The sequence below is a fragment of the Lacerta agilis genome, chromosome 15 (genome assembly GCF_009819535.1).
Source record: "Lacerta agilis isolate rLacAgi1 chromosome 15, rLacAgi1.pri, whole genome shotgun sequence".
NCBI lineage: Eukaryota > Metazoa > Chordata > Lepidosauria > Squamata > Lacertidae > Lacerta > Lacerta agilis.
Window position 1 is genome coordinate 12,033,736 of NC_046326.1, and position 144,179 is coordinate 12,177,914.

The 144,179-nt window shown below is 42.3% G+C and overlaps 2 protein-coding genes across 4 annotated transcripts; one reads left to right on the plus strand and one right to left on the minus strand.

Moving 5' to 3' along the window:
* Positions 1 to 16,785: 16,785 nt before the first annotated feature.
* Positions 16,786 to 49,816, plus strand: VSIG10L2 (V-set and immunoglobulin domain containing 10 like 2). Its single transcript, XM_033172479.1, has 12 exons — positions 16,786 to 17,251; positions 20,135 to 20,482; positions 23,409 to 23,684; positions 26,088 to 26,363; positions 29,749 to 30,009; positions 31,765 to 32,025; positions 35,474 to 35,764; positions 37,660 to 37,965; positions 42,407 to 42,529; positions 43,710 to 43,734; positions 46,394 to 46,518; positions 49,428 to 49,816. Exons 1-12 carry the CDS (start codon positions 17,173 to 17,175, stop codon positions 49,568 to 49,570), a joined length of 2,514 nt encoding a protein of 837 aa, XP_033028370.1. The 5' UTR covers positions 16,786 to 17,172; the 3' UTR covers positions 49,571 to 49,816.
* Positions 49,817 to 60,649: 10,833 nt separating this feature from the next.
* CDON (cell adhesion associated, oncogene regulated) lies at positions 60,650 to 117,684 on the minus strand. 3 transcript variants are annotated; one of them, XM_033171835.1, is made up of 20 exons: positions 117,500 to 117,684; positions 94,405 to 94,541; positions 93,045 to 93,317; positions 90,983 to 91,129; positions 90,576 to 90,719; positions 89,469 to 89,756; positions 89,073 to 89,342; positions 88,044 to 88,400; positions 86,956 to 87,248; positions 85,263 to 85,434; positions 84,337 to 84,468; positions 82,103 to 82,309; positions 81,418 to 81,599; positions 79,560 to 79,665; positions 73,678 to 73,800; positions 72,567 to 72,794; positions 70,349 to 70,635; positions 67,104 to 67,183; positions 61,474 to 61,727; positions 60,650 to 60,955 (listed from the first exon to the last, which is right to left on the minus strand). In XM_033171835.1, the coding sequence occupies exons 2-20, from the start codon at positions 94,478 to 94,480 to the stop codon at positions 60,792 to 60,794; spliced, it is 3,783 nt and encodes a 1,260-aa protein (XP_033027726.1). In that variant the 5' UTR covers positions 94,481 to 94,541; positions 117,500 to 117,684; the 3' UTR covers positions 60,650 to 60,791. The 3 variants fall into 3 exon arrangements, with proteins under 3 accessions (XP_033027726.1, XP_033027727.1, XP_033027728.1); XM_033171836.1 differs by lacking the exon at positions 117,500 to 117,684 and adding an exon at positions 117,228 to 117,334; XM_033171837.1 differs by lacking the exon at positions 72,567 to 72,794.
* Positions 117,685 to 144,179: the final 26,495 nt, after the last annotated feature.

Here is a 144,179-nt window from a genome sequence, read left to right on the forward strand (position 1 = left end):
TGGTCTAAACCACTGAGCCTCTTGGGCTTACTGATCAGAAGGTTGGTGTTTTAAATCCCCATGATGGGGTGAGCTCCCTTTGTTCTGTCCCAGCTTCTGCCAACCTAGCAGTTTGAAAGCACGCCAGTGCAAGTAGAAAAATAGGTACTGCTGTGGCGGGAAGGCAAATGATATTTCCATGCACTCTGGTTTCCGTCACGGTGTTCCGTTGCACCAGAAGTGGTTTAGTCATGCTGGCCACATGACCTGGAAAGCTGTCTGTGGACAAACGCCGGCTCCCTCGGCCTGAAAGCAAGATGAGTGCCACAACCCCATAGTCGCCTTTGACTGGACTTAACCGTCCAGGGGTCCTTTACCTTTTATAGATCTACCACTAATGAACTGTTACTGCATCAGGGTGGAAACAAGAAGAAATACTGACAAAAGAAGATTGGACAGTGAAATTAATGGAATATGCAGAATTGGACAAAATGACGGGAAGAATCCGGGAACAGCGGGACCAGAAATTCATCAAAGACTTTTTAAGTTTACGAACTATTTGACTAACAATTTGCAGTTGAATACGCTAATAGGACTTCAAGAAGCTTTGTAGTTAATATGTAGAAATATTATTGTAATTATGATAGAGTGAGTAAGAGATACATGATAATGTAAGCAATGGTAGATTAAAGAAGTATAACATTAAGATATAAATCTGAATGCCATGTGGAAGGTCTGAGGGAAGTCATGGCTATGATAGCCAAAACTGGAAAATGAATGTGAATGTATATTTTATTTTTTGTAGTAATTTAGCATAAAACAATAAAAAATTATATAGTTTTTTTTTTTTAAAAAAGGACTGTTACTGCATCAGGGTCATGTTGCAGAATACCTCTAGGAAAACACCAGTGTGGAGGGGCGAACAGTGAAACCAACCCCAGCTGCCATTCTGTGGGTTAGTAATTGTGCCTGTGAATGCCCCAGTGCTTGCTGGGATTTCACATCTGCACCCAATGCCATACTCCAAGGGGCAAGACCTGAGGCCTGGGGGGGGGGGGCGCTCCAGGCTTCTCTGGCTGGCCTCAGGACTTTCCCCAGGCCACACCCCATCTCCCCTGGCCACACCCCTCACTAGCCCTGCTTCATAGCCCCTTTGAATTCTTTTGCCTGGCTGGACAGTGTCTTTGAAATCTGACAGTGCCTCTTCCTTGGCTGCATGGAGTGTGTTTAGAAACCAGCCTACTGTACAAGGGTACACATTTCATACCCTGCAACATATCTCCCCTGAAAATAGGGATGAACTATTCAGTAGTAGTAGTAGTAGTAGTAGTAGTAGTAGTAAGAATAAGAATATGAATTGTTTTATTTATACTGTGCCCATCTGACTGGGCTGCCCCAGCCGCTCCGGGCAGCTTCCAACAGATATAAAAACATAATAAAACATTAAGCATTTAAAGATTTCCCTATACAGCGCTGCCTCCAGATGTCTTCTAAAGTTTGTAGAGTTTCATATCTCCTTGGCTCAGGGGTCACATAACTCCATTCACTCCAAAATTTCTTCAATGAAAATAGGGACGTCTTTAGGAAAAGCTGGACGTTCTGGGATCAAATCGGACAACTTCTGCAAACCCGGGACTGTCCTTGGAAAATAGGGGCACTTGGAGGGTCTGACATTTGTGTTTATTAGTCCTCTCATTTTTGCCTCTGGCCCTGCCCGCCTCTGGCCTGTGACCTTGGAAGATTCCCCAGAAGGGAATGTGGTGCTTGGACTGATAAAAAGATTCCCAGCCTCTCCTATGAGCCTTGCAGAAGTCGGCAAAGTCCACGGGGACAATGGTAATAAATTCACCTGTCACCTTCTCTGAAACATTTCAGGTTTGTTGAGATGGCCTTCACCAGATCAGGCATCTAGAGATTAGAGAGAAATTCATTCCGTATGCACTTAAAGGTGAGCCTAACTATTTCACACTTTCTAAAATGGTATGCTAACTTAAATGCAGCCCTCATTCAAAATTTGCACATCTTTGAATTTTGCAAGGCGGTTCGCCTGCCAAATAATGTGTGCAAAATGCATATGCTAAGGTAAGGTGTACATAAAAACATGCACGTTGATGAAAATAGCATACAGAAGTGCATTATGTTAGGGGGAAATTGTATGCAAAAATGTGTATAGAAAAATTTGCATTCAAAATTTTGGACTATTAGGAGAAATTTTCACTCAAATGCTGATTAATTTTCATGAGGGCTTTTTTTTTAAAAAAAAGAAAAGAAAAAAGAAAATGCAAAGTATTGTGGAAATGTGAATTGTTAACAGATTTGCTCATCCCTCCTGCCCTCTTCACCTTCTGAAGGAGGCTTGGCCTGAACCCAAAGGTCATGTACATCACAGTCAATAAGTGGCGATTGGGCTTTGAAAACAATTCAAGTGGGCTGGAGCACATGCACATTTCAGAAGAATCGGATCAAAAAGAGGAAGAGATGGGTTTGCTGCAGGGGAGATGAATACTTGCTTGTCCTCTTACGAAGAAGAAAATCAGACTAGACACGCAGCAGTTGCATACAATTAAACAATGATAGCACACCTCATTTTCTCTGTCAAATATCCATAGGTACTGTTAGCACACTGAGCCTTGGCCCAAGTGTGCAAAGTTGCTTCTCCTGCATGCGATCTGCGGATGCAGCAAGTCTGCCCGTCAATGCAGCACAACTCGTCGTCAGCATGAAATTCACTTAGGAGCAAACTGGAATAGCAGAATCCCCAGCTCCCAGCATGTGCTAAGTCAGCTTCCTGTTGGAAATCAGCTGTTTATAACATCTGCGGCAACACGTGGGATGTTAATGTGGAATAGTCCCCCTCTGTCCATTCGATTGATGAAAAGGCAGCTATTCTGTTGCAGTTTGAAAGCCTCTCGGGGACAGAAAGCCCAGAGAACCCTAAATTATCCCCTAAATCAGCACTTTTCAACTTCTTCAGACCTTTTACCCCGACCTGCAACATGAGACTTGCCTTTATTTATTTCTTCTTCTTCTTAAACCATCCCTCCCCACCATATCTGTTGCTTTCTCCTTTTCCCTTCTGCTAGCAAGAGCCAAAAAGAGCTGGTGATCCTGGTGTGACTCCACCATACGTCTGATGCTCTAAATATGGTCAAACAACCTAGATCTAAGCAAGGAGCAAATATCAGATTTGTTGTGGGTTCTAAGAATACCAGAAGAGCCCTGAAGGTTCAGGCCAAAGGCCCATCTGGGCCAGCACTCTGTTTTCACCAGATACCTCTAGGAAGCCCTTAAGTTGAACTTGAGGCAATAGCACTCTTCCAGTTGGGCTCCCCAGAATCTGGTAGACCCATATGGAACCTTCTTTCTTTCTTTCTTTCTTTCTTTCTTTCTTTCTTTCTTTCTTTCTTTCTTTCTTTCTTTCTTGATTTTTAATTTTATTTTGACAAAGTAATAATCATAAATAAACAAGAATAAAAATGTGCACCCCACCACCGAGACCATTCCATTGTAACTATCCAACCTCCCAAAATTTCAACACCTCCTGCGATGGTTTGACCCCTTTCCATTTTAACAGTATAGATTCTACAAACACCCTCCAAATCTCCTCAAAATCATTTCTCCTACATATTCCCTGTCTTACCTTAATGGCACATGTTAATCTATCATTAATAGCTACATCCCACACCTCGTTATACCATTCTTCCATATTATATTCCGCTTGCCCCTTCTACTTCCTAGCTATAATAATTCTTGCAGCTGTCAATAAATTTGTGAGCAAGTCCTTCATAGCCTGCAAACCTTCCATCCCATTGTAGACTGATGATAATGCTGCCTCTGGACTTTCGGCCAGCTTTAACCCAGTGATTTCTGTTAAACACACTTTGCCCCCAAAATTGTACATATTTACACCCCCACCACATGTGAAGATAATTCCAAGTTTGCTGGCAGAACTGGCTTTCTTGAGAATGTAATGCTGCAGCAGTTGAGAATGTGGAGGGGGGAATCCCATCATTGATTACTCTCATGTTCCCTACATGTAGAAAACTTGCACCTCAGAAAGGCTAGGCTTGAACTCTCATATATTGTTCTTCTGTTGGCACTGAAAAAATAATAGGAGAGGGTTCAGTTTTCCAGTCCTCCATCTTCATTTTCAAGTGGCATAGTCCCAGGAGGGCTGTACTGTTTACTTTCTTCTGATTATCTAAATATGATTATTGGTCCAATTTCATGCTCAGTGCAAGAGAAGAGATAACGTTCTTGTTAACTCACTCATGCACAAAAAAGCATGGAAATTTCCCTTATTGTGGAATCGGAGACTCTCACTACAAAATCAGATTGACTAGGATTGCAATCCTATACACACTTACCTAGGAATTCAAAGGGACTCGCCTTTGAACATGCATGCATAGGATCGCACTGTGGCTACCTAGATTTTTTAAAAAATAATATATACAGTGATCTCCCACAGTCATTGATACCTGGAGGATGCAATGAATGGATGAGCTTGTCATCACCTCTACATTTTCAGCCTTGGCATCTTACAGACAGTGGCACTGCAGTTAAATTACTGGCAGTCATCTATATTGCATAGTCTCAGGCTAGACGGAGACTGAGGGATGAAATATCAAACCCAGCAGAAGTCCAAAGACTACACACAGCAGGCAGCAACACAGAAGGCTTATGTATCTTGAGCTTGTTGCAGCCTTGAGTCTGATTTAAAGAAGGGAAAAGAGAGTTTTTATTACACGGAGACCTATGACCTTCCTGATTCATTTTGGCATAGCTGCTTTTTATTAACGATGGGCCCCTTCAGACCAGTGGTTTCTCTGTCCCTCCAGGTTTATTGTGCAACGTGTCTTTGATAGTGCATCGGTGCTAGATTTATATTGGACCGTCCACACACCATTCTGCTTTATTAGTTGCTTCTGTGATGCTTCTCCTCTTTTAACGCATTGGTATCTGGAAGGGCTCTCTTGTGCCACAGTGCAACAAAAGCAGGGCAAGCAAACAAACCCTGGAACATTTGTGGATCTCAGCAGAAAGTTACAGGATAAGCACTGATTGGAAAGGAAGCTGTGTGACCATCCCAAAACCTTTGCAGATGTAGATGGTATTGAAAAGTGGATTGTGTATGACTGCCCCAATACCGCCATGAACAAAAATAATCATGAATGCACAATAAAAAGGACATTCTGAGAGACCCCATGAAAACTGTGGCCTGCCAAAGATTGCTGTTGTTGTTGTTGCCATCCATCTGCCTTGAGAGACAATGGAGTGTGCCTCTGGGGGTGAAGTCAAAATGCTGCTTTAGCAGCACCGAAGTGATCTCCCCATGGTGCAAGACTGGACTGTATAGAGGGCCTGGGTTGGCCAGACAACAGGACCCTGCCCCTCTTGGCCTCACTGATATGGTCCAAAGGAAAGCAGAGCAATACATTGGGCACCAGCTTCGCTGCAGGAGTTGCCGGTAGGAGGTGTCAGGCTTCGGGGAACCAGCTTCCTCTCCCTGTGGCAGAAGATAAGAAGATCAAATGAAAGGAACTTCTCACCAGATAGAATCTTTAATAATCACAGTGAGAGAACAAAGAACATGTCTCCTTGAAATGACAGTGCTCCCAATCAAAGCTAACACCTCCCGTCCCTATTAATCTACATCACTCCTACGTCTTGTAATCTGAGTTTGTACCCTCTGCACTTTCCGTTCTGAGACTTTCTGAGCTCTTCTCGACCTTGGGGAGAGTGGGGGAATGCTGTCCAACTACTATGAATCTGTTAACTCTCTCTCTCTCTTCCAGTCTTTCTTCTCCTAGCTGTTCCCCATCCAGTATTTCCCAGCTTCTGCCTTCTGAACTATGCCCCTCTGCAAACCACTGTTCCAAATCTATACTGTCCTCCTGCTCCTGGGAAGATTCAGGATCCTGATCAGGAGCGGGGTGGAGTGGGGAGGCTCCCACCATTCCTCCTTAGTGCAGCCCACCTCAGCACGGTCCCTGACAGGAGGCATACAAGGCCTGCGAATGATTGCATTAAGAGTTTCTCTTCAGGCACACCTACTACTTTGGGGATTTGGAATGGCCACATTGATTTTATTATGGGCAATGTTAGAACTCACGTTGTAACAAAAGCAATGATCAAGTTCATTCTGCAGCAAAAGACCCTCCCCCCCAATGGTGGAGAAACACACATATATTACCCTTATAAGCTGATAATCACTAAGACTGCATGTTCCCTATGGAGAAACACCATGAGGCTCGCCTTTCTGTGTGTACCATTATTAAATCCATGTCAGCACGATCCCCACGCCGGCATTCCCATTCCAAGTCGGAGCCTCGGACTCTAAACTAGAGCCACATGTTATTTTCACAAGGCAGCGTCCAGGTCCGTCTTCACACTTTCGCCCAGCTGTCCGAGGGAACCACATCAAAGCAGGCGAAGTGACGTGACGGATACATGACCACCAAGGGCCTCTGAGCCAGCCAAGTCCTGCCCCCCACCCCTAAAATGAGACATCAGCAGGGTTGGATTGCAGCGCTGAAGGCAAGCAGGCAGATGAGTCACAAAAGAGGCGAGTATGGCTGAAATAAGAAAGATTGTTTGCAGCCCCTGAGCAGCGTCACAGTATCAAAAGCAACACGGCACACTTGCAAAAGTGCATGGAAAATAAGGAGATTATCAGCTGAAAGCAGCAGTCTCAAACATAGACACTGGGCAGAAACAAAATTAAACTGGAATTGTGCAGTCTTACAGGACCTGGACATCAATGGTTAACGTATGGACAGCAGAGTAAGCTGGCATGCAGGGCATATGTGTTTCTCATTGTAGTGAGGATGTATTGCATTTCTATTTAAATTATAGCATTAGTTTAGGCAAACTTTTGTTGTTGCTGCTGCTGCTGCTGCTGCTGCATTTTCTCTTCTAAGTGGCCTCCAAGTCATCAGTGGTGCTTCTATAAAGTTCCCAGTTTGGGTGTTATTCTTTAGAGCGAAGGGGTGGGGCAGATGTCAGGCCTGTTGGATCAACTTTCTTTTTACTATAACCCCAAGATCTACCGTACACTTAGAATGAAAGAAAAGGATGCACCTGAGCACATGCAGAGCCTTGGGGTGCCCCCAGTCTGTTGCTATTTTTAGAAGGAATTTGATCACATACCAGCAAACTCAGGACACACAGTTTACAGCAGCGGCGGACTTCAGGCTTTGAAATTTCAGTGGCGCCTCGTGTGATGCCAAAATTTAGTGCCCCCCCACCTCTCGCATTCCATTGTTCAACACCCCCTGCAGTGCCCTCTCTTGGCTTGGCACCTCGTGCAGGCGAACCGGTGGTACTCCCCTAAATCTGCTTCCGTTCGGAGGTCTTGAGCAATAAAACCATTTCCCCCAAAGATCAGATGTTTTGTGAAAAGGGAGTAATCAAAAATTATTGGGAAATGGTTTATAATGAAATGAAAAGAGATGTTTAAGACAACATTTGTTTTTAAAAAACCCAGAAGCTTTCTTGTTAGGTATTATAAGACAAGTCTTGCCAAAAGAGCAGAAGAAACTATTTGTGTACGCCACAACAGCGGCTGCGATTTTGCTAGCCCAAAAATAGAAGGATGACAAGACACCAATGAAAGAAGAATGGCAAGCAAAACTTATGGAATACACTGAAATGGCGAAGCTTACAGGGAAACTTAAGGACAGAGAAAATAGAGAGTTTAAAAAAGACTGGGAACCATTTATGAAGTACCTACAGAAATACTGTAAAGAAGTGGACTCACTAGCAGCGATTGAGTATAGATTCTGTATCTGCCTGTTTTGCTTTTGTGTTTCGGGAACGAAATGTTCATCCCAGGAAGAAAAGAATATATCACTTGAATATTTTTTTTACTCAGGATGACATTTATGCTGAATTTGAAAGCAAACTGGTTTCCACCAAAAATAGCTTCTTTTAAACAAGAAGAAGGGATGCGGGTGGCCTAGGGCTTGCCGATCAGATAGTTGCCAGTTCGAATCCCCGCGATGGGGTGAGTTGCCGTTGCTCGGTCCCTGCCAACCTAGCAGTTTGAAAGCATGTCAAAGTGCAAGTTAGATAAAATAGGTACCACTCCGGTGGGAAGGTAAACAGCATTTCTGTGTGCTGCTCTGGTTTGCCAGAAGCGGCTTAGTCATGCTGGCCACATGACCCAGAAGCTGTATGCCGGCTCCCTCGGCCAGTAAAGCGAGATGAACGCCACAACTGGACCTAATGGTCAGGGATCCCTTTACCTTTACCTAAACAAGAAGAAATAGCTTCGCTGTTTTTCTCCATGCCCATTAATGGAAGGAGGAAGTGAACTGTTTAAGACAACACCCTGATGACAGACTGTGTGATTGAAGGCATTTATTATATTTTTTAAAAGAAATATTGCAACATTCCCTTTGGCAGACAGCCTGCAAACAATTTCCTGCAGAAAAAGGCTGTGTACATGGACCGTTGAGCACTATGACCCAGTGATCATTGTCAGCCGGGAGTGAGAAAGGACCAACAGCCTCAGGGTTTCTCTCTGGAGGGTCAGCAATGTTAAGGCTCCCACTAGCTCTTGTTTTCAAAAATCCCTGCACACTACGATAAGCTTCTTTGAGCATGTGCAAAGTTCCTCTGGGATAATAACTTGCAAAAATGCATCTGGCTCTGTGTGTGTGAATGGAAAAACAAACAAATGGTTCTAAGGCATTAGGACCTAAGAACAGCCTTCCTAGATCAGATATCGAAGCTTTGTCTAGTCCAGTATTCCACTTCCAACAGTGGACCAGCCAAAAACCTCTGGTAAGGCTGCCCTGGAGAGCAGAACTACCATAAGAAAATAGGAAGAGTCCTGCTGGTTCAGTCCAGATCCCCTTCTAATCCAGCATTCTGTTCTTACAGTAGCCTTATCCTCTGCAAATGTGTCTATTCCAAGTTGATGAGATACAATGGGCCGGAGGGTAGGTTTCAGCAGAACGTCAGGAGGAAACGTAGCAGAAGTTTGACACCGGAACCAACCAATCACCCGGGGGCGGGGGGTGGCCTCTCCCTCACAGGGGGTCTTCAGGCAGAGGCTCTAGCTGGGGAGTTACTGCATCAAGCAGGGAGCTGTACTGCCTACAAGACTCCTTCCAGCTCTGTGATTCATGCACAAGACTGGTTCATCTGCCAAACCCCAAATGTTGTATTTATGTTGGTTGACAACCCACCATTTTAACCCAACCAACAATGAGAGGCAAGAGGTTATGTTTTGCACCAGCTGAAGCGTCTAAATCAGGGGTGGGGAAGCTCAGGCCTGGGGGGCTGTGTAAGGCCTCTACAGCTGGCCTCTGGGACTCTCCCCAGGCTAGAAGAACCTCCTGAGACATCTCCCTCACCACCTCTGCTTTGCGCTTTCTTTGAATGCTTTTGCCCACCTGCAATGGGTTCTTGAATTGGAAAGTTATCCAAAAGGGAACGTGGCTCTCAAACTGTAACAGGTTCTCCATCCCTGTTCAAAATAGTCATAACATGCAGCCAGATGGAGAGGAAGGCCTGCATTAGGTTGAAATCTGGTTTGGATGTAACGGTGAGCCAAGGTGGAGGGGAAAACACACCACTAGGAGAAGCTAGTAAATTGAAATTGTTCACCAGCCCCTCACCCTGGTGAAGTGTTAGAGAAAAGAGTATGCTGTTTGCTGATAAAGCAGCTCAATGCATCCTGCATTACTGAAAATCATAGTCATTTCTGGCTTCTTCTACAAAGGAAACCTCACCGGCTGCTTCAGCAGAGCAAACCATCACTCCTATTGTTTACACAAATTTTAAAGTGCACCCAGTAGAAGGAAGTATCTTGGAAAAACCTTTCCCAGTAGTTCTTTTCATCTGCAAAATCCTTCCAACCCTGTACATAGATAAACTTCTCACATGAATAAAGGAGGTCTAGGACAATGAATCCCAAAACTAAGGTATGTACCATTTCAAAAGAATGGCCCAGACTGGCCAGGATAAGGCAATCATCAAGCATGATCAGGTATCTTGACAGACAGGTGACAAGGCACACTCTCAAGTTTCTGTTGTAGACCGCCTCTTTCTGTGACTCTGGTATGGCTTGTAGGTGGTCTTTGGCTAAGGGGTTGGGCAATTTCTTGCCTTTAAAAGTTGTTGCATGCTTTTGTTCTGGGTCATCACCCCCTTGCAAGGTGTGGGCAGGGAGACTCTGTTGCAACAGAAAAAGAAAGATCTGCCTTGCTTCGACTGTTTCTAACCTCCACCTATTCTTCTTTGACCCATCATGGACTTACGGGATATTTGGGGAGTCCCTTGGGGGAGCTGGGCTGTTAAAGTCAACTCCTAATTTTCTCATGGCACTATCTTGAAGCAAATCAAACAGTTGTTCAGTTCTGTATATGCTCTGTGGAGGAAGGCTGAGGGGAAAAAAGGTCATCAATGAGCTGATCAGTTAATGAAATCAAGAATCTCCTGTCTGAACATACGGGAGGCAAGGTCTGTCTCAAACTGCATGTGACCTGGTTGAAGACGCTTGCTACTTGCCTCTGGGCAACATGTTTTGTGCCAAACTATAGTATCGGAGGGGAGACCTAATGAGATTCCTGGCTTTGGCAGGAACAGTGGAGCTAAGAGCCAAGGCAGCTTCAAAAGTGCGCTCTGCGGTTTCTGTCGCTGTCGAGAAAACAAACAACAGCAACGTTCTGTATTAACAACAGCCCCCCCCATCTCCAAGCTGTCCTTTTGTGCCTTTATTTTCATCTTTATTGAGTCAGGAGTCCCTGTTCCCCCCTACCCCAAACTCGGAAAATCCAGACAGGGCACAGCCTCGGCGAAAGAATCAGTCTGGGCTGGGCGAGTAACCCAAGGAAAGCTGATAATTCAACGTGTGTTTTTCTGTACTCGCTGTGTGTGGTCTGTACCATGCTTCGTAATCGTATCTGTCCCTTGGGGAGTGACGTGCCTCCTTGCTGGAAAAAGAGGCCTTGTGGAGACGCTGGCATTTGTTGCCGCTCGTGGTAAATAGTAATGTGCACGTTGCTTAGGGAAGGCACTCCTTTTGGGTTCTCTTTTCTCTCCCCCCCCAACCCCATTTAGAATCTGGGCTGCTTTTTGGAGGGATTCTGTTTTTTGCCAAGTTCTCTGCAGCATCCCACTTTTAAGTGTGTGTGAGGAAAAGAATAAAAAAAAACCCAGCTCTGCAAAGAAATCTATTTTCTGCCCTCAAGAGGAAACAAACCTGAGAAGTAACTCATGTGTGCTTGTGAAGCAGAGTTATAGCCCTTTAGAGGACAAGGGAGGCTTCGGGATAATTCTCAGGGAGCCGGTCTTAGGCCCCATCTGCACCGTACATTTAAAGCCTTTTCATATCACTTTAAATGTCTTCCCACAAAGATTTCTGAGGACTGTAGTTTGTTAAGGGTGCCGAGAGATGTTGTTGTTGTTCAGTCATTCAGTCGTGTCCGACTCTTCGTGACCCCATGGACCAGAGCACGCCAGGCATGCCTATCCTCCACTGCCTCCTGCAGCTTGGCCAAACTCATGTTAGTAGCTTCGAGAACACTGTCCAACCATCTCATCCTCTGTCGTCCCCTTCTCCTTGTGCCCTCCATCTTTCTCAACATCAGGGAGTCTTCTCTTTTCATGAGGTGGCCAAAGTATTGGAGCCTCAACTGCAGGATCTGTCCTTCTAGTGAGCACTCAGGGCTGATTTCTTTAAGAATGGATAGGTTTGATCTTCTTGCAGTCCATGGGACTCTCAAGAGTCTCCTCCAGCACCATAATTCAAAAGCATCAATTCTTCGGCGATCAGCCTTCTTGATGGTCCAGCTCTCACTTCTGTACATTACTACTGGGAAAACCATAGCTTTAACTAGAGATGTTAGGAGACTCCTATTCCCCTAATGGAGCTACAAATTTTAGAGTGGTTTAACAGCAAATTTGTCTTCACAAGGGACTCTGAGGATTGTAGCTGTGTGAGGGGAATAGGGGTCTCCTAACATCTCTCACTACTTTTAACAAGGGGTGAACTGCAGGGGAATGGAAAGAGCGCTGCATGTGGTGAATACGGAGGAACAGAAAATGACGCATTCTTACGTTATGTTTCCTCCCAGGTATCCACAGCAAAAACTTTAGAAAACTTTGACTTGTGCGAAGAGGGGCATCATTTGCTGTTCTGATCCAAACAGCAAATTATCTTGGGACACATCTGTTTACAGTGCTGTGATACCACTTTAAACAGTCATGGCTTCCTGCCTCCAAATTTTAGGAGCTGTGACCTGTTAAGGGTGCCGAGTTCCCTGTGAAGAAGGGTTGACTGTTAAACTACTCTGGCAATTTTAGCTCTGTGAGGGGAACTAATAGGGGTCTTCTAACAATGCTCAGTACCCTTAGCAAACTACAGCTCCCATAATTATTTGAGGGAAGTCATGTCTGTTTAAAGTGGTATCGCAGTGCTTTAAATGTATGGCAATGAATGTGGCCTTGGACCAGCTCCACAAAGTCCACCAGCGCCTGACTTTGATGTATCCAAGAAATCTGTGAGCTGAAAAACGGTATGACGTGTGTGTTTCAATGCAGCTGAAATGACAGGAAATGCCCTATGAGGTAATCTTATGCCATGTACTTGCCACAAGCTAGCTGTCTTTTCATGAGCCATCTGGGGAGGGGAGGAAAGGCCACAAGGTTATTTTGTCTCGTTTTCATCTGAAATGCCCTTCTAGGACCGAACATGTCAATTTTGTTATGGCAGTTGGAACAGATTGTTGGGAAATGTGATGCTTTCTCAAGGGTGTTGGAGATGTTCTCTTCAGTATGACCAAGTCTGTTTTTTTTTGTTTTAAACCATTCCATCATGTCCTCCTGACTGAAATCCCAAGATATATATATATATATATATTTTCCTGGAAAGGTGACAAAACTTCCTGCACGATGCTTAAAAGGGAGGGGGAGCTGTCAGGAGGACTCTGCTTTGGTGTGAAGGGAGGAGAGTGAAAACTCTTTGGAAAGGACATGTGGAAAATATATAGGCATGAAGGAAAGGAGGCAGATAACCGTGGGAGGACAGGCAACTTTATTGAATCCAAACAGGTTAAGTCACCCCAAACTCACAGCCATACAAGTTTAAATTAGGTCTGAGTGACTTGGACTCTTAGCGGTTCTCCAAGATAAATAGTCCTCACCCTCCTGCATCAGAAAGGCAAATACTGGAAATTTCCATCGCAACACTCCTGCCTCTGTCTAGCAGTGCATAGTCCTGTAGTAATTAAGCACACTAAACAGGCTAGGCCTAAAAGTATTGGTCCAGTTCGCATGCAACGTTAAGCCAAGCTGTGGGTGAGCAAGCATTCAATTTTATTTAATGTTTCTGTACGCCTTTCCCCCAACAACCAGATTGAGCTCAAAGCAGCTCACAACAAGAAGAAAACATTAGCAGATAAAAACACCACTTCCTCATACAGAACAAATTATCATGAATACAGCAAATATAAAATGGGAAAATCACAAAACAATCACACTGGAGATATGTTAGGAATACCAGCCAACCATGAAGCAAGAGAGAAGAAAAACCAAACCATCTCTCTCTCTCTCATCCAAGGTGTACATATTCCCTTCCCATCTCTTACCTGAAGATAGGAATGGGGGAGAAAGTCACCACAGTTTAGAATTGAAAGGCGAATCTATCAAATTCGCACTTTCCAAGGCAACATGTGAACCGAAATGCAGCCATCCTCTGAAATTCACACTTATCTGAATTTTGCAGTGCAGTTCACCAAACAAACAATGTTTACGAAAATACATGTATTAGGGAAAGGTGTGCATAAAAATGAATATGTTAATGAACATAACATACAAATTCCCATTATATTAGGAGAAATTGCGTGCATACATATGTAAGTCAAAACTGCATACAAAAACGTGTTTATTAACATAAATCTGGCAATCATGTGGTTGGAATTGTATATGCAAATATCTCTGGACCAGATCCCATGGCCAGAGTGACGTGGGTGCCATCTGCTCCACTGCTCTTTCAACACCCACCTCTACAGGTCTTGGCCTGTTGTCTCCATAAGAAATGGGTAATGTTTCTAATATGTGGTACTAATCTAACACTGGGTCACTTGCGCAACAGCCAATACCTCAAGGAGAATGCTGCTATGTAACCTTCCAGCACCAAGGGTCCAAAGGCTGCTTGCTGCTCTGTTGTGAACAAAGACCTCTGCTGACCTAGATGGTGTTTGTGCTTGACTTATGCTTTGATCTTGAGCTGTGCTCAGTGGGGGAAGTTTGATCTCCCCTCCCCCGCCTTGTAAAAGCCTGGATGAAAATTAAAACCACTGACCATCCCTGAAATGAATAAGTAACGCACTGATACCTAACCTGGCTCCCACATGAGTGAGATGCCTAAGGTGCCTTTCAGCACAGAATCTTATTTCAGTAGCTGAATGGTAATAAATCTCTCCAAGGGACCTCTGCTATTCATAATAAAACAGGAGTGAGAAGTCTTTCTTTTTCACCTGAGGGCCACATTCCTGCATGGGTAACCTTCTGGGGGCCACATGCCAGTGGTGGGCAGGATCTGAGGCAAAAATGAGTGGAGCAACAGATACGACTCTACATTCCAGCCATGGAAAATACATATATTTGCAACATATATTTGTTTAGTCATGCCTGAGTCTTCACGACCCCATGGACCAGAGCATGCCAGGCACTCCTGTCTTCCACTGTCTCCAACAGTTTGGTCAGACTCATGTTGGTAGCTTCGAGAACACTGTCCAACCATCTCTTCCTCTGTCGTCCCCTTCTCCTTGTGCCCTCCATCTTTCCCAACATCAGGGTCTTTTCCAGGGAGCCTTCTCTTTTCATGAGGTGGCCAAGGTATTGGAGCCTCAGCTTCAGGGATCTGTCCTTCCAGTGAGCACTCAGGGCTAATTTCCTTCAGAATGGATAGGTTTGATCTTGCAGTCCACGGGACTCTCAAGAGTCTCCTCCAGCACCATAATTCAAAACCATCAATTCTTTAGCGATCAGCCTTATTAATCCATGAAAGCATGCGCTGTTGCTACAGTTCAGGACACGTTTCAGATCCTGCAAGTGCCCCTATTTTCCAGGGATGTCCCTGATTTAGAGAAGCTTTCCTGGTTTCTGATTTGATCCCAGAATGTTCTGCTTTTCCTTAGGATGTCAGAGAAATGTTGGAGGGTACGGAGTTATCTGACCCCCGAGCTGCCTGAAGGCAATCCTGTATAGGGAAGTTTTTAAACGTTTAATGTTTTATTATGTTTTTGCATATGTTGGAAGCTGCTCATAATGGCTGGAGCAACCCAGTAAGTTGTGTGGGGTATAAATAGTAAAATTATCATTATGGAACGGGACGTCCCTGTTTTCATCAGAGAAATGTTGGAGGGTGTGACATTTCTGCTTGGCAAAAGCACCCAAAGGAAGGAGTGGAGCAAGAGTGATATGAGGCATGACCTAGGGGCATAGCTGTCAACTTTTCCCTTTTCTTGCGAGGAATCCTATTCGGAATAAGGGAATTTCCCTTTTAAAAAGGGAAAAGTTGACAGCTATGCCTAGGGGCAGTTTCCAGAGCTAGATAGAGAGGGCTGTAGACCCACATTAGATCCCTAGGCCTGAGGTTCCCAGATGAACTTATAGCATTCTGACGGCACCCACTGATTCATTATAGAATCACCTTTGTGACAATGACAACGTGAGAATGTCGAAGGATGTGCATTGAGAGGCAGGTGCCATCCAACATCACAGAGGCACAAGGAAGTACATCTTCCTCCTGTGCAACATCCAGAAGTTAGGGTATTTTTATGATGATGGTGTTGATGTGTTCACACAGAGTAGTTGGGTTTGGCTCTGTTCTGAAGGAAGACATTGCATTGCAATTTCCTAGCTCTATTTGTTTCACAGCAAATTTGCTCTTTATCTCCTGAGGGTTTTGTTCTGGATAAAGGTTTCGTTTCTGCTTTATAAGATATAGGGAGAGTTAACAGGGCATTGGCCACCCAGACACAGCTCCAATATCCAGTTTGCATTATACAGGAAGGGCTGCAGCTCAGTGGAAGAGCGTCTTCTTTGCATGCATAAAGTCCCAAGTTCACTCGCTAGTATCAACAGGCAGGGCTGGAAATCTGCCCCTGTCTGAAACCTTAGAGAGACATTGTTGGTTAATATAGACAATACTGAACTGCACAGTCCAACAGACTGACCTTGTCTGTTTTCTTATGGTTGTAAACTTAAGACATAAGCAGGCAAGTGCGAAAAACCTCCAAGCCCTACTGCTTTCAGAAGGCGAGAGAGTCAAGCACACCCTCAGAGCTCCAATTTATGAATGCTTTTGCTGCAGTAAGCCTTACTGAATGCAATATCCTTAGGTGTGACTTCAGGGTTACCTGAGACAAAAAGAGAATTGGTGTGGCATAGCAGTTAAAGCAGAGGTTGGACTTCAGCTCCCATCACCCCCAGCTAGCATGGCCAATAGTCAGGGATGATGGGAGTTTTAGTTCAGCAACATCTGGAGGGCACCAGGTTGACTACTCTTGGGTTAGAGTGTCAGGCTAGGACCTGAAGCTCACTGGGTAATCTTGGGCCAGTTGCTATCTGTCAGCATAGCCTGCCTCACAGAGTTGCTGAGAGGATAAAACTGGGATAAAATAGACTACACTACCTGGAGTGCCTTGGAGAAAAGATATGTATGCATTAAATCAATAAATGAAAGGCCTGCTTTGTCTGCTTTTGGAAAACACGAAATAGATTTGACTCCTGGTTATTGTTTTAGATTTGAAGCTCATGACTTAGATTTTCCTAGGGAGAACCGATTATTCTCAATCTTTATCTTGTGCTAGAGGCCAAGATGCTAAAACCAAAGAAAGCCGACTCATCATATATGAAGAAGCTCCTGCATAATAGATCAAGGAAACGAGATTAAGGAGAAGAAATGAATAATTGAAGATTAATCAGGGGAGATTCGGAGTAACCTGAGACTGATGAGGGCTGCATTTTGATGGGCGAGAGGCTGAAAGAGGACCCAGAGAGGCCGGCTTTCTATGTCACGGAGGTTAACAAGGTCTGTAGAGTAAACAGGAAGTCGAAAAAAATTGGGGACAGAGTGGTGAGCACTTGCTTGAAGGCTAGAGAGATGTGCCGGTTCGGAAGCAGCTAGGAGGGTCTCTGGCTTCTGGTTCCTTCCTCACGCAGTGACATGGAGCAATGGATTATGGATTGACAAGGAACCTACAAATTAGGAGCCTGCTGAAAATAATCTACATCCTCCCAACAGTGGCTTATGGTGAGTAACATCAGTACTTTTTATCTGGATGTACTGAAGAGTACGCAGTACTGCCACCTCCCCACCCCACAAATGTTAAAAGTGTGGGTACTTACTGTAACAACTTCATGGTGAGTACTGGCATCTTTTTTTCTTAAAAAAAGAAGCAGCACTGAGTAACAACTTCTTCTCCTCCTCCTCCTCCTCCTCCTCCTCCTCCTCCTCCTCCTCCTCCTTCTTCTTCTTCTTCTGCCTTTGTCCCAGACTGGGACTCAAGGCAACTTACACAAATTAAAACAAGGATATATATTTTCAAAGTGAAACGTAATGGTTAAAATGTATGTAAGCTCAAATAGAATCAAACCAATATTTAAAAATCAGTGAAAATACAGATAGCAACACAGTGCAGCACTATTAAAAGCCATTTTCTTTAAAAAAAACAACCACAACAAACCAGCTCCCCAAGGCCTCTCAGAATAAAACATTCACCTGCCAGTGGATGGGCAACAAGGAGGGAGCCAGTTCTAGCTTCTCTAGGGAGGGAGTCCCAAGGTCTGGGAGAGCAGCCACTGTGAAGGCCCTCTCCCATGTCCCCATCAAGCATGCCTTGTGGGTGACGGTACCAAGAAAAGGGCCTCCGCCTAAGATGGGTGGGTTCATATTGGAGAATATAGAAGTTTTGCCAGGCCACCTACAGTAGAAAAACCTCTATGTGGCTATACCAGGGTTTCCCAAACTTGAATCTCCTGCTGTTTTTGGACTACAACACCCATCATCCCTAGGTAGCAGGAACAGTGGTCAAGGATTATGGAAATTGTAGTCCAAAAGCAACTGGAGACCAAAGTTTGGGGAACCCTGATCTACATTCTGGATGGGGAGATTGGTGGAGCGGGGGAGAAATTTATTCACTTTATATTTAAAGGTGAGCCTACCTAATTCATACGTTTCGAATCAACATGCAAGCCAAACCTCAGCCATCCTTGGAAATTCACACTTCTCCAAATTATGCCATGCAGTTCTCCAGACAGGTAATGTGTAGAAAAAGCTATAATTAGTGAAAATAGCATACAAAACTACATGAGATTAAGGGAAATTGCTTTGCAAAAAAGGTGTATATTTGTCAAAATTGCCTACAAAAACATGTTTATTAGGAAGAACTCGCACTAAAAGGCTAGCAGATTTTCATGATGATTAAAGAAAAAGAAGAAATGAACCATAAATTGTAGCAGAAATGTGGAGAACTGAATTCAATACAGGAAAATGAGAAACTGAAAGAACCTAAATGACAGATTCGTTCATTCCTAAGCAATAGTTGTCAGTGCTATGGTCCATGGCCAAGTATAGATAGCTATCCAGTTGTATATTATATGCCACCTAGGCTGGACTACTCTAATGTGCTGTGCCTGAGGCTCTCTTTAAATATGATTTGGAGAGTTCAGCTGTTTCTGAATGTGGTCACCTCAGTCCTGACAGGCTACTCATTCAGATCACTTTGACACCATATATTGCTTTTGGACACAGCGGTTCCAGTTATCTGTAAGAACATTATGAGAGATGGACTAAATCCAACCAGCTGGTACTGCTGGGAGTGTCAGGCCATTAAATAAAATTATTAAGAGCTCCTCAAAGCAAACATGCGTGGACCCTGGCAGCTGCCCAAGGATGCCAGGCTCTGATGCCAGCCTTGGCAACAAAACTACCCCTCCTACTTCAAGTTAACAGGGTCCAGTGAAGGTCTTTGCCTGAGATACATGGCTGATGTTCTGGAACATCATAAGAAGCATAGCTTGCTATTATATATGTTATGAGGCTAATTTTGAGCTGGTGACAGCAGATTGTAGAGCAGTTATATATCTATATTGATATCCAATCAATGCAGTGGACTGGGAAATTGCAGAGCAGATGGATGCTCAGGCAACCCAATGTTTAATAGGATGGGGAGTCTTCAGGGAATCATTGTTGGTATGAAAATAGAAGTGTCACTGGCATGTCCCAATTATGAAATATTGCAGGGTGCATTTGTATAAGCTGCCCACAGTTTTTTTGAGAAGGAGCAGGATATAAACTGGGAGCTCAGAGCTTTGTGTGCAGAAGATTGCAGGCCTCATAATCTTCTGTTAAAGGCTAAAGTAACTGGACTTAACAAATCTGTTAATTTCAGTTACTTTCCATTTTTCTTTCAATCTTAAATTCAGTTCTCATTAGCTTTTTAATTCACATTCCTCCTAATATTTACATTTTTGTATATCATTTTTGGGGAAAGCATTACACCCTAATAAAACACACTCTTGTATGTTATCTTCACTAATGTATACATCTTAATGCACACTTTTGCCTAATTTGCACATTTTTGTATGCATTATTTGGCTGCAGAACTGCATTGCAAAATTCAGAAAAGTGCATATTTAAAAAGAGAGGTGATTGTTTTGGGAAGTTTGAATTAGGTATATTCACATTAAGATGTGAACTGAGCTCCTCCTCCCTATTGGGAAAGTCCTCTGGGCTATATGGTTATGTATGGTAAAATAATCCATTGTGGTACAACACAGTTTTCCTAAGATCCTCAACTAAATGAATGAGCAAGAGATAGAAAATATGGTGTTGTCCAATGTAGCACTAAGCAACTCCTTCCACCAGCACAAGGATTTATGCTTAATCAACATAACTTTCCCCACCTTCCCCTCCTGTGTGCCCCTTAAATCTATTATGGAGTTCTCTGAACCTCCCAGGGCAGATTTGGGGAAGGTAGAGAGTTGCAGGAGGGAAAACATTCTATTGCAGTAGCATAAATCCATATGCCAGTGGAATAAGTACTGGCGCCTCTTGAGTTGTGTCCATTGCGAAACCTGCTGATATTAGTTGCAAAGGGATTCCTGGAAAACTTGAGCTGCTTGTTTCCTCTAGGTCAGCTGCTCCCTTTAAAAGAAACCAAGTATGAGGAACATGTGGTCAAAGGGGTGCGCGATCGCTCGGTGCTGCTGCCATGTGGTGATGCCGCTTCGCCCATGGTTGTCTTCTGGAGTTTCACCAAGCTGGGCTCGGACATCCCCAGAGCTGTCGCAATCAGCAATGGCGTAGAGTCCAAAGTGGAGAGGGGCTCTGGTGTTCTGGGGAACGTGACATTGGATAACAGCACCCTGGAGATAGAGAACCTGAAAACGGCAGCGGAAGGGCGCTTCCTGTGCCAGGCAATGTATGGCGAAGAAGACGAGATCAAAGTCGTTTATTTCTATATTGAGCTCATTGTTTTGGGTAAGTATATTTGCGCGCCTGAAATGTGGAAGGATTGTTCCTTGAGAGCCTCTGCGCTTCTCTACAAATGCTGCTAAACTATACAACTCCTTGGCCATTGATCATGTTGGCTGAAGCCTCATTAATGTCATCTCCTCATTTAGGGAAGGCGAGATTTAGAGCAGAGAAGCAGCAGTGGGGAGGGATGTTTTAACTCTTTGTCGACATGTCAATTCTCAACACCAAATTGTGTACCCCCAAAAGCCCCCCTCTCGGGGTTCCACGTGTGTTTATCTTGAAACATGTGTTTGGGAACCTATAAGGGGGAAAGGAGCTGAGGAGAGGAATGTGGAAAACAGGGGGAAGGGAATGGGTTTCAGAAAGGACGACTGGCCCAATCTGTTTTGAATTTATGTCGCTTTTGATTGTGCCCATGTGCATAAGACCTTTCCATCTTGTTTCTATGTTGACTTGCATTTGAAAATCGGCATGGAAATCCAGAATGAATTTGGTCTGCCGCAAAATATTTTGTAGCAGAAGTGAATGCTTCCATGTATGCCTTCATGGAGAACCCAAGGTCAGAGAGACTGCGAGAGAATTTTTTGTTTGGGTCTCCACCTTTTCCAGGTTAAGTGGGCCCCACTGAGGACCTTTGCAAGGGTGCCCCCCCTCCCCATCCTGGAGCCAGGACAGTCTGGCAGAATGCAACAGCTGGACTCAGGTCAATGGGCAAAACTGAAAACAATACACAGATGTGCTTGGGGGTTCCTGCGCAAACAGCAGCCTGGCTCATCTTGATCAGAGCTGTCAAGGATCTTGTCTACTGAAAGCACCTTAGGAATGTCAGCGAGCACACTCTGGCCTCTTGAAATTTGTCCAGAGATAAAAAAACGGTTGCAGCCAAGTAATTGGATATCTGCAAAAAGAGTTAACATTCCTGCCTCGGGTGTGCTGGTCAGAAGACCTTTCTAAGAGGCACATTGGGGGAACGTGTATCCCAGGTTTCATGTGTGACATCCAGACATCCGGCCTTCCTGTGTATGCAGAATGATGCAGCTGGGCTTTCATGGTCCTGTGTTTTGCTGCTGGTGGGGTTGGTTAAACTCAAGTTGTCAAATACTCTTCTTGTTGCTGGGGGATTATCTCTCAGAAGTATGTAGCTGCCATTCATTACCAGCAGTTCAATTGGAGTGGCTTGTGTTTGCTTTCTGACAGGGGACGATTTAATCCTTTTCTCATCTTATGGCAGTCAAGTCTTGTATTTCCCAGCACCAGCTGTAAATTAAAGGGAGGGAAACATACATTGCAATTTTCAGCTAAGAAAACGCATGTGAGGGTGATTGGGATCCCTTCTCTCAGTCTCTCATCCCAGGATAGTCACTATGATGGCTATATCCTCCCTTCAGGACCAAAGGCTAAGTTACAATATTCAAAGCTTTTTAGTTTAGAAAAAAGAGGCGGGCAAGGGAAGAGTCATTGTGCATGACAAAAGTGAGTAGAGAAGTTCCTTCTCCCTTGTAATAGCAGAACCTGGGGCAATCCAGTGAATGAAACTAGGTGAAAGTACTTCACGGGGTATAGTTACTTCCACAAGATGTGGTAACAGCCAAGAATGTAAATAGATTTAAAAGTGGGTGGGAGATCAACTGTTCTTGATGGGGTTACACTTCCTCTGAAGGAGCAGGTTTGTAGCTTGGGGGTCCTCCTTGATCCTTTGCTATCACTCAAGGCCCAGGTGGCCTCAGTGGCCCGGAGTGCCTTCCATCACCTTTGGCTGGTGGCCCAGCTATGCCCTTATCTGGACAGGGATCGCCTAACTACTGTTGTCTATGCTCTGGTAACCTCAAGGTTAGTTTACTGCAATGCGTTATATGTAGGGTATAGGGCGGTGTATAAATTCAATTCATAATAATAATAATAATAATTTAGATCAATTCATGGACGATAAGTTTATCAGTGTCTACTAGCTATGAAGGCTAATGACTCAATCCAAGATCAGAGGGAGCATGCCTTTAAATTACCAGTTGCTGGGAAACAATCATGAGAGGTAACAACAACAACTACTACTACTACTACTACTACTACTATTATTATTATTATTATTATTATTTACTTATCACCGCCCATCTGGCTGGGTTTCCCCAGCCACTCTGGGAGCCTTTCAACAAGAGATTAAAAATACATTAAAACACCAGTCATTAAAAACATCCCTAAACAGGGCTGCCTTCAGATGTCTTCTAAAAGTCAGATAGTTGTTTATTTCCTTGACGTCTGATGGGAGGGCGTTTCACAGGGCGGGTGCCATTACCGAGAAGGCCCTCTGCCTGGTTCCCTGTAACTTCACTTCTCACAGTGAGGGAACCGCCAGAAGGCCCTCAGAGCTGGACCTCAGTGTCCGGACTGAACGATGGGGGTGGAGACGCTCCTTAAAGTATACTGGACTGAGGCCGTTTAGGGCTTTAAAGGTCAGTACCAACACTTTGAATTGTGCTCGGAAACATACTGGGAACCAATGTAGGCCTTTCAAGACCGATGTTATGTGGCTCTTGCCCTTCTTTCTTGATTTTGGCCTTTGCAGAGGCATCTTGCTAGCCATTGTAGGAAAGACAATGTTGGATTAGATAGGCTTTTGGTCCAATCCAGCAAGGCTCTCCTGCTCTTCTTATCCTGAAGTTTGCTCATCCTTGATCTACGTTCTGTTGCTTTCATAAGAACATAAGAAAGGTCTGCTGGATCAGGCCAATGTCCCATCTAACCCAGCTTCCTGGTCTCACAGTGGCCAACCAGGTGCCTATGGGAAGCCGGCAGGCAGGACATGAGTGCAAGAGCAGTCTGCCCACTTGCGATTCCATACAAGTGGCGTTCGGAGGCAGAGTGGAGGTAGAGCATAGTGCCTGGAAAGGGCAAGGGCATAGCTGAACTCAAGTATATGTTTGCTCTATTGCAGTTCCTGTTTCAAAGCCTTTCCTGCAGATGAACAATTCAACGCCCGTGGAAGGCATGCCTGTCGTGATGACATGCTCAGTGAAAGAGGGGACGCCTCCTGTTGCTTATTCATGGCAGCGCTACACTAACCGGGATGGCACAGTATCTGTTGCAGAAACGGTGGAAGGTCTATTGAACCTGACATCCTCTAACCGGACTCAGATGGGCTGGTACACCTGCACCACCCAAAATGAAGTCAATAGCCAAACCAGCGACAGGATGTACCTGGATGTTATCTGTAAGTAATCGGAGAAAGGAGCCAAATGTTCTGGTCTTTCCTCTTCATGTCTTTCCTCAGTGCTGGAAAGGTGCTAAAAAAATAAATAAACTTGCAAATTAAAGACACATTTATTGTGGCATAAGCTTTCAATCACTTCATCGGATGCACGAAAGGCCTTTCCTGACATCCTTTTTATTGTACATTCATAATTATTTGTGCTCCTGATGCTACTGGGATGGTCACACGCTTTCAATACTGTTTGCACATGCAAAAGCTCTGGGGCAGTCACACTGCATCCTTTCCAATCAGTGCACATCCTGTAACGTACTGCTGAAACCCTGTAACTTTTTTTTATAACGCAAAATATCTGGTTTATTTTTGTCCCCCTGGTTTGGTTGCACTGTAGCCCCTCTGAACAGCAATAATGTGGCAGCATCGGGGAAGCATCACAGAACAAACTTAAGCAGAATGAATCCATTGCTAATTCACTATTGTTGTGACATGTTGCAGAATACATGCACAAAAAAACAAAAAACAGCAGCCTGGAGGAGCCTATGGTGTCATCTTGAGTTTCTGGTCTATAGAGAGAGATGGTTGGGGATTGTACACAGTGAGATCAGCGGAAAATGAAATGCAGACAGTGATAATTATGACATAAATGGTGTAACTGATCTCAAAACGGACGGTCTTGAACAAAGGAACTTCAAAGGGAGACTGCAATGCAAAACCGTGCCATTCAAATTCATCAGGAGATTCAGCTATCCCAACAGAATGAGAGTGGTTTAATAACATTTGATACCTTGCAACAACAAGAAAATGAATAGAAATGCTACCTTTTAAAGAAAAGCAAACAAAGAATCGAACAATTAAGTGCATGAAACAAGAGCGTCAGAAATATTTAAAGCATTTCCTCTGCTGTCATATGGGTTGATTCATTAATTAAACTGCAATTATGATGATTCCATTTATACTCATATTGAAGATAATTTTAATGTAGGGTGGTCTAGAACTAAGTTTACAGATGAGTGAAGATTGGATTGTAAACTGTGTTTGTTTGTTTTTCTCTCTCTCATACTCACTATCAAGTTTCAGCTCTATAACCTGTGGATTGAATCAGGGCAAAGGTTGTGTGTGTGTGTGTGTGTGTGTGTTTATCACAATATATCTATGAATTAGCTTACCAATGCCAGGATGTCTGTCTTGCATCTCCAACAACCATTTTGGTAAAAGGTCACTGTGCTTTCTTCATCTCATTTCTCTCTGAGTCAAATCTCTCAGTATTCTAATTTTAACTTAGTAGCAACCTCAGACTCTCAGAATGGGTAGTATTGTGAAACTACTTATTTATTACGTATTGAATTTTATTGTTAGCTGCCTTGGACATTTTTTAGTGGAGATGGAGAGGACCTCTCCAAATCCCTGCTGTTCCTCGATGTAAAAATTGCTGTTTTCCCCATGAAGAAAAAACCTGTGAGGAAAAATGGGGAAATTTTTTTTGGGGGGGGAAATTTGATCAGGGAAAGAGAGAAGGGATACATCTAAATCTCCCAAGACAGGGGTTGCCAACTTGGCAGTGTGAAAGGTCACGTCAAATATACTCTCAAAATATAGACCCTGTAAGAGAAGCTGCTTTTCCTGCTCAGCTTCTGTTTGAACTGGGTGGAAGCCCTGACAATGATACCACCTTAACATTGCTACACTGTAGATCTGCTCTGACTGTCATAAAGGTAAAGGTACCTGTTAGGTCCAGTCGCAGATGACTCTGGGGTTGTGCACTCATCTCGTTCTATAGGCTGAGGGAGCCGGCGTATGTCTGCATACAGCTTCTGGGTCATGTGGCCAGCATGACTAAGCTGCTTCTGGCGAACCAGAGCAGTGCACGGAAACACCGTTTACCTTCTTGCTGGGTGCAGTGGTTAAGAGCGGTAGTCTCGTAATCTGGTGAACCGGGTTTGTGTCTCCGCTCCTCCACATGCAGCTGCTGGGTGACCTTGGGCTAGTCACACTTCTTTGAAGTCTCTCAGCCTCACTCACCTCACAGAGTGTTTGTTGTGGGGGAGGAAGTGAAAGGAGAATCTTAGCCGCTTTGAGACTCCTTTGGGTAGTGATAAAGAGGGATATCAAATCCAAACTACTCCTCCTCCTCCTCCTCTTCTTTTCATCTACTTGCACTTCGTGCTTTCGAACTGCTAGGTGGGCAGGAGCTGGGACCAAACAATGGGAACTCACCCTGTCATGGGGATTCAAACCACTGACCTTCTGATCGGCAAGCCCTAGGCTCTGTGGTTTAGACCACAGCACCACCCACATCCCTATCTGACTGTCATAATGATGGCTAAATATATTGGTTTCTAAAGTTCATCCCGAGCCCTTTCTCTGCAGCAGGTGCACCTCTAACTAACCTCATGGTCTTTTCCATAGATGGGCCTGATGAACCAGTGATCAGCGTGGAGCCGTTTGCTGTAAACCAACATGGCTTCTCAGCCAATGAGCAAGAAGAGGTGATCCTGACATGCCTGGCATCGTCTAATCCACCTAGCCATTATATTTGGTTCTACAATAGCTCCCAAGTCTACTCTGGTCAGAAGTATGTGATCACCAGGATCTCAAGGACCCAAACAGGAATCTATACTTGCCTTGCTCAGAACATGCACCTGAATACACGCACCCAGACCGCCATTATCTTAACAGTCTACTGTAAGTAACCCCTTCCCTTCTTGTTTGGGCATGAGGTTCTGGCATGTGCTGCTGCTCCTTCCTTTCCTCTGTCTTCTGGTTTTTATTTCCTTCTACCTTTCCAAATATTGTCATAGCTAAAGAGGAGATGGGGGAAAATTATTTGGCATGTAGAGCATCAGTAGGAAATGAAGGCCGTGGGTGCCTCTTCTGAAGAACTTTCCATCTTTTGTTGAACCTAAACGATAAAGCAAAGCAGAATATCATCTGTCACAGAACAAAGAATGCTGTCACTCACGACTTACCGGTACTTCCTTTCTTTATTTTTGAAAAACAAAACAATGGACGGCAGAAGGGTGCTGATATCTTACTCTTTAGCTACAGTATCTTAACTGGGTTCTTCTGCATATGAGCCAAGACAAACTTAATTTTGTTCTTTCTGGTCAGACGCTTCTAATTTGGCTTTTTTGTTGTTGTTGTTGCAAAAACGGAATGAAAGAGAGCAAAGATTTATTTACATCTGCATTTATTTTGGAAGGAACTAGTGTGGAGTGAATGGGGTTGACATTTTATTATGACTAAAAAGGGAGGATTGCTTTGTTTGGTGTTTTTGTTATTATCTATGTAGCTAACAGCAGCAGTAAGTAGCCAGTTAGGCTTCTTCAAGTGGGCTGAAATTTGTTCTTCATTGTTGTTTAATGTCTGGTGCAACATTGGAAGAGGTGCTCGTTTACTCTGCAACTCTCACTGCTGGTTTGGGAAGCCGTGTGCGCACAACATTAACCACAATCCATATCAAGCCGGTATCTATCTATCCTGTTGTTGTTTTTTTTAAATGAAACACAGCATTTTGATGCATTTCCCACAAACCAGCTTCAATGCAAAATAAGAAATAGAACAAGACAGCTGTGTTTTAAGCCAGTACAGTCGTACCTTGGAAGTCGAACGCCTTGCGAGTTGAATGTTTTGGCTCCCGAGCTCCGCAAACCCAGAAGTGTTTGTTCTGGTTTGCAAACATTCTTTGGAACCCAAACTGCTGATGTGGCTTCCACGACTTCTGATTGGCTGCAGGAGCTTCCTGCAGCCAATCAGAAGCTGTGCCTTGGTTTCTGAATGTTTTGGAAGTCGAATGGACTTCTGGAACGGATTCCGTTCAACTTCCGAGGTACGACTGTAATTTGGACATGGCCTTAGAATCCACCTAGGAATTCTTAAACCTTGCCCTTAAACCAGAGACCAAACTGCATGATCTTCCATCCCCAGTAAGTTAATGTGGGGCCTCTTTGCATGTGTAGCAGCAGCGTTTTACCAATCATCCTGTACTGTACCACCTAGAACTGTAGGTGGGGGGGGGATTTCTCCCTCTCTCTTTTCACGCAGAGAACAACCCTGTCTGAGTTCATGGCTGGCCTGCAGGCAATATGTTGTTTTCATGTGGGAACCAGACAGGAGATTCCCCACCTGCATCCTCAAATGATGGGCAGTCTATGAAAGATGAGTCATATGCACAGGTGTGTTGGCTTTTAAGGAGTACATTGGCAGCCATCTTGGCATCAGCACTTATTTGCTCTAAGCTTGTGGACATTATTTTTTAAACACTCTCTCTCTCTCTCTCTCTCTCTCTCTCTCTCTCTCTCTCTCTCTCTCTCACACACACACACACACACACACACACAGAGAGAGAGAGAGAGAGAGAGAGAGAGAGAGAAGAGTGATAGAAAAATGAAGCCACAACAAAACATTGCAGCGTAATGTGCTTCTGTTCAATCCGTGCCATCTCCAGGATTCTCTCTCCCACCCTACCCCACTATGGGTTTCCAACCCTATCTTGCCACAGTCAGACGCCATCTGCACAATAATGCATTTAAAGTGGTGTCATACCACTTTTTAATATTAGTTTTTATTTGGTTTTTCCAATTAATGTTTACGTTCAAACTCACATCTAAATCAAAACAAATACAAGGTTCAATCTATTCTATAAACTTCCCTCCACCCTTCCGTGGGTTCCACATTTATCCCTTTCTACTGCATTTTTTAAGTCATCCAGTTGATTAATTATCCATTATGTCCAAAGTCTTTGTTACATTACAAGTGTTATTTGAGTCCTGCTAAAGAGTTCAATTGTTTACAATGTTCTTCCAAGTACAGTGGTGCCCCACTAGACCAGTGTTTTTCAACCTTTTTTGGGCAAAGGCACACTTGTTTCATGAAAAAAATCACGAGGCACACCACCATTAGAAAATGTTAAAAGATGTTAAAAAATTTAACTCTGTGCCTATATTGACTATATATAAAGTAATTTTTCAATTTTTCCCACGGCACACCAGGCAACATCTCGCGGCACACTAGTGTGCCGCGGAACAGTGGTTGAAAAACACTGCACTAGACGAATGCCTCGCTAGTTGAAAAACTTGCTAGACGAAGGCATTCGTCTAGCGGAAGGCTGCCCTGCTAGACGAAAAAGTCTATGGGGCTGCCTCGCAAGATGAAAAATTTTCGTCTTTTTTCCATTTAACGAAAGCGCGGCTGTCATTGCCGCTTCGCTAGACGAAAAACCCGCTAGACGAAAATTTTCGCAGGACGAATTATTTTCGTCTAGCGGGGCACCACTGTACAATATAAATTCCCCCCATTCTTTATTAAAATTTTGCTCTTCCTGATTTCTGATTTTCGCGGTCATTTTTGCCATCTCAGCGTAGTCCATCCATTTAGCCTGCCATTCCTCTCTGATGGGGACCAGAGCATCATATCGCTTTAAACAGCCGTGACTTCCTGCCAAGATTCCTGGGGACTGTGGTTTGTTAAGAGTGCTGAGAGCTGCTAGGAGACCCCTATTCTCCTCACAGAGCTACACTTGTCAGAGTGGTATAACAACCAATCCCTCTTCCCAAGGGGCTCTAGGAACTGTAACGCCACATGTCCAGCCACTGTAAGTGAAGCCTGAGGAGATGTCAAAGGGAATCACCTTCATAGGTGCCTAGAATATGCATTTGACACACTCCAACATTCTGCTGATCCAATTGGGGACGCTTGTTTGCTTTTTGGTCCCAAGCTCTCTGACTTGCACAAGAGTGTGAGACCAGGAAAGAGAGAGCATCTTTTGGTCCCGTGCTCTGGCGTGAACCAGCTGACTTGCGCCAGAGCACCAAACCGAAGAACAGGACATTCCAGCATCCCACCAGAAGCCAGGATGGCGTCTGTAATTCTGGGATGTCCCGCTCATATTGGGATGGTTGAGCAGGATGGCTGTAAGTTGAACGGCTGTGTGTGGCCATGTTGCAAGAGCCGTAGATAGGAATGCCAGTTCTCGCCTCTCGCCACCCATTGGGCCCCAGGCAACAGGGATGTGCTGGGTGCCAGGAACTCCTCGTTGCTGTTGATACCATGTTTGCCCCCCTACGCACAGATCTGCCCAAGGGGAAGCCCAGCTGCACTCCGCTGCCAGCCACCAATTTCCAAGACCTTGCCCTGCGCTGTTCGTGGCAGGGAGGGTTCCCCCCGGTGCGGCTGCGGTGGGTGAAATCCCGGTGGGGAGGAAACAGCACAGCAACCTACTCCAATGCTACCCAAATCCATCACGGCAAAGATGTTCGCAACGGGACCTCCTACACTTGCCTGGCTTCTCACCCGGCGCTCAGAGACGAGACCATCTGCAGAACCACTGTGTGTGAGTAGTGACCCTCCTTCTCCTACCAGCGAAACCTTTGTCCATTATTATTATTATTATTATTATTATTATTATTATTATTATTATTATACGCCGCCCATCTGGCTGGGTTTCCCCAGCCGCTCTGGGCGGCTTACAGCATCTGTAAAAACATAATAAAAACATCAAGCATTAAAAACCTCCTGATACAGGGCTGCCTTCAGATGTCTTCTGAAAGTTCTGTAATCTGGATGTTGAGGCTCATACGCAGCCCCGCCTTGCACTGAAGTGCTGTGATTGGATCATGGGGAGATATCAGTTTGTATAGAGAGCTCTCTACATGCAGCACGATTGGCGTTTAAACTTCCCCATGCCATTTTGGTCTGGGTTAACAGCAAATCACGCTGGACAAAGAGTGACCCCCATCCTAATTTAAGGGCCCTTAGTACTTGAGGCTTTCTGGCTATGGTTTTAGTTCTTAAGTCCCCAGCTGCTGAGCCATTAGGGTGGCAAGTCAGTATATTCTGGCAGTAAGATGGGATGGAGGACCAAATTTTGTTGAACTCTGAATAAAAGAATAAGTTAATATAATTTGGAGTATGCGGGTGTTATGTACTGAGCCGAATCCTAGAACAATAGGATCCAGAATGCAGCAGCCTGATTGGTCCGAGAACAATAGAATCCAGAATGCAGCAGTCTGATTGGTCTGCAGGAGCCACCCAATCCAACTCCAGGTGAAAGTGAATCAGTGACCTGATTGTCCTGCAAGAGCAGCCAATCAGGCTCCTGGAGGAAGTGAATCTGCAACCTGATTAGCCTACAGGAGTAGCCCGGAATTAGCCAATCACATGGGGCCCATTGTGTAAATAATTTATATATAGCAGACGTTTTGGGGAAAGACTCATTCCTTGCTACTATGAGCTGAATAAAGAGCATGAAATTCACACTTGACTCTGAGTATATTTCAGCAGGAAAGGATGAAAATAAATGTAAAGAACCACAAAAAGAGGGGGAAGGGAGTCAAAGTTGGAAATGTTAAAATTGTGGTTGAGTAATTGTTGTAATGTATATAAACAAAAATTATAAATAAAATCATATATATATATATATATATATATATATATATATATATATATATATATATATGCTAGGTTTGACAGCTAGTACATAAAATAGCAACAACCAAATATTAAAAATAAGCATCAAAGTCTTCTATGAAATATTGAAATCAAATAGCATTAGATACTCAGTATTGACAAAACATTTAAAGGCTATCTGGAAGTGTGTGTGTGTGTGTGTGTGTGTGTGTGTGACTGAGTTTAATTATTATAAAAGAATATGCATCAACCAACCTAACAAGTTTGTGGAAAGATGGGTTTTTTTGTAATATTTTAGAATAACAAATTTAATGAGAGTGTCCAAACATATGTTGCTTCCAACTTTTTAAATAAAGCTATTAGTATTCGTATACAGATGTATTTATTTCTTGAATATGATCTGTTAGAATCCCTGATTTTGCTGTTTAAAAGGTTTAATTTCAATAAATATTTTTTTAAAAAAAATACATATTTTTGTACGCATCTCAAGAGCTGTGGAAGTGCATCGTTTGATCATTAACTGTGTTCTGATCTGTGCATTAAGTCTGCATACTGCAACTTAGGTCAGTTTGCCTTGAAACGGGAGGGCTGAATGGAATTCTCCATCCCGAGGGCAGTGAGCCTTGGTGAGTTGTTAAGGCTAGATATGTGCCTCTAAATTGTCCTGTTTGTGCCACAGGGGTCCCTGGTGGGAACCCGGCCTGCAGCGCCGTAGCAACCAAGCAGAACGAATTCCTCATGCTGACCTGCGACTGGGCAGGCGGAGAACCGAGGGTGACTCTGTGGTGGAGAGACTGGAGGGACCACGTGCTCGGAGGACTGAAACAATCCCACAACATCTTCGTCATGAAATCAAACGCCACCCTGGGGGGCAGGGAATTCACCTGCGTGGCAGCCCACCCACTTCTCATAAGAGCTACTGAGTGCCGCATCCGTTTGGGTAAGCTGTTGAGAACAGTACCTTTGGGATGGGGCCAGAGCTCAGGGGCAATAGTACATGCCACACATGCAGTTCAATTTTTGCCATCTCCAGAGGAGGACTGGGAAACCCTCTGGTCTGAAACCCTGGGGAAACTCTGCATCTCAGCGCAGGCCAGGGATGGGGAACCTTTCCCATCCCTAGAGTAATCTTCCAAGGGCAATGTGAGATTGGTGGGTGGGGCCAGAGGCAAAGGTGGATGGAGAAACGCATGCAAATTTAACCATTCTGTGCTATGGCCGATCATGCACCCTGCTCTGTTCTCCATCCAGATGGGCAAGGGACATTAGGACTCATTCCATCCAGGCAATAACACCTGATGTTCAAAGCAGGTCCAGTGAGGGGTGTGGACTAAGCAGAACTCCAAGGGCCACATAGAGAGGGTTGGAGGGCCGCCCCCAGCCCCCAGCTCTGAGGATCTCTATCCCTGGCATAGACTTTTCCTGTGAGCTCAAGGGGGGGGCAGCCTATATGCCTTTGGCCAGGCTGTCCCATGGCAGACATGCCATCAACCTGCAGACCTGCAACCAGCCAAACAAAAAATAGAAAAATAGAAAGGGAAACAGAACCTGTGCAGAAGGGAAAACAAAGGAGGGGGGAGGGAACCCGAAACTGTATATTTTTCAAGGTTGTTATTGTACTTCACCAGATCTTAACCTATTACAGTATTTGTAAGAATTGATTCCAAATATCATTGAATGTGTCCATGTCAAGTCTGCAAGTTGTTCATGTGTTGCAAGTTTATATGTCTTCAATCCAATCGTAGAAGGGAGCCACATTTTTATTTTTCCAATTCATCAGTATCAGCCTTTTGCTGTGGTAAGGGCACGGAGAGTCCACTCGTATTGTCCTTTTGTAAGGTTCCATGTGCTGGGTATATAATTCAAGAGGATATTTTGCTCTGTGAATGTAAGGTTGTTCCGTACAGTTCTGTTGATGCTTTTAGTTTTGTTGTTGTTCAGTCGTTCAGTCGTGTCCGATTCTTCGTGACCCCATGGACCAGAGCACGCCAGGCACGCCTATCCTTCACTGCCTCCCGCAGTTTGGCCAAACTCATGTTAGTAGCTTCGAGAACACTGTCCAACCATCTCATCCTCTGTCGTCCCCTTCTCCTTGTGCCCTCCATCTTTCCCAACATCAGGGTCTTTTCTAGGGAGTCTTCTCTTCTCATGAGGTGGCCAAAGTACTGGAGCCTCAACTGCAGGATCTGTCCTTCTAGTGAGCACTCAGGGCTGATTTCTTTGAGAATGGATAGGTTTGATCTTCTTGCAGTCCATGGGACTCTCAAGAGTCTCCTCCAGCACCATAATTCAAATTTTAGTTACCTTTTAGTTACCTTCTGCCAAAAATCTTTCAATATAGGACAGTGAAAGAAAATATGTTTTAGAGAAGTGTTATCCCTATTGCATCTCCCACAAATAAGTTTGGGGCACCTTAGATAGCCCTTTTTAAAATATGTTTGGGGCACATATAGTTATGTACTTTTTGAACTTTCAATAAAGATATTACAAAAAAAAATTTTTAACCCGCAGAGAACTTTTGAAAGGGGATGGTGTGGGGTGTAATGGAGAGGGACGGGGCATTTGCCTCCAATGCTGCCCATTTATCACTGGGCATGTGAAAAGGCTAAGTCATTACTAAGCACCTTGAATCCATGGCTATAAAGGGGATGACAGAGGACGAGGTGGTTGGACAGTGTTCTCGAAGTTCCCAACATGAGTCTGACCAAACTGCGGGAGGCAGTGGAAGACGGGAGTGCCTGGCGTGCTCTGGTCCATGGGGTCACGAAGAGTCGGACATGACTAAACAACTAAACAACAAACAACAATGCAGTGATTCTCAGCACGCGCGCGCACACACACACACACAGCACTTACGAAGGATCTTGTGGTAGGACCACTTAATGATTTTCTGCCTGCTGGAGTAATTGTCCTGTGCTAGATGTATGCTCTTTTTATTGCATTTTTTTACTTCTTTTATTACATACTGCATCCTCTTGCGTTGCAATGCAAATTCCAAAAATAATTCAAATAGTAAGTGTTCTTCACAGACCTGCCGCAAACAACCTAAATGAAGTTCTGTGGTCTGCAGACCAAAGTTTGGGAACGATGGCGATATGCACAAATCACATTCTGAATTCTTGCCATCTCATGCATAGGATCTCCCATACCTACCTACCGGCACATCCTGGTTGCCTTATAGCATATGCCTCAAATCCGGCTTTTTAGAAGAGCATTTAGCCCATTTGTGGCGTGATAGTGGGCTGGGGTTGCAATTGAGTCATTTTGTTGTTATTCAGTCGTTCAGTCATGTCCGACTCTTCGTGACCCCATGGACCAGAGCACGCCAGGCACGCCTATCCTTCACTGCCTCTTGCAGTTTGGCCAAACTCATGTTAGTAGCTTCGAGAACACTGTCCAACCATCTCATCCTCTGTCGTCCCCTTCTCCTTGTGCCCTCCATCTTTCAAAACATCAGGGTCTTTTCTAGGGAGTCTTCTCTTCTCATGAGGTGGCCAAAGTACTGGAGCCTCAACTTCAGGATCTGTCCTTCTAGTGAGCACTCAGGGCTGATTTCTTTAAGAATGGATAGGTTTGATCTTCTTGCAGTCCATGGGACTCAAGAGTCTTCTCCAGCACCATAATTCAAAAGCATCAATTCTTCGGTGATCAGCCTTCTTTATGGTCCAGCTCTCACTTCCGTACATTACTACTGGGAAAACCATAGCTTTAACTATTACCCGTAGCATTTATTTCTGCTGCAGAAATTCAAAGAAGTTGTTATTGTTATTTAGCCTCCCTTCACCCTAAGGTCCCAGAGCAGATAACTAGAATTACAATTTAAAGTTAACAACAGTTTCAGACAACTTGCAAACACAGAAAGAAGGTGTGTTCTAAAATATGCATCTCAGGTGTCAAAATCCAGGGCGGAAAGATGTATTTAAACTTGTATGCTGATTGACTACCAGAACGGATAGGAAGGCAGGAGAGAAATTATGCTCACCAGTGTGACTGTGAATAAGCGGTGACAGTGCTTGGGGACTGCCTCAGGTATACTGCCTGGTGTGACTGCACCTGCTAGAATGGGCACTTGTTTTTGGACTCACTTCCACTGAGCAAATCCATAACAGGCAGAAAATCAACAAATGCAGCTCATTTTGCTGCAGCATTGGTAAAAATGCCATGGCCCTCCAGATGTTTGTAGACTACAGCTCCAATCATCCCTGACAACTGGTCAACAGATGGAAAGCCACCGGTTTCCCCAGCACCTTCAGGATGGGAAAAGCTTTACCTATCAAATTTCTGCCTGGCACACAGTTGTTAAAAGAGGGCAAAGGGGGGCACCTTTGTTTCCATACTTTTCTCAGGCTCTTTCTTTCTTCTCTTCTTCTTCTTCTTCTTCTTCATAGAACCTCCTAAGCTTGTGGTAGATAGATCCAAAGTGTCACTGTTTGAAGGCAATGAGGTCGAACTGGCCTGTTTGCTCGAAGGCGCCTACCTGGGATCGGAAGTCTTTTGGTACAACAACAAGAATCAGGTCATCAGAACAGATGCTAGGAAATACCGGCTGCAGCAGGAGAACGCCTGGCTTAACTTGACCCTCCGGGACACAGAGTGGATGAAAGACAGCGGTACCTATCGCTGTGCTGCCATGAACGCTGTGGGCAACACCTCTGCCAGCATCAACCTGCTGGTTAAAAGTAAGCAGATGCGTGATGGTAAAGTGAAAATGCTAAGGTTGCATTTAGGCTGCAATCCAAACCCAAGATCCGCTGGGGTGTGTGGAGTTTGGAATGCGTTGATCTGCGTCTGAGCCAGTTGAGCGTGGACTCAGCCAGGGGTACACCAGTCGAAGTCCCTCATCCCAGCTCAGATGTGTTGACGTAAGTCATCCATCCTGGCTCAACCAGGGCTCAGCTGGGGTAAGTTCTGAAAAAGGGGTGTTCCAGGGGAGCGTCAGGGGTAGGGTGGGACTGGGGGAGACTTGCCCCTATTCCGAACTCAATTCACATGTCACATGACTGAGCAACCCAGCGGAATTGATGCTGGGGGAAAGTGTGTTGTAAGTCTAACTCTGTTTTAAAAGCTTGGTTCCCTCTGCCAGGCTTAAGCTAGCTCTAAATAGGGGTAAATTTCAGGGCCATAATTTCTCCCACTATAAATTATACTGTCTTCCCATAGTTTGAATTGCTCTGCTTGATTGTGTTGATGCAACAGCACAGGGAATAATTCATTTGTAGACAAAGTGTCTATCCATGGCTATATGCAATCTCCGGATCCAGGGGACAGCATCGTGTCTCTGAGTGATAGTTTCTGTAGAGCAACAGCAGGAGCTGTGGTGGTGGGGCTATTGATATAGTGTCCTGTTTGTAAACTTCCCAAGAGGATTCTTATGCATGCTATCATAAACTCCTTGGAAAAAAGGAAGGATGTATCTGCTGTGCATTTTGGAAAGATATGTACCTGTTGGGACATGGGTGGCGCTGTGGTCTAAACCACTGAGCCTTGGGCTTTCCAATTGAAAGGTCAGTGGTTTGAATCCCCGCGACAGGGTGAGCTCCTGTTGCTTGGTCCCAGCTCCTGCCAACCTAGCAGTTCCAAAGCACATCAAAGTGCAAGTAGATAAATAGGTGCCGCTCCGGCGGGAAGGTAAACGTTTCCATGCGCGTCTCTAGTTTCACCAGAAGTGGCTTAGTCATGCTGGCCACATGACCTGGAAACACTGCCTGCAGACAAACGTTGGCTCCCTCAGCCAGTAAAGCAAGATGAGCCCCGCAACCCCAGAGTCGTTTGCGACTGGACTTAACTGTCAGGGGTCCTTTACCTTTACCTTTTATGTACCTGGTAAGCAAATTTTGCATTATAGTTTTTGAGATCAAGGAGCAGGTTTTTGTCTCTGTTTGGATACAACTGGACACCATTTTGAATCAAGATGGCGGACTGAAATGTTCCAAACTGCATACATTTGGACACCACTTAAGATATAGTAACCAAATTTTCAATGATGGTCCCTGAGATCAAGGAGCAAGTTTTCTTTCTTTTTAAAAATAATTTTAAATTAGTTTTTAATTACAAGAATCCAAAATAAGCCTCATTATATCCATTTCAAATCACAATACCAAATCAAATATCAATTAATCAACTTTCCAATTGTATAATTTTGGTGGTTCCCCCCGTGCTAGAATTATAGATTTGATCATTTCTTTTAATTCTGCTTCCAAAGTCTAATTAATCCAGTTACATTCCAATCAAAATAATAATCCATATTCAGCAACTACAATATTTTGAACTTCTATTCATGTTAACACATTCAATAATTTATTAATCTACAAGTGAATATCTGTATCCTTTTTACTGAGTGTAGTAATTATTTGTCCATATTATTTCTTTTTATCTTTGCCAAATGTTGTGCTCTCAAGGAGCAGGTTTTCATCTGTGTTGGGGGTACAGTTAAATACCATTTTGAATCAATATGGTGAACTGAACCTTTCCAAACTGCACTGAATTTTTGATTTCTTGGAATTCCCAAGCAATGGCAGGTATGAGGTTTGCTAAAACTGACTGATTGACTGAATACCCCTTTCCTCCTTTGCAGAGTACCCCTCCCCACCCAATGTGACAATCAGCAAGCTGATGTACACTCGCCACCGTACAGAGGTGGAACTGGAGTGGCAGACCCAGGGCTCGGGGAACTTGACCAGCTTTGTGGTCCAGATGAGGGAAGCAAAGAAGGCTCCCAAAAACCAGCTGGGCAGCAGCTGGGAAACAGTGATCAGTGATATTGACCCCGACACCCGTGACCAGAAGCTAGGCGGGCTGGATCCTGCAATTGTGTATGCCTTCCGCATCTTGGCTGTCAACCACCGAACGACTGGGCACCCCTCTGAAGTAAAAACACCAGGTGACGTGGGTAGCTAGGGTGACGGCATTCCTCCGTAGGCTGTGACAGAAGTCAACTTGGGAGCTGTGATGACCTCCCTCCTTGAGCTGGGGGAAGAGCTGGGCATCTGCATGGGGGGGGGGGCAAGCTTAGCCCTTTCTCCCAAGAAGCAATCAATCCTTTTCGGATATGTAAGAAATAATATGATTGGTTGGTGGTTTGTTTGTTTTAATGGGACTGATGCAATAAATAAATACATCTGTTTATTTGATTAGATGGCTGTTGGGGTTCAGCTCTTGCCTGGGAAGACCCAGATGCTATACTTGCTAGGGATATATTCAGACTTTGATTTGCACAGTCTGCTATATCCATATAGTCTTCTGAGTGATTCAAAATTTAGTTTAACATTTTGTATTGACAATTTGTAGACTGCTCAGTCACCATTGATCTCCAAGTGATGTAGTTGCGATTAATTCTCACACTGATATGAACAGATTAGGCAGAAGGAAGAAACTTTCCATCCTTGCCTTTAAAAACCCAAATGCCATTCCATTTGGTGCAAAGTTCTAAAAATTGGTTAAAGGGACTCTGCAGGAAATATATCCTTCTCTAGACCAGTGGTGGGGAAATGGAGACCCTCCAGAGGTTGTTGGAGCAGCATGGACAATGGTCAGACATTATAAGAACATGAGAAGATCCTGCTGAATGAAGCCAATGGCCCATCTAGTGCAGCATTCTGGTCTCTTAGTAGCACAGATGCTCGCGGAAAACCTGCAAGTAGGATTTAAGCACAAGAGCACTCTCCCTTTCTGTGGTCTTCAGCAACTGGTTTTCAGAAGCATTATTGCCTTCAACCATGGAGCCAGAGTACAGTCATTGTGGCTAGTAGCCTTTGATAGCTCTCTCCTCCATGAATTTTTCCTCCATCCTCTTTTAGAGTCAGACAAAATCTGGAAAGCCGCAGCTTCCCCACCCCTGCTCTAGACTGAAGGAACTTCCCTCCTTCTTTTCAGGGCTTGGCTGTGCAACAGGGTGAACTGGCTGGTCCTTGTGTCAGTCGTGAGCCATTTCCTCATCCCTAACAGAGCAGATTTCAAGATGTAAATAGGGAGTGTGTGTTGGGAGAGAGCATAAAAAACCCTGAACAAACATTAAAAGTGGATAATTTTATTCGAGGGTTTGGGGGGGGGGAAGCAAATGCCCCCTTCTCAAACTGTGGGGAGCATTTCAAAGTTGGAGGTGGTATGTGTGCCAGCTGTGGGTTGCAAAATCTGAATCCACTTCGCTTGGAAGATAAGTGCGTATGCAGTTTACACGAAACCCTGTGGCAGTTTATCTAATAATTCATTCACTGCATCTGTCTGGTGGAGGCGGTGGGTTAAATCACAAATGCAACATGATGGAGCAAAACAGCCACAGGGGGAGGATGGCAATGGGGAAATCTCATTGTGGGGAAAGTAGATGTGTTACGTAGGCTGCCCTGTGAGTTGAAACCCCATAGCTCAGAGGCAGAGCAGGTTCTTTGCGTGCAGAATGTCCCAGGTGGTAGGATCAGGTAGTAGCAGATGATAAGGAAGACCTACCTGAGGCACCCTGAAGAGTTGTTGCCAGACACAGTCCTAGGTTAGCTGGGAGCCAAAGCCAGGTTGGATGAGAAACAGGTTAGAGTGGGAAGTGCTTCTTGCGTCTGGAATGTGATTGCAGTGACCAGAAAGAACCTGCTTCTTGCCATTGCTTCTCCCAGTGCCTTTGCTTTTGCTCCTTCTCTCTGTGTGTGTTCAATTGTGCTGCTGTTGCTGATCTTCTTTTGCATCGGGGAGTGGCTCAGCTTCCTCTGCTTTTCCTGTCTTGCTGCACTGCATGAGGCTGGATTTAGATTTGCAAAACCAAGCAGTGCAGGCTGCTGCATGCCATAAGGATCAGGCAGGGCAAATTATATCTGATGGGTGAGTTGGTTTTTTTTTTTTTTGGTGGTTTTCTTTTTCTTTTTTGGATGGAGTTGTCATTCCTGTGCCCCATCATCTCTTCTTAATTGCATGGTTTGGTTAATCCTTCCTGCCATGGATTATTTTCCTTCGTCTTCTTCTTCTTCTTCTGGGAAGTGTTCTCCGCCCTCCTATCTAAGACATGCCCACCAGGCTCATTGGAAAGGAATCGCTCTGCTTGCTAGCTTGGGGTTCCTCCGATATAAACCCCTGTCTGACGTTTGAGTTGGTTTGACAGAGCTGGGCTTTCGCTGCAAGATCTCCCAAACATATGAAGCAATGGGATCTCTTGACACAGGAGGAAAGGACCAGGTCATTTGATCAGAGATGGAAGATCAAGATTACATCCAGTGGATCAGCCCTCAGCCTCTCTGAATTCAGCCAAAATTTCTGGATCAACAGTCTCTATAATGTCCATAACATATAACAGTGAGAGCACATTTAAAGCACATTACTTCCTTTGAAGAATCATGGGGAATGTAGTATACCCCTCACAGAGCTACACTGCCCAGCACCCATAACAAATTGCAGTTCCCAGGATTCTTTGGGAGAGTTCACATGCTTTAAATGCATGGGTCACTGGGAACCTTTCACAGAATTCTCCGTTGCACAGAGAGATTGTGTGTCGCTCTTCTCCAACACTTGTTGCCCTCCAAGTGTTGGGACTCCCGACAGTCCAAACCACTATGGCCAATGGCCAGGAACGATCAGGACTGTAGTCAAATAACATCTGATAGGCACCAGGTTGGGAAAGGCTGATCTGAGCACTTAAAGCTCAGGTGTAGGTGCAAAGGCATCATTTTAGATGTTCAGCTGATCAAACAGAGGCTGGCCGCAGAGCCCGTTTCCCCCACCCATTATATGTATTCCCTGTACGTCCCATATTGCATAATAGGGCTTTTGATTGTGTGATGCCATAGAGGGAAGATACAGTTTGCTGTACCATATGGCAGACACACACACTGCAGAATTATGTTGGTCTCACACCAGTTTGTTAACTGCCAGTGGCTTCTCAGCGTTCTCATGGGGTGCTGTAGTTCGATCAGGTGCTCTGAGTTTCTTAGCTAGAAGCCTTTGGATCTCCCTTACAGAACAACAGTTTATAGGATTCCCTGTTCCCTTTGTGGGGGAGGATCCTTGTGTCCAACCATTTCCAGGTCCTAAGGGTACAACTAGAGAACAGCTTCTCATGGTCCCATTGCAGATTTTGACATGACCAGCCGTTTATTGTAAAATCACCTTAGCTCATTTGCTCACGTTTATTATGGCAGGTGGGGGGGGGGGGACACTTGGAGGGTCTGTACTGGAGACAGTATACAGCCGGCCATCATAACTCCTAGAGAATTGAAGAAACAGCACTAATCTCTAGGGTTGTGGTGCCCCAGAAGCTATTTGTGGAATTTATATAGTTTATGATGCACACAGCAATGTTTACAGGGCCTTTAAAAGGGCTTCGCTTCTGGGTTCCTTGTTGACCAGGGAGCCAAGTTCCACCTGCAGCCCAGTTGTTCTGCTTTCTGCCCAATATTCTCTGCACATCTTGGCTTAACTCTGCTGGTGCCAGGCAAAACCGGCTGCCTCTCCCCTCCATATGGGCAGCAGCTGTTGCAACAAATCTGGGTGCAGGTCAGGGACGGCTTTAAGGAAGGTGCAAAACCAAAACGAAACACTCAAGAAAAACAAGCAAACTATTTTCTTGGGAAAATGGAGGAGATTGGAAACAGATGCGGCAGCCTGAAATGAGCAGGCTCCCTGAGAGGAGCATGAGGAGAGTTTGTGTAAAGCCTCACTGAGGGCTTCCTTTAGCAGAGAAAGAATTCTCCAACAGTGCAGTACTGCCAAGGACCAACTGGCATGTTAATGTGGGCAATCTTTGATTGGGTTTTATGATTCCCCCACCCCCCAAAAAAGCTTAAAATCAGCTTCAGGAGAGTAAAGGGTGAATTGGATTGATGGTATCAGGGTGGTTGTCAGTCACCCAGCTTTTGATACTGTTTGTACCTGCAAAATTTCAGGGTAGACAATACTGCTTCATTTCCAGCCCACACAGTTCCCGGGACTTCTGCTGAAATCTCGTAACTGTTCATACAACAAATGCTCCATTCTGCCCCATCCCAACCCCTGCTTTTGCTGTGCTATAGCGCAAGAGTGCCTCCCCAGACAGCAACAACACGGTAATATATGGGAAACATAATCAATCGGCCAATGAAATGGAATGATGAGTGGATGCTCCTGTATGAGTCCACCAGCACTGCATTAGTCACATATTTAGCATGAGGGGCCTCATGTGAAAGCGCAATTCGAAAGATGCTCAGCAGAGGCAATATTTAGAACCTCATTTCCACAGACTTTTAATCCCGGAAGCCCCTGCGATGTATGATGCTGAGATCCATTTGCTATAGCATGTTCTGGGGTCCTGGTGACCCAGTCGTGGTATGACTCTGTGGCCTTCAACAGCAGCTTCTTCTCTCTTGCAGCCGACCCTCCTTTTAACGCTTACCCTGCAGTGATTGGTGCCGCAGTGGCAGGAATGATAGTGGCAACAGTTACATCCCTCCTGGTGTTCCAGTACATCATTCGGAACCGGGAGAACAATCCAAGTGAGTGTCTGACTGCCGGGCGATGGCCCTCCCTGCTGCTGCTGCTAGCTCAAAGGGTTCCACAAAGACCTTCCAAGATTGGGGTGTTATTCAAGGCTTCTCTTCAAGGGCAAAGAATAAAGGGCCTTGAGTCATGGGAAGGGGGGGGGGACTGCAGGCCCTGTGGCTGAATGTGGCACTGAGGCATCTCTATTTCACCCTTGGGATTCTCACTAGACTTCCCTCTCTTCTCCAGGATACACCTCTTGGTGTAGGGATTGGTACAGATTAGAATCATAGAGTTGGAAGGAACCCAAACCTCTGCAATGCACGGTACCCCATCCAATCTGAAACCATGCCGGACCCTGCTTAGCTTTGCAAATGTGCTCGCAGTTTTATTCCTGCACCACTATGAGGGCATATGCTCAGTCTCTCCACCCCCCCCCCCCCAATTTGTTTATGATGCACTTACATTTTACCTGCTTTGTGCCACAATTGTGTTTCGATTCTGTAAGCTGCACTGAAATTGTTGGAAGCTGCTGCTGGTCATTGTTGACAAGACAAGAGATAGATGGTCTGACTCGGCACAAGGCAGTTTCCTAAGTTCCTCCTCTTGCTCAGCAAGTGCAGCTGAAGTCTGATGTAGAGTGGAGCCCAACTCACATCAGCCTCTACTAGCGTAGCCAATAGTCCAGGATTAGTGCTCAGGCTTGTGCCCCAGGGAGGGCACTTCACAGCTGCTATAGCACCCCCAGGGCACACTTCACTGGCTCTCAAGACTGATGCCAGCAAATGGCACTGTAGCCAGTGCTTTTTTCCTGGGGGGACGCATGGGGACACATATCCCTAAACATTTTGCGAATCTTTGTAGTTTTGTCCATTTTCTGTATTTATTTTTCCCGATTTGAACTATAAAATTGTGATTTTCTTGAGTCTTTTTTTTAAAAGAAAAAAAGCACTGACTGTAACCCAGTGACACCTGTTCTCCAACAGGTTCTCCATGCATGCTACAAACATGTGTTGCAAAGGAGAGCCCATTACTAATTTTGTGTACAAGACAATAGGCATCATATTGCTTTTGTGGGATGAGCCCCACCTCTGAAGCTCCCTTTCACTGGGTTTTGAGGATGGGGTTTAATTTTGCCACTGTTCCTGCAACATAGTTCTAAAGATGTGGTCTCTTTGCTTTATTATGTCACAGGGTTACACGACCTGCTCTTCAGAATGTAAGTGGCATCCAAAGACTCTCTTCTTTGCCTCTTATGTCCTCTGTTTACCCATTGATTCCTGCTCTCATTTGCTCTTGTTGACTTATGTTAGGAATAGTCAATATGGTCCAGCTTTACAGATACAGGTGGGTAGCCATGTTGGTCTGCCATAGTCAAAACAAAATAAAAATTTCTTTCCAGTAGCACCTTAGAGACCAACTAAGTTTGTTCTTGGTATGAGCTTTCGTGGTGTCTGAAGAAGTGTGCATGCACACGGAAGCTCATACCAAGAACAAACTTAGTTGGTCTCTAAGGTGCTACTGGAAAGAAATTTTTATTTTGTTTCAGCTTTACAGATATTAGACTACAACTCCCATCATTCTTAATCATTGCATATGCTGGCTGGGGTTGATGGGTGTGGAGTACAAACATGTGGAGAGCAACACGTTGACTGCAAGGGGTCTGCATTCACAACTCAAACAGCTAGTCCCCATGGAACACTTTATGCCAAAATAAATGTGCTTCCCAGAATTTTCCTTTGCTAATTTTGATGTCAGAGCTCGCCAGAGCTGGGCTGTAGGCAGCTGTTGAGCAAGAATTGCAAGCCACGAATCATAAACCATGAATCACAAGACAGGAATCAGAGACAGTGAAGTCCGTTGTGGCCCCAGTCAATGTTCCCGTCTCAACAAGAAGTCATAGAATTGTAGAGCTGGAAGGGACTGTGAGGGTCTTCGCATCTCTTCCTGCAGCAAGCAAATGGCAAGCTAGGTGCTTCAGGAGCCCTTGCTGGAGGTATGGGGACCCTGAGGTTCTCCAGATGTTGTTGGATTCCAACACTCATCAGCTCCATGCAGCATAGCCAATGGTCAAGGCTGATGGGAATCAGAGTTCAACAAAATTTGGAGGACCTCTGGTCCTCCATCCCATCTTACTGCCAGAATATACTGACTTGCCAACCTGATGGCTCAGCAGATGGGAGGAAACATGAATTTCATGGCTTGCAGTGTGTGTATATATCAGTGCACGCATGCACACACACACACACACACACACACACACACACACACACACTTCCAGATAGCCTTTAAATATTTTGTCAATACTGAGTATCTAATGCTATTTGATTTCAATATTTCATAGATGACCTTGATGCTTATGCTTATTTTTAATATTTGGTTGTTGCTATTTGTGTACTAGCTGTCAAACTTAGTGTGTGTGTGTGTGTGTGTGTGTGTGTGTATATGAATGATTTTATTTATAATTTTTGTTTATATACATTTATAACAATTACTCAACCATAATTTTAACATTTCCAAATTCGACTCCCTTCCCCCTCTTTTTGTGGTTCTTTACATTTATTTTCATCCTTTCCCGCATACTCCAAATTATCTTAACTTATTCTTTTATTCATCTATTCCTATATATATCTCATATATTTGAAGCTTCGGGTTTTTAGAATAATCCTGCCAATGTCTTGATCTGTTTACAGTTCATTTGTAATAAACCATTTCTATTCCTTTCTAAAAAGTTTGTTATCTTGATTTCTTATTCTTCTGGTAAATTTTGCCCTTTCTGCATTAGTCTATGTAACCATTCTTCTCTCGTTGTGACCTCTTCTTTCTTCCGTTTTTGGGCAAATAACAATTTTGCAGCTATGGTGCCAGGCTTGGCATTTGGCAGAAAATGTCTGTTGACGGAGACCTTACAACAAGAATGTTACTTGCCCCAAAATGGAAAGAAGCAAAAGTCCCAGTGAAAGAAGAATGGATTCAAAAACTTATGGAATATGCAGAAATGGCGAAACTTACCGGATGAATAAGAAATCAAGATAACAAACTTTTTATTATAGAATGGAAATGGTTTATTGAATATTTACAAGAAAATTGTAAACAGATAAAAACATTGGCAAGATTATTGTAACAACCTCCAGTTTCATAAGAATATATATTTAAAGAAGACGAATCAATGAGCAAATTAAGTTAATTTGGATATGCAGAAGATATTAAAAATAAATTTAAGGAACCACAGAAAGAGGGGGAAGGAAGTCAAGTTTTGACATGCCAAAATGATTGCAAAATCAGTGAAATGTATAAATCTGAAAAGGATATATATATATATATATATAGAGAGAGAGAGAGAGAGAGAGAGAGAGAGAGAGAGAGAGAGAGAACGAGAACTTACGAGATTTTATATTGGACACTTGCCAGAGTAAAACACTCAAGAAAATCCCAACCTCCACTGAAATATACTTGGAGTCAAGTGTGAATTTCATGCTCTTTATTCAGCTCATAGTAGTGAGGAATGCAGTTCCCCCAAAACGTTTGCTTTATATACACTATTTACACAATGGGCCCAACGTGATTGGCTAATTCCAGGATACTCCTGTATGCCAATCAGGTTCCAGATTCACTTCCACCTGGAGCTGGATTGGGTGGCTCCTGCGGACCAATCAGACTGCTGCAATCTCAATCCTATTGTTTTAGGACCAATCAGGCTGCTGCATTTTGGATCCTATTCAACTCAGTACATAACATCCACCCAAGCCTAAAGAACCGAAATTGTGAACACATGATCGTAGGAATAGTATGGGTGTAAGAGAGCCAAAAGACTTGAGATGTTTCTAGCTGTGTCTTCATTTTTTCCTTCTATGTCTATTGTGTACACACCCCTTTAGGGCTGGTGGAGAAGCCCGTGAGCACATCAGCACTCCAGAAGATGCTGAGACAGCAGCAGGGATGGAAGGAGGAGCCAGTGAGCAGCTTGGAGAGCCTTCCACAGAAGCCGAGGAAACAGCAGCAGGTAAACTGATGGCAGACCTCCACCATCACTGGGTTAATAATGTTGGCTTGCATCCGAACTAGGCTTCTACTTGTGGAAGCTTCCCCTAAGTGGAGTTCCGCTGCTGTGAAGCTCCCACCAGGGGAAGAACTGGTGTGGTTATCCCTTTTCTCGGAAAACCCATTGTCCTTCTGAAAATCTACTCTGGAGGACTGGCAACCACAGCAGGAACTGGTGACTCACATGTGTGGACAAAGGCACCACAGATCAATGAGTGCAGATTTTACGTGCCCTTTGACATAATGCAGCCAGGGGGCTCAGTTCATCCATTCAGACACTTGGTTTCTCTGGAAAGGAAACGGTTGGGTATTTATAAGAATATAAATGTCACTGCCATTCCCAGTTTTGAAGAGGCAAGCTCCCTTTTAAACTGGACAGCAGCTTGCCTCTTGGGGAGCTGCAGCAGCATACAACTTTCCTAATTAGGCACATGAATCTGTGCTCTCTTTTTGTAATTGAAGCTGGAATTTTGTATGACAAGAGTATTGTATCTGAAGAAGTGTGCATGCACACGAAAGCTCATACCAAGAACAAACTTAGTTGGTCTCTAAGGTGCTACTGGAAGGAATTTTTTTTATTTTTTATTTTGTTTTGAGAGTTTGGTTTTCATTGAAAATATAGGAAGTCTCCTGCCCTGCTTTTGTTCAGTCACATTCCACAATTCTGACCGTTGTGCTGAGTCACTTCATTCCCCAAAGCACACAAAAGAGCACTCTTATACAAAACAAACTTCTTGCACACAACTTGCCATTGTTAGGCATTGTTTCTGTTTGCTTGCAAGCCCAAAACCTACATTTCATTGGGACAAAGTGCCGGACCTAGGAGTTCCTGTTAATTCTAGGGCTGTGTCCACAATCCCTCCCTCGTTTTCCCCAAACACTCTCGCCCTGCAAAAATAGAGGCTGATTCTCTGCCCCCATGTTCTTTTGCAAGGGGGAGGGAAGGGATTTCTCTGAAGTGTTCAGAAGTGGGTGCCACTCACCTGACTGGGTCTTGCTAGGAAGTATGCCCTGTGGGAAGAGTCTCGTGCTGCTTCCCACGAGCTGCACTTCCTGGAATGCCTTGGGTGGGATGCAACACGCAATGATATGGCATTGCTGGTGAGAAATTACAGAGACAGGACAAGAGCCTCACACCACTGCAAATGATGTGGGGCTAAATGGAAAAGCCTTGGCAACCTTGAAAGGTTTAATTGAGGTAAGGGGCAGGCCTCTCTTCAGAAAACCTCTCCCCGGCTTACTTTTTGTAAGTTTTTCCTTTTGCCCCCATCCACCCATCCAATGAATGGTCCAAGGAAGGAAGGAACTTAGCAACAGATTCTAGCAAGAAATTACAGACACCTGTACATGCAAATGTTTGTAGCACCAAAATGTACCTTTTCTCAATTCGGAGTTGTCAACATGCTGCTTTCAATCTAGGTTTATTCTAGATCAGGCACCCCCAAACTCAGCCCTCCAGCTGTTGTTGGACTACAATTCCCATCATCCCTGACCACTGGTCCTGTTAGCTAGGGCTGATGGGAGTTGTAGTCCCAAAACACCTGGAGGGCTGAGTTTGGGGATGCCTGTTCTAGATCTTGCTGTCCACAAGGCTGGGCCTGGCTACTTGATACACATTTGACAACCTCCCTTTGATTAGATTTCCCCTGCCTTTTCCTCACTGAGCACAAGTCAGGTGAATGAAGAAGGGAGTGGTTGCAATCTTGTTATATGCCCACTCACAATGCCATTACGCAGATGTGGATATATCCCCCAGTTGCCGGGACTTCCTCCATTTCTTTCCAAATGGACACATGGCAGGGTGGTACAGAATCAAATAGCAATGAGTTCTTCTCTTCAGAAAGGGACCTGTTTCTCAAGAAGCACTTTTCTGGGCAAAAACAAAACAAAACATGCAATAGGTCTAGATCGTGTGCAGGCCACATTAAACAAAAACAAAAAACAAAAAATCCAAGTATGCAGTTTCCATTGATTCTAGAATAGAACGTCATGTGTACATAGGCAGAAACTATTGACTGCCTTTCATTTTTTTTTTTTTAAATATATTTTATTTTTCAATTTTATAAAACAATATTCTTATACATTTAAGACATTTTCAATTTCTATACATCTGGGACTGCTTAGATCCCCGGACTCCCCCCCCCACCCCTGGTTTCCAATTTTCCTTTTCATTCTATTACATATAATTACACTTATCTAATCCATTTTATCTCCTTTTTTACCTTAAATCATATTACACTGTAAGTGCGATAAGAATCCTGCTAACATTTTTAAGTATCTGCAGTGGTCTTTAAGATATTCTATCATTCTTTCCCCCACTCATGATTTTTTAAAAATCATCTCATTGTCTGATCTTCACGGTCATCTTTGCCATTTCTGCATAATCCATCATCTTGGTTACCCACTCTTCTTTGGTTGGGACTTTCTCTTCTCTTCCTTCCACTTCTGGATGAGCAGCATTCTTGCGGCAGTTGTCACATACATAAATAGTCTTCTTAAGTCTTTTTGCATTTCGTCTCCTGTTGACTGCCTTTCCATCAGCTCGCAAGCAGTGGCGTAGCTAGCTGCTCGGGTGCCCGGGGCAGCACAAATGCCCTAAACCTGGGGGCAGGGCAAGACAGGACAGAGCACGCTGCGCGGAACCTCCACAGAGTCCACAAGCCCCATGTTGCCGTTTTGGGCAGCGCGGAGCCTGCAGGTGCCCGAGCCACCGCATTACTCCCCAGGATGCAGGACGCCGCAGGCCAGGCCCTGTGGTCACCCCCCTCAGTGATGACACATGGGGCAGCCCGCACCCACCACACACCCCTTCCTATGCCACCGCTCACAAGTACCTTATACACTTTGTGCGTGTGTTTCTTCCTTTTCCAGAGGTTAGCCCCGGGGAAGCTACGGAAGCCCCAGAGGATTCGACAGTGGCCCAGGAAGAAGCCCCAGCTCCAGCGCCTGTCCCAGATCCCACCGTTGATGACCCTCCAGTTAATGTGACAATCACAGTGACCGCCACCCCGTGACCACCAGGAAATCTGACTCCCCGGTAGGCAAAATAGCTTGGGGAGAGCTATTCAGGTCAACAAGGGGAGGACAGTGATATGGGGAAGGATTGCAATGTTTGGGAGAAACTGGAGGGAGATATCAGACCGCTCCTTGAATCAGGCAAGTTCTTTCTCATCGCAGACCCAGAAGCTTCTTCCTCTGTGAAGGCAGAAGGCCACATCTAAGCACTAGCCGCACAATCAAAAGGCTCCTTTCAGCGAATAAGGGATAGCCTGTGAAAAATCTGGAGGACGCCTTCTGTAGAGAAAGAGATGTGCTTCTTTCCTTCCTCTTTGTAGAAGCTGGCCGGGCAGTTTCTGGTCTAGGAATGACTACGGGGAAGCCTCAGAGGTGCCACTTTAGTTTGCATGTGGTTACTGAAGATTCAGAGACCACATCTGGGAGACCTGGGACAAAATCCTGTTATCCAACAGATGCTGGTTTCTTTGTACATTAGTGGGCGTGCAGAAAACCATTGCTAATGATTGGTCATTGCTGTTAAACAGTCTCATGCACTGACAGTGTGGAATCTTTTTTTTTCTTAGTGGGAGAAAGAGGAATCTGAAAGTGCCTGGGATATTAAGTAGGTGTGTCGTCCCTGGCCTCCTTTAGAAAATGATAGAGTCCTAACCCCCTCTCTTCCTCTAGCATCTCAGAGGTTACTCACTTAGATGACAGTCTAGTTACTCCAGCTTCACCTTTAAGGCTAAATCTCCCCTAAGATGTACTAGGAGAAGAGCTGCCACCATCTGCTGAGAAGCAGAAGCTCTTGCTATCAGGATCAGTTGCTTTGGATTAACAGAAAGTTGCATTGTACATCAGACAGTTGGTTCATCTAGCTCAATATATTTTCACCAAGGGGCAGAGAGCCTATGCAGTGTCCCCTCGATAACAACGTCCATCACTGTCTGAGGCTGATGGGAGCATGTAGTACATGGCATTTGGAGAGCATCACATTTGCTACCCCTCGGTCTGCACTGACTGGCAGCACCACCTCAGAGTTTCAGGACTGTCCCAATCCCATTTGGAGATGCTGGGGACAGAACCTGGGACCTTCTGTATGTGCTCTGTCACTAAAAACTGGTTTCTCTGACAAAACCCAAAGGTGCAGGTGGCTATTTAACATTACGCAAATTACAACCACAGAAATGGAAAGCAAGACCTTGCTTCTAACTCCATATTTGTCCTAGGTGGTTTTTTTTTTTAGTTTAGTTTAGTTTACTTGGCTGCCAGCCCGCTTTAAACCTCAGACCTATTTCTCTAATTGCTGGCTAGATCGAAACCACCAAGCTGTTTTCTACAGCTTCCATCCAAGTGGAACTTGTTTAAATCCTCAGCTGACATTAAGCAAACACATTGAGTTTGCAAGATATACTCTGTATAGTAGGTTGAAGAAAAGGTCGTTTTTGCATATCTCAAGAAGATGCTTGCCTCTTGGAGACAATGACAATTGTGATGGGATCTGTGAGCCATTGACTGCAAGTTTGGGTTGTTCCGATGAATGGATATCTCCATGAGTGCAAGGGCTCATCCACATTTCTGTTTGCCCCGCCACCACTCCCCCACCCCCACCCCAAAACCCACTGAATGGGAACAAAGGGCAATTGGGTTCCCCCAAAGATTGTCCTTGGTTCCAAATCATCGCTAAAGTGCTGGTTTTCCAAGGGACAGTTGCTGGGCAAAGGCAAAACTGCTCAAAGCCATACTTTCTAGGCACGGGACAAGGCGAAGTGCGAACGAGCCCAAACTAAGCTATCATCCAGATCCTAAACACATTTACTTGGCCAAAACCACACCCATCTGCCTGACGCCAGACACCACAAGATGTGGGGCAAGTAGAAATGTGGCTGCAAATGTACCATCAGAAGCCTTGAAGTGTACTCATGATTTTGTATTGGCAAAGAAGAGCAGCTGATGAGCAGTAGAGCCAAGGCTTCTGGATTAGCCTGCGCAAGGGACCTGCCCATAGGGAACTCCCTTGCGCACCCAATGACTGCAGAAAACAGGCATCAGGTCAAGTGATGCATTTAAATAACGCCATTTAAAGGATATAGAAGCACAGTCCCAGGTCGGATCTTACCATTTTGGTAGAGATAGATGCTATCCTTTCTCCCCAATGGTCATCCTACAGGTTAAATTTACTCTTATGGGTGCCCTTTGGAGATAGTTACAGGTAGGTAGCCGTGTTGGTCTGCCAAAGTCAAAACAAAATTTGAAAATTCCTTCCAGTAGCATCTTAGGTAAAGGTAAAGGGACCCCTGACCATTAGGTCCAGTCGTGTCCGACTCTGGGGTTGTGGCGCTCATCTCGCGTTACTGGCCGAGGGAGCCGGCATACAGCTTCCGGGTCATGTGGGCAGCATGACTAAGCCACTTCTGGCGAAACCAGAGCAGCGCACGGAAACGCCGTTTACTTTCCCACCGGAGTGGTACCTATTTATCTACTTGCACTTTGAGGTGCTTTCAAACTGCTAGGTGGGCAGGAGCTGGGACCAAGCAATGGGAGCTCACTACATCGCAGGGATTCAAACCGCCGACCTTCTGATCAGCAAGCCCTAGGGTCTGTGGTTTAACCCACAGCACCTTTCATGTGCCTGCACACTTCTTCAGATATCTGAAGAAAGCTCATACCAATAACAAACTTAGTTGGTCTCTAAGGTGCTACTGGAATGATTTTTTATTTTATTTTTTTGACTTTGGAGATAGAGCAGCAATAAAAGTCTCGTGCTGGTGGCAGTTTCAGTAGAAGCTGCCCTCACAGCTCTACCCATGTCTGCCCCTTGCGACTAACTGACAAAGTCACCTTTGTGTTTGATCCACAACAACTCAGGGAATATTTCTATGCCTTATCTATACCCTCCCTGCCGCCCCTTCTGTTCAGTCTTGTTTGATGGATATGGTTAGACGAATCTATTGAAATGGGTCTCATGTCTCTGCTCATCCTAGACTCTCAGACCACCTCTTCCTTACTGTCTTTTGAAGGAAGCTGGGTAGTCTATCTGGAGCCCCAGGTCCAAGAAGAAGTGTAGTAACCAATGGACTAATTTCCCAGTTTGGGAACTCCAGTGCGATTGTATCATGCACCTATTTCAGGGCTTTGCAAAAACATTTTGCTCCTTGGGATTGGCTGCGTCCATCTCTTACGCAGATACAAGACAACTTCTAAGTCAATGGCTAGAGGTTAGCTGTTGGAGGTGAAGAAGATTCTTCTTCTTTTTTGGATCTAGTGGGGAACCTGTGACTCTCCAGATGTTTTGGATTCCAACTACCATCATCATTGACCATTTGGCCTGGGGCTGATGGGAGCTGGAGTCCAACCACACCTGAGGGACACTGATTGTCAACCTCTGGTCTAATGTGGTGATAAATGGCCTAAACACCAGGGAACAAAAATGGATGGGCCACTGGAAGAACACTACACTTTAGAGCTTATTCTGTACAATCGGACTGGAGGTGGAGCAGTTGCACGCTGGAATGCTCCTGCACATCAACAGCACCTTGAATGCGGAAAGTGAGAGAATCTCCTACCAAGGTAAGAATTCTTGTCTTTTGCTAGGCTGCATTAGTTTTTCTCCACCCAGAAATTTGTGGGTGGGAGAGTATTCACCTAGGCAGTTCAACCCCACTGCCTGACAAGGTATGGTCCAGGGAGGATAATTTTAAGAGGCTTCTTGAGCATGTGATGTAAATCACCCCAAAATTCATATACCCAAGAACCATGTGCAGAAATCTTCACCCAGTCAGAGCACCACAACTCTTGCCAGTGGCGTCATCAAGACTTTGGAACAGGCATCCAGGGTCCCACTCGGCAACATGAGCAGGCAAGTTGGCACAAACAGAGGACTGGTTTCCCATAGCTTGAAGTGAAGTGAATTATACACATCACTGTCTAAAAACTGTTGTCACTGTAAGGCAATAGTCCAAAATTACTTTACTGCACCATAAGCTATTACTAATGATACCCCACCACTTCCTTTGTCACCCTTGGGCTTTTTCCTTGGGGGATAGAGTTTTCCTGAAAAGACTGGAAAATTGTCTAATCTGGTCTGGAAAAGTGGAGCTAATAATTGCTCTACAGACAAAAGGCTGTAGCCATGGCTCTAGGTTGCTTGCAAGTCCTTCCTGCAATGCCCTTAAATGCTTCCTAGGTAAGTTCTGTGAACACTACGATTCCTGCTTTAACTGGAGATGCCGGGGCTAAACATGTCCATGTCTCATGCTTGCATATGCACACACACACACAGCCACCAAGCTGTGGCTCAACACACTGGCTATTTGTTGCAATGAGTTTCATCAGTCAAACAGCATCACTCCCTTGGCTGATTTCAGCTCACAAACTGGCCACTTTTGCTCTTTCTCGTTCTGTTTCCAACATATTGTGACCTTTGACTCTTCTGTTCAAGATGGAAAGGCAGCTTATACATTCATTTTACTGACATGTACCTGCCCTCCCACTCCCCCCCCTTTTTTTTGCTGAAATCAACACAGCCATTCCTAGGTGATTTATGGTGGTCCAAATCTTAGCAAGTGGAGGAGAAGTTGAGCTGATGATCAGGGACAGAGGAATGGATTGAAGAGCCAGTTGTTTGCTCAGCTCATTGTTCAAATGAATGAGAAAGGGGGTGGTTAGGGGCAACACATGCTAACAGAAGTTCTGACTGCATCAGATTAATCCCTCCTAGTTTTAAATCCACTGCCCCCAAAGAACATAGGATGTCAACAGCTACTTTAACCATAGGAGACATTCCTTTCATTGTCTCCCAAGAGGACAGTCAGAAAAACTGTGGGAACTTCCAGCCCCACAAGCACCCACCCTGTCTCATCTGCCATGGAATCCCTGCATCCTCTCATCTCTCATTAGCGACTTGCCTGGGCCAATAAAACAGCAGTCCTAAGCAACTGGAACAATGAGGCTCTTCAGCAAACAAGACCCAGACACCCCCCCCCACCAGCTTGTCTAAGGGATTGGTGGGAGATGGCATTAACTACCCAAGCAATCTGCCTGCTTGCTATCACATTTCTGTACACAGTGCATTTTGTTGTAGCAACCTCACCACCACAACCACACAGACATTATCTTCTAATATCTACACCAAAGAAAAGCATGTGCCTCGGTCACTGGAAGCCCAATTCCTGTATAACCGGTTTCTCTGCAATTAAAAAGGCAGGCCACCACATTTTGCATTATTTCCGCCTTTCTGTAAGATTCCCTAGTCCAGAAATTGGGAACAGGTGTCCATTCAGTCTTGTCGGATGCTCTGTTCCCATCAACCCCAGCTAGCATGGCCAATGGTCAAGGATGCTGGTGGGTCACAAGTTCCTGACCTCTGCCTGAGTCCAACAGCTCCATATAGCTTGAACCATTGTCGCTGGGCTTCAGGCTTCATGAAGATTCCTTTCCTTTTAAGGGTTGCATTTACACCAGGTACTGCTTTTGCTCATCACTGCCACGCAGCTAGGAAATAATTCACAACTACGTGATTCAAACTACAGGAACACACTCTGAGGATCTGGATCAGGGAACACTTTAAAAGCAGGTTCCTTCAAGGAACCTTGTTTTGGGGTATATGTTGAGGCTGCAACATCCACTGTTTCCGTAGGCCATGATAGAAAGTAGGATTCCATTTCCGACCTTCTTAACAGTGATCATAGGATTTGTGGAACTTATTTAGACAGGCAGAGCAGCAGCTCAAAAAGTTGAAACATGGAGACAGGGGTGTGGCAAAAATCATCCAAAAGTACCAGTGGAATGCATTGATCAATTATATGAGGATAGGTGGACAAAGGAGTGATATAGAAGCTGTAGAGGCGTTGTTGCAGGTCCAGTTTTAAGGCAGTGGCTACTCAAGAGATAGCTGGAGAGGGGTCTTGTAGGGAATTCTGAGTACAGGATTTCTGGTGTAAGATTTTATAGACAAGGCAGTCTGACCACCTGCAGGAAGCAGTCTTGGTGCCGAGCAGTTTCACAGGCTAGTTTGACTACACTACACTTCCCCTTAGACCAGTAAGTGCCTGGGTTGCTATTTTATATGAAACCTCCACAGCAGTTTTAAACACCAATGTGGTGTAGCAACAGCTGGTTATGGGATGGCAGTGGCAAAAACATGGAAGTGTAATCTCAAGCACAGCCTTCCCTCACCTGGTGCTCTCCAGGTGTAAGGACTATAACTCCCATCAGCTCTAGGCAGCACAGCCATAGTTAGGGAATACTGGGGGTTATAATAAGTTCAATACTTCAGAAGAGCACTAGGTCGGAGAAGGCTGGCCTACTGTCACCATTTAAATAAAATGTTTGCCAAATAGTGGATTTGAAATTAGTTATTATTTGTGAGTGCCTATTATTATTATTATTATTATTATTATTATTATTATTATTATTATTCCAAACACATTATCAAACATCAATTTAAACACCATAACACCTTATGTATAAACTAAAAAACATTAAACCTATAAAGGGCTGCATAAAAATAACCCAGGCAGAAGGCCTTCTCGGTAGTGGCACCCTCCCTGTGGAACGCCCTCCCTTCAGATGTCAAGGAAATAAACAATTAGGCAGCCCTGTTTAGGGAAGTTTTTAATGTTTGCTGTTTTACTATGTTCTATATATGCTTTGAGATGCCCAGAGTGGCTGGGTTTACCCAGATGGGCAGGGTATAAATACTAAAATTATTATTCCAAAAGTATTATCAAACACCAATTTAAACACCATAAAATAATGAATGTATAAACTTATGTATAAACTAAAAAACATCAAACCTATAGAGGGCAGCATAAAAATAACCCACTTGATCTATTGGGTTCAGTAAAAAAAAGCTTGGGAAAATTAAAAAGGACTTCACCTGCTTTAGGAAAACTATCAGAGTGGGTGCCAGAGGAACTTTTCTGAGGAGAGCATTCCAAAACCAGGGCACAACTATTGAAAAGGTCCTGAAAATGTCCCTATTTGCCTAGTGTAAACATAGTATACTAACCAATCATTTCATTTTATGACAGGCAGTGTGTGTGTGTGTGTGTGTGTGTGTGTGTGAGAGAGAGAGAGAGAGAGAGGGAGGGAGGGAGGGAGAGATGGTGTGTGTACTACTAATAATACCAAAATAATAACAACAAAGCAGCGTTAAGCAGTTAACTTACTTGGCACAGCACTTGGAAACCATAATTCTGGAGAATTAAGATTTAAATATTGGAGACTGAAACACCAGACAGCAATTGTAACTATTACACCAAAGCAGCAGCATTCTCTTTAATATTAAAAACAAGGAAAATCCTGCCCAAACCTACATCATTTAAACATATGTACAATTTTCTTTTAAAAAAAGAATATTACAACTTTTAAAGGAAAATATAGTGTATTTTTTTCTATATGATACAAAAGACATGCATCTTTAAAATCATTTATTTGCAAAAGAACAAGAATTACAAATATCAGAACGCTTGCTTAGACAGCAATACTTTATTTAACCAAGTTGCTTTTAAAAGATTGGAGGGGGATAAGACCTTTTAAAATTAAGACCAGTATCCCTTAACCTGGTACCCTTCAGAAGTTGTGGGACTCCATCAGCTCTAGCCAGTATGACCAATGTTCCGGGATTATGGAAATTGTAATCCAGCAACATACAGAAGGCACCAGGTTGGGAAATGCTTCAGTTCCATAGGCAGGACATATGCCACCAAGAAAATTGTTTTTTTTAAAAAAACATGTCAAAGCTGAAGTGGTTGCCCAGCACTGGCTCCTTATATTGAAGTAAGGAGGACAGGTTTCAGTGGGACATACTTGCCATTTTTGTGCTTGGATTTACATACCTGCTAATGCCATGCATAACATGGATAGCTGTGGTATAATAATATATCGCTGCATCAGTTCTTGCCATTTTAAAATGGTCAGAAGCCCTTCTAATGAGTCAGAGACCTTAAGGATGAACAAAAGGAGAACATCTAACCTATCGCAAGCCAAAATTGTGCATTTTCTTTCTGCTTTAACATACCGGTAATCTGCATCTTTCCATGAGGACACGTGTCAGATGCCAAACTACTGATGACAGACATGCAGCATTTCGTCTGTGGCAATAATATATTCTGATCATGCATTTTGTATATGAGAAATATTCAGGGAAAATGTGCTAAACACTAAAAGCGTGAGAATGAATGTGGAATTTAGACTTGTACTTGCTTATTTGGTTCCAAAGCTCTGTGAAGACATGAGGACTAGAAACATTGAGAAGCTGGCATTCTAAAGATTTTAAACAAGATGCTATAAATCTCATGAAAGTGCTTTGTGAGCCATTAAAAAGTCCCACAAATTTATTGTGCTTAATGAATTTGAAAAGGCAGTGACAGCTTAAGTGGATACCAAGTAGGAAGGCACATTATTATCCATCACTACATGTAAAAACAATATTTTCTTAGTTTCCTGACCAGAAGTCACTAGTCAGAATCTAATAGTGGGAACTGAATGAGCAGGTCAATCAGAGAAACTTGGCCACTTGTCTATGCTTTGCAAGGTTCATAATTACACACCTATGATTGAGGGAAAACTCACGATCCCCCTAAAATATAAAGGCAATATATAACTTTTATAAATAAAATACAATAACAAGGAAAAACACTTAAAACAGTGTCACACAATATAAATAAAGCAGTCCTTGATGAGATTCTACTACAACAGATTACAAACTCTTTCCCAACTTCCAAGTGTGACTTTCTCAGTTCCACATCGAAAGGCTCATGTTACTTGCCTGGACTCTTTTGAATTGAAGTGGCCTCGTATGACAAAGAAGGTGCCAGAATCCCTTAAATTCCCACATCAAAAGTACTCTGACATTCTTGCTTTTTGAAAAGGCATATATAATAATTGTCTCCAAACCAGCTGGGACTTTGCTTCCACCAGGTCACATTCATTTACTAGTTGTCACTCCCCCACTAAGGCTTTGGAAAGGTAATTTCTCGGAAGTCTTCAGCCATTAGTTTAGTTTGGAGATGAGCAGCAGAGATGTTCTGTAGGCCTAATTATGAATTGAATCAAGTCTTGTTCTAATTTCCTACAAAGAAAGGGGCCCTTGCATAGTAACCCAAATAAGCACTGCAAATTCTCATTAGGGAGCCTTATTTATAAAATTATATAATATACATCATATATTATATAAAATAATCACACACTATATACACACACAGCATTTGACAATTGCTGCAACAGATATAAAAATACAAAGCTTGTTTTTATCACACTCACACAAACACACACACAAAACACACAAATGTTGCTCAGTATGGTACATTGCACCCATGAGCACCTCTGCTCTTCTGTAAGGGGCTTGCAATTACTATTCAGCATATTTGCCCTTTCCTCTATTCCCCACCTCACCCCTTCTTCAAATGGGGTGTTTCTAGTTCCTGGATCTAGCTAGGAAAATGAATTCATATTGCTGCGGGGCAACTGCAAATATAAAGTAACGTGCCTCCAATTCGTGGAGCTGTTTTACAAGTGTAAGTTTGTTTTATTTGTGCTGGTTAAAACTGGAAGAAGGTGGAAATATGCAGCTAGCCTTGTGAAGTACACATTGTGCCCTCAGCTATTTTTGAATCACAGGCACCTTTCTTAAATATATAGGTTTTGTACAACTTGGCTGCAAGTCTGACACAACCATTGAACAGTGTTGGGTGCTGCAGGGCGAAGCAGCTATTTTGTACTCCAAAAGAAGTGAAACAAGGGTGTTAAACATTCTGCATCACCCCCAACCCTGATTGCCCTGCTTTTACACCCATTATCCAAGTTCCATGAAGATACACAGAATAAATTGGCAACCCTGGGAAGGTGTAAGGCAAAGGACTTGAGTCTGAAGCTGGTAACTAAACCAAATGAACAAAATGTTCTAGAGGCCTTACATTCTAAGCTTGATTGTGTGATGCTCCAGTGTATTTATAAAGCAGCCAAATCAGAACCCTTTTCTGACCAACTTCTGGCAAAGGGTGAGTTTGTACGACCTATTTCATAGAATGTGTTGCTAAACTTAACTACCAACAACTAGCACTTTTGTCCACAAACCTCCCTCAATATACTGCTCCATCTTGTGAAAGTGAATAGTTATAAAGGTTCTAACTGCGGATTAACCAGAACAACTATTCTCAACTTCGTCCATTCTGGCCATTTCCCTCCTGGTGTTTCCCTCTCTTAAGCTGTTTTTCTTAATGTGGACTGTGTATGAACTTATTTACCCTTAAAGCAAACCATAGAAACACACACATTTTTTTTGGGGGGGGGGGGGAGTAAGATAGGAGGGAGCCATTTCCAATCCAGAACAATTTTGATTGCTTTCCTAAATCACTGGCATCAAATTCTCCCCTTGCTTTTTTAAACCCAAGCATCCTACAAAGCCTTTCAAAAAAAACCTCACCTAACCCAAGTAGGAAAATGTGTCCTGTACATTCTCCTTGATGCACAGGACATATAACAGGAACGTCAGGAAACAAATCAAAACGCTTCAGAATGGCAACAAGGGGCGCCGGTGCAAAATACCCATGCTCAACTCTTCCACCCAGCAGTAAGGGTTACCTATGTGTCTGCCAACCATTAATTATTGCTCTGGAACAAGTATGGCAAGAACTTCACACCTCAACTACTACAGTCACTTAAATGAGCCTCTCTTCAGTCCTGCCATTTTCCAACAAGTTTTCGCTAGCACTGACTGAGAACCAGACTTCCATTGCAAGTTCCATGTTTTTCCACTTTAGGGTGTTTAGAGTTAGGTGGCAAGAATTCACTAATATGCTGTAACAATTTAAATTTACATAGCCAAAAGTTCATTCTGTTTTCATTTGCACTGAACCATCCTGTGGAGTTATATCACCAAATTGTAAATTATAAACCGAAGATCAACTTGGTACTTCTCCTAAATGTTTGCACTATAATGAAGCTGTATTTTTCCAATGTCCGTGGAAAACATTTTAGTATGTTTCCTGTAATGACAACATACCTTTTCAGGCAGTCACAATGGTGTCGTGCTGGGAGGGATGGGAAGGAATTTCTCAAGACATAAATAAAACGAAAAGGCAAAAGGCTTAAAAAAACCCACATACATTCATAGGACACTACACCAAAAAATAAATAGCATTTTTTATAATTAACATCCTGTTGTAAGTCTCTTTCAGCGATTCTGCTGTGCAGTTACTGGCTTTAAGTGGGAAGGGGAAGGAGGTCAGTTCCTTAAGTCTCTTGTACTTGGAGCTGTCGAAGACTCCCCAAACCGTCCAACGTAACGCCGTTTGAAATCCCTTCTGTCTTTTCATTACAGTCTTTTGAAAGAGACTGGAGAATAAGGGGGCTCCAGCTCAGCATGTGATTTGATGTTTCCAAATGTGCACTGTGATCTGCAAATTAAAAACGCAGCTATTGTCATCTAGTTGTCTATTAGCAACTTCAACAACCATCAAATTATCAAGAGGCTTCATACAAGCTCCAACAGGCTGGGAAACAAGACTACTATTTGATGAATCATCAACATTCCTCCCTCCCCCGCTGTCCTGAAGCTCTTCTATCCTAAGTAGCTAGTTTGATTAATCTTAGTTGCTGAAACACAAGATCACAGCCGAAGGTGGTCTTGGCAGAGATTTAAATAAATTAGCACAGTGTTTAAAACAATTTAGTCACCACAAATAATCCAAGGAGAGTACTGGATGAAATCCATTTTTCAAAAAGAGAAAAAGAAGCCCCCAGTTTAAGCACCACAGCACCAAATTCCATAACATGCACAGGGAACCACAAGAAGCTTAAGTATTTAATCTCAGTCTGAGTTTGGTTTCTGAGCTAAATTGCTCTGATTATAAATAAAAAGCAACTGCCTCGGAGGCAGTTATATATTTCCACAATTTCCAAAATGCTGGCATACCTTCTATACAATCGGTACTGAGTGGATTCACATTTTCTTGGTCACAAGAGTCCCGAGGAGATGGGGGATCCACTTTCTCCTTGCCGTCTTCCTCTGCCTCAACATTGCATCCGGGGGTTGTGGACGCTAAGCACATCGCAACCATCATATGATTCAATGGTTTCATTTCTAAACTGTCCTGCTGATAAGGTGCTACGATGGGCATCACAGCTGCAGGGTTGCTTCCAAAAGTGCCACTGGTTTTAGTGAAGCACCTAGAAAAATTCAAACACATTCATGGAAAACGGCTCACTAGAAAGCATACTGTAAATCACTTTGTGGTGCACATTATAGAAAGTAATTCATAAATGAAATAAACCATGTTTCATTACCCAGTTGAACAAAATAGAGGGTTATTTTTTTATAAAAAAGACAGCTCCCACTAAGTGCTCTCTTACACATTTTTAAATGGGGTATTATTTTTTTAAATATAAGAAAAAGAACTTCAATATCAATTTGCTCTTTCAATTGGTAACTTGGCCTCTGTTAAAGTGCTGCTGATAGAGTGATTACATTCAATATTGGATTCTTCAGCATTGTAAGCTTAGAAAGTGAGTACATGCTTTCTAAGCCTTCCCAGAAAGAAACTTTGATAATTCTCTCTCATTCTGGATTGTGAAAGACTAGTCAAGCAGGGAAGGAAGTCAATTCCTTATAGCGGAATCTACTTAGCCTTTGAACAACAAAAAAGGCATCTTACAGCTAAAATCCTTTGTAGACATGCCCAGAGCTAATCCAAAGTGTTGGGAAACTGCCAGTGCTATAAATGTTTGCAGCTGGAGGACCAGCTTCTAAGGACACTGAGGTGGTTATCAACTCGCTTTTTCAACATTCATGATAAATGCTAACAAGTACTTACTATATTATTTGCAACTAAACAAATGAGAAACCACAGCACACCCATATCTATTTAGGACAGGCATATGAACTGAAAATCTGGGACACTGCACTTCATCCTCTCACATATATACATGTTTACAGTGATTTAAATTAAACCTTTTCTTGTTACAGGGTTTATTATGAGAACTTGAAATAAAACATAGAAAGTATTCTTCCACCAAGCAGAGGAACTACTGGCAAATACATTCTTTGAATTCATTCACTTTTCATTGATTATGGTTTGCTTGCTCTCCATAATTATCTCCTAGGAAGAAGATGATTAACATGAAGCTCTGTCTTAAATTATTCCTTGGCAACCACACCACTTATTCACAATGGCTGTCAAAATACATCCTAAAGCTACATAATATTTAGCTTTACAGACGGAAAGCTTATTATGTGGAACTTTCTTTAGCCACAAAAGCAGAATCATAATTAGAAATGCTTTGTTATTTATACAGTGCCAATGAAGTACTTTGCACTTTACAGAAGCAACCAAAAAGTCCCCCTGCCCCAAGTAGCTCACAATCTAAATTCCGTCATGATGAGAGACAACAGAGCTAGAAGGCTAAGGGGGTTGAATGTGAACAAATGGAAATACACAGAGACTGTGTTTTGGTTTTTGATCAGGATTAAGAAGTTAGGGCACAGGATTCACAGAAGAGGTGGATTCAGAGGAGGAATGTAAATGGAGAGAGATAAGATTCATTTCACAAATGGAACACTCATATGGACAGATACAACACAAGCTGCAAGATTCTTATTTGCAGGATATTTAAAAGGTGTCTCAAGTTAACGAGCCATCCTCTTAATTTTTTAAAAAACTTTCAGGCTCACTTAACCTTGTGCATAGTGGAAGAGTGTCTAGACAATGTAGCACAGTGCAGCACATATATTTCTGTGCCGTGTGAGAACCTATGCACTTGAACAAATGGATATTCAAGACCTTAGCAGGAGTGCTATTGCCCTTTCTCCATATCCATATTTTCTGACAAGACAAGGAACTGAGCTGCTGCTTGCACAAGCTGTCAGCCAGGGTCGGTCTATGTCTTCCAGCACTGCTGGATTATTCCACGAATGAAAGTTCCTGTGGCATAACTTTCCCACAACTATTTCACAATCCCCCAGGAAGGTCGTAGCCCACAACTTGAGACCTTGAGAGTTACCCCAAATATACATTTGCATCTCCTACATTTACCAACTAGAGGATTATTTATTCCATTTTATACGCCATTAGGATGCTTAAGCGCTGTCATTTTCAGCTAAGACACAGCACAACTCTACCAAGTTAAAAAAACCCTGATGCTGCAATTACACAATTTACATACAGAGGTCACTTTATCCCTCTTTACGTCTGAGCTTTAAAAGCCAGCCAGAACAGGGAAGGTTATGTCTGTCGTAGAATGAGGCAGTAAAATGGACTTCATCACATCAGACTACAGGGGGAAAGATGTTTTTGAATGCTCGGCTAAAATCCCTCCTCATTAGCAGCTAAGGGTTCTATTCCTGGCAAGGCTTTAAAACCAATATGGGGATCATATAACAATGATACCTATAGTCTCAAGTCTCTGTGTTCTTCAGAGGCCATGCTCCGCATCTCACTGCCATCATAGGTCCAACAGGATATTGCATACTTGGCTGCAGTGTCTAGACTCTGGAACTTTCTTTGGGAGAGTCAACTGGCCCCTTCTTTAATGCCATTTATGTGAATTGAAAAGACTTTGTTCTGCCACATTTTTAGCTTGACTTGAGTAATTCAAACCTGTTGCTGTATATGTTTAACAGTTCTATTATTGGTAAGTTGTTATGTTTTGATTTACAGTTGTGAGATGCCTTGCGGGTTAGGAGTTTTTATAAATTCTGCCGTATGTGTAAACCTAACCTAAAAATACTTCTGGAAGGTATCCAGGCTGAGACTTCAATGGAAATCTAGAAGGCAGTTCCACATCTGTAAGGCAACAACTAAGAACCTCTGTTTAGGAAGCCTTTGCTCTTGCAATAGTATAGTCAAAGTGCTGGATTCCAAATGTATACTTAAATGCACATATCAAAACAACTTGAGCAATTGGATTCTTCCCATATCCTATTGCAAGAATCACAGAGATTCCCAAAAAGAATCACAAATGCAGACAGCAGAGGCAAATGCTGATGTGCACACTGTGGTCTAACCATAATCGTGAAATTCACTCTCCTTGTGTAAAAATCCGACTTTTGATAGTCAGCATAGATCTACTACTACATTTTTGTCTGATTCTGTTTGAAAAGATAGTACATTTGCTTTAAAATTTGCAGCGCAGAATGGCTTGAATGCTGGGGGCTAACTTTTTCTTTTTTAAAAAACTTATTTGCTTTGTACATCTAAAGTAACCAACAACTAAATATTGACTGACTCAAAACACAGGCAACTATTAAGTAGAGATTGTGCAATCCTGGGATCATAGTTACATCAGTCTTTGATTAGAGAAGACTGGGATGACTGCACCACATTCAATACTAAGAAAAACTGACACCACAGAACTGCTACACAGTTCTACGGTACAATCATCTATTTTAGAAGCTGTGCTTACTTAAGTTGACAGCAAAGGAATTAAGAATGGCTCCTGACTAAGCCATTTAATTTCCGCTTGTTTTACACTGAAGGGCAAGAAACTGGCTATATTCTGGAATGAACAAACTTAAAAATGTTTGCATGAGGGCTTTCCCCTTACTCCACAAGCCACTAAGCTCAAAATATACAGCCGACACAAGGAGTGCTTTTTATCATCTGTAAAAGAGAACTATTACCCCAGGTGTATTTAAAACAGTCTGACCAGGAAAACATTAGCAATGATCCACAAATATTGAGTTTGTTCGATCTAAGGGCCCAGAAGGGTCAGCTGTGTGCAAAGTAAGACCAAATTAACCCTGGTAATCAACCTGGGCATTCCACGTGTCCCCTGCAGACAGACAGTGGTTTCTCGCTGACTACTGTGTGCAATGTTTGCTAACGGAAAGTTGCAAAAACCAAGGGTAAGACTAAAGAGATGTTGACTGAACCTCCCCACACACTGTGACTTATCACTCCTGCCACCATGGACTCCAAAGAGTCACTCTTGAAATATGATAGTCTCACTAGAGCAGCCGCTGGTGCACCTAAGGGAGTTGCAGTTGAAATGGGAAAACCAAAGAATTCAGGTGCATGTGCGGAGATGTTTGGCAGCATACATGGCACTCTGATTCGCCAACTAGTTATTGTTGTGGTCATTTAAGAAACTGGGTGGGGTGGGGTGGCACCTTTTACAAAAGAGTAAAGTGGAAACATCTAACAATGATAATATTATATCCAATATAACCTCTGCTTGGATTATATTTATTACTAGTTCTATCCAATCACCCAGTTTCTCTTGATGTGCACATGCAGTTAGCTTCTTTCAGAATAATGAAATTGTCTGTAGCAGCATGAAACTTTCAGCCTAAAAATGACGAGCTTGTAGCAGCTGTTTTTTTCTGTCATTGTGCTTCCTAAGAGCATTTTTCTGTGTCAATGGATGGCCTTTGTGGCAACTGGATACTATACATGTGAAGATGGAACTGTTTTCAGGACTCCAAAAGCAGCCAAATGTATCCAGTGCTAAGCAGTGAGCCACACCCAACCTTGTGGCTGGTTCTTGGGACAGCTTCTTTCTCCTGTTGACTCTTATAAACGTTATGTGAAATGACATATGTGCATCTGTGGAAAGTGGAGATTCTCTTGCTGGATGCTACATTTTTATGTACTGTGTGTGGTGTTTAGCCTGCCATTGATCTGAAGTCTCAGGAGAAGGGTTCACAGATACCTCACAGCAAGATGCAGATCCTGTATTTGAGATACTCAGCTCATTACCTATCTCCATGCCCCACCCTCACTACAAGGTTAAGAGGTCAGTTAAAACACCTTCCATACTACTAAACTGTCAATCCAGTACTCCCATTTGCAAGTGGAACATACAAATTGAGCAGATAATCCGCTTTCTTGTGTTTGTTCTGTATTGCTGTACAGAGCTTGGGGGCTTTTGGCTTATTTGGGGGCCTCTTCATAGTAATAATTCAATATAAAAGGAAGAAAATAGAGTGCACCTGCTAGTCTATCATATACCAATGCAATATCATAGAGGGAACAAGCTACTCAAAGATTTTCCTGTTGGGGAAAGACTGGAAGGTGCTGGTAGATGGGGAAGATAAAAGAGAATGGATGGCAAAAGAACTATGCCTCTTGGAAGCTTAGCTTACAAACTAAACGACGAGGATCCAGAGAGAAGCTCCTCTGGGTGGTGATATTCATCCCTTGTTTGGGATGTTTGAGACACCCATGTTGAAAGCACAGTGATATAATAACCACAATAAACCTAGAAGATTAGCAAGCTCACTCATTCATTTGCAATGGCAAGGTAACGGAACACAGATTAGATGATTTTTATCCTGAGGCAGCATCACCAGCTGCTATGGTACCTGTTTCTGAAGTCAAAGTGTTCGAGAAATCCCAGGAAGCTGCTGTTAAAGTGCCAACATCTTAGGGCGCACATTTCCATAAAACGTAACAGATATTATAAATAAATCTTGCATAGTCTTTATGTGAAGATCAGGGATAAAAAGCAACCTCCACTTGAAAGCCCCTAAAATACATAGGTGTAGTAAGCAACTGGAGCAGACTCAATCCCGAAGCTCACTTTATTCTCTCTTCCCTGGTTTACTACCTGTTATTGTTCCGACAGTTCCGGCAGTTCGCACACTCTGAAGGGTCTGTTTGAGGCATAGCTGTGTATACACCACCACCCTAGATAAATTGGGGGTTTGGGGTGGGGAGAGAATAACAAATCAGAATAAATTCAAGCCCTTAAGCATGCCATCTGTTACAATTAACAACAACAACAGATTCTATTCTAATTTGTAATGAAGTTTGGCATTCATCAAAAAGACAGGGCACACAGTATTGCAAAATTTGTTTTGCAAAGCCTAAGTTTCAGCATGTGTGCTACAGCAAAAACTAATAGCTGTAGCTTGCCCATATATGTTGTAATTTCCTTGGCTCTATTTTCAGCCTGTAGTGCCCAACTCAAATTTGATAAAACTGAAAATGCTTCAGAGATGAGAAATGAAAGTAATTTCATTTCCACTACAGACTTTTGTCTGCTTGTGGAGACAAGATATACATGTGGCTAGTATGATGAATACATCTGACTGATTTTCTTGGAATTAATCTGATTAGATCAGCTTGCTTCACCAAACTCGGTTTTGAAATGTTCTTCATTTTCACAGATGCAATAATTCACCAGGCAAGAGTGATTTGGGGTTTGGGGGTGAAAGGGATTTTGAATTGTTGGTTTTGGCTGCATAATCCTTTATAAATAAAAATGCTAAGATTAACACATACCTCACTGCTGAATGCAAGGGAGATGCAAGTTTGAGGAATATTTGAAAATGGGGCAGTACAGGTTGCAATTAAAATCTGTATTTAACTACTCAAGTCAAGACTGTGAAAGAAGACCATTTTACATCCAAGACTGAAACTTTACTGAACAAATCTTTCTGTCCAATATTTGACTATGAAGACATCCAAAGCAAAACTGCTCCTATACACTGGTTCTAAGTTGCCACATTTGCTCAACGCAATAAATTTGCTCACCAATAAATCATGGGAACCATAGTTCTGTGTGTGGGTCAGAGGGCTTTAAAAGAATGTACTATATAGCCACACAAAATTCCAATTTCATACTCCAATCTAGCCCTGGTGTGTTGTTTCAAGATGAAGAGGACAAATTAGAATATTATAGGCAGATTCTCACTTTGATATTATGGATGGGGCAAGTACAACAGACACATGGCTCTCATTAAGTTGAAGAGACTCTCTCTCTCTAAATGTCAGTATGCAGCTCTTTGAAATACACAAAACCAGTGAATAAGAAAAGAAAAGGCCTTTGGTTTGGATTATTTTATAGGGATGCATGCTAAACTACAGATTTCATATTTAGTTTAAAAGGTACTATTTTTATTCAGAATGTAAAAGTCAAAGTGAGAATCAGGCCTTAGACAAGCATCTAAAAGAAAACTTGCTAACACCTGTTTTAGGTTTGTGTCCCTGGAATACCCCTATATAGACAATAGACAATTGTTCTGTTTAGGTTCACATAGACTGGGTATATCAATCACTTACAGGATGCTTATAGAATCATGTTTTGATACTTGTAAAAATCAGTGTTTGGGTTGGCTTTTAAAAAGAATGAGAACTTATGAGTTTAAGAGTGCTGCAAAAAGAAATAAGATAAGGCAAGGTTATCTGAAGTGGTAACTCTTGCTTGAGCAGCAATCTGTTTCTCCCTAAAATGAAGCACTTGTGTTCAGTTACCAAAAACAAACACTAGTCCTATATTCCCCACCACCCTTAGCAGTATACTTACTCAAAAAAATTGAACACATTCTTTGTTTCCCCATAAAATATTCAAATAGTTTTGAGCAGGACCAGTGTTAAAAAAGAAATTAGCTATTTAGATAATTCCTTGGGGAAACAAATTAAACAAATGAATATTTTTTTCATAATACAGGGGCCTAATCACAATCATTCTTAATAATATCAACCAAGTCTCAAACATTCAGAATGCAGACAGACTTATGGTGTGTCAGAGCAGGACTAGGAGGAGGTTTTTTTTTATTTATTAACCTGAAGTTTTGGCACACTGTAATGTAATAAAGAGCATTGCTTAAAAGTTAAACCTGAAATGGGGCTATAGTAACAGCCTGGTCATGAAGCTAAAGGTTCTGGCACAATTAATGGAAGAATGTGAGAAGACTCCAATAAGATCACAAAAATCTCAAAGCAATGTAAATGAGTGGAAGGGTATCCAATGTGTAACTGCCATTGTTAATTATGGTGCTGGAGGAGACTCTTGAGAGTCCCGTGGACTGCAAGAAGATCAAACCTATCCATTCTGAAGGAAATCAGCCCTGATGCTGGGAAAGATTGAGGGCACAAGGAGAAGGGGACGACAGAAGACAAGATGGTTGGACGGTGTTCTCGAGGCTACCAACATGAGTCTGACCAAACTGCGGGAGGCAGTGAAAGACAGGCGTGCTCTGGTCCATGGGGTCATGAAGCGTCGGACATGACTGAATGACTGAACAACAACAAGAACTAAACTGAGAATGCCTGAGGAATAATTCCACCCAAGCACCTTTATCAAAGTTAGGCTGACAGCCTTCAAGAACAAAAAAACAACACAAAGCAGAATAGTAAATGGGAAACTACACTTACGCAAGTTACCTCTATCTATCTGTATGCTAGTTCACATATAAAAATTCACCATTGATGACATGCACATATATAATATAAAAATAGATCACTAAGGACACAACCTTCTTCAACCAAGTCAAACACAAAACTTTTCAATGGTGTTTGTTCACCCCATCAGGTTCACACATATATGCATAACCTCTTTATTCTGAAAAACTTGGCAGAGTCACAAGAAACTATGAGAATTGAAAGACAGCATATTTGCTATGCTTGATCTTTTAGCCAACCTTTTCAAGCCTCTCTGTAATCACCAGGTTAGCAAAACATTAATATTGGGTGTTAAAAATGCTGCTTAAAAATGAAGATTCTAATCCCTAACAGTGCAGTAAAAGCTCATGGGTTATGTAAAAAAAGGGATTGGATGGGGATAGTTTACAAACAAATCCATATATTCAGATTCAAAATATAAAATTAACTGAGATGTATGGAGATGTCATATGAAATACATGTGCAGTTCTCTTGTAGGGGTCTGAAATATTTAATTTCAATATAACATACTTCTGTGAGGCAATTCCAGCAAGTTAAGCTTCAAAAAGCATGCCATGTTACGGAATTTTCAACATATTTGTTAGGTGCGGAATGCTTTCCATTTCCTAAGATTTCATTTCGTATTATGTTCAAGCAACAGACCTAAAACATCTAGGGATTACTTACATTTCCGAGGTGGTGGGTATGTTCATATTCCATGTGTGCTCTGGACAGGGAGTTAGTGTGCCTTGGATAAACAACAGTTCCTCCATTTACAGCACCGTTCATGATTCCATTCGTTCCATTAGGAACCTTGTGATGGAGGTGAAGGCAACCATTATTATGGTTTCCATTACTGATAAAGTTTCCATGTATGCTGCCATTGATACGACTTGTGCCTGGTAATGTCGTGTACTCAACCATTTGCCCATTGATATCAGCACGTTGGTAAAGGTAACCAGGAGGGTCATACTCTGCAATAGTGAGGATTGAGAGAAAATGCTTAACACTTCAACTCTTAAACATTTTTTTTCCTGAAAAGGTTAGAGATGAAAACGTTTTATAGCTGGCTGTTCATAGTAGAGTTTACACCCCTAGCACTACAATGCCTTAAGCCCTTTACAAATTATAAAACATGTTACAATCTGATTAACAGAGTTCAGATAGCAGATTACCACCACTGATAATTGGGAAGCGGTTGGTGCTGTGGTCTAAACTACTAAGCCTAGGGCTTGCCAATCAGAAGGTCGCCGATTCGAATCCCTGCAACAGGGTGAACTCCTGTTGCTCGGTCCCTGCTCCTGCCAACCTAGCAGTTCAAAAGCACGTCAAAGTGCAAGTAGAAAAATAGGTACCATTCTGGCGGGAAGGTAAACAGCTTTTCCGTGCCCTGCTCTGGTTAGCCAGAAGCAGCTTAGTCATGCTGGCCACATGACTGTACACCAGCTCCCTTGGCCAGTAAAGCTGTACGCCAGCTCCCTCGGCCAGTAAATTGAGATGAGCGCTGTAGCCCCAGAGTCGTCCGTGACTGGACCTAACAGTCAGGGGTCCCTTTACCTTTACCACTGATCATTATGGGGCTAACACAGATTACATGTTTTGCTTATTTACCACTGTTTGGGGAATCTGACAGCTTTTGTGGCATAAAGACACTTATTTTATTGCAGTAGCACTATTCTTAACAATGCAATATAGATTGGTCTGTCAGATCTAGTTATAAGAGCCAAGTAAAATTGCTATTATTATTATTATTATATTTATTTATATCTCACATTTTCCCCAGACCAAGACACAATTGCTATACCTCATGAACATTTAGAATACAAAAAAATGTAGGAACAGAAAGCATCTCCCTTTCCCAGCAGAAGATTTCAAAGACGACTGTAACTATATATGTTGCCCATTAACTATATCTACCAATATCCTTTGAAAGTGAAAATATAAAGTTCTCCTAGAATACATTTCTATTGCTAATGTGAGAGAACTGCCATCGGGCAGTGGGAGGGGGGCTGAGGCTCTGCCAGAGTACAGAGAGCCCTGACGCCTCCTGGACAGCAATACTTCTTCCAGCAAGGGAAGCAGCAACGCCTCTAGTGGGGAGGAATGGGAAATGGGCAGCCGGGTGGGGCTTGGAGACGCTGTGGAGAGCCCTGGCGCCTCTTCTCGTCTGGCTGACCAGAAGGGAGGTATGCCATTTCCGTCGCCCCACTTGCACAGAGGGGTGAAATGCAAAGAGAGGAGGGGGAGACTCGGGGTTCCGAAATTCTTATGTTGGGGACATAGCCGGAAGGGGCCATTCCCGGATTCTGCGAGTGACTGAGATGGTCATGAACTTGTTTGCTCTGCACTGTAAATAGTTTGCGCAATAAATCTGATAAAAGACATGCCGGAGTTTCTGCCTCGTTACTCGTGAGTAACACAAGGACCTTACAGCTAAGTTGGAGTGGAAAGTGAAGGCACAGAGTTAGGCTTTAATCCAGGGGTCAGCAACCTTTTTCAGCCGTAGGCCGGTCCACCGCCCCTCAAATCACATGGTGGGCCAGACTATATTTTGAAGGGGGGGAAATGAACAAATTCCTATGCCCCACAAATAACCCAGAGATGCATTTTAAATAAAAGCACACATTCTACTCATGTAAAAACACGCTGGTTCCCAGACCGTCCACAGGCCGGATTGAGAAGGCGTTTGGGCTGCATCCGGCCTATGGGCCTTAGGTTGCCTACCCCTGCTCTAATCTCTATGTTTCATAAGAAGAATAAAGCACTTTTTTCAAATTTGTTCCCCTCCGTTATTCAGTGGTGATCATAACAGCAACTGAAATTCACAGTAAATGTTACTTGGCAGCAATATTGTTTCATTAGGTTGGTCCAGCAGAGGACATGAAGAATATTAGAATTAACCTACTCTGCATGGCAATTTGCTGGCGATTCTTCCACAAGCACATAGCAATGAAGGCTATCAGAATAAGCACCATCACTCCAAGGACACAGCCCACAATCAGGTATAACATGTCACTGCTTCGGACGGGACCATTTGGTTGACCAGCATTACTCCCAACTCCACGATCAGGAGAATTTGGTGGGGTGCTAAGGTCCTTCACTGGATATTCTGATGCTCCAGGTGTGCGCTTCACTAATATGGAGGGAGGGGAGTAGAAGATAAAACACACATTTAAAATAGCAAGTCTACAGAAGTGTTATTAATTCTATAAGTCAATCAAGAGCTGCAACTACTGCAATCCAAAATGGCATAAAATATGATGGTGGAACATTTTTGATCATAAGTTACTTGATAATATATATTTGTTTTGGAATTTGTTTACCCTCAAGTCCTCACGTGTCACTGCTTTAGCTTCTTTCATACTTTCACACATAGGAATCATGAAAATTACCAGAATGTAAAGGGCATGTAAAGTAATTGACAAAAAAAAAAAGATAATGGGCCCATTTTTGTTGTCAAATACCAATGCTTATGGATGGCTTGAAATGAACACATACCAATATATATTCGGGGATAGGTGTGTGTAAAATTGATTAAAGATCCTTCTTCTACCCCTACTAGTATATCAAAATTTTATATTTTAAAACTGATCATAGTTTCAAACACAGTTTGCTTTAAAAGAAATAAATTATTTATTGAACAACAGGGTATTGGGTAGCTGATGATAAATCCTACGCGTCTTTCTGAACCCAGAAACTGAAGCCATTGTTTTGTTTACAGCAATAACAAGCAAGAGCATTAGCTTGAGATAAAGTTATGCGCTAGATGAGAAGCTCTCTCAAGCACTGAGGTTTGGTTTTGATGGTAGCATGTGATTTCTAAAAGCCCATATTGGATTATAGTGTGCTGAATGGAATATTTATTTTCATGAAGTCAATAAACTAACTAAAACATCTGAAACATTGTGAAAAACATTTGAAAAGAAATGAATTATTACATAAGTATGAATATTAGGGAACAGCAAATATATGGCTATTAGTTTAGTGACAGAAGAAAAATAACAGCTCCTTCTCACCTTTGGTCTCACAGATCATCACATTGCTGTAGTCACTTTCACCTCCTTCATTGTAGCACTGCATTTTAATATCATAAGATGTTTCAGGTTGCAGGTGACTTATCAAGTGCCACTGCTTTGTGCCTAGAAAGAAAGAAAAACATATAGACAGGTGTTCTCTTTGCTTGACATTAATCATGTAGTATGTTTGTTTCACAATTTGGAAAATATAAACTGAGCTAAAGGGACGCGGGTGGCGCTGTGGGTTAAACCAACGTGCCACTTGGGCTGGCCGATCAAAAGGTCGGCGGTTCAAATCCGCACGACAGGGTGAGCTCCCGTTGTTTGGTCCCAGCTCCTGCCAACCAAGCAGTTCAAAAGCAAGCAGTGCAAGTAGATAAATAGGTACTGCTCCAGTGGGAAGGTAAATGGTGTTTCAGTGAGCTGTTCTGGTTTTGACAGAAGCAGCTTAGTCATGCTGGCCACATGACCAACAAAAACTGTCTGCGGAAGTGAACAAATGCTGGCTCCTTCAGCCTGTGAGATGAGTGCTGCTACCCCAGAGTTGTTCACGACTGGACTTAATTGTCAGCGGTCTCTTTACCTTTAAACTGAGCTAAAAATTGTATTGTCCTTACAATTTGAGGACAACAGGTAAAAAATAAATGGCACATTGCAATCATGAGCTAAGGTAGCAGGCCAAAATCAGTCTTAACATACACAAATAAGCATACAAGAAGAATGTAATTTACTACTAATAAAATGTCTACAACCTTCCTGAACATGTTTGTCTCAAAGATGGAATGTAGCATCTATTTAACATAAATCCCTAAGGGCAAAGTCTGAATCAAACATGTAAATAAAAGCGCAATAAGAAATATCTGGCAGAAAGTGGTTGTTTTAAACTTTGGAATTTGACCAATACATAGCAGTATGCCACTGCCTTTGCATGCACAGCTATGGATCACAACATGCTATGATCATAGAATGTCTTTCTTAAAGAGATTCATCTAAGCCTCATTTTTTATGATCTTCCACCATGCAATTAAGATCTGACTTTTTTTTAAAGCATGCAATAGGAGCCTGGTAGAAAGAGACACTGTACTTTTGACTGTAGGTCTTGCTGTTGATACAACTAATCACAATATGATACAAGGAGTAACATGAACCACCACCTTTGTTATAGCTTAAGCAAGACTAACACCATCTTGTTGCAGGCTGACACCATAATTATGTATTCTCATTGTAATCATGCTGAAATGCAAGCTTAAAAGAGGAACAGAGAAAAAGCAAACCATAAGAGGGTGTGTAAAGGGAAGTTTTAGGAACATGCTAGGCCATGACATTTAAATGGAATAAACAGAAAAAATGCCTAGCTAGCTAAAATGTGGAAGCATCTGTCTATGCAGTTAAGGTGGCACTATCACACACAAGATTGTATTATTGGGTGTCTTGCATGTCTAACCTATATGTATAAAAACTGTATGCAAACAGAGATAAGGGTTCAGCCTCTGATCACTTTTCTGATAGCTTTCTGTTATCTTTCCTGCTCAAGTAAGAAATTAAATTTGCTTTTAGAGAATTATTGGGTGTCACTTGTCATTTTGATAGTGAGTAAAGGACTCAGCTGTGCAACAGATCTTAGGTGGGGTTTTCCCACAACACTTTCCACCATGCTATTAAGAATTCATTTTTAAAAAAATAAAGCATGGGATAGGAGCCCGGTAGAAAGAGAAACTGTACTTTTGTTTGTAGGTCTTCTGTTGATACAACAAATCATATGATAAAAGGAGTAACATTTTGCTAGCCACCTTAGAGTACATGTGTCTTTTTAAAGGCAGAAAAGTGAAGAGATCACAAAAGACTTGAAGCCACTCAATTCTATACTTAAGTCTAAGAACATACTCCAGAGAACCTGAGGAAAGCGTAAGTAGTTTACTAACAGCATGACTAGCACAAGCTGCAGACAATTTTTATGTACTATGAAAATATATGAAGTAAGAAGGCCTTTGATATTCAGCATTGGAAATTCTAATCCAAACAAGTTCATTTAAGAGAATGATTGTACTGTGTCTGGCTGAAAGTCAATTTTTTCATTTAGACACCACCTGGTGTTTTCTGCGTACTCATAAATCACTTTCAGTCTGTATGCTCACCCTTATGACAAGTTTTAATAAAGAGGAACCCAGTATATTATAATTAAGATGGTTTAGATACGTCTAATGCTTCTTAAATGTTGACATCATGGTCTATTTCTGCTGAAACTACTTCCACCTAGAACACAGACAGATCTATAAGCTACAACCCTCACAGGGAAGAATAGTATCAAGATGCTACTGTATTTCAACAGCACCCAAGGAGGGGTGCTATTTACACAATAACCCAATGCTCTTCTTTGCTCCACTTAGAAAGGTGGAAGTAAAGCAGGATCGCTTCAGTTGGTGCTTCCCTTGATCACCACATACAGTCCGACAAAGGTGAGAATGGGGCTTTAAGTGCACAGATGCTTTGGCACCACCTGAAACATTGATCTATCATGGATCTCAACTGCATGGAAGGCTCCAGACATATACATGCGCAGACACCTAATTCTCACCTTTGCTTCAATGCAAAGAGCTTGAGTCAGCCAGTGTAATTCTGCTTCCCCTCAAAATCACACTCCAGGTGTAAATCACATGCATATACAGCTACAGTCCCTACTGAAAGACTGAACCGACAAGAGAACAGCACTGTTGTACAATACAGCCTGCCAATATCTGAAAGTCTGTGTGTTTAACTGCTTTGCTGAAGAGCCTTAGAGGTGGCTGTTTCAAACAAATCTTAGTTCATTTATGTTTGCAGCTTATATCCTCAAAAATGAATGCAGGCTGAAGCAGCAGAATAGCTTTCCCCCAGGAACTCAGTTTTCCAAATCTATCTAAGCTCCATCTTCTCATTATACCTCAAGCATCCTTTTAGTAATTACATCAGGCTTTAGATTTTCCCTTCAAACGTTTACTAGAACTGGAATCAGTACAAATATTTTAACTCTGTTCCCATATATTGAAGCAAGAAAAATGTAAGCAACTGCTATCTGAATGCACTTGAGTTTTTGACACTATCTCCATGAACCAAGTATGGAATGCAAAATTTCAGCATAGGAGACAACAGCAGGTTTGGTGGTGCTTTTGCTGAACAAGCAGAAAGACAGAAAACTACTGACTATGTAATGAATAACCAAATGCAAACATCAGGAACTTTAAAAATAAAATCAAGCTAGCATGTGGCAACATATACAGAAAAGGCATCAAAGTTTTGAGACAATCTCAGAAAGACAAGACTGATCATGAAATGAAACCTTGGGCTACAATGAAGTCACAACCATTGCAAAAGCTTTACTATTGAGTGTTTGGAACTGAAAATCCTGTGTCGAAATTTACTTATGAAAGTTACAAGAAAGAGAAAGAAAAATACAATGCAGCTGCAGTGATCCAAAAGGCATGCACAAGAGATTCCTCTCTCTATATTTTCCCACATAACTGAGGCTAATTTGAATATTTAAATCAGTAAGTAGTTGTGGCTATATAATGTAGTAAAGAACTGGATATGGAACAACTGATTGGTTCAAAATTGGGAAAGGAGTACGACAAGGCTGTATATTGTCTCCCTGCTTATTTAACTTATATGCAGAATACATCATGCGAAAGGCTGGACTGGATGAATCCCCAACCGGAATTAAGATTGCCGGAAAAAATATCAACAACCTCAGATATGCTGATGATACTACCTTGATGGCAGAAAGTGAGGAAGAATTGAAGAACCTTTTAATGAGGGTGAAAGAAGAGAGCGCAAAATATGGTCTGAAGCTCAACATCAAAAAAACTAAGATCATGGCCACTGGTCCCATCACCTCCTGGCAAATAGAAGGGGAAGAAATGGAGGCAGTGAGAGATTTCACTTTCTTGGGTTCCATGATCACTGCAGATGGTGACAGCAGTCACGAAATCAGAAGACGCCTGCTTCTTGGGAGAAAAGCAATGACAAACCTAGACAGCATCTTAAAAAGCAAAGACATCACCTTGCCGACAAAAGTCCGTATAGTTAAAGCTATGGTTTTCCCAGTAGTAATGTACGGAAGTGAGAGCTGGACCATAAAGAAGGCTGATCGCCGTAGAATTGATGCTTTTGAATTATGGTGCTGGAGGAGACTCTTGAGAGTCCCGTGGACTGCAAGAAGATCAAACCTATCCATTCTCAAAGAAATCAGCCCTGAGTACTCACTAGAAGGACAGATCCTGAAGTTGAGGCTCCAGTACTTTGGCCACCTCATGAGAAGAGAAGAATCCCTAGAAAAGACCCTGATGTTGGGAAAGATGGAGGGCACAAGGAGAAGGGGACGACAGAGGGTGAGATGGTTGGACAGTGTTCTTGAAGCTACTAACATGAGTTTGGCCAAACTGCGAGAGGCAGTGAAGGATAGGCGTGCCTGGCGTACTCTGGTCCATGGGGTCACGAAGAGTCGGACACGACTGAACGACTGAACAACAACAACAATGTAGTAAAGAAGAGTTTGATGTATAACATTTCCACCACTGTGCAAATTTCTGTTCAAGCTTTGGCACAGCAGAGCAGCTGCTAGTGGTTTCAGGCTTCCACTAAGATTTCAGAATGCATAAACCTGAAAATCAGGAACAAGCAAATTTCACAGCATAGTGGAGCTCACTTAAACATTTATAAACACAGATTCTGTGTACCAGAAAGGCTACAAGTGAAACACTGAACTTCTTCCAAGGTAATAGCTTAACCTCTCAGTTAACTATACTCATTACACAGGCGTTTAGCAGCCCTGTAGCACTGTAGAGCAATATTAATATAGTAATAGATTCAAGCATGGCAACTTGTGGCAGCCATAGCCATTCTATGCAATTGTGAGAACAGGTTTAATCTTACATAAAATAATTTTTAAGAGCTCATAGATGCACTAACAGGTGTTATCAGAGGAATTCTGTAGTTGTCAGTGCTCAACCAAATGCCTGTTCCTGCGTTAATGAATGTAATTTGGTTTATATACTTTCCCACTGTACAGCTCATAAAATTAAGACCTACAAATGGACCAAAATCCTTCCAATAAAATCAGCTGCTTATATATTAGTGTTATGAAAATAAATCTAAAAAGCCAGTTCTTTTTCCAGCTTCAAGCACATGTTAAGAGATTTAACACTTGAATTGAATAAAGGAACAATTGCAGTATAGAAAATTTTGCAGCTTATCTCAAATTTGTAACCTAAAAGTTAACAACAAGGCATCTTTATTGTAATGGGTCACTGAATTTAAAAAGTGAAGGATCATTCATTCACATGAATAGCTTCCACACAATCCTGTTAGACCAAAAAGAGATTTATAGATCATGTGCGAAATTTATTATGAGAACTAATGCTCCACAAATATAGTCCCTCTGCAATTTCTGTGACAAGGGTTCAAGATCTGGCAGATAGTGACACAGGGAGGAAGAGATGTTTGTTACAAATAACTATTAAACATTACTTTGGTGTGGCTGCAACAGAAGCAAATGCAATTCTGGAGTGTACTAGTGAAAGTTCCTCTAGCAGAGAAGCTACTGACCACCTGGTACAAGACACTGAATGAAAACATGTTTATTCTAGTGCCTCAACTCTAGTTCACAGGAATCAGAAAGGGTTCTCAACCCCACCCCCACCGTTACACTTTGGCTTTCTTAAATATTACAAAGAGCACAGTCCCTTAGTCTATAGTAGAGAGTTGTCTATTTCTGTGATGTCTTTTTTGTGATATCTTTGTTATGTTTGCTTTACATTAGAACAGCATTTGGGTTGATGCTCTGGAGGGGGAATAAGAAGAACTGTAATTGGAGCAATTCCTTGCATAATCAGAGTAATGTATCTTACCTTCCACAACATCCCTCTTGTAATCACTATCATTGTCACTATCTGTTGGCCGGTAATAAATATAAAATCCTTGGATGGGTGTGTTGTTGTTGCTTGAAGTGGTATACTAGAAAAGAAATATTAAAACAACTGAAATTCCAGAACTACAGTAAACAAGGGATATATTTTCCTGGGGCGGAGGCTGAAAGACAATGTTAATGTAATGTGGGAAGAGACAACGGAAATAAAGTGGACTTTAAAACAGTGAGAAGTATTCTAGAATACAGTTCTAGAATTTTAGCTAAAGCTATACTCTCATTATTGTTTAAAGGTTTAAAATCTGGAACCATTCCATTCTGGGTTCAGACCAAATTAGCTTTGGTCACCTTGAGGGATGAACTTTATCAGGAGAAGGGCAAGAGTAATGTGACCCTGTTGCCTTTACACAACCCTTTGATATTTTCAGCTATATGGTATCCGCCTAAATTGACTCCTTGACTTGGGTGTGGGATGCACTGTTCTACCTGTGGAGTCAAATTCAGTGTGTGGCACTGGGTAACTGTTCCTCAGGCCCCTAACAGTTGCATCTGGTATTTAACATCTATGCATGAAGCTGTTGGGAGAGGTCATTAGGCTATTTGGCACACTGCGTCCTCAGTATGCTGATGATACTGTGCTCCATTTCTCTGTAATATCTGAATCAAGTGTAACTGTTTAGGTCCCGGATCAGTGCCTGGATGCAGTAGTGGGCTGGATGAGGATCAATAAACTAAAGCTGAGGCCCTGTGGGTAAGTGGCTCCTGGTTCTGGGAAATAGGAGAGTTGCATGTTTGGGGTGGGGCTGCATTTGTCTGAAGGAATAGGTATCTATTCTGGGGTATACCTGGATCTATCATTGTCACTGGCGACTCAAGTAGGCTCCATGGCTATGAATGCCTTTTTATAGCTCTGGCTGGTATGTCAGCTATGACTGTTCTTAGAAAGACACAGCCTAAGCCAGTGACCCATGCCTTGGAAATTTTGAGATTGCAGTAATATAATGTATTCAATGTGGGGCTGCTCTGATGACTGTTTCGGAAGTTGCAGCTGGTATACAATGTGGTAACTTGGTTGCTCAGTGGAGCACCATACTGTGGGCATGTAACATCCCACTAGAAGAAACTGCACTGGCTTTCAATTTGCTATTAAACAAAGTTTAAGGGTCTACTGCAATTTATAAAACCTTATAACAACTTGGAGCCGGGTTACACAAAGGAATGCTTCTTCCCATATAGACCTGTCCATGCAATGAGATCAGAAGATGAGCTTCCTATGCATCCTTCCAGCCTCCAGACCACTAGGAAAAGGGCTGTTGTGACGGTAGCACCCACTATGTGGAACAGCCTCCCTACAGAGCTACTATCTATATTATGTTTTGATGCAAGTTTTTAAGATTACAGGTAGGTAGCCGTGTTGGTCTGCCACAGTCAAAACAAAATAAAAAATAAAAAAATCCTTCCAGTAGCACCTTAGAGACCAACTAAGTTTGTTCTTGGTATGAGTTTTCGTGTGCATGCACACTTCTTCAGATACTTTTTAAGAGTACCTGTTTTTAAGAGTACATGTTCACCAAGGCATTTTCCTGAGTGCAATACTGGTTGCTAATACTGACTTCACATACTCAGCATTTATACTGTGCATTTCATGTGCTCACTGCTTTTCATATACAACTTTTGGTTCCCAAAAGGTCAGTTTAGTATAATCCACTGATTTGTTCCTGTACAGAACAGACATTTGATCTAACGCAAGATGCAAGCAAAATCATTTTTTTCATGCTGCACATATCTTTCCTGCAACATAAAGCATTCCTCCCAGAGAATGACAATAAACTGATACTTACAGTCCACTTTAACATGATCTGAGTGTCGCTGACCGCCTCAGTGTAAGCAATGTGAGGTCCTGTGACGGGTCGGTTGGAAAACCGATTGGTAAAGCCAGCTACCTGATAAGGCCGAGAGGCAGAACTTCGTGGGCTCTCCCCGTAGTTATTAATAGCAATCACACGAAACTTATATGCAGCTCCTTTCATATGGCAAAAAAGAGAGAACTGAACATTAGATGATAAGATAAAACCCAGCATTCTAGAAACATAGAACAGAAAGATCCAAATGGCCCTTGTTGTAAGGTTATCCTATACTACTTTTCTCACTTATTATGTTGGACATCCCTTTCTGATAGAAAGATCCAATCTAGCCAAATACTGGATGAGATTTTATTTCCCACCAGGAAAGATATGGCAAGATGTGAGCACATGCCTGCTCTCTATACCAAGTTAGGAAAGTAAAAGCTGGTCAGTGACTTATTCTCATGCTTATTATGAAAATGCTGTTCAGATGCTTGACTAAAAAGAAGTTTGTGATAGCTAAGACACAAGGACTGATAATTTCCCTGAATCTTATACAGCATTGGTGGCATTAAAAGCAGCATCTTATAGTTTAACAGGATTTTAACTTGGCTACAGCGCAAATGCAGAAACGCATCATACTGATTGTGATCTCTCTTGAACAAAAAATGCATTTTAATACCTGGATCCAAACTGCCAACTTCCACTGAAAGTTTGGAAGGGGAGATGTTATCAGCTGCAACCAGCCACTCACTGTTCCTGTTCATGCGTTTATATTCTACTTTAAAGGCAGTGATGGGTGATCCACCATTTGCACGTGGGATCCAAGTGACATAAACAGAAGTCTCTGATGCTGTGGAAATAGTAGGTCGATCTGGTGCCTCAGGTACTGAAATAGGAAATTGAGAAGGCTTGATAAAGATTTAGAATAGTTAGAAGCACTTGATTTCTATACCTAGAATTTATTTAATAATGTGTTTCAGTTAAGTGAGAAAGAACATACTCAAATGTGCATTAGTCTTAAGCCCCGTAAAATCCTTTTTTAAATGCAAACATGGAAGATCATTTCAATTTTAAAATATGGAGATAATTAAAGCTTCTTAGGGGGGAAAATAGCTAATTTGGCAATGTAGTCTATTGTATATAGCCTACGTTATGCAAGAACAATGTATTATGTCAGCACACACCAGTCCTGAAGTATTAGCACATCATCAGAAACCAAGAGAATTGCATAGCTTAATTCACAACCACAGAAACAGAAAGGGTGATCTGCTGTGTCACTACTACTTGGTACCAAACTGAAATGAACGTATTGCACAGAAACCTAACCATTTGCAGAACAGAAAGCCTACAATCAAAACTGAAATTCCTAGATACAGTAACTATAAGAATAAAGCTTTCATAAGTATCAATAAGCTTTAAGACCTCTTAAAAACAGGTTAGCCAGCATTCAAAACCATGCAGATTATATTAATACTTACTGAACTCACTTGAAGTTAGACAGCAGTGGGAACAGAAAGAATGGAGAGAGGTGGTGTTAGTAAGTGTGATTATAACCATTCTGGCAGAAATATCCTTCAGTCTTTACTTTATTGGTTCATACACTTAAACTACATAGAGTACAGAATAGAGAAATGGGATATAATTTGGAAGCGGAAGATACATAGTTTAACCAAGAAAAGGTTATGTGGTTAAGGCTATTTTCCAGCTTGTCATCTTCTACCACATAGGACAGACAACACATGCAAGCACCGACACTTGACTGTTGTTTCACATCAATTTAAGTATGAAACGTTAAAATATTCTGTAAAATTTAGCAACTTGACAAAAGTGGTGGAACATACATTGGACTCATGTTTTAGGAAATGAGTAGGACATCTCTCACTAATTATAAATTCCATTATACCATCTCAACATGCAACCCCAAGACCATCACAAATAATACATTTTGATTATACACTGGAATCCTCTTCATTACACAACAAATCATATAGGAAATCAGGAGGGTAAATAAATCATATGAGTGAGTAGTCCTACTTTCTGGAAGGTTTGGATGCACCAGAGAGTTCCCCCTAGGAATCAAGTTCCTGAATCAAGTAGGATTAGGCTCCCCACACCTCAGCTGATGCACAGAGAGTTCATTCTTGGACAAACTCTGATGAATCGGGGGGACCACTGTCAATCGTCTGATGACATAATGTGTATACTCTGTCAAAGTTGGCCCACAAGGTGGGGGTCAACTAATTGGCAGATTAAATATTGCTTTCCAGCTGTAGGATTCAGTCACATCTCTTATCTGCCTGGCACCTCACATCACATATGATGTCAGGTTTGGGGCACATGGATGTGATTTGGCGAAGCTCCACAGACCAGAGGTTCTCTACCCCAATCTAGTCCACTGCAATCTACTCTGACTGGAAGCACTCTCCCAAAAGCAGAGGTCTTACCCAGCACTGCTACCTAAGACCTTTAACTGGTTGTAGAAGCTGGCTTATACCACGTCAGACTATTGCACATCTAGCCCAGTACTGCCCACACTGAGCAGTGACAATTTTCCAGGTTCTCAGTTTTTCATAATGTGCTACCAGATTTTTGTTTTAACTGAAGATGCCAGGGATTGAATTTGGATCCTCTTCATGCAAAGCATGCATTCTGCAATGAGCTATGGGGCCTTCCCAATTCCACAAACAGTTTAGCGCTCAGTCGGTGTTCTTTTAAGTTGCTGTACCGTCATTCAACCAGAAGAGTCACAAATTGAACACTTACACATAAATGACCTGAAAATCAGATGAACAGCCAGAGAACATTCAGGAGGGTTTCTACACACACACACACACACACACACACACACACCAAACCATAATGTATGCTGCAGTATAAAAATGCACAGAGAAAAATCTGACTGGTAACACCTACCTCCACTATGTCGAGATGAATCTGGAAGGACCACTCCAAAATTGTTGGTTGCCCCTTCTTGAATGATCGAGTGCTTAGGAATACCAACTGGTTGAGAGGGAGCCTGTGTGTTTTTTGAGGAGGAGGTTTTTTCTAAAAGAGAGATTATGTGTTCAGTGAGTGGAAGAAACCTTGCTAGTCAGTCAATATCCTCTCCTATGGCATGTTTTGAACCAATTAGTAAAGGTTTATAATCACACATCCTACACAATTTTTATGCCATTTGAGAACAGCTTTCTGCCCATGGAAATAGGCAGCAATACTATTGAACCTAAATGATATTTACACTACAGAAATACCACTAAAACTGAATATACTATGCTACTGATGTTACATCAGTTTAGCCTTTGCTATAGAAGGACAACCCCAATCCGCAAGTCTGTTTCAATGGAACTTTGGGAAGTTCCCAAGGAAAGCGTATTCTCATTGTGAAGAGATCCTAAGTGCGCTTCTATGTATGAAAGAGCACAGCCTCCCAATAATGCAAGAAAGGTGATTTTGCCAATCTGCCTTCATTCCTGTAGCCAGCCAGCCACACAACTTTCAATACTGTTCCCAAGGGACCCCCACTCTACCAGAGTAAATTTTCCTAGGGGCTAAAGAGGAGAGGAGAAATTCGCAAAAATCACATCCCTCCCCTTATATCAGCAAGTGCTGACATTTGTTCTGTGAACGGAAGTTCACTCACAGAATCTTGGGGTTCTACTCAGACTGCAGATCTATGTTCAGTTCCCGAGTCCTGGTTCAGAGCAAGTACTGGACATGGAGCTGCAATGAGACTGTAGCCACTATCTTTGGCTTTTTATGGGTATTATAGGTCTCCACAAATGGGAACTTTAGAGAAAACCCCATCAACTGCAATGTATTTTGAGTACATGCATACTCACCTTTGCTAGTACGGAAAGTAAGCATGGAAGGCTGGCCTTCACCGGCCACATTTCTGGCTACCATCAAGACTTCATAGAGACTGGAAGGTTCCAATTCTGAGAGAGAAAGTTCATTTTCACTTCCAGGGACACGAACTGTATTCCAGTTGGTAACATTGACATTATCATCCAACTGCAAAAAGGAATCACAAAAGGCTAAGAAAAAATAAACCCCTATTTGAATCTGTTGCAGTTAAATACAGGAAAGGCAAGCCTAAATGTAAGCTAATATCTTAGCTCTTTCACTATAAGAAAGTGAAAACAATTAACTGATGTGAAAGAGTTTTCTTAATGACTTTTCCTGCAAAGCTTAGAGCAAGCTTTAGGAGCAGAGACTTATATGCATTGGGACATGGAGTTTCCTAATCTTCCTAGGGTTTCTGGTTTTCTCCCCAAGCTTCTGGGCAGTATTTAAATTGGAAGGTTAAATTGGAAACTCCCAAGGCTCTGTTTCATGTTGCCAGTAGCAAAAGAACCTGAAACTTATTCATTCCTAAATAGCTCCCTACATATCCAGAAGGATGTATCTTCATATCAAGAAGATTTACCTTGGAATAATTTACCACTGTCACCTGTATTCAAAGAAGGTTGAAGGGGAATCTATTAACAAACATTTTTTTAAATGAAATTTTGCATAAAAGAGAAAAGGAGGATTTCATTAAAATGCCAGCTTGTGGTGATCAGTAAAACTTTTAAGAGACTGGCAGAATGAAGATGGGTTACTAGGCCAAGTGGCAAAGGCACCACATGGATGCTGCAACTTACATATATGCACATTTTTAGTCTGATATTTTAAAGTACAGAAAAGCCTCTTATGAAGTCTTTGGTGCCCATCAGAAGCTACAGGAGACTTGATTCCCATCTGGTGAAAGTCTCCTAACTCTCCACAATTTTTTTTTTTTAAATTGTATTATGTTTGTATTAATGTTTTGGAATTATCAGCACTTATACTGAAATATGGCAAGGTTTGTGCAATGCTTCTTGGGAGCAAGTTCCCAATTTTGGAAAAGCAGCTCAGATGCTATGAAAAATCATACCAGTCCAAGTTCTAAGAAATGCACCAGTAAAATGCATTCATAAATCTAATATACTGATAGAAAAGAGTTTTCCAATGTGTAGTGAAGACTCAATGTTTAACTGAATTAAATGTATCTGAAAACAAAAAATATATATAAAAGGACTGTCATGACGGTATTTTTGGTTTTAGCTTAAAATAAAACCAGAATACTAAAAAATGAGCAATTTATCGGAAATGCTTGGCTTAAAATGCAGGCAAGTGCACTGCTGGTTCTAACTTTTGAGTCAAAGTAGTTTTCATATTGCTAGTGACTAGCTACAAAAGCTTTCTTCAAAAATATTTAAAATAAAATGCTTACATTATTCTCACCAGAAAGTTCCACTATTTCAGGTCTTACAAGTATATAGGGAACAAACCCACAGCAATCCCTATTATCACAAATACTCTAACTGCATTGGAGATCTCTCTTTAGCCTAATATTATCATCAAATACCAGAGTTCTGTACCGTGTGTGTGTGTGTGTGTGTGTTTTAACGTAAGCCCTGTGTTACTAAAAATCATGGCAGTCCAACTCATCCAATTTTCAAAAGAGGGAAGTGCAAAGTTTATCAAATATAATGCAATCTGAAGAAGTACCTTGCGATATTTCACAAAATAGGCATTAATTGGCTGACCACCATCTTTTCCAGGGCGCCATACCAGATTGTACTGGTCTGGTTTAAGAGTCTGTGGAGGACTGAGAATGATTGGAGCTTCTGGTGGAGAAATGCCATTAGATGTTTTTTCTGTAGCGACTTCTTCAGTAAGAATCTTTGTTGGAGATGAACTTTGAAGGCCCATATCTGAATCATAATCTCCATCTCCTTCATCACTCTGGGCAATTTCCACAGGAGCAATTTCTTCTGCTTTTGTACTAGCTTCATAAGAATCTACAGAAGGAAGTTGAAGGTTAGAGATATGCAGTGCTAGAAAAAGAGGTGCTGGAACTCTCCATGAACGCTTCCCTTATTCTCTTATAAGGGCAATGGTGTCTACTTGAGAGATGCCGGAACTGAGTTCTGGCAAGTTCTGGCTGAAAAAAAGCCCTGGAGATATGCATGGATTCCAAATGTTATTGGTTTACAACTACCAATGGCTAGGGATGATGGAAGTTGTAATCCAACAGCACCTGAAAGGCATTATTTTGGCTACCCCTGCCCTATTTAACACAAAATATTTCTTTGCTTTTTGATCTTTAATAACAAAAATGAAAGACATGTTCTTGTGGCACAGTGAGCCAGTTTGCACATCACACAAAAGCATAATTAAATAAAAATAAAACAAAAATAAAACTCAGATTTAATGTGAACAAGCACTGTGCACTGGCACACAAGTTAGTCATACCTTACTTTGCTCCTTCCCTGCTCCTGTGTTTTCCATGCCAGGAGGAAACAAACCACAGCCCGGCTTAGCATTATGTGTAAACTAACAGTCATCGTTTATTTCCAACAAACCAACCACAACTGTTAAGTCAAGAACCCTGGTTTCCATTCATGGGTTTGTTTGGCCAGAAACAAAGCATGGTAAGTTGCAGACTATGTATGGGCAGCAACAGGCAGATGCTCCTGACCATCCATTAGATTTATGATTTGTCTAAATCCAATTTTTTAAAAAAAAGTTATCCTGACAGTACTTCAGCCAAAATATTTGCACACAATTGGAGCAGCAACTTGGATGCCACTTACCAACGGTAAGGAAAGCTTCGGAACGAGCAGTCCCATATTCATTGATTGCTTCACAGGTATATTTCCCAGCATGCTCTGATGTAACAGGCTGAACATATAAGGAGCTTGATCCACTGCGAGACATGATGAAGTAGGTTCTGTCTGAAATGGAGTTGCCAGTTCTTGCTTGGGAGGATGACTTCCGTGATTTTGAATAAAGCACCTGTGAAGGATGGCTGGTAATCAGCCCATGACTGTTGTACCAACGGATTACAGGCGGAGGCAAACCGGTGGCATTGCAGGACAGCGTGACTGTGTCACCTTCTGCTACTCTGTTGTCTGCTGGCAGCGAGGTTATAGTTGGCTTGAAGCCTCTGTCTATTAAAAATATAAATTTAAGATACAAACACATATTATAATAAAATACTGTTCTTGCATATCCCGAAGCCTGCACAGTCATAAAGGGGGCCAGGGGGTAATATATGGACATCTATGCACATAAAGGCTAAGTAGACTGCTTTGCTTTGGGCAACAAACACATCAGAACCCACTCATGCAGGTGCTGTGATTGTTAACTACTCTAGTAAAAGAACATTCAATATTTTGCAGAGAAACTGAAAGCTTTCAAATATGCTCCCTAAACTGACACATCAGCAAGAAGTATTATCAGAATTCTATTATTTGAGATTCTGCATATATAAGTTTACATCTGGAATTTAGTTTCAATTGGCATCATCATCAAAACCATTGGCAACACTCTCAACACCATCAAAACTAAGAGGTAAATAAATTTAGTCTGTCACAATTTCATAGCTCACACACTAGGTGGCCTATCAAAGATTGGCTAGTATTTGGTCAGTGGATTACAGCCTACTTTGTAACACAATAAATGAGGTCTACCATTTTAAAGCATAACTTGTTGATCAGAACAATTTAGGAGAATAATCCTAGGAAGCAATGGGCTATTTTCATGTTAGACTGAAAGATGTCAAAAAGAAAAGCAGAAGTTTATAAACAGAAAGGTGTGTGGTGTTGTGTTTTTTTTTTTACCTCCTTGGGAATGAAGTCTCCCAGTAGACTGTACAAATCCAATGCCATTGTTGACTAAACACTGATACAACCCTGAATCTTCTCTGGTGAAACCATTAATTCTTAGCTTGTTTCCTGAAGGTAAGTGCCGTGAAGAAAGATGGACAGGAGCTGCATTATGGTACCAGGTGAGGTTAGGTGTTGGGTTTCCATGTATTTCACAGGAAATATGTATATTTTTACCCAGTGGCACTAACTGATCTTGTAATCCTTTTGAAATTGATGGTGATTCTAGAATAGAAAAGAAAGATACACTGCTTTCATTCTGTTAATTTCACAATAGCATGTCTCATGGACCATAAATTTCTTGCTTCAAAAAAACTCGCCAATCAAGCATTTTGCCACTGCATATCTTACCAAGTACATTTATACTGTAGTTTACATGCTTCACAACTCCGGACTTGTTATCCACCACACAGGAGTAATTTCCAGCATCTGATGTATTAATCGAGTCTATCATAAGATGAGAGTGAAGCATTCTCCACCTGCCTTTAGTGAGTACATCTTGGTCATCCTTATACCAACGGACATAAGAAACAGACAGACCACTAACAACACATTCCAACATCAAAGGATTGTGCTGAGGTACTGCCAAAGTCTGAGAAGTGGCAGGATGAACAATGTGAAAGTCGTCTGAGGAAGAGCCTAGAAATTGAGAGGAAAGGATACATGAGATCTTTTCAATTGGGTATTCAAGACTCTCTGGCTTCCTACACTCTCATCAAGGCATTATGTTTCTATACCATTTTATAAACATGCCAACATAACCACCCACTGTTGACCCTAGGCTGAGTGAAGACATAAAATTTAATTGTAGTTTGTTCCCTTCAGCCTGGTTAAATTTCCAAACATTTGCCATGCATAGCCAAGCTAAACTTTAAGCAGTACACATTAGTAAGATCTGCTTATCTCTTTTACTTTTTGTTCATTTATCTGCTTGCAAACTGCTTTAACCATAAGAATCTACCTTACACAAACCCAGAGCATTGGTTTATCTAGCTCAGTATTATCTAGCTCAGTATCATGCCTGGCAGCAGCTCTCCAGGGGTTTCAAGGTGTGGGCATTTCTTGGTCCCACCTAGAGAGGCCAGATTGAACATGGGAACTTTTTCATGCAAAGCATATGCTCTGCCACTGAGCTGCGGCTCTTTGCAATGGTCTGCTTGATGCAGATGCAACTCTTCAAAATGGTTAATACTAACTACAATTTACAAACACACTCCAAATTGTGGCTTCTAATCCATAATAATAATTTAGGTATTTAGATTCAATGCTTAACCATGGTTAAGGAAAACTGGTTATGAGTTGTGTGTATAGTACCTGATACTTCGACATGGCTTCCTCTAAACTGAACTTTTCAAAATGCATGGAATGAGATTAAGGGAACTTGCAGTGGTAGTCCTTGGTGGCTTATGCCCTATGATTTCATGGAACAATTTTAGTCCTATCACATTCAATACTCACTGCTGATTATGAGCTTATGTCCATTGGGTTCATGTTTAAGATCATCAGTGACTGGGTTATATGCTGCACACTTATAGAATCCTTTGTCATCTGAAGATACATTCAAAATTTGCAGATTTCCAGATGGGAGAATTAGGTAGTTTTCTAGGATAAAATTGGGTTATTATTAATTAAGTTGCTATGGACTGATTTTCTACTCAAGTGTGCAAATTAATCAGTGTTTAGTGAAACAGAAAGATAATGTAATGACCAAAGCTCAAATTACTGTAGTGATTCCTAATGGTCAGGAAACAGACAGAAAGTGAAATTCCTCTATATATATATAGTAAGTTCTATGGAGTTCCATGGGACTTATTCCTTGGTAAGGGTGCACTGGATTGCAGCCATTTATATCTTTTTATTATCACCTGTTGATTGTTCCAGCCATTTCCCTCGTACACGGAAACGAATATGTGCCTCTGGACTACTTTTTGGTGGCTTGCAACTGATTAAAGCCGTATTCCCTTCTTCCGCAACAATTGTGTTCCTCACTGAGGTCTCAAAATCATCAAGATCTAGAAGAAAATGTAGTTTTTTTCTTTAAAGGTTCAGAAAATACAGCAGGATCTACTTCCAAAGTTTTGGGTTTAATAAAAATGGGGTGCTCAAGTCCTGATCAGAGGATATTTCTCAGGAGAGAATGTCAATGCAGTAACAATGAAGAAAAGCCTTAAGTTCATGCATGTCCTTCCCCTCCCACTTTACTAAGCATAGAAATTAAAGTTCCAGCATACAGCCCAGTTTGAAGTTTATTTTCTACAAGCTCTCTGTGTGCGCGGGGATGAATATACCTGTCTGAATCTCCATTGTTACTGTATTTGAAGAGCACCATCTAAAATTTATTCTAACCTTTTCAACCTCAACAATGCTATATGGGCAATCAGAGAATTTCAATTATAAATGAAAGGTAGGAGGAATTCATTCAACCTATCATAAAAAAAACCTTCCAGTTATACTGCAATAAGGCTAAAAGGAAAGGCTAAAATGCAAGGACTAGCTAGTGGGATGCTGTTATAAAATCAGATGCAAGAGAAAGGGCATGTAACAAGAACAGAGTATATTTTGTTCCTGCGATGGAAGATAAATAGAATAGCAGAATAGCAATTTGACAGCACATTAAACCATTGTTAAAACAAATTATGACTGAGTTTGAATGAGCAGAGTAGCTGGTGCATACTGCTGAGAGTACAGATGTATTCTTCCTCCCCTGCTCCTGCTGTACTGTTGGGAAATAAGCCATGATTTGGTATGTCATGCTATCTGAACCCACTCTTGTGGTTTGTTTCTCTCCAAACAAACCTTGCTCCTTTGTAGAAAAAAACTGGGTTTGAACAACATGACATGAAGCGGCAGGGAAGAAGTGAAGTGCCCATGACTTCAGCAGCATGCATGAACATGCTGCTCCACACTGGCTTCTTTTAACTATGGTTTAATGTGATGTGTGAACTGGGCCACTGTTTTGTACAATTCTCAACTTAAGTTACAGATCTGCTAGTTCACTTACTGTAAATGCCAAATCACCTACCAGTAGCTCCACCACTGCCATTTTGACCTACAAGTGGTACAGTACACTTAGATATATTCACAACTTATTGCAACCAGTAGAGTTTGTCAGTGCTAACTGACCTTTATAAGCTATCAAGGGAATCCAGCTACGGGTCAATACTCTACAAAAACACTTACCCGTCTCAATTATGAGAAACTTTTCTCTTATGGGTATTTGAGATATGCACAGCATCTTTATAAAGGAGATTCTTTAACCCAGACTTACAAGACAATTCAAGCATCTTACTTCTGATCCCCAAAAGCCAAATCACCCTCAAGTTGGAAATACTTTTGAAACAAGAGGGGGAAAGGTTTTCAAAAGACAAATGAGCATAGGATAATTTTGTTGAGGCCTTTTAACTTTCATCTAAGATTTTATATGCAAATCTAATTTTTTTTAGTTGATTATGGTTTATAATGTAAACTATGGCAATTCACATGGAATTAACAAGCTGTTGTTCCTCCCCTCATCATTCAATTCAGGTAAAACTGATCAAACTTGCACCATCTACGGTGCCTAAAAACTAAAGGGTGTTTGGGTAGGCTTTCAGATAAAGATTTATTCATTTAGCACAAACTCCCTGTCCAGAACATGTTTATAAATTGCAATATGAGGACTGATTTTTACTGGAAATTATTAATAGTTTCTTTCTATATTATGCAGTTAACTTCAAGAGAAAAACACAAAATAGATAATTTGTTTTACTATGTGCTTCTAACGCAGAGATCATCCCTTTGTCCCAAATAAAGCATGTTTAAAGACACATAAATTCCTCCCAGACGTTAAATTCATGGATGTGGCAAACAAAAAAATGGGGAAAATAAAAGGAAACGTTATAAAAGGGTGATGTGCTCAGTTTTACCATAAATAAAAGTATAACTTACAGGCAATAGATACTGTTGCAGGCCTGCTGATAATTGCACCAATGCTGTTATTGACTATGCATTGGTATACACCAGAATTTGAAGGGCTAAGGGAGAAGATTGTATGGTATCCTGGCTGTGAGTCTACTTGCTCCACTTTCTTGTGTAATTTCTCTCCATTGAATAGCCAAGCTACATGAGCTGTAGAGGGCTCAGCAGTACAATGAAGCTTTACAGTTGCACCAGGTTTCTGGATGGTAGAAAGTGGCTCAGAAACAAAGTGAGGAATCAAGTCTAGAAAAGAAAGATACACACTCAGTGCAACCAATTCCTTTAGCTGTTAGCAGTTTGAGTATGTATGAAAATGTGAACTAAACATTTGGTATGCTGCAAGTTATATACAGTACTGCAGTTTAGCCCAAAGGCCCCCAAAGCAGTGGAAAACATTAATATGAATTGATGCAAAAGAAATATGCAATAAAGGTACAATATAGAAAACACAACAATCAAAAGAATATAAAACAGTGTCAGGATTTTCAATAGGCAACATCATTGTGGGGGGGGGGGGGATCCCATAGATTTTTTTTTAATGTATTGCCTACAAATACAGCCCAGTTTATACCATTTCTAAATTTATATCCAGCCTCAGTATTTGTGCATTCTTTACTCATAAGCACTACAGATTGGAACAGAAAACTATTTTGAAGTTAAACCTTAGCTCAATATGAGCATTTTTACCACTCTCGAAATCAAGTACAGTGCTAGACTGACAATGCAGAAGCCGCTTTCATTACAGTGAAGCCAAACTATTCAATATACAACGACCTCTGATCACCATATGTGGTATCATCAAGTTTAATTCTAAATTCTTAGACTGATTTTTAAAAACTCAGTTTTAAATACAGAAAGTAGTATATTTTAGCTTGATTATCAGATATTAACAGATACTTCAGCTACTTATATCCAGGAAGGTTTTCTGATCCAATTTATCTGTCTGTATCACTGCCACACATGTGGTTCATTTTTCTGCTTCTTGTAAGTATATGTCTCTTTAGAATCCATATTAGTGGGCAGTCTTTGATGGGATATATCCGCCCTATATGAGTACTCCCCTGCCCTTCGATACCCTTCTCTTTCTGGGAATATGCACAGGTATTTCAGTACATGGATTATATTTACAAGTGTACACACGCAAATGCAAGTTGAATTATGCTCCTCTCCCTCCCCACCCAATTGTATAGTCTGGGTGCTGGAAACAAAATGGTTAGGTTGTGCCCAAGTGAGGAGCACATGACATAGCGGCATGGCAATAGAGATCAACCACCAAAATGTCTGGAGGAGAACATTAGGTATATATGACAGTTCAGGAAGGTGAACTTACCTGAAGCTGTAGTTGAGAAGCAAATGGTAACTATAAGAAAAAGTAGTTCTTGTAAAGGTCCAGGATCAGGATGCATAGTGCCAAGTTAGAAAGTGTTGTGGCAAAGAGCTTCAGATTAATGAGAATCACTGAAGAGCCTACAAAAGAATAGGCATGTTGTTATTATTACAATTAATTTATTAACAGCCTTCTAATTAACTGTCTCAATGTGATTTACACATAAGAAAATTAAAAGCTGTTGAAAACAAATACATTTAAAAGAATACTAAAATCCTAATGTGACTACTTGTAGTAAAGACCTATCAGAACCAAAATGTCTTTAATGGTTTCTCGAAAGTACAGATAGTGGACACCTGTCATATCTTAACAGGAATGCTATTTGATAGAGCAGGGGCGGCCACACTATTATTTACTCAATCTGTACACTACATCCATAGATCTTTGGGTGGTTCACAGCATAAAAAACCAAGATTAAATACACAGAATACATTTTAAAAATGAACAAAAATAAAATAAACCAATAACCTCCCTCCCCTCCTACAGATCGTATAAATCTTTCATCTTTTAATATTAACAAGTGTGTAAATATGATAACTGTTTTACAAAAGGAAATTCTCTCAGATGACTTTTGTCTAGTTGGCTTTTGTTAGTTTTTAAAATCTAAAAATAAGGTTGGTTATTTCTTCATTCCATAATTCCTACAGTACCATTTCCACATACTTATATGATCCTACAGACATTAGTGGGTTAATTGAATCCCATCATACAAAATGAGGCTGCACCTATTTAAGCAAATATAACATTTGTATACCAGTAACTTAGCTACCAACGAATTCCTAACAAGGAGGAAGAAGCGGCACATGTTGGAGGATACTATTTAGTTATTTATTTTATTACTATTGCAGGCAGAGTATCATCTGTTTTTCAGGTATGAAACTTTCTTGTTCCATTTCCAGCTCCTCAGCATCTCTCAGTGCTAGGAAAACTCTATCCTGCCCTTCCAATGCATTTGCTGTTGTAAGGACAGTACACAATAGGTAAAAACAGGAAAAATCAAACCTACCACTACCACAAACCAATATAGCAGCAGCAACGTTGTTGTTGTTGTTGTTGTTCCTTAACAGGGACTTAAGACAGCTTTCAGATACAGAACAGCTGAAAAGGCTGACATGGCAAATAAAAGTAATCTAAAACAATGGTTTGCCACATTGAATTCATTAATCAGGTATGTCAAATGCCTGCAGACAGTAAGATGAAGCCAGAAAGATTTCATGAATAAGATGAAGAAGAAGAGGAGGAGGAGTTTGGATTTGATATCCCGCTTTTCACTAGCCAAAGGAGTCTCAAAGTGGCTAAGATTCTCCTTTCCCTTCCTCCCCCACAACAAACACTCTGTGAGGTGAGTGGGGCTGAGAGACTTCAAAGAAGTGTGACTAGCCCAAGGTCACCCAGCAGCTGCAGGTGGAGGAGCGGAGACACGAACCCGATTCCCCAGATTACGAGTCTACCGCTCTTAATCACTACACCACACTTGCTCTCTGGGTTAAATGCATCTCTGTGTTATTTGTGGGACCTGCCTGGTGTTTTTACATGAGTAGAATGTGTGCTTTTATTTAAAATGCATCTCTGGGTTATTTGTGGGGCATAAGAATTCGTTCATATATATTTTTCAAGATATAGTCCGGCCCCACACAAGGTCTGAGGGACAGTGGACAACCAAACAGATGGTGTCATGTGAATGATACACCGAATGTCGTTTGAGGGAAGGCCTACTTCTTTTCTGTCATATGGAAAGGAGTGGGGCAAGGGGAAAACCACTCAGACCCGTGCTTTCTAGGAACAGCACAAGCAGAAGTGTGGATGAGCCCTATGTTGCTTTCCTTGTCAAAGAAGGCCATAAGAGATCTCCAAGTTGCTTAAGGGAATTCAGTTTTTAGGAGTGAAGTCTTTGCATGTGTTCAACACACTGCATTTACATTTTCAGCTCTGTTTTAAACAGATGTTACATACTTTTCACTGTTTCCAACTGCAATGCAATTCTGGTGTACCTGAAAGTCATTTTAGGATGAACAACATGCCTAAAGGGATGTGTGGGTGGGTGTGGGTGTACATGTGTCCTATAGTGTTTTTGCTTACTCTAAGAGGTATTGCTAGCACCAAATCTATTTTCCATGTCTAGTAAGGAAAGGGTTTTTTTAAAATTGCATAAAATGAGGTATATAATTGCTGCATTAGAATGTCCAATGTAGAAGTGAACTATACTCAACCAGCAGGAACTCAACATTTTATATTACCATTTGCTAGGTAATTTTCTTACTGAAAAGAGAAAAACTCACATAAATAATCCAAGGTATTTAGTTCATTTTTATTTGTGATCCTTTAGATTTCAAGCTGTACAGATGGAAATAACTGTATAGAAGAGTGCATTTGTTTATTTTTTTCATTTATTCAGTACTAGAACCACCTGAGCAGCATGTGAGAAGTAAACATTTAGAGAACTTTAAGAGGATGAGAAGCAGTGTTTTCTCTATCTGCCAAATCCTTCTACCATCTATTTATGTAAAGAGTGTAGCTGAAATTACACTCATCATCATCAACTTTACCCAATTATTTCACAGGCTTTGTATATATTTTTTTCAAAAGTCATCCAGTGGACCATATACATATCTATGCTATACATGCCCTTTAGTGTATTGATTTTCTAGGATTGTCTTCATTTTTAAAAATCAGTGTTGTATTAAATGAAACATGGTTTACAAAACATCAGTTGTATTCACACAAGAAACCATCCAATGAAATAAAGAGTCTGAAGTGGACTTTTTGTGTTTTTTTGTTGCTACGTAGTCAGGCTATATGCTCTTAATCCTGCTTCTCAGAAATGGCTACAAAATGACTCATATCGGACAATGCTGCTGGTGGTAAGTAAGCGCTGTGCACAAATGAAAGCAAGCACAGGCCCTACTCTTAGAGACACACATGCAGAAAGGACTAAAAGAAAAAGGTAGAGAAAGAAAAGGGTAGAGGAAAATTAACAGTTTGATACTGCCAGAATTAAGAGGTGAAATTTTAAGACACCTAGGATCACTGGCCTTCCTTTGTGAATATTCTGGCTGGAATAGAACCCGTGAAACTACTCTCAATGGTCCTTAGTGCTCTGGTAAGTGAGGGAAGCCAGTGTCATCTTCTTCATACAACTGCAGTCACAGGTCCTGGTAGTTGGTGCAGAGTTCTTTCCATTAGGGAGGTGGAAAGAAAATATGGCTGATGGCTGGGGCCAGGCTAGTCTTCCCTTTGCCATGGTGCTCTGAGATGGAGGGGGTATAACCTCCCAGTGGTCCTCACTCTTCTGGCTAGTGATAAGAGGGCAAAGCATACTTACACTTGCAATTGAAGTCAATCATGTTGCATTCTCCAATGTTTTTAATTCTAAAAGAGCAAGGTCACACCCACACCATAAAGCATTTAACAGCCATGACTTCCTGCAAAGAATCCTGGGAACTGTAGTTTTAGGGTGTTGACCTCACAGACCTGCAATTCCCAGCACCCTGAACAAACTTCAGTTCCCAGGATTCTCCATTTCCCTTATAACTGTGTAAGAGCTTTAAATGCAGGTTATGGGTGTGACCTAACTTTCTAGCCCATATGTTTTGAAGGTAAGTTTTAATGTGGTGGGCAATGCCTGATAAAAATCCATGATTCCTGAATGCTTGCCATATTAAATTTTCAGTGGTGCATGAATGCTTAATAAAATGTATTATATTAAGAAGTAAAAGAAGCAGATTCATGCAACTTGTACATGTCACAAATTTTACTGTTTGCTATAAAACTGAACTGTTTATTAAAACATTTCTATTCCACTTTTCATTTACAGAAAGAAATACCAAAGCAGTTCACACAATAATAAAATGCAACAAATCCAATAAAAATAATCAGTACAATCATCCCAATGACGAGTATTAGTAATACTAAGGGTCAGGGAAAAGATGAATAGATATGTCTTCAAATCAGTGGCAGAAACAGCCCAAGGTTGGTATTTCCCTGATTTCAGTGGGAAGAGCATTTCACGTGGTAGGTGCCACAAAGGAGAAGGCTCTCCTTGCACAACCAGCAATTGGATCTCTGTGGTTCATGGTAGAATCAGGAAGGTTCTATCTGAGTAACTATACCGCAGTAAGTGCAAGTCTGTACAGGAGAATGGAATCCCTCATATATCATACTGAGAGATGAGCAGATGAATCCTAATAAGTTTAATATTTTGTTTTTTTTTAAAGTCAAAGTAAGTAGAAAGTCTGACCAATCAATATTAATTGCCATTAAGTTCAAAAAACAACAAAGTCTTCACACTGTACTGAAAACACCACAAACTTGACACCACACACACATCCCTGGGAAGAGCTCCCTACCTAGGTTGCCACTACTAAAAAGACACCCTCCCTGGTCACAGGTGCCAACTTGAATAAAATATTGAGGGGGGCCAGATAAGCCCCACCCTGCATAACTGATCACATGACATGGCACATGCACACCATTTGAATGGCAATGCCTATCAATCTAATGATTTCTGCATTGGAATATATTTTAGGCCCTTCTAATGATGTGCTTAAACAAATAAGCAAATTATCCATTTAATGTAGCACCATGTTTTCAAAAAATAAATAAATCAAAAATTAGTAAGATCATTGATTGCATTTCCCAGAAGCCAGACAATATTGCTTTCGTTACCCCAGCTCTAAAATAAGCTTGTGATAAGCGGCTAATTTGCTTTAGATGAATTAAAACAAAGCTTCTTTGCCCTTTAAGAATATTAAATGAATGAATAATAATCAATCTATATGGCACTCAACAGTGTTCAACACACTTCAGGAACATTTTCTTGTCATAATAATTTAAAAATCCATGAATGTATGTCAGTACTATCTACATATTACAGAAGTTATGGGTAAAGAGCTGAGAAAGAGGCAGCAAATGACACCACCAGTGCAAGTGAATGCCTTTGAAAAATGGAGGATTTTAAAATTTAGCACTACAGAGAAATTTCATCTTATGAAAATTGCTTATTTCATTCTGTTGCAATTTCAGAGTTTTGTATGATCTTAATCTGTACATAACATTGTGTGAAGAAACATCGTCGCACTGCCACCCTTGCATCAATGAAAACCCATTTAGATTCTACTACATCTGTCAGGAACAGCACACATTTTTAAAAGTGAAAATGTATCATTAAGTTTCACACTGAGCCACCTTAAAAGCAAAAGTAGAGAAGTCAACATTATTTAAAGAAAGGTATTTCCTTAGTCACTGGCTCCTCTGTGATTCTCAAAGCCTTTGATCACAGTTTTCATGCTGTTTCGTCAGACCTCAGGAATACAAGTGTAACAGCTGGCATATGCAATTCACTAGGCCTTATTTGTTTACAAGGAGTGGTTAAACATCAACTAGTAGCAACTGACTTGCTGCCCATCAATTTTAACTGCTAACCCCAGGGTTCATTTCTTCACTCTTTTGAGAACTGTAGAATCTCTCAATGCACATTCATGTACAATTGACACTAATACATTCTCTCAGACAGGGCTGTGGGTTTGGGATTTTTAAAAAGTTGCTGTGCATTAAACACTGAAAGGGAGACTAGAAAATCAGGGAAATGTAAATTTAAGCAGATTTTAGATGTTTAATAGACACTACCAACTATCAAATTATACCTAGGAAATATAGCACCTTTGGGGTTTGTTACCCTGTGCCCCCACCTTTTCACAGGCTCAATCAAGTCGGCCAAGCATGTAAACTGATCCTGTCGCCAGCAAAAGCATTTCCTTTCACTGTGGTCAGCCAAAAACAGAGAAGAAAATGGAAATGACTTGAAGTTATGGCACCAAAAAGACCAGACAAGCAAGGAAATAATCAACTCCACATGAGCCACTTCTAGCCCATCACAATGAAAAAGGCCTATGACTAACCCCAGGAAAGGTCATTGAGACCGTGGGGGTCACATGAAGAAAAAGGCAATAGTGAGAGGCTGCCAGCTGCAATAAGAATCAGTGTGTTCCTAATTACATTCAGAAAAGAAGGGATTGAGCTCAAATAATGTTTTGATTTAGTCACAACCTAATGTAAAAGGCAGGAACTACAACTTCTATTTTTGTGTATTACTAAATTAAAAGAAGTCAGGCGTCCAACATGCCTGTGTACGAGAAACTTGCAAAAGTGATTTGAAAAGGCAGATCTAGAAGTACTATGGGAAGAGAGAAGTGAGAGTCTGTTGGTTTCCAAGGTTCAGTCCTTCATCTGAATTTGCACTTTCAATATTTGTACTAGCTTTTCACAAATCTATGATACTGAATGGAACAAATAATTTATCATAAGTTTTCCAAACCAAGAATGAAAGCAGGATATGTGTGCACACACCTAAATTTTCTAAATTTAGGACAAAAATACAATGTGTATAACAAGCTAATTTGAATTATACTTTAGAATCATAATATTATTTCAAAAGTTTAACATTTTTAACCATTTCAGGAGAATTTTTTGTTATTCATTATTTTTGACACAGATATGTGTTACAAGCTAGACTTTAATTTATCAGAAATTTGGAGAAGGCATCGTTTATTTATCCCAGAATCCTAGGTGTGTAACCTGGTATCTGAAGCACCTGGGAGGGACTTACGGTATTTAGCCTGCAATCTCCATCTTGTAACTGAGTCTACAAGCTGACTTCTTGGTCTCATCTCTGTGAAAACATCTTATTTGATGCTGAGTTCTGGGGAACTCAAAAGTATGCTACACTTTTGTGACATTTTGGATATTACCAAACTAGTGAAGTTTGTCATATTTTACTTGTGTATCAGCCTGCCTAACTTTGCCTTTTTTCTTATTATTGTATGTCATCTTTAGTAAGCAAATATAATGGCAATTAAGATATTTTAAAATAATTTGTTCTAAAATTGCTAGACCAAACAGAAGACAGTCCTCAAGCCTACTGTCTTTTTCCACAACTGCCATCTTCCACCTATTACTCTTCCCACATCTTCCTTGGGGAAAATTAAGAGCTGTATGGTGCTGTGGGTTAAACCACAAAGCCTAGGGCTTGCCGATCAGAAGGTTGGTGGTTCGAATCCCTACAACGGGGTGAGCTCCCATTGCTCAGTCCCAGCTCCTGCCAACCTAGCAGTTCGAAAGCACCTCAAAGTGCAAGTAGATAAATAGGTACTGCTCCGGCAGGAAGGTAAATGGCATTTCCGTGCGCTGCTCTGGTTTCGCCAGAAGCGGCTTAGTCATGCTGGCCACATGACCCTGAAGCTGTACGCCAGCTCCCTCAGCCAGTAAAGCGAGATGAGCGCCGCAACCCCAGAGTTGTCCGCAACTGGACCTAATGGTCAGGGGTCCCTTTACCTTTATGCCCTGAAGGAAGGCAGAAGTGAAGAAGCTCAAGGTAGGAGGCTCATAATCAGCACTTGAAGGGACCATCACATGGTCTAAGAAGAAAATGTTCTATATTTTGTACCATTTGTTTGTTTTAGTATTTTAAAAATGCAAATAACATTGGAATGCCTTGGAAGAAACCTAGTACTGCGTATCAGTGTAACAGTGTTAGAAACTGATATATGAAAGCTAGGAGCTAAATGGCACCTTAAACCTAGGTTATGGGTGCAACAACGGACTGTCTAGGCACTTTTTTATAACAATAATCTTTCCTCCTACCCACCCTTCTAATGTTCTTAAGAGGGTCTCTTCTCCAGTCTTCAGAGAGTAGCTGGAAGTGGGGAGGCAGAAAAAGGTCCTACTTTTCTTCCACTATGCAGTTTTAATCTGAAATCTTTGGCACAGTACTGTGCCCAGAGCTCAGAAACTGTTCGCGCAAATGAAATTCCGTTGCAAAATGTGCCTAGAACAATGGGAGTTTCGAACACTGCAGTGCAATAAATAAATAAGAATGTATAAAAAGTGGTAGTTTCAATGCAGGCTGCAGTCACAAACTTTTATTACAACATATTTAATTAATAAATTTATTACGTATAGGTATGTTTAGTAACAGCTACGAACAGCCCCTCAGACCTTGTGGGGGGCTGGACTATATTGGGGGGGGGGCTGAACGAATTCCTATGCCCCACATAGGAACGAATTCCTATGCCCCACAAATAACTCAGAGATGCATCTATATATATAAAACCGTAAAAGGTGGGTGTTTGTACTGTACCACCTTTCTCCGCAACTGCTTGACCGATTTACTTCAAATTTGGACACAACGTTCCATGGGCATGTGGAAAGGATCTTACGTAGTTAGATTGCAAAAATAATATACCTAACCCAGGTAAAAATTTGATTTTGTGCCAAAAACCACAGCACCCTCCAGTGGACAGAACACAGCATAACACACTAAAAACATCTCAAACCCCTCCTCCTCCTGTTACTACGTCACTACCTCCAGCCAATAGAGGGGCGCGGTTTGTGCGGTTGGCGGCCATGGCTCCATCAGGTGGGGAGGAAAAGCGAGATAAAACGTTGCTTCCACCATCTGCGGTGTTACCTCGGCCACCTACAGAGCCAGGGCGGGTGGAAACGGCACTCTCAAACCTTTCAAGTTTCCGACACCGCCTCCACTTACAAAACAGCCAGGGCGGGCGGAAACGAAACTTACTGTCATTTGCAGCGGCAGCAGTAGCGGCTGTAGAGCCAGCCGGATAAGAAGCAGTTTCCGACGCCGCCTCCACTAACAAGACAGCCGTAGCACCTGCAGTCGGCTGCAAAAAAAAACTTCAGTCATTTCCGGGACTCCGTCTCCACTGATAGTAGAGTCTGGTCGCCCGGAAATGAAATGACCGCCATTTATGGTGGCGCCCAAAGCATCTGCAGAGCCGGTAAGGAAACCATGCATCCTCAACTTCAACAAGAAAAAGTGTCGGTAAGCATACACTTCCACTTTTGCACTGCACCTCCCTTTCCCAGCCACAGCAACGCATGGCCAGGCCAGCTAGTTTTAAATAAAAGGACACATTCTGCTCATGTAAAAACACGCTGGTTCCCAGGCCATCCTTGGGATGGATTGAGAAGGCAATTGGCCCGCATCCAGCCCCCAGGCCTTAGGTTGCCTATCCCTGATTTAAAAGCTGAAAAAGAAGGTACCTCTACTGGCAGAGTATTCCACCAGACTGGGCCAGTGACACAAAAGGCTTCTTGTTACTATCAAATGAGCCTCGTCAACTTAGGAAACAACTAATGACGCCCCTGCAGATTATCTCAGGGATCAGTCTGGAATGTAAGGGTTCAGGTGGTCCCTACGGTAAATTAATACAAGGACCCAGAACCTGACTTAGTAACAGACTGGCAGCTAGTGCTAATGTTTAAACGATGTTGTCACATGCTGTCAGCCACATCCCCGGCTGGAGCTTCCACACCAGACCCAAGGGCAGCCCCACATAGAGCACATTGTAGTAATCTAGCCTAGAAGTTACAAATGCATGGACTATATTGGTTATGCTATCCTTGTTCAGGAACAAGTATGCCTATTTTCATTTGTTAAACGTGAGCTGTCCAGCAACAATGTTATGCCTTCATTTACGCTCTGGATCAAAGTTAATGAGCAACAAACTCGCTTCCAAGATTATTTCACTGTTCTAAAACAAGGAAGGAATCAAGCAGTCAACACTCCATTTATACACATTACAAATATGACAATTGTCCACCATGCCCCAAATTAGGAATTCACTGTGCATGTGGTAATCATACGTATCAAGGTGTACTGCTCTGATTGTGAGACTCCCAACTCCAAGACACTTGTTTGTCCCACTCTTTATTGGCATTTCAACATCTTGTAAAAAAAATCCTGCTTTTTTCCATGCCTTTGCTATTGTGATTAGCTGTCCCTCCTACTAGTGCTCTGATGGTGACCATATGTTGCTTTAAAGCTTACTTTGTTGCTGTAACTTCATTCCTAACCTTGTTTGATTTTAATAGTATATTAATATTTACCACTTTGAGAACCTTCACAGTTCTCGAAGTGGTAAATATAAATTTAAATTAAAAACAGAGTCAGGCACTAAAGATAAACCAAACTCTAGAGATAAAGGGTGTACCAAGCACTTTTTACAACCTTGAATCACAGATGTGCACTAGTAATTTTTTCCCCTAGATTCTACAAGTCACAACACTTTCCTGGAAAAAGGTTTAATTTAAAGCAACAGGTAAAGTGTTCCACTGATTCACTATGACTAGACTAGGGTGTTTTGTTTTTCGAGTCAAGTTTCAGCATGAGCTAGTAGGAACAAAAATATGCCAACTTGCCACAAAGCACCATTTCATGTTTCATCAAACACCACAACCATTTGAAGGAACTCTTGAACTTTTCCAGGGAGTTTATTTCACAGAAACTTAGAATCATACAACTGTAGAGTTGGAAGGGACCATGTGGGACACCTAGTCCAACCCCCTGCAATGCAGGAATCTTTTACCCAACGTAGGTCTCAAACCCACAATCCTGAGACAAATTCATTACTGTGAAGCAAAATACAATGGTAGCTTATTTCTGCAAGTATTAAATTCACATAAATCCATCTACTACTGAAATTGAAAGCCACTATGAAAATCTTGTGTCTTGCAACATGAACCAGGCTTATTATAGCTCAAGAGTAGAAGACTACACAGTACTGCTACAACACTGAATAAAAAAGGACAGAACCAAATGCAAAAGAGCAGAGAAACAGGGAAGCCTCAAAATAGTACAGGGTAAAGCAGAGAACTCAAGTAAAACAGTAAACTGTCCAATGAATTTCAATATAAACCCTCCTCAGAGGCATTATAATTCACCTTAAACTAAATTTACACCCCCAAAGAACGTTTCAACAAAATAGTAAATTGTCCATTTACTATTTTATTATAGTTCACTACATTTTTCCAGTCCCATTTTGAGACTTTCTTTCTTTATGCCATACAGAATGGTAACAGAAAACTGAAGAGGTTTTTTTTTTGCAACCCTTAAAAAAATATTGATTTAACTTAGAAATTATGACCACTGATCAACGGTCATTGATCACCGACCAATGAATACATATTTTAATGTATTTCCTTGCTCCTGACTTTTCAACATTCCTATTACAGTTTAATTCTTGGAAACTATAAAGGCTAAGAAAAGTTGGGCAACTCATCATTGTAAGACTCCGTGGGTCACATAGCTAAAAAAACTGCACACATTTTGCTGACATGTTGCCAACATGATTACACAGTTGTGTAAGAAATTCTAATTATAGTGTGGTGCCTAGAGAGAAATACTTTTCTCCTCTGAAAAACCAAAAAGCTGTACATGTTTTGAAGCTAGACAGCGGCCACCACCCATTTATCTGAGCCACACTTCAATTGGTAAGCCTTTTACATTTTGCCTTGAGGTCTATAAATTTTCATTCTTGAACTCAACTCATAGGTCAACTAAATTACACATCTGCAAGCTATAGAAGGAATAGGGTAGGGCAGGATTTTCAACTGTTTTAATTATTCAATTGTTATAACGAGACACACAAAAAAGCAGCTTTGTTCTAAAACTTGGCATGCATATGGCCCTGACTATGTAATGCACACTAAACCATGTTGCACACATCTGGTTCTTAGGTATGGCCAATGAAAGTCTAATGGAACTTGCACATGGAATACAGATATGGCCTAGAGATATACCGTAATAGAACCATCTACCCTCTGACCTAGAAGCATGATTCTCTGTACTGTATATTATTCCACATTCCAAAACATTCTGACTAAAGTATGTTACAAGCATGGAGTACAACACACAAGGTATGCCATGCCAGAAGTGGATACACAACCCAGGCAGAGTAACAGTCCACACATCTCAAGAAAGCAAATCAAGCATGGCAGTACAGGTAACTTGCACACCTCCAGCTTTATGTGCTTGGCTAAAAAATAAATGAGTGGATGGAAATGGAGCAGGTGTCTAGGGGAAAAGGCTTTGGCAATCTTACACACCCACTCAACCCAATGTGTTTTGACTATATGCAATTTTTGGCTTTATGCGCTGTCCCTGGAGCGTAACCCCTGCGTAAGTTGAGAGTTGCCTGTACAGAAGAAGAAACCCAAGAAGAATGTTGGTGCATTTTCAGTAAGGAAATCCTTTTAGCTTTACAGTGCCTTACTCCATTCACTAGGGTAAGCAATCAGTAGTTAGATACTTTGCATTCAAAAAGAAAGCAAGACACTAACGTGCACAACAAGAACTAGGATTAAATTAAAATATGATCTCTCAAGTAGTCTCAAATTCAATCGCATGGAAAGAAAAGTAAGATGAGCCAACGTAGAGGCCTGAAGACCTATTAATTTGGTTTGAAAGACTAGAAAAAATGATATTAAGGATCATTCAGATATGATGAAGGAAGGCCTAGAGAACAAGCATAGAGATCTGACATTTCATTCCAGCACTGTTCTTTTGGGAAATTCCATAACTTAAATGACAGGAAGAGACACACACACAAGAATGTAAAAAGAGACTGCTGGATCAGGCCAGTGGCCCATCTACTTCAGCAGCCTGTTCTCACACTGACCAACCAGATGTGTATGGAAAACCCACACACAGGATCTGAGCAAAACATCACTCTCCCCTCCTGTGGTTTCTAACTTTGGAGGCAGAACATATCCATCAAGGTTATTACTATTTATTATTATTGCTTACATTTATATACCACCTTTATCTTCCAAGGATCTCAAGGTGGTGTACATGGTTCCCCCCCCCCCCATGTCATCCTCACAACAATCCTGTGAGGAAGGTTAGGCTAAGAAATGGTGACTGTCCCAAGATCATCCAGTGAGTTTCATGGCTGAGTGGGGATTCAAACCCTGCTCTCCCAGGTCCTGATGCAACACTCTAAGCATTACATCACACTGTTTAGCATCCGCTTTGACTAAAGAATGATTGTGTTCTGCTATTAAGTATCCACCAATCATTAAGTACTTGTGCAAAGGTATCTGAACTCTACTCTAAAAAAACTAATAACTTAATTTTCAACTGTACTTCCACTAACATTGTCAAAAAAACTATGGCAACTCTATAAAATACAGGCCAAAAGCAAGCCAGCTTATCGAGTTTTATTTTCTGTTGCAACTTGTACTATAGATACTATTTGTGATCCATAAAAGGAACATATATCTATTAAATCCACACCTGCAGCTACAATTTATAGCCACCCAGTCATCTACTACTATCTTACATCATAGGTAATTAGAATTCATTGAATTCATGGCCACAGGGAAAATATAAGTCCCATGAATGGGAACACAAAGCAAACATGAGTTCCACAGAATTTCAACCAGCATATGGTAGAGACGAATTAAATCTGACTCAATACGGAGTAAGAAAGGAGCAACTGTTAAGTTTTAACTTCATGTTATTTATTCTATACTTCACTGACATTTCCACCAAACTCAGTCTTGCTTCCATTTTGTTGGCATACATACTAGATTCAAATGAATTGGTGAACCACACTTTTTAACCTCCTGTAATTCTTTCAGGTTTTGGGAAACCAAAACCCAATGCAAATTTCTAGGTAACTCAGAAGAAGATTCCACGAGGAAATCAAGCTTTAATGTTCCAAAATGTATCTCAACAGCTCCATCAAATCACAGAACAGCAGATTTACAACAGTATCATTTCAGTATTCCTTCAACAATTCAACAGTCTTATTAGAAAGATTTCTTGGATTGAAGGCTACAACTATTCTAAAATTTACATGGCATCAACATTATTTGTACAGCCCGATTTATGTGATATAATGCCAAAAATAAATCCACTTAGTGGTAGTAAGGTCTTGCACCAGCCATCAAATGCTTTATAACTTCTGTGATTACTGAAAGGGGATTTGAAGAATTAAATTAAGGATTTGTGATTATTTGCTTTTTAATAATTTCTAATATTGTAGCCTCGGGTATTCAAGCAACAACTTGATTGTTTTATTTAGAACATTTTATTTAGATTGTTTTATTTAGAACATAGTCAAAAAATGAAGACACCTTTAAAATTAATTTATTATGGCACATGCTTTCAAGGACTAAAGTCCACTTTATCAGATGTATGGAATATGATGCTGAGTGAGTAGCTACAATATACTGGTAGTACACATGACTATAGATAAAGAGACAAAAGATTACTGGTAGTTGTCAGATAAGCAGAAAATGAAATGTAAGAAACACAGATGGTGAAACATGTATTAACGCTTAACTGTATGTAAAAGAATTACAATGAGCAACATTGCTTTGTGAACAGTAACATACACATCCTGGCATTGCGAGTTAATCAACACCTCTCTTTGTTCAAGAACGGTCAACTTAAGGTCAGTAACAGAGTATTCTGTGGTGGTGAAATGTTCTCCTTTTTGATGTAATATTTGTGTCTACTCTCTCTTTCTTTGCATAAAGGCTACTGACCCGTTTGCCCTATATAGAATGCAGAAGGCCATTACTGGCAGATGATGCTGTATATCATACTGGAAGATAAGCAGGTGAATAAACCCTTGATATTGTGGCTAACATTATTAGGTCCTTTAATACCTATTTTATTGCATCTGCATCTGGGCTTGTTGCAGTGTCTGATCCTTGCATTTGTGCCTCTGTTATGTGGGCTGTTGGCAATAGCGAGCAGCTGATTCAGGTTAAGGGGACTGACTGAGTCAAGACATGCCTACTGCCAAACTGCAAAATATAGTTGTAATGGATGATGGGTTGGAATAGTTGTAGCTGGGAGCTATAAGGGACAAAAAAGTAGTGTTATGACACCTTCTCCATATCTGTCCAGTACAGGACAGGGTTTCATAAGAATGCTGGAAGAAGTTCCATAGGCAGGAAGAGGCTGCTGACCTCCTCTAACATGCCCTCACTTTCAACCACAGAGAGCACCATCAGGAGGCTGACACTGGATTCCAAGACCTATTCTTTTAATAGTTCAATTTAGGACCCTAGAGGCCTGCACCACATTGGCTGGTACAGAATACACAAATGTGCCCAAGGTTACTAAATAGTAGACTGAGAGAAAATTTCTCTTCACTTTTCCTGATACATGGTCTCCATCATCCATGTTTATCTCCCATATCCATCACCCTCCCTTATTGATATATGTCAGCTGATGGCGTCATGCTTTCTCTTGTGCCAACATCATGCTTCCTGCTTCGTCTTCTTCTTTGGTGATCACTCGTAGCCGAGTAAGACTGTCTTCCATAAACACAGTTTTAACAATGAGTCTGTGAGTGTGGAGGCCAATTCTGGACCCACACGTCCTTCCACAGTGGAGACACTGGTTTCTGGGCGGGAGTTGATCACGGTGTGGATTTGCCAAGCGTGCCTTCCTCTTAGCATGTTTCTCCCTTGCATTCTGAATTCGGGTGTCTTCAAACTCCATGACCCTTCCTGAATCCCAAAATGGTTTTTGGCCTTCTAGGGGGACAGCGGACATGATTTTCACTGCTTGACACGTTCAGGAAAAATGCAGAGAGCAAAACCAACCCCTGTATATGGCGATTATTGACCTGACTAAGGCTTTCAACACTGTAAATCATAATGCCCTGTGGACTGTCCTTCTGAAAATTGGCTGCCCAGATAAATCTGTAAACATCATTTGGCTCCTCTCAAAGTGAACCATTCACAGTGGGATCAGGTATTAAACAGGGTTGTGTTATTGCCCCAACTCTATTCATTATTTTCACTGCCATGATCCTACACTTTGTTGAAGGGAAACTTCCCACTGGGGTAGAAATCATATATCGAACAGATGAAAAGCTCTTCAAACTGAGCAGGCTGAAAGCAAAGAGTAAGGTTACCGTAACTTTCGTCATAGAGCTTCAGTATGCTGATGACAATGTAGTGTGTGCACGCTCAGAGGATGACCACCAAACCATCCTAAATATCTTTGCAGCTTACAAAAAGCTTGGCCTGTCACTCAACATCCAAAAAACCAAAGTAATGCACCAACAAATACAAAATAACCCCTCTGCAGCGCCACAAATCCAACTCAATGGTGTAACATTGGGAAATGTCAATCACTTCTCCTACCTAGGCTTCTTTCCACAAGGGTCAACATTGATGCCGAAATCCAGCATCGCCTGAGCTCTGTGAGTGTGGCTTTCTCCCGATTGAAGTGCAGAGTGTTTGAGGACCGGGACATTCGCAGAGAAACTAAAATGCTTGTTTACAAAGCTATTGTACTACCAACCTTACTGTATGCTTCCTGCATATATGCTGTGAGGGGTGAGGAGAGTATGTTCACTGCCTAGACTGCCAACAAAGGGCTTAGGTAGAAAGACAGGGATGACATTCACCACTTCTCTTCCCCAGGCTTGTTCATTTACACTCAACAAACCTGCAGAATCAGAACCCATAGCCTGCTTGCCTTCTCACTTCTAAGATCACATACATTTCCTGCCTAGTTATGACTGCCTTAGAGATGCCCAGATCTCAATGAACTTGTCATAAAATCACAACCCTCAGTGCACTGTGCATCTCTGCCTCACATGCATCCTCAATGCCCAGCAGATTAGCTAGACCACCCCTGATTTTTCAGCACAGCTGTCTTCCACACACTCTCTGTACAGCTTACTTACACCAATCCCCTGCTTTGTCACTTGCCACCTACCTTTCTATGGATACAAACATACCGGATGAGACCAATGCTCCGTCTAATCCAGCATGCTGTTCTCTCAGTGGCCACTAATTTCTAAAACCTTAATGTCAACCTTTCCCAACCTGCTGCCCACCAGATGTTGTTGGACTTAATTCCCATAAGCCTCAGCCAGCTGGAGTTGTCTAAAACATATGGAGAGCACTAGGTTGGGGAAGACTCATCAAGACAGCTGTAGACAGTAGACTCATGTAAAACCCTACAGGTAGCAAGAAAAACCATTTTCAGTAGAGACAGAGAAAGTTATCTGCTATTTACTGATATGTTTTGCTGAAGTTCTTGAGCATAATGAACTATCAAAACCTGGCATCATAAAGCATATGCTACATCAGTTACCACACACAATATAGATTGGAATACTCACTTATGACACATTTCTAAAGCAGACATCAGTATTACATAAAATGCCCCAGGCTACTTTAAGAAAGTTTACTTTACATTAAAAGAACAGACTTTTAATGTACAGAATGCAGTGCATATATTTTTTGTACTTTGATAACAAATGCATGTGTGTGCAATTCGTGCTTTGGTGAACACATTCCAAAAGAGAAAGCTGAAATCAAGAATCTTGAATTTACATTTTAACAACAGACAGATAGTAGTGCTAGTATGACTCCCAAATTACTGTTTTCTTTGTTTCCCTAAAGTTATAGCTGTTGTACTATGAAACATGAAAAGTGTCTACTACTGTATAAAGTTTCCTGAACAGGTACTCTATTCACAAATAGTGCTGCCTTTGCAGCTGACCAGCAGAGGGAGTACGTCACAGCCAATGTTCTGCATAACTGAACAGAATTTTGTAAACATCACAAACTAGATAATTTTACTAAACAGAAATAGAGAAGATCAATGTTTGCAGAACGTGAGCAGAGAATGCCAACTTCTCAGAATAAAAATTGTGTTGGAAATAAAATCTTACTTTCAAATGTTAGGACTACAGGAGAGATTCTGTTGTAATCCTAAAATATTAGCTCTTGTGTCAATCAATATAATACCATTTTATCATTTTCCCACTGTTTTGTGCTTTTACCAGGCTGACATTTAAGCTATTTATTATACTTGGTAGCCCACATCATACCTAATTGCGCTTAAATAAAACTTACAAACAAATAATATTCCAATCTTACTTTAGAAGTATATTTCATGCAACAGATTGAATTAAATCTAGGGAACTCCTTACATTTTTCTTCCCCCTTCATATGCTCTATTTTAAAATATCCAAATGATAAACTAGAAATGCTAATGGAAATGTTTGTCAGTGCAACTACTAAAATTGGATTCCAAACTCAGACAGTACCAGAGATAATCTTAGCCCATACTGATGTTCAGTGCTTTTTTCTAGGGGGACGCATGCCCCTTAACATTTTGCTAATCTTTGTACTTTTGTCCATTTACTGTATTTATTTTTCCCAATTTGAACTATAAAATGGTGATTTTCTTGAGTCAAAATGAGAGTACCCCTAAACATTTTTTAAGAAAAAAAGCACTGCTGGTGTTGCAAACCAAATCATTACACTTTCCACATTTAATGTACATATACAAATAACAACAGAAAATATAAACCCTGAAATTAGCACACCCTCCCAGAATCATGTTAAAGAATAAGCTTCGCTTCATAAACCTTTTCAATTAAAAAATAATGTTTAAAAATTGGAGCAGGTAGAGGGGAGTACATACTTAGAGAAGGGATTGTCATCCTTAAAAGTAAGCCACATTACACAAGACTACTTGCAGTCTCTGTGATTATGTTCAGGCAAGGTACAGTACCTTAGTTGTTTTAATGGAGTATGTCTAAAAAATAGACAGGAATCCCAAGTACAAATTGTAAATGAAAACAATGGACCACATAAGAAATATACCATTCAACATAGAAATAGGATAATCACCAAATGATCAAAAATGTATAGTGCAATCCATATATATTCTTGCATACAAATCATATACCACTTGCATATGTTATCAAAAATTTAAGATAAAAAGATAATGAACACAAACTTGGAACTATTGAGAAATGCTTCAGGTTACCAGTATTTTTCCTGTGGGGGAAGATGAAAAGTATACAAATAAAAGATTAATTACCAAGAATCTGTTACTTATTCAGACCTTTAAAAAAAATCAGTGTGAGCAAAATAGTGCTCTAGAGGCTTCTCTCAGCAAAAATCTGTGCTTTAAACAGCTAGCTACAGTACCACAAATATGATTAAAAATAATTTAAAAACCAATTAACTGGCAAATAAAAGTACACACCATTGCCTGTTATATTCCATCTTATTAAAAAGACTCACCGACTCCACCAGTCTAAGTGCTTGCACTGATATTGGTTTGCCACTGGTTTGCTTCTTCAGACTGAGAAATAAGTGATGGTTTCAATAATAAGGGTGGCTGAACTAATTTCAGTGCCTTAAGTAAAGTACAGTTCTCTTTAAACATCAGTGTCTGACTATTCGTATTCTTTGGGGTTGGGCTTTTCTCTCACTAGATAAGCTGTTAAGTCATGCCTTGATTTTAGATCTGCCAACATACAGATTCTTCTGGTGTAGCCTCCCCCACTCATCATCAAGAGTGATATACTTCTTGTTCTATTTTCCCCACCCCCACCCGTATTACAAAAAAAAGGCACTGCAGGGCAGAAATTCCTCAGGTGCTTGCTAATGGAATTCCCAGGGTCTATGAGCCGCTTCGGGGATCAAGAGATCTCATAGCCCCTGCTGGGGTAAGAAGCAACGAGTCTGTTCCATTTAATCAAATACAGAATGAATTTTCAGCCCTATTCACTAGGTTGTCTCCAGGGCTCCAAAAAAGCACTAGGGAGCAAGAATCACACTAATGTGGCTCTTTCAGGCAGATATAATTAGTTTGATTTTAAAGAGTCACATTAATATCACCTCAGTACTATTACCCAGATTGTGCATGACAGCGATACTGTACATTGCAAGGCTGAAAAAGGGAACTAAGGAAATATAAAAAGAATCATACAAAATGCTACATATTCTACAAAGGGATGTTTCCTATTATTGCATGCTGCATGGTTTCATTTTAACAGCAAGATAGTCATGCTTAACTCTTTGAGCATGAAAACAAGCTAGCAGTGATTAATTTTTCCTTTAGATTTTTAACCTTAAAAATGAAATCCCTTTGTACATGACACTGATGTTGCTCAATACTATGGGTTTTGAAAATCATGAGGTATAACGAATGCCAAATGGCCCTGGGAGATAACTTTTATGGCTAAAAGTCAAGGGATATTTCACAATTAGATAACATTAACATTTAAAATAATATTGCCCTAAATCCTGTTTAAAATGCACTGCAGACAGACTACAACCATTATTACTTGTGAAAGGAAACTGTCAGATAATAGGTCATAATGAACTAGATTCAACCCCTAGTTTATGTACATGCTATAACTAAAAAACAACAACACCCACACCCGCAAAAAAAATGTAAAAATACATCAAAACAGGTCTGCATTTTTTATCCATCATGGAAAAACATCAGATTATAGGCCTCCTAAATTGAGTTCAGTACCAAGTCCTCTCTCACTTTGACAGTAAAAGCAGTACAACAGTTCTTGCTCTGGTACATAGAAAACTCATTCTGTACTGTTTTGCCTGGCTGTCTAAACAATCAATTTAATTCACTGGAAAGTCAAACCACCTGCAAGACTGGGCAAGGATTATGAAACCTACAAACCAAAGCAACATGATCCAACCCTTTACTGTGTCCTTTTTGAGAAAACTAGATGACACTGTAGAGTTCTTTTTACAGGAAAAATCATTTGAATACAAAGTTTTAAAATCAGCCAAACCTCTGTTAAGAGTGATACAGGGTTAAAATCACAACTGATCTCCTTTTGACACAAACACAAGTGTTTTGACACAGAATCATAAATACTCTGCTTAGAAATCAATAGAGGTAGCCTTCATGAACAGCAGATTGAGGCATCAATCTCCTGCAAGTTTGGTTAATTAAGATGCTGAAAGAACTTAATGCTAAGAATTCTCTTATGTAAACCCACAAGTCACAGTGAATTATGTTCCTGATTAAGTAAGCAAACTGTTCCTCTGAAATTAGGTACAGTACAGAGAAATAAACTTTTCGTATTTTATAATATCTTTCTTCCACTCAACTCATTTGGACACTATGCAATTTTAACATGTGCATAACAGATAGCGGCAATGCAAGCTGCTCCTGGTAAGAATGCTTTCTAGTTGAGCAGCAGTTAACAACAGTTAATTTAAACTTTCCAGACAAAATGTGATGTTTCATCTCAGCCCAAATGAGAAGAACTCCCAACATGTAGCTGCTATAAATATTCTTTAAGAAAAACAAGATGCAGCTTACAATTTCATGTTCATAAAGAGATGTGCCAGAACTTAAAACAGTTTGAAGTTGACAACCAAGCTTCTCTCTCAATCACATTTCCCATTGAAGTGCCAAGAACTGCTTTTGGCTCTATCAAAAGCAAGTTTCTGATCAAGACAGCATCAGAAGACTGCAGACATGGCAGCTGCTTAGGATACACTTATCTGCTTCTATGGGATTTGGTCATGGAAATACAGCATCCATGCCTTCACCAGAAGGAACAGAATACCTTCCAATTCACACAGGTAATCACAGGTATTCTTCCTTCCATGTGTACACACTAGAGCTTTTGAAACTGCATCATAAATGACAGGAACACAATCAGGTAAGGTTATCCCTGTTCTTGAGTAATACTTCCTAGATGCTGCACAAGGAGCCAAAAACTGCAAAGTCAGGTAACAAAAAGTAGGCAGAAGCATTTTTTGACATTAAAGGAAGTCCAGGATATGGGGGCAGAAGACATAAAAAGTGATGCCTTGTTCTGGGCTAACTTATTTTAAGGTAATCAAGTGCAAGAGGGCATATTCATACCAATCAAAATGTTTCATCCATTGTCAGGTAAAAATGAAAGTTAAGAAATGGTTAAGCAGAGTCATCTGCCTCCAACCCCACCCCACCCCAAAAACACTTTTCACATTTATAAATGGAACTAAGAGCTGTTGGTTATTCCAGAACCCCTGTGTTAGTTTCCATATGCACTCTGCAGAAAAGTACAGCTGAGTAAGAAGTGACCGTCCCTTTGTATACAGGGGGAAATCTTGGGTGCACTCAACAACAAACATACCTTTTTTTCAAGTGCCAACCTTAGAGGATGGATACCATGATATCAAAAATGACACCCAGAATTAAAGACTAAAGTCATAATGCTTCTTTCTTTTCACCATTCTAGGATTTTAAAAGGTACTTCCACCCCAATTACTTTCCCCTGGGCAGATGCATGTGGAAATGAGAAACTATTTCAGATTAAACAAACTTTATTTCCTCATATTCCAGAGTAGACATGGTAGCTTATTAAAGCAATCACATATACAGTACACAGACTTGGGGCACTTTAAGAATCTTTATTATTATCAACTGCATTCATTAGTTGCATTTTTCAAAAAAGAGACGTAAAGTAACTTGTAAGGTGAAACATGCATTAAAACCAAATATAAACACCAGAATACAACAGAAACCTAAGCCTCACTTCTATAACATATTTAAAAGCAATACTGTGTACTTATTGTGGCATCACTTTCCATGGGCTACAGAATCCCACTTTCATGAACTGTGATCCAACTTAGTTGTAGCTGGCTGAATCATGCTTCATGTCTTTAAATAAAGCAAATGGGATCTGCGGCACAACTTAGAGCAGCAGGTTTATTATGGCAGAAGCTTTCGTGAAGCTAACATCACGGATAAATCTGTCTTCCAGGTGCCATAAAACATTGCCTCGGCGAAAAACCTAACTGCTTCTTGCCTTGATTGAGTGGGCTGCTTGCTGCACGTAGCCCACATCAGCTTACTCGCACAATAAATCAGCGAGCCTTTAAAGGTGTCACACATGTGCGCACGTGTTTATTTGTTTCGCACATTGATGACCCGTGTTTGGTTTTTTTACAGGGTGTGTGGGTGTTGTGCATTGGGGTGGGGGTGTCCCCGCCAAAATCAGCCTGCAGTTAACACCCGGCTCTTGCTTCGGATCCGATTCGTTTACACACAAACGCGCCCAACTTCCCGGTTCAGAGTACAGTGTGCGACGACCCGAGGTGGGTTTTTTTTTACACGTAGCCGTAAAAACAAACCGATTGTAAGCTTCGAGCCTCACCATTTAACTGAAGAGCACCACCTCCTCCTCTCTGAGGGCCCTCAGCAGCTGCAGCAGCGTCCCCCGGCCCTACACTTTGCCCTCCTGAGGTGACCTGCAACTCCAAGCGCGCATACACACATACGCGCGCACACCCAGGGCTTGCCGGGTTCAAGGCATTCGGCCCGAAGCCCCAGCACTTCTTTGGCCTCTCTTCATCCCCTCACCGGCTTTTAGCACACCCACCCCAGCCCACACCCACCCGCCAGCGCCGCGGCTCCCCTCCTTCTCACCTCTCCTCAGCGGCGGCAGCGGCGCTGCCTGCGCCCATAGAGCCCTCGCTCCCACTCGGCAGCCGCCCCCCAGTACATTCCAGAGAGAGCAGGCGAGGCGGACGGGACCCTCCATCCAACACCGACCGACCAACCGGCCAGAGCAGACCGTCCCGTCCTCTGCCGCCAGCGAACAACACACGACTATCAAGCACTGACGGACGGATTGACTGAACTGAGGGAGGGAACGCGCGCGCGCCCTCCCACCCGTGCGAGCCAGCAAGGGACAGGCGCGCGCGCGCGTGCGTCTTCGCTCGCGAGGGTAGGTGACTGGGTGCGTTAAGCCCCGCCCTATGGCCCGCTCGCGCCCGGGCGCAGCCTCTCACAGGCGGAGAGGGAGGGGGAGGCGCGCGCTTGAGGCGCCGCCTTCCTCCTCCTCCTCACGAGTCAAAACGGCTGGGCTCGCGCCTCAAGTGCCGCCCACCGTGCTCGCTCAGCCAAACGGCGGCTTTCTTTGCCTTCGCGCGCTCCTCCCTCCTCCTCCTCCCGCCACCGCAACACTCTTGGAATGTACCAATGGCGTAAACAAATGGAAGGTGGGGGGGGGGATGCGTAAAAGAGCGAAATCTCAATCCTGGCCGAGCCGCGTCCGTTGCTTAAGCGGAGATGTGAGCATAGCTGTCAAGTTTCGGATTTGAAAATAAGGGATCACATGGAGTAACACATGACTGGAAAGGTTTGCAATTCCACAAACATAGGTGTGCACTGCCTCAAAAATAAAAAGAAGTGAACAAAAAAAGGCTCACAACAGCTCGGCAGCACAAATCCCTTCTGCAGGCAGGCACCCGTGCGCAAGAAATGCGCTCCGCTCCCCACAGTGGACCCATGCTCCCTCGCCCTCTTGAATTTCCCCTCTGCAAGCTGCATCCATGCATAGAACATCGCACCTAAATATTTCCATTCTGCACAACACGCAGCATTTGCACGACCCCCTCCTGACAGCACCACACACAGAGGGATAATTCCCACACACAGCTTGATGGGCACATATGCAAACATGTGCAATTTGAGCATAGTTGTGCTCCGTGGGCGACAACGTACGGGAATAGAAAGAGATGGGCTTGGCCTGGGCAGGCCGGGTCGTCCTCTTATATACCTGCTGGGATTGACAAGTCATCTGACCCTCACCTGAATCTCATAGCTCTCCGGTAGCTGCTTCTGATCAATTATCATTTAACTCTTGGGGGAAATAATTAGCATCACACATCATGTGCCTGGAAGTTGCCAAACCAATTAACCAACCAGAAGGATTACTGTTAATAGCACCAGTTTTCCTATAACTTGATATTGTTGAATAGTTTTGATCAACTGCAAAAGCATTTTTAGTTTGCTTTCTGTTGCCACACTGGAACGTTTCTTTATTAGTGCCACTTTGTTTTGTATGATTCCTTGCAAATGAAGGAAAACAACTTTTCTGCTTGTATACGTTGATATTATAATTTTGGTTACTGAGGACAAACAAGATTGTACAAAAACAACATTGGGTGCAGGCCATGCTGTAGTGTAGTGCTTATGCAACTGTGAATAAAAGGTGGCTCGGCTCATTGTCCCAGGGTTTGGCAGGAAGAGGTGACAAAACTGATTTCCAATACCGTAAGTGCCCCCCTTTATTTCCATAACACGTCCTTGAGTCTGTACTCTGAATGGTGACATCAGGGACCTAGAAGGTGCAGGGCTTGTCAGTCCAACCCCTACACAGTCTCATCAGGGCTGACCTTAAGGCAATTGGAGCAATTGGGCCAACTTGGGCCCCACGGGCCGCTCCTAAGGGGGCCCCTGCACCAAGGCAATCTAGATGGATTTTATTTATATCTATAAGATTTTGCAGACTTTGGGTGTGAACTGAGGTGCTACAAGAAAAAAAAAATCAAGTTACGCCCCACTGCTTCAAATTGGGCCTCACTGAGTAGCCCTGAGTCTAATAGTTTCTGGGCCTGAATGTGTGAGATAGGGGCTGAGTGGGGAAAGGCATCATGAGGGCATTGCTAAATAAACAGAGACATAAGCAACTTTAAATTCCCATTAACTCCAGTGTGGACAACCCCTCAGAGAAGAACATTGAGTTGCAGCCACTCTGGGACAACAAAGTCCCTCACCACTCCTTTTAAGGCAGGCCTCTGGTCTTCTGCCTACTATGTAGACCAAACAATATGATGCTTAATGTCCTCCCTATTTTTCTAGAGAAAGAGGTGCCAGAACTCACCAGGAACAAATCTAGGGGTGGGGGTGGGGGTTAGAGACCCACCGGAGGAAGGAGAGAAAGCTCTCTACATTCCCCCATCAAAAAAAGCCTCCCTCGCCGTCTCCTCCTGTCCCTGCAAAGATGATGGGGGGCGATGGAGCGAGAAAGAGGCGCACTCGGGTGGGGTGGGGTGGGAGTTAAAGGTCCAGGCGGCTTCACGGGCAACCCACGGAGCCCACCTCTCGGTGTTTTTCTCCTGCGCTGCACGATAGCTCGCTTTCAGATCCAGGAGAACTTTTAAGGGTCTCTGACGTGGCTCTCTCCTCGCTCCTCACACTTGGCGCGCGCTTGGCAGCCGGATGTTGAGGAACGTGGGGCAGGAAGTTTGGGAAGCGTGGCCTCTTTCCCTAGCATGGTCCTCCAGCTGCACGGGCGGGGAGGTGGGTGGGTGATGGACTCTCCTCCTCCTCCGGCTCCTCCTCAACCCCCCAACGGCGCTCTAGGATTGCAGAGGGGGAGCAGCTCTGCTCTCCCTGGACTCCAACTCTCCAACTCAGCTTGCTGCCCGGCCCTGGTTCCACGTGCCACTGGCGCCACAGGGTAGAGATGTGCCTGGGGAGAGGAATATTCCCTTTGAAATAAGGGAAATTTAAGGGATATAAAAAATCAGGGATAGCAGCGGGAAACGGCTTGGAATAAGGGAGTTTCCCGCAAAGAAAGGGAGACTTGACAGCTATGGATGTGAGGGCGGCAACTTTGTTGAGGAAACAGCTGGCTTCGAAGAGGGTCGCCACCGCTTGGAAGTCCGAGGAAGTCCGTTGACGTCTGGAAAAGGAGGCGGGGCTGCGGGGATGTGTAACTCTGTTTGACCTTGTTTTCTCAATGAGATCCAGCAACGTGTGAAGTTCGTGTATGGTTTGCTGTGGGCTTTATCGCTGAGCACATTATTGAGATGAACGCTGTGATCCTAGTGTCAGAAATAAGCCCCATTTAGTTTAGTGGGACATGCTCCTAGGTAAGCAGGTGTGGGATTGCAGTGTTGCTCTTTTATTTAAAAAAAACCATTAAAAAGTGTGTTATTTATTAATAGAGGCAGTGCTTTTTTCCCCTGGGGGGGATGCAGGGGATGCATACCCCTAAACATTTTGTGAATTGTTGCACTTTTGTCCGTTTACTGTATTTATTTTTCCCGATTTGAACTTTAAATTAGTGGTATTCTTGAGGCAAAATGAGAGTACCCCTAAACATTTTTTAAAAGGAAAAAAGCACTGCATAGAGGTATATGATAGCAGTTTAAAGTGGCCAGAGCACCACAGGGCAATACATATGTGAGAGGCAGTGTGGTGCAGTGGTTAGAGTGCCAGACTAGGGCCTGGGAGACTAGGGTACAAATCCTCCCACTCAGCCATGAAGCTCCTTGGGTCAATCCCTCAGAGCCCTCTGCCCCTGCCCCCGGAGAGTCTTTCTGAGAATTATGCATCATGGAAGAAAGGAGAGGTATAAAGGTAGCAATTAAACAAAAATAAACAAAGGGCAACTTGCTGCTGGGTCTGCTTGATGGCCTGTAGGTGTAGGCAGGTGAGCTAGTAAATTATCTGAAAGTCTTCGGCAAGGCTGAGTTAATATATTTACCAGCAGCAGCATGGAATGCTATATATCAGAGGTTCAGTTTTATGCCTGATGTCCCCAGAGGCCACAGTGATGATATGCATAACAAATTCTGAAATTAAAAATGGCCATGTGTCATAAATAAATAAAGCTACTCATTTGCTAACTAGAACTTCTCTCCTTGGGGAAGCTGAAAACCTTGAAAGGAGTGCCACGGGGTTGATTTTTTTTTTTTTTTTTTTGCACTGGCACAAAGCCAGTGTAATTCTAATGCCATAAATAAAATTCTACACTTGAGACACAGAGTACAGTCTCCTGCTCTCATTTGCTATTGATATTCCTTTCTTCGCCACACCCATTCATAATGAAAGGGAAAAATTGAAATGTGCATTCATGAAATTCAACGCAGTATCTTATCTTTGCTCAAGAATGCATGTGCACCTATCCTGTACGTATTACCATCCCAGGAGTGATAATACTACTTTCTAATAGCCGTAGCATTTTAGTAGCTCTTGCAATAACTCTTGTTCTGATCAAGTTAACCTTTGGTCACTCACACAAACATACAGTCCTGAACATGCCTCTCTGATACATGTTTATTTGGAATTAAGACTATTGTGTCTGATGGGGTTTGTTCCCTAATAAGTTTGTTTAGCCTCTCCAACTATCTCCTTTAACATATAGAGACATGGGAAAGAACAGTCATAAAATATTTCTAAATCTTCAATGACAATACACCATGGGCAATTCAGCTAGCTGCAGCTGGGGTGCTCATTTATATAGCACCCAAAAAGAGTAGAAATGTATCACCTCAAAAGAGGACACAGATTTGCAAAGAACTTCCATATCTAATTTATATGTAATGATGTAAAATTAGGAATAATTGCCATTATTTAACTAAAATACCCGGTACATCTCACAGTAGTGGGGACAACTATGGCCAGATGTCTGCTTTTTCTTCTGTGCAGGTGTTCACTGTTGATGTCTAACTTCATTGTACCTACTCTCCATTCTTGGGGTTCTTTCTCTTTAAACGAGACTCGGATGCTTCCAATAGAGGAGTGTCAGCCCAATAGAGGACTGTCCATTGTAAATTAGGGCACACAACCACCCTAGTGACAGCATATGTCATCTGGCTGCGGTTAGAATCCACTTGAACATTATGGGGCTGTTTAACAACGAAACAAACAAACCAAAAAAAAAAACCCCGATTGAAGCTTGTATTTTTCCTGCCTAAAAGAAGACAGATTGTGGCTGCTGCATGTTTGGCTGACTTTTGGGTGTTCTAAAAATAAGCTTTTTTGGAAGGATCAAGGTCACTAGACAAAACCAGATTCTTTGTTGCAGGCCATATATATTGACATTAAATAGTGAAGCGAAAACAAAGGGTTTAAATTACGCAAAGCATTTTCAAAACCCCACCTCCACCAAGTTTTAAAATAAATATAATGGAGTCTTGGGGGAAAGGGTTTCTCAGGAAATGGCTGGCTCTCATCCAGGTAAGTGCTTATAAATTGTAATACTATTAGCAAAAACATTTCTTTCAAGGAGTGAAAATAAAAGGTTGTTGCTTCCATAAGAATTCATGGATCAACTTTATACCAACAGTGAACTCCTAACCAATATGATAGGCACTAGGATGCTAGGGAAGAGACTGACACATCATTGCCCTGGCTAACTTCTGCTTTTTGCTGCTGCCAGCCTCTGGAGTAAGGATTTGGGAGCCAGCTGTATATGCCATCTAGCCTGGTGAGAGGACGCCTCCCCTCTGAGCCAAGCTGCTTGGAGTACAGGAAAACTAGCACCAGAAACTTTATTGTTTTGCTTTGTATTTATGTACTTAAACCTATATTGTGGGGTGTGTGTTTTGGTAATATTGAATTTATTCTGTGTTTGTTAAATTGTCATTTTTGAAATTTACTGACATGCTCTATATTTTGCATATATTTGCATTTTGATTTTTGGATGTTTGCTGTAAGCCACTTTGGGTGCAGCTCATTGTGGAAGAGTGGCATATAAGTAAATTCAACCAACCAGGTCTACTAAGAAATAAGTCCTGCTGAGGTCTGTGGGGCTTGCTCCTAGGTAAGAGGGTTAGGACTGCAGCCTAAATTCTTACACAGATCAGGGGAAGAAATAGTGCCACTCTATTCTGCCTTGGTCAGACGACACTTGCAAATACTGTGTTCAGTTCTGGGTACCACAATTTAAGAAAGTTATCGACAAGCTGGAAGATGTGCAACCAAGATGATCAAGGGTCTGAAACTGAATGGTTGATGGAGTTTGGTATGTTTAGCCTGGAAAAGAGGAGACTGAAATGAGATACGATAGCTATCTCAAGGGCTGTCGTGTGGAAGATGGAGCAAGCTTGTTTTCTCCTGCTCTGGAGGGTAGGACTCGAACCAATAGCTTCAAGTTTCAAGAAAGGAGATTAAACACCAGGAACAAGTTTTTGACAGGGAGAGCAGTTCGAAAAGAATGGACTTTTTTGGGGACGTGGTAGGCTCTTCCATCAGAGGTTTTTAAGTAGAGGCTGGATGGCCATTTGTCATGGGTGCCTTAGTTGAGATTCTTGCATTGCAGGGGGTTGGACTAGATGACCCTCGGGGTCTACAATTCTATGATTCTACGATGCCTGGTGTGGGGTACCACTTTTGAATATGCCCACCACCACCAAATCAGTTAAAACAGACTCCCTGTAAATAAATTAAAAAGCACATTAGCCAAAAAAAAAAAAAAAAAAGAGAGAGAGAGAGAGAGATTCTAACTTGGCCATTTCGCCCTTTGTACTGGTTGTCTATTTGCAGGGAGCTCATAAACAAGAGTATTCGCAGGTGCACAGCCTAGGAGTCATTTTGGACTCACAGCTGTCCATGGAGGCACAGGTTAATTCTGTGTCCAGGGCGGCTGTCTACCAGCTCCATCTGGTACGCAGGCTGAGACCCTACCTGCCCGCAGACTGTCTCGCCAGAGTGGTACATGCTCTAGTTATCTCCTGCTTGGACTACTGCAATGAGCTCTATGTGGGGCTACCTTTGAAGATGACCCGGAAACTGCAATTAATCCAGAATGCGGCAGCTAGACTGGTGACTGGGAGTGGCCGCTGGGACCACATAACACCGGTCCTGAGAGATCTACATTGGCTCCCAGTACGTTTCCGAGCACAATTCAAAGTGTTGGTGCTGACCTTTAAAGCCCTAAACGGCCTCGGTCCTGTATACCTGAAGGAGCGTCTCCACCCCCATCGTTCAGCCCGGACACTGAGATCCAGCACCGAGGGCCTTCTGTCGGTTCCCTCACTGCGAGAAGCAAAACTACAGGGAACCAGGCAGAGGGCCTTCTCGGTAGTGGCGCCCGCCCTGTGGAACGCCCTCCCATTAGAAGTCAAGGGAATAAACAACTACCTGACATTCAGAAAAAACCTGAAGGCAGCCCTGTTTAGGGAAGTTTTTAAACTGTGATATTTTAAATGTCTTTTAATGTTTGATGGAAGCCGCCCAGAGTGGCTGGGGAGACCCAGCCAGATGGGCGGGGTACAAATAATATATTATTATTATTATTATTATTATTATTATTATTATTATTATTATTATTATTATTATTATTATTATTATTATGTGGTCTCCCCGCATCTCAAGCTGCACCTTGAAGTGCTGCTCTCTACCACCACTGATTCTGCTGCATCTTTAGACCAGGCCAGAGCCTGTTGTAGGAAGAGGAGGTTATCATACACAGCCAGCAGAGGGCAAGGAGAAATCGCAACAGGGAGAGCCAGGTAAAGAGCACATTAAGCTGCTAGGGCTCAAGAAACCCCCATGGTTTTCAAGGACATGCAGCAGTTCAAGAGGCAGCCCTGCTCCTGTATTTCTTGGAAGAGCTGTGGTTCAGATCCACCTGTGGCTGATGTGCTTCCTTTATCCCAGCCCAGCCCCTAGAAGTTTTATGGGTGCCTGAGCAGGCTATCGGAGAAATAATGAGGGGGCAACACCTTTTTTTGTCTGTAGCCAATGGTTTAAATATCTTTCCTTGAGGTGTAAGATAGATTCCAAATGAGCTTTTCAAAGTGGTTAATCTTACATTTTATCCCACTCTTCCTTCCAGGAGCAGGTAGGTAGCAGTGTTGGTCTGCCATAGTCAAAACAAAATAAAAAATAAAAAAATCCTTCGTGTATTTGAAGAAGTGTGCATGCACACGAAAGCTCATGCCAAGAACAAACTTAGTTGGTCTCTAAGGTGGTACTGGAAGGATTTTTTTTATTTTGTTTTTTCTTCCAGGAGCTTAGGACGGTACCCCTTTCCCATGTTTTAAGCCAAAACAACCATACAAAGCAGATTAGGCTGAGAATAACTGGCCCAAGGCTACCCAGGGAGCTCCATGGCTGAGCAGAGATTTGAACATGTGTCTCTCCAGTCTAAATCTAATGCTCTGTCCACTATGCCATACTGAAATAACTTTTGGGCTCTTTTTGAGACTGGTTTTTTTAAACAACTGGGTGCTGTTTCTGGCAGTTTAAGAGCTTATTTCACATTACATCAGCTTTCAAATGAACTTGTGGCATGACTAAAATGAAGTGTGTGTGTGTGTGTGTAGTGAAAACTGCCCTTGAGGATGGTGAAATGTTTCCTTACTGTTACGGAAAAAATTTCCGTAACATTACCCATCAGACAAAATTAGTTAATGTTTTGCTGAGTCTGCTGCAAAGCTGAAAAGCAAATATATTCAGCCAGCAAACCTCTGCATAAAGACAATGACAAAATAATCACAAATCAAAAAGTGACTTATTTGCAAGGAACAGAAGACATGGCTAGCATGTTTTCTCTATATGGCCTCTGTTAAATGTGGCTTGCTTCACTTAGATACTCCACTTGCCTGCTTCACTTAGATACCCCTTTCTAAAATTTCTTTGCTCTGTAGAGAATAATGATGCTAAGAGAGTGAATCAAATCCAGTCCCCTGCCAGGATGTACTCTATACCCCAGCATGGTGCTCTCTCTGCCTCTCCTCCAGTTCCCTAAGGAAAGGACAGCCCTGCAGACGACAGCAGCTAAAACCCAGGCAGAGTTCCTTAAAGGCAGGCCACAATGCAATTTTCTATGGTCTCAGATTAAACGTCCTTTCTCCCCCGCTACCTGTCTGTCGGAGTGCTGCAGAGGGGATGTATAATCAGCGGAGGCTATTCATTCACCTCCGTTCACATTCTTCTACCTGCATTCCTGGATGTGTTTCCCATCCCACATTTATTTCAGCTGGATTTGTCAGAAGCTTAACTCGGAGCTAATTAGCACCCTAGAATGGCTGTCTTTTCTACTAGGGTACCTCCACAAAAGGTTTACCTTGTGATTAAAGCTGGGTGCCTCGGGACAGCACCCTTGAATACATCCTTCTGCATTCTTTCAGAATTAAGCCTGGAGGAGGAGGGTGGAGTGGTGGGGGGAAACACCCACATTTTCTCTAATCCTAAGAAAAAACAAAAACAAAAAAAGCCCTGAAAGAGGACTTAACTCCTTTCTAAAAAGTTAAATCACTTAACTCTGCCTGACCTGTTGCCAGAAGCCAGGAAGCTGAACCAACAGAGCTTCTGTCTGTGATCCTTCAACACAAAAGATCCTCTGCTTTGGGGCTTTGTTTTTATTTAGGTGGAGTGACTTCCCTTTGACACCCCGGTTCCCCTCCTTCAATAAATCCAAATGACTGAAAATAACAAGGGCAGAGCCCGAAAAACCACTTGTAACCGCTATGTCACTGAAGTTAATGGGATTTACAAGTTTGTGAATGGTTTTCCAGGCTGCAGCAAAACTTGTTAGGAGATTTCTATTTCTTCAGTAAGAAGGTATTATACTGGGCGAAACTGCTATGCCAAACATTGCGTCTTGCAAACGCACACACTGTATCGTACTTGGGTAGCCTCAATTAGCTCTGTTTGTTTTTCTCTGGGCTTTTTCCAGGAGGCAGAAGAACCAAAATTATCCTATAAAATGTTTGCTAAGCCCACAGTGTAGCCCAGTGTGTTTATTATATAACCCAGGCTTCCTCAAACTCGGCCCTCCAGATGTTTTGAGACTACAATTCCCTTCATCCCTGACCACTGGTCCTGCTAGCTAGGGATCATGGGAGTTGTAGGCCAAAAACATCTGGAGGGCAGAGGTTGAGGAAGCTTGATATAACCTGTATATGAGGGGGAAAGACAGCAAGTTGAGCCTCGATCTAATGATGGTCTTGATAACTAGGCAGAATCTTATGGGACTTGACAGTTCTTCCCTATTCCAATGGGCATGTTTAAATACTAGTAAACATTGAATCACACAAAGTCAACATATATTGATAACCCGTGTAAATCTCAAATTAAGCATGGTAACTTCATTCATCAAAGCACACTCGGCCCCTTTTGCCACACTCAGTTTAAGAATCACTAGTGGGGGGAAAACTTGTGCTGAGAATCTATAGAAATCCCTCAAACCACATTTTGGAAATGGGTTGACGTTCTCCAGGCCAAGTCCTGGGAACTCAGAAAGGCCTAGTTTCTTCTGCACCTGTGCGCAGAGACAGGCAAGCTGATGTTGCTAGCAGCTGGGATAGAGACATGCTGTTTTCGATGACAGCTAATGGCAAGTTTCTTTTACTCCATGGCAGAGCAGCTGCTTTTGGCCATGAGTTTAAGCATCAGTTGAATAGATTCCTTGTACTGTAGCCAGACTCTTAATGCGGTGACTCTTGCTGTAATTTTTAAAAGGTCCATTATTCAATAATTCCTTGTCCCAGGAGAAACTAGAGGAGCAGAGGAGGTGAACAACAAAATTGCCAAAGGTAGGCTGTAGATAGCTTAAGGAGAGTGCTACCTGTGGCTCTTGACAAAAAGGACTTCAGAATCCATGTGGCCCCATGGAAAGATGTTGTCTTGCTATGACAATGGGCACCGCACACACCTTAAACAAACATTCTGAAATAAGACTGGGAGGATACTAGAAAATCTTTATTGAAAGATATGATCTAAGAGGGCTTTCTTCCCACCATCCAAAACTCCATTACTCAGAAACCAATGACTCAGCCACACCATTTAAGAAGATGTATTATTATTCTCAAACTGAAATTTATAGGCGATTAGATGAAAAACTAACATGCCATATTCGTTTCTAATGAAATGATATTTTTTGATTAACGACCTGCTGTTTAAAGCAATCCCCTTGGAATGAGCTGTTCTCAAACACTAGCTATGCTGCCAGCTGCACATAGCCTCCTGCTCACTGTATGGGTGTATGGGTAATATGTTTTAAAATCTAATTACTTACTAATAAACACATTCTCAGAATGTGTTTCTGCCAGATGTAGGGTACTGATATGACCACACCAAGAGGGAAATGGACCCAACTCAAATAATCTACCTCTGTGGCTCTCCACATGTCGTTGGACTCCCATCAGCCCCAACCAGTATGGCCAATGGCCAAGGAAAACAGGAGTTGTAGACCAACTACATTTGAAGGGCCACAGGTTCCCCACTGCTGTTCTGGACCTTCCCTGGTGAGCTTATATTCCCTGTTTCCATCAACAGACGCAGCTAGCTGTGGGAACCGGATACGGATAAGCATCATGATGCAGATGGCACTCACACCGAGATTCTCCTCTACATCTGCAATGCACTCTGAAGGTCTCCTTCATGGTGGATCTCCATTGTTGGATTGGAACAAACAGCTTAGGGTGGGATCTATGTTTTGCTCAGAGTAGTCCCAACGCAACTCAATGAGTCCACACTGAGTAAAACTTACCTGTGAGAAATGGCATCTCCAATGTGACCACAGAGCTTTGGGAAACCACTCTACTGTTCACCACCTGCCAAGGCCATGAAATTATTTCAGCTGGATCCATTAATGGACCCCACTTCCTGTGTATTCCCACTAGTCAGACCACACCACACTTTGTGGTGACTCCATGTAGATGGGGCAGTGGGACTGTGCTTTCTTGCTAGCCTTGCCCTATACCTCTGAGTTCAGAATAACCTGTGAAAGGGCCTCTATCAAGAGTCACCAATTCATTGCCCAGGGGGGACCGTGACACCTATGAAGGCTTCAGAGATGTCTCTGGACAAGTGGCCCAGACTCTGAGCTTTCGTTTAAAAAGAAGAAAAAAAAAACTTCTAGCCTTCCTAGAAAGTTATGGGTCAAAAAAATGCAGGTACCTTCTAAGCTGTTTCTGTGAAATGATAGTGACTACCATGCATCTTTTTCCTGGGGGTGGTTGTCCCTCTCATTTTGTGTTATGCCACCTACCCCAGATAAATGATTTTGTGTTGTGCCCCACCCTCTCCATGACAGCCGTTTTGTGACTGGCACCCCAGCACCCTCTCAAAATTCAAAATGGGCCCACTAGTCCAAAAGGATTTGTGACCCCTGACCTACTTGCACACCTAGAGAGCGTAAGCACAGACTCTGCAAACATAATTGGGATTCTGCCTATTCAATGAGCTCTCTGATCACTGATGCTGCTGAATAGTAAGATACGTGCTTTGCAGGCAATAAGTCCTAGGCTGAATCCTTGGTATCGTCAATTAAAAGAATCAGGAAGCAGGTGATGGATAAATGTAGCTCAGTGGCAGAAAACACGCTTTGCATACAAAAGGTCCCAGGTTCAATCTCTGGTATCTCCAGGTATAGCTGGAAAAGACTCCTGTCTGAAACTTTGGAAAGCCACCATCAATAACTGTAGATAATAGTGAACTAGATTAACCCATGGTGTGAATTGGCACAACCCTCTATCAACCAGAGTTGATCAGTGGGAGTCCTCCAAATATTGTTGACTCTACCTCTCATCATTCCTTGCTTAGCATGGCCAACAGTCAGGAATGATGAGAGTTGTAGTCCAGCAAATCTGGAAGGTCCCAGGTCAGCCACCCGTGGTGTGGAGATAATTCTGACCTAGATAGATCAATGGCCTAAGTCAGTATAAGGCACTTTCCTGTGTACAGAACCTACATACACATAAAGTTTGAAGCCAAAGACATGTAAGGAGTGGAGCCAATAGGCTCTCTCCAAGTGTCCCTATTTTCCAGGGACAGTCCCGGATTTACAGAAGCCATTTGATCCCGAATGCCCTGCTTTTCCTTAGGACATCCCTATTTTCATCAGAGAAATGTTGGAAGGTATGTATGTGCAAAGAGTCCCAATGAGCGTCATAATTATTGTGGAAAATACTGATAAGAATCACAGTCGCTCTATGATAATCTCAGAGAAGTACCAAAATAACTTGCCTTGGTTAACTACCAAAAATCTGGTTTCCTCCTGTAGGTTTTGGTAAATCGAAAGTACTTTGACTCTGAAGAACCTTGTTTTCATTTTCAAACCCAACCAAGTGAAAGTTTCCTAACCGCTAACACAAGAACTCATGTAGGATTACAATATTTTAAAACACACACACAATACAACCCCCCCTGCCTCCATGTGGAACATTTGGACAGTTTATTAATAAATGTAACTGCCCAATTTGCAGGACAATTTTCAAAAAAAAATTAAACAAGGTAAAAAGTATGTACATTATGAGTCATTGGGCATGCTTGGTATCTTTCGCACTTTCAAGAATGGCAGTCCTTTGAATGATGAAAATGTTTTGCTAACAAGTCCTGGCAATGTTGTTTTTTGGTCTGTTCCCCCTTCCAGAAACGGCCTGCGAATTGGCACAAAGAGTGCAAAGTTGGCAAGACTTTTTGAGATCATATCTTGAGCATGCCGTAACACAAAGCATTTATTCTGCAGCAACTGAATACAATATTGTTTGCTGTCCAAGACTTCAAGAAAGACTGCAATCTGCTTTTTCTCTTTCCACATTCAATATTACATTCAGTGTGCACTCACTCTGTCTCTCTCTCTCTCACACACACACACATTCTTTTCAAACATCTTAATGTTTCAGCTTGCAGCACTTGTGCCTTTTTTTCCATTCTGGCATGGCATTACAGACATTTTAAAAGGAAGATGGAAATGTGAGAAGAAATCTGTGCAACAGATTTTTTTTTAAATGAAAGCAAATAGTTTAACAATCATCTATAGAACAACAGGAATTACACTCCATGCCAGCTATGGGGCGGTGTGTGTGTGTGTGTGTGTGTGTGTGTGGAGTAAAGAAGTACCATGTTGTTTGCCTTTCATATAAGGTGATAATAGCCTGAAGAAAAAGAAAAGGGGAATCTATGGCAAAAAGATGTCTTCTTCCTATATTTGTCCTTAAAGAAATGAATTTTTCTATTGAGAAAGATTTAAGGATCCTTAAAAGAAGTGTTCGGGTCTGAGTGCAACCCAAACTGGGCTGCTGCAGCTCAACAAGGTAGCAGAGCAAGCCGCTGGCCACAGTGGCGGAGCAAGTCGATTGGGTGCCTGGGGCGGTGCGTGTGCCCTGTGCCCAGGGGCGCGTGACGGCGGGAGCCAGAGACTTTCATCGCAATGCTTTTTTCATCCAGCGATCAACAGGGATCACGTGAATGACTGCGAACGACTGCGAACATCTGGGGATCTACCTGTCGATCGACTGATTGGACACCCCTGCACTAGATGATCCTCAGCATTCCCTCCAACTCTGTAATTCTACGAGCATATGAGGTGCTTTGCCTACAATACAGAAACTGCCACCATTCATGGTCAGGAGGACCCTCAAACATCAAGCAAAAGCCTCTGGCAGAAAGTAACACCAACAGAGTTTTTAAAAAGAACCACGCTGGCTGTGTAAATATTCACAGATTACTCATTTTTTCCACAGGTGTTGGTAACTTTTCTGGGAGTGAATAAACTAGTGGCATGGCGCTAGTGATCACATGACCATGCTGGGTGGCATATGAGCTCCTTTTGGCCATTAAACTTCTTTCCCATGAAGCCTCAGCCTCACATAAATACCCCAGCAGCCCAAGGCATAGTCAGAAGGCACACAGAATCATGGAATCCCTGAGGATCATCTTCTCCAACCCCCCTATGATACAGTCCACTTTGTTGAGCCCAAGCAGGCCTGGCCTTGGTTAGCTTGGATGGAAAAATGCTCAGACACCCTCTGTAAGTTGCCTTGCATATTTGAGGAAAAAGTCAGCTATGTAGAGAAATGACTACTGTAAAAACATATCCATGCAGTAGTGTATCCTGGAACTGCCCCATCAGCACGAGAAATGAGCTTTTCAGCCACTGAGAAGAAGCCTTCACACCCTTTGTGCTGATCAGAGCCAATCAGAATGAAAGTAGGTGAGTTTGCCACTGAGGATTGGCTCCTAGGGCCACCCTGGAGAAGGTGTGTTGGAAGAACTCGGAGGAGGAATTTTCCCGTATGCTCCAAAGCTTAAGCCAGGGGTAGGCAACCTAAGGCCCATGGGCAGGATGCAGCCCAATCGCCTTCTCAATCTGGCCCGCGGATGGTCCGGGAATCAGCGTGTTTTTACATGAGTACAGTCATACCTCGTGTTGCATTTGCTGCGGGTTGCGAACGGCACGGGTTACGAACGCACAGAACCTGGAAGTAATGGAACGGATTACTTCCGGGTTCAGCGGGTCGCGCATGTGCAGGTGCGCGCAGTGACATCACGCACATGCGCCGAATCGCAACCCGTGCGTGCGCAAAGCTGCGCTGCAGGTTGCGGACTTCTCAGGATGTGAATGGGGCTCCAGAACGAATTCCGTTCGTATCTAGAGGTACCACAATGTGTCCTTTTATTTAAAATGCATCTCTGGGTTATTTGTGGGGCCTCCCTGGTGTTTTTACACGAGTAGAATGTGTGCTTTTATTTAAAATGCATCTCTGGGTTATTTGTGGGGGATAGGAATTTGTTCATTTTTCTTTCCAAAATATAGTCTGGCCCACCACATGGTCTGAGGGACAGTGGACCGGCCCACGGCTAAAAAATGTTGCTGACCCCTGGCTTAAGCATTTAGGAACACACACTGAAAACACAAGGTATTTCTGTTTCAAGGGAATGGTGTGCAAGTTCTGTTATACAGTATGCAATGAAACTTCAAAGAAAACACGGCTAAAGGCACTCTGAAGGAAGATGTTGGAGCAGTACAAATCTTTTGCCCAAGTCCATGCACAAAGAATAGATTCAGCTGGAAGGCCACACATAGGGATCTGCACTAATAGTTGCAGTTCATCCCTTTTTTATTATTGTTGTGTAATTATAAGATTACTGTATAATCTTAGAAGATTTCATAATCGGGAGAAGAAAAGGCTAAGGCATAAACCCTATACAAATCTGGAGTGGGGTCCCTAAGGCCCTACGGTGGGATGACGCCTTGTGTGCCTCCTTCCGGCAACGCCTGCGGCCGGCGTAGTGCCATGCAACTTGTTCAGTTAGCGCCAATATTTTTGCTTGTGGAACCTTTCCCCTGCCCTTCCCCACCCCATCCCTTTTACATTGGTACCTCGGGTTACATACGCTTCAGGTTACAAACTCCACTAACCCAGAAATAGCTCTTCAGGTTAAGAACTTTGCTTCAGGATAAGAACAGAAATCGTGCTTTGGCGGCGCAGCGGCAGCGGGAGGCCCCATTAGCTAAAGTGGCGCTTCAGGTTAAGAACAGTTTCAGGTTAAGAACGGACCTCCGGAACGAATTAAGTACTTAACCAGAGGTACCACTGTACATGAAAAGGCAGATCCAGAAAGGCTGGCCCTTAACAGATCCAGCATGATTTCTGTAGCTAGAAGGCTACATTCCAAGGATGACTGCAGAGCAAGGATGATGTTTAACCTAGCAGTCTAGAATCCCAAAGCATAATATTTACAGCAGTCTTCTTGGAGCAGCAATTACCCTCATTAACTCAGGGCTCAGCCACTTGCCTCCTGCACTACGAAAGAAAACAAAAGCTATCCAAGGCAGTAGGCTAATACAACTGCAGGATGCATCAGTCAGAAGAGGATAATGGTGTTCCTCAAAGCCCTAAAAGGTTATATTACTGGCCCCTTGTTCGTAAAAAGACGGGGGACGGACAGACAGGGGAGTAAGTATGGGGAAGGGGGTAAACAGAGATGTTAACTCATCCAATCTCTTCCAACTAGTAGTTGCTGACAACAAAGTTAAAAAGATGGAGGAGGGAGATCGATGAGTCCAGGAGGTGTTTTTACTTAAAGCCTGTAAACGCTGTGTATATGTCACTCAGAAAAGCCTGTGCAATATTATACACACCACCAAGTTGTGGAGCTTGCTGTATGTATCCCAACAGCCGCAGAGTCTCTGCTTCCAAAGCAAACAACGTCTACTCTTGTCAAGATTTATGGGAGGTGGTTGTTTTTGGGTTTTTTATAGATGCGCTCCCCCCCCCCCGCCCCCGAGTCTTTGCGTAACACATGAGATGTAGGGTGAGACACCTCTGACTGCTTATCAGCTGAAATGCCTTGTATTATTTAGGAAAGTTCAATGCGCTAGAATTCTTGGCGGTCTAGACGTTAGGGAAATGATAAGGGCGAAACAGGGCAAGCCACGTTTCTATGGAAACAGGAAGTGGCAGGATTCCCCCCCCCCCAAAAAAAATGGCTGTTGTGTTGTGAATGGTGGACTACTTCATCAGAGAGTGTTTACTCTGTGCTTGTATATATAAATAGCTACTGCTGTTTTAAGTTCTTGTTGGGGCTTTTGCACTGTGAAAGGATTCCACCGGCCAAGAATAAAATAAACAGAGCTATGGGCTTCAGGCCTCTGTTTTTGTTTTCTTCTTTAGATAGCACATTGGTTCTCTCACCATTTGGGATTACTCCAGATTTCCACTGTCCGTTATTCTCTTCTTTGTTTACAGTGATTAAGCTGCATTTTAAAGCCCCATAAAAACAGACACATTTCATCACTGTGACTTGCTTAAGGGTTTTGAAAACGACTCCTCTAATAAATGCTAACTTCCCAATGAGGACAATTATTCTTGGTGGATTAAAGGCCAAATAAACAGGATCAAGAACCCGTTAATAGAAGAGCTTCTGTTGAAAAGAGACTGGGAAGCGGAGCCGTGGCGAGGTCTGCAGCTCTTACAAGTGGCCCACATTGCGGTTCTTTGGGGGACTGGATGTGCTCCTACCTGTTCAGTGTGATAGATCAGGTTAACCGTGGTTCCAGCGCAGACTCCTGACAGCATAGGATGGGAAAGCCCTTGTAGGCTAGATATGGTCTGAGGGCTTCCATTGGGCTTCCATTGACTATCCTTCCCTGATACAGAATGTTTAAGAAGCAACCATCATAGTTCATGTATTGGGTAAGCGCCACAGTCGCCACCAGCAAGTCTGATCTGGAATACATCATTCCCTTTCCTCTCTCAATACAGCAATCACCCCCACCCCCAAGAAGAAAAGTAAGAACTGCTGTGGTGTACGTTGCCATGTTCAAAGCGGTTGCACATGCCTAAAGGATTGCAGAGTAAAGCTCTTCTCCAATGGGAATGTTTAAGCAAGGGCTGAGAAGCACTGGCTGTATAGAGCATAGCAATTGTGGGTTGTATTAGGGTTGCCATACGCCCGGAATTTCCCGGACATATCTGGAATACTGCAGTTGGCAGCAGTGTCCAGGCAGAAATAGGTCAAATGTCTGGGAAAATCCAGACATATGGCAGTGCCGATTTCCCATAGAAATAGCTCAACAATGGCATTTTTTTGTGATTTTGCAAAAAACAAACAAACAAAAAAACCCTCAATGGCTTTGCCCCCCAGTAGGCAAGCTCAACAACTTTTTCACTGTTTGAAATATGGTAACCCTTATACGACCTTGCCGACAAAGGTCCGTATAGTTAAAGCTATGTTTTTCCCAGTAGTAATGTATGGAAGTGAGAGCTGGACCATAAAGAAGGCTGATCGCCGAAGAATTGATGCTTTTGAATTATGGTGCTGGAGGAGACTCTTGAGAGTCCCATGGACTGCAAAAAGATCAAACTTATCCATCCTTAAAGAAATCAGCCCAGAGTGCTCACTGGAAGGGAAGGACAGATCCTGAAGTTGAGGCTCCAGTACTTTGGCCACCTCATGAGAAGAGAAGACTCCCTGGAAAAGACCCTGATGTTGGGAAAGATGGAGGGCTCAAGGAGAAGGGGACGACAGAGGATGAGATGGTTGGACAGTGTTCTCGAAGCGACTGGCATGAGTATGGCCAAACCTCAGGAGGCAGTGGAGGATAAGGGTGCCTGGCGTGCTCTGGTCCATGGGGTCACGAAGAGTCGGACACGACTGAATGACTGAACAACAACCACCCTTATACGGTATATGTGTCCCGCAGTCAAAATGTTTGAAATATATGCTGTGGCAAATAAACCACAGGATCGACCAGGGACACCCCGCAATCAACCAGTAGATTGTGATGACCGGTTGGACATCCCTGAGCTATACCATTTGTGAAGCTGGTGCAGTTTCTTCCCTTCTGTTTTCCTCCTGTAGTTTTCATCGGGAGGGAAACTGTTCCACCACAGCAACAAACGGGAACGGATGGAGAAACGTAAGAGCCTTCTTCTGCCATAGTAAGAACCTGGCAAAGTATTGGATAAGGTCTAAATCTTCCCGCCCAAGATTTAGGATTGCCACCTTCAGTCTGCAGCCTCTTCCCTTCCAGCCCCCAAATAGCAGCCTCAATATCATTCTTGGCACCCAGTCATTCCATGTGCCTTTATTTTTGAAGACAGTGCATCAAAAGACCATCTTTAATTCCATGCAAATACATGCTGGATGCAGGGAAGCCTCCTGAACTCTCCCCTGCCCCAGCATAGATCAGAACAATAACTGCAGCATATTCAGAATCCTCTCGACATCTAGTGTCTCTCCTGCAGTTTACAGGCCTACATAATGAGAAAAGGAGCAGCTTGGATCAGTCTCTCCTCTAGAGAGAAGATACTTTTATCACTTGCTCATCATCACAACAAGTCCTTGTCAGGCCCCATGTTGACAATCTGATCAAAGCTGCCAGAGACAAAAATAAATGAATTTCAAAGGCTGCCACTCAGACATGCAGGAGTCTCACCAGGCTTCAAGTGATGCACTGAAGCTCTCATTCTCTCTAGTCTGATGCTTGTTCTGTAGTCTTTTAGGCTCCAAAAATCCATCACCAGCGTAAGGGCCCATTTTAACTTTGATGAGTTGCAAGCTATAAAAGCCAGATTTGCTTGCTCCTGAAACAGCCTTTGTAAACTCTGCTTCTAAGCAGATAACTTTCATATGCTATGGCACGGCTCATTTCTATGAAAAGGTCTTGTGCTGTTATATAGAAGCTGTTCCAGTATTTTAGCAATTTCAAGACTCCTTGCATTTTATTTCTTGCTGACCTCACTAGTGGCAATCTCTACTGCTAGGCAGACACACTTACAGTATTAATTTATTTCCCACATTTTTATCTAAGGAGCACAAGATACCATACCTGGTTCTCGTTCTCTTCATCTATCCTCACAATAACAGGTTGACAGGTTGGGCTGGGAGGCAGTGACTAGCCTAAGGTCACCCAGTGAGCTTCCTGTCCAAGTGGGGATTTGAACCCTAGTCTCCCAGGTCCTAGACTGACACTCTAACCTCTACACCACACTGCCTCTCATATTACGTACCTGCAACTGTAACTCAGGATAACATTTCATGCATCTGGTGAAGTGGAGTGTACTCTATGGAAGCTTATGTCGTAATAAATTTGTCGGTGCCACAATATTCTCTGTTGACCTTATTAGTCCCAACTTTCCAAGCTGACTATTGAGCAATATCAAGCCGTCACACTATGACATATCTCTGCAGAGGGTTGGACTAGATGACCCTTGGGGTCTCTTCCAACTCTACAGTTTCATAATTCCATGAAAATAAACAGGCACGCATCTGTCTTGGAATATTAGGGTTTGTTGACATAACTACTTGATTTTTTTTTACCTTCCTTCTAATTTGGGCAGGCTTTCCCCCTCTTCCTCTCTCCAGGGCCAGATTTTGGTTTAATGAGGCCCTGGCCTAAGCTACTGAAGGTAATGGGGCCCTTCATATGTCCAGCTGTCCTTTGTCAACAATTGCACATGCCGAATGCAGGCACCCTATATATAGAAATGAGCAAACCAGTGATATTTTACGGAGCAGGCTAGCAGGCCCATTACGTACATCATAGGAGCCTACACAGCACAAAACACTGTTGCTGTATGTAGGTTTTATTTTATTTGCATTTTATCTTATATTTTGAAAATGTGCACCCTGTATTTTGTTCCTTTAAATTTTTTGGGGCCCCCCAAGAGTGTGGGGCCTTAAGCTACAGCTAGTTTAGCTTATACATAAATCCGGCACTGCTTCTCTCACAATACTAACATGGCAAGCTGAGCATGGACATCACACCAGTATGAGCAGGTACTGATGCCTGGCATAATCACGAGAAGCTATATTGATTTTCATAGCAACCCCATCCGAGGCAGTTACAGTCCAAAATATGCTACTAGGCTGCCAAGTGCAGGACGTAGGCAGTCTTTTCTTCAAATGGCCTGGGACCTATAGAAATAAGAATCCATACCCTCCCAACATTTCTCCGATGAAAATAGGGACGTCCCATTCCATAATGATAATTTTACTTTTTATACCCCGCACATCTTACTGGGTTGCCCCAGCTACTCTGTGCAGCTTCCAACATATATAAAAACATAATAAAGCATTAAACATAAAAAACCTTCCCTATGCAGGATTGCCTTCTGACGGCTGGGGGGTTCGGATAACTCCATACCTTCCAACATTTCTCCAATCAAAATAGGAACATCCTAAAGAAAAGGGGGACATTCCAGGATCAAATCCGAAACTGGGATGGCTTCTCTAAATCAGGGGCATCTCTGGAAAATAGGGACACTTGGAGGGTCTGAGAAACTGTAGCAGATCCCCTGGTGCTACTTTGGTGCTAGGAAAAAACCACTCATCCCCCCTGAGCATTTTGGGCAGTACCAATGATTGGATGTTTCTACTCCGAGTATATATTTAATATCTTTACGTATTTTTATTATTGTATTCTGTTCTTGTTAGAAATTGCTTTAGGACTTTTGTTGCAGGAAGAGATAAATAAAATTAACAAACCTAAACCCAGAAGGGACTTGCCACCCTAGCAGGTGGGTCGCTATTGCTTACTGGGAGATAGAGGCAGAAGGAAGGTCAGCGTGGAGCAAACACACTTGCAGGAACAGGTGGGTAGCTGTGTTGGTCTGCCATAGTCAAAACAAAATCAAAAATTCTTTCCAGTAGCACCTTAGAGACCAACTGAGTTTGTTCCTGGTATGAGCTTTCGTGTGCATGCACACTTCTTCAGATATACTGAAACAGAAGTCACCAGATCCTTAAATATAGTGAGGGAGTGGGGAGGGTTATTGCTCAGAAGGGTGGTGGGAATGGGTGATCAGCTGATAGGTGTGGAAAACCTGTTGACGACTGACTCTTAACGGCTGTAATTAGTCTTGCAGGGAAAGGCAAGGGGTGAGATGGCTAAAGAAGCTTTGTTGTGTATAATGAGATAAGAATCCAATGTCTTTCTTCAGACCAGGTTTCTCTGTGGTTTTAAGTTTGGTGATTAGTTGTAATTCAGCCACTTCTCTTTCCAGTCTATTTCTGAAATTTCTTTGTATTAAGACAGCTACTTTGAGATCTTTTATAGAATGTCCTGGGAGATTGAAGTGTTCTCCTACTGGTTTCTCTGTCTTGTGATTCCTGATATCAGATTTATGTCCATTTATCCTTTGGCGTAGGGTTTGGCCTGTTTGTCCAATATAGAGAGCTGAAGGGCACTGTTGGCATTTGATTGCATACACTTGCAGGAGTGCTAGATGGGCTTCACCGCTGTGTTTGCACCGCATCAACCTCCCTCCCACTTTGCCCCTCTTCCTCCCCTCTGTTGTAAGTGTTACAAGTGGCTGGTCCACAGATGAAAATAAACCCAGGAAGCAGAAGTGTGAATTTTCCCTGAGCAGTTAGTCCCCTGCTGCTTTGCCCCTTAGCTTCAATGCCCAAATTACCTGTCCTTGACTGTCTCTCAGGCTGATCCCCCCAGGAGGTGATAACAGAGCTGCTAGCTGATAAATATCTACAGATTATATACCTTTACCTTTACCTGTACACCTGGTAGCCAAATTTGCTCTGGCAGGTAAAAAGCTCCATAATATTCTCTCATTTTAAAATTTCATGCTGTAAACTTTTTACGCTGTAAACTTTTAATAGTGTATGTTGTGCAATTTCAGAGGAAAGCCTTGCCTCGCCCTCTGCTGTACATTGCAAAGGCCTTGGGCTATGCACAATAAATCGATTGATTGACTTTTGGAAATCCAATGTTCCCCCAATACAGAGCGCCTGGCAGAGCATGCATGCTAATAAAACTCCCCTCAGAATTGTCCCCGAGTTGTGGGATCTTTGCTATTGATTTGTTGCAAACTAAAGAACAAATTTAGCACTAGCGCCTCGCCCCCCCAAACGGTATCAATTTGCTGCGTACTTTGGGCACAAGCAACTGGGGAAGGTCTTTTGTAGAACAAGCAGGGTTGAAAGGCATGGGAGCAGTGGAAAAAGTAAGGGAGCTGTGCTCCTGCACAAGTGCCATTCATTCCGAGAGAATTTACACAGAAGGTATTCCCAATGGACTGAGCCCTTTGTCTCCTTCAGCCCTCCAGGACCAACATGTCAACACCATCTATAGACACATGTTACCCTACTGCTCTTGAAATAGTACCCAGATGTATTCCCTCTCTCACATGCCCAGCACACACAGAGAGATATACACACACTTGTAAGATATTGCTGGCAGACCTTAACTATACATCTGCAGTCTTGAATGCCCTTGCACTTGGGGAAGGATCTGTTCTGAATAGGCTTTAGGATGGAAGTAGGATTATTCATAAATATATTATTGTAAGCAGAGCCCTGTTGCCTGGCCCCATTGTTCTGCAACAAAGCCCCAAGAACCCAATAGCTCAATAAATGAATAACTTTTATCTGCTTGGTTAATACCAGTACATGCATACTGGATTAATGTCCCCTTACTTCTTAGCAAAGAAAGAGGCTCATATATTGCCCAAATCATTTACATCACTTAAGTGGGCTCCATTTGCATGATAATCACCTCTTTGGGGGGGAATTACTGCTTAATTAAAGAACAGCAGTCACTTTAATTAGCATGTCTCCATGCTCCCTGGTACTTTGCATGGATTCAAATGAGCTGCTCATTAAGCCCTGGCATTGATACAAGCTACGCCCTTTGGCCGTGATCTAACTAAATTAACATCAGGGGACAAACCTCTTCATGGTTCAGAAGGGATGACGGACAGCTTGTTTCTTCATGTCTGTCGCACACGGTCTACACTGGAGATCTCTAACTCCCAGAGGGGGATTTGGGTGAAAATGTGAGGCTTTGAAATAACTTGGTAAACAGCTGCTCCTGAGATTGTTATTAAGCAGTCCTGCTAGCTAAATGCACCGAAGGATTCCTGTATGTTAGGTAAGAAAACACCACATGGTACAAATATTTCCTCCGCGTCGAACCATCAGCAACATCATCTTTTCGTTAGGTGTGAAGTCATGTACAATAACAGTAACTGGGCTACTGAGAAACAATAGATTTGGCTCCATTTCCCCCAGCACCTACCACTTTTGTTTACTGCGGCAACTAGACTGGTGACTGGGAGTGGCCACCGAGACCACATAACACTAGTCCTGAAAGACCTACATTGGCTCCCAGTACATTTCCGGGCCCAATTCAAAATGTTGGTGCTGACCTTTAAAGCCCTAAACAGCCCCAGCCCAGTATACCTGAAGGAGCGTCTCCACCTGCACCATTTAGCCCGGACACTGGGGTCCAGCGCCGAGGGCCTTCTGGCGGTTCCCTCATTGCGAGAAGTGAGGTTACAGGGAACCAGGTAGAGGGCCTTCTCAGTAGTGGCGCTCTACCTGGGCAGTGAAATGCTCTTCCATTAGATGTCAAGGAAATAAACAACTATCTGACTTTTAGAAGACATCTGAAGGCATCCCTGTTTAGGGAAGCTTTTAATATTAGATGAATTATTGTATTTTAATATTTTGTTGGAAGCCACCCAGAGTAGCTGGGGAAACCCAGCCAGACGGGCTGGGTATAAATAAATTATTATTATTATTATTATTATTATTATTAATAGAATAGTAGCGATAAAATATAGTGATAAAATGTAGTAGTGATAAAATGTAAGTAGTGATAAAATGGGGGGAGTTTTGAAAATATAACTGGTACCCAGATAATACCCTTTTGCTATATATATATCTATATATATATATATATATATATATATATATATATATATATATATATATATATATATATATATCACATTCTTGTCCAGGCAACCTGGTTAGCACATTAAAATAGATGTGAAGTTTTTGCTCCCCTTATCAATGGCTTACTAAGATTTTTCAACGACCTCCGTAAATGATAACTACAGAAATGAAGGGGGGCGTGCGGAATCTAACTAAAATTAAACTTAAGGTTTTGAAATGACAGGCTACAATCCCTTCGGGTGGTAACAAAATGCCTGGGAAGAAGATGGAAATATTCTAATAAGGAAATGATGTCTCTTTTGCTACAGTCGGGGGGGTCTTTGCAAAATTACTGAAAGGTGCATAGTTAATTTCTCTCTTGTAAAGTGCCAAACACACCCGCTCACCCCTAGAAATGTGACATCAATTACAACAGGCTGGTAGAAGACGACGTTATTATATGGAAACCGTACAAGCCACCAGCAGTACATACTGGTGCAAAATCATCATGCAAAATCAGTGAACGTTCCCTTGATTGTTGTTTTTGTGGGCTACAACCAGGTAAGTACAACACTGTGTAAGTAATCAATGGCAGCATCTCTGGCCCCACCTGACTGCCAAAGAAGTCACAGTCCTCTCATTATGTCACACTTCAGAAGGAGAGGTTCCCACCTAGAGGGAAGTTAATAGGAGGAGGGACCGAAGCTTTGAGGAGCTTATAAAAGAGACTTAAGCAACATCCTTGAAAGCCTCTTTAAAGTGAGCTCTTTTCTTTGCTGCTGCTTTGTCTGACTCACTCATTTGCTCCTCTCAATGGGGGATGAAGCCATGTTTTATCAGCTAGGTGACACCAGGCACAATGCTGATATCAGAAGCCAGACAACAGCCAAATGAAAAATACACCCAGCTGTTCCGAGAGTGAAATGGCAGCCTTGGTCTGCGGAAGCTGGCAGGGCACCATGGGCTTTTGCAACACTCCTGAATTGCTTTGCTTCTCTCCCCCCCCCCCCAGCTGTTTTTTCCAACACACAATGCAACCGCCTTATGAAAGGGGAGCCTTGGGTGCTTCCACATGGACTGTTAACTGCTTTGAATCCCACTGGGGAAATCTGCTGCAAGTTCCACCCAGCTCTGGATCCAGGAGGAAAACCGATTTCGCTGGAATCAAGCAAACAGATGATTTCACATACACGTTTCTTTATTTCGTTTTCTACATTTGTATCCAGCTTTTCCTCCAAGGAGCCCATGGCAGTTATCGTTTCTCTCCCCCTCTTTGTTTTATCCTCACAGCAATCCAGTTAAGTAGATTGGGCTAAAATATATGACACTCAGTCACTTTGTGGTTGTGAGGGGACTTGAACCTGTCTCCCAGGTCCTGGTCTGATACTCAAACCACTACATACTAACTCCCACATGTTATGTAGCTATATTTTGCTTATTGGGAGTTAAACAACAGCATGAGATTGTTCTGTACTTAGATCATGCTTGCACTGCAACATGGAGATTGTAGTGTTTGTCCATGGTGTGAATAATAATAATAATAATAATAATGCCATTATAGGTGAAAATGTTAAGAGAATGCCTCTTAAACAATTACAGTTTTAAGGGGTGTCCATGAACAGACTGCTCTTTTCTGTGCTTATAGTGTAGTTAGATCATGCTTGCACTGCAA

Coding starts and splice junctions, on each gene's coding strand:
- VSIG10L2 (XM_033172479.1), top strand. CDS start 17,173: ATGGATTATGGATTGACAAGGAACCTACAAATTAGGAGCCTGCTGAAA. Junction 32,026..35,473: donor TGAGTGCCGCATCCGTTTGG/GTAAGCTGTTGA, acceptor TCTTCTTCATAG/AACCTCCTAAGCTTGTGGTA. Junction 35,765..37,659: donor CATCAACCTGCTGGTTAAAA/GTAAGCAGATGC, acceptor CCTCCTTTGCAG/AGTACCCCTCCCCACCCAAT.
- CDON (XM_033171835.1), bottom strand. CDS start 94,480: ATGCATCCTGATCCTGGACCTTTACAAGAACTACTTTTTCTTATAGTT. Junction 88,401..89,072: donor GAGACTTCATTCCCAAGGAG/GTAAAAAAAAAA, acceptor TATTTTTAATAG/ACAGAGGCTTCAAGCCAACT. Junction 84,469..85,262: donor TACTTTCCGTACTAGCAAAG/GTGAGTATGCAT, acceptor TCTCTCTTTTAG/AAAAAACCTCCTCCTCAAAA.